Source organism: Lonchura striata, chromosome Z (assembly GCF_046129695.1).
Source record: "Lonchura striata isolate bLonStr1 chromosome Z, bLonStr1.mat, whole genome shotgun sequence".
NCBI classification, from domain to species: Eukaryota; Metazoa; Chordata; class Aves; order Passeriformes; family Estrildidae; genus Lonchura; species Lonchura striata.
The window spans coordinates 783437-925510 of NC_134642.1; the positions used below are offsets into that span (position 1 = coordinate 783437).

Genomic DNA, 142074 nt, shown 5'->3' on the forward strand with positions numbered 1-142074 from the left:
GACACAGGGACACAGGGACAGGGACACTCGGGACAGGGACACTGGGGACAGGGACACAGGGACAGGGACACACTCAGGGACACACTCAGGGACCCACTCAGGACAGGGACACAGGGACACAGGGACACAGGGACACACTCAGGGACACTGGGGACAGGGACACAGGGACACAGGGACACTCAGGACAGGGACACAGGGACACAGGGACACACTCGGGACAGGGACACAGGGGACAGGGACACTCGGGACAGGGACACTCGGGACAGGGACACAGGGACACAGGGACACAGGGACAGGGACACTCGGGTGATGGTTAGGGGCTTTTCAATCACGGGCATTCGGGGTAAAAGGAAAATCCGGCTCCGCAGCCCCTGGACCAATGAACCCCCTCCCACATGGAGACCTCGCGCTTGCTAGCGCTGCACCGGGAGCTGGTACGTGCTCATTGATATAACTGTTAATGAGGTGATTGCTTAGTGATTAAATGTAATTACTGTTAATCATAAGAATAATCATGAGAAACTGTGGCCAGTGATCTAAGAAAGATCACGAGAAACTCATGTCAATGTATACAACAGAACAATAGAAGTTTAATAATTAATATGTGTGTTATGTAACGATAGAATATAAAATAGGTTCAGGTCGAAAGCCATGTCAGGGTCAGATTTGGGTCTGGACTCTGACTCCCAGAGCTCTCAATAAATGCACCTGCAGATAATGATATCCTGTGATTATTTGTGTTCCTGAACAATGTAAATTTAATAATTAATATTAAATTAATATCTAAGTTAGATGAGGATGGAATATAGAATAGGTTCAGGTACAAAGCCATGTCAGGGTCAGATTTGGGTCTGCACCCCAACTCCAGAGCTCTCAATAAAATCACCTGCAGATAATCGTATCCTGTGATTCTGTGTGTTCCTGAATGCTGACACTGGGACAGGGACACACTCAGGGACACACTCAGGGACACACTTAGGGACACTCAGGGACAGGGACACACTCGGGGACAGGGACACACTCGGGACAGGGACACACTCGGGGACAGGGACACTCAGAAGTGACAGGGACACACTCGGGGACAGGGACACTCAGGGACAGGGACACTTGGGTCAGGGACACACTCGGGACAGGGACACACTCGGGACAGGGACACACTCGGGGACAGGGACACACTCGAGCACAGGGACACACTCAGGACAGGGACACACTCGGGACAGGGACACACTCGGGGACAGGGACACACTTGGGGACAGGGACACACTCAGGGACAGGGACACTCAGGTGACAGGGACACTCAGAGGTGACAGGGACACACTTAGGGACAGGGACACACTCAGGACAGGGACACAGGGACAGGGACACTTGGGTCAGGGACACACTCGGGACAGGGACACACTTGGGGAAAGGGACACACTTGAGCACAGGGACACACTCGGGGACAGGGACACTCGGGGAAAGGGACACACTCGGGACAGGGACACACTCAAGGACAGGGACACACTCAAGGACAGGGACACACTCGGGACAGGGACATACTTGGGGACAGGGACATACTCAGGGACAGGGACACTCAGAGGTGACAGGGACACACTCAGGGACAGGGACACACTCAGGACAGGGACACAGGGACAGGGACACACTCGGGGACAGGGACACACTCGGGGACAGGGACACACTTGGGGCAGGGACACACTCAGGGACACACTCAGGGACAGGGACACAGGGACAGGGACACAGGGACAGGGACACTCGGGGACAGGGACACAATCAGGGACACACTCAGAGACAGGGACACACTTGGGGACAGGGACACACTCAGGGACACACTCGGGACAGGGACACACTCACGACAGGGACACACTTGGGACAGGGACACTCGGGGACAGGGACACTCAGAGGTGCCAGGGACACTCAGCGGTGCTAGGGACACACTCAGCGGTGCCAGGGACACACTCAGAGGTGCCAGGGACACTCAGAGGTGCCAGGGACACTCAGCGGTGCCAGGGACACACTCAGCGGTGCCAGGGACACGCCCGTGTCCCCCCTGCACTTACCTGGGCATGGGGACAGCCCCCGGGCTCGTGGCTCTGCTCCGGGCCTGGCATGGCGCCGGCGCTGCAGGCCTGGCAATGGCCCCGGCGTGCCCGTGCCACGCTGCAGGCCCGGGCAGCTCCGGCCTTCATCTTTCAGTGGTTTCTTTTTCTTTTTCTTTTCCTTTTTCTTTTCCTTCAGATCACCATTAGGAACTCACACGGACACCGGAAAGGGAAGGGAGGGCAGCTGGAGGCGTTTCTCACTTTATTAGATCTCAATGGCAGTGGGAAGAGGGAGAAGAGTGATGCCATTTGGTGCCATTCCCGTTTCCTCCCGGCACAAGGGAAAACCTTTTCCCTTCCCGAGCTCTGCTCCCCGCACTGAGTGACTCCGCTTGTCCATGGAGACCGGTGTCCTCTCCCAGGCTGTTTGTCCTGGGAGAAAAGACTTTTTAGAGGAATTATTATTCATTCCCTGACGCCAGGAACATCGGAGCAGGGAACGCAGGGAATGGGAACGGGGCGACGGGAAGCGGGAGAGCTGCGGAACACGGAAGGTGAATTCCCAAAGGCGTCGGGGCGTGAGGAACACTGTTCCTTGGGAAATTCCCGCATTTGCAGGAATTGTAACCAAGCGCCTTTTCCAGCAGGAATAAAAGCGTATTTTACGGACAGCAGCCGTTCCATAAACATCTGTGCGTGGGGCTGTTGATGCAGGCAGGAATTCTGTCTGCATGATATATATATATATATAAGAAATAATCAAAAACACAGGCGCAGTTTTTGCAGCGTCCTTGCAGCAGCGGCCGTGCCTCAGTTTCCCGCGCGCTGACCCCCGCGTGCCCTCTCCCCTCGGAGCAGCCCGCTGCCGGTGCCAGGCGGGGGCTGGCGTTCCCGCCGGGAGATGCCAGCCTGCCCGCGCTGCCATCGCTAGGCAACGGGCGCGATGCCGCTTTCGGAGCTCCCAGTTGGCACCTCCCACCCTGTTCCTGCCGTGCAGGGGATGCGGAGCCCAGCCGCTATCTTTGGGTGCCGGTGGCACGGCGGTGGCACCGCCGAGGACGGGGAAATCGCTGGCACGGAGCGGGCGGGTGACACGGGGACCCCGCGCCTGCAGCAGGGGGCTGCCGAGCCCAGGCCAAAAAAAGTTGGGAGGGTTTTTTTGGTTTTTTTTTGTCACACCCCAACCGGGAGCCGCTCAAGGAAACAAACACTTTTAATGGAGCATATGCGGGCGCCGGAGAAGGAGAAGCCTCACAATGCATCTGCTGCGGGACCAGAAGGCTCCGCCGAGGTGTGAAGTGGGAGGAGAAAAATCCCGAGCGGATGATGCCAGGGAAGATTGCAGAAATATTAAGCAGAAGGAATGTAAACACGTGGAGCTGGGAGGGCTGGCACAAAGAGCTGTGGGGTTCGGGGATGGCCCCGGGCCCACCCGCTGCCTGCCGTGCCAGGGAATGGCCAGGGATAGCTGCAGGGAGCTCCCCGTGCCAGGAGCGCTTCCCGCTGCTTGTGCCCAAGGCAGCTCCGTGGGCTCGGAGCTGCCCGGGCTAGCGGAGCTGTCCCTGCCTGGCACGGGTGGCACACCACGATCCCGAGGTCCCTAGCAAGCCGCAGCACCTCGTGAATCTCCAGGGCACCCACCGTGTTTTCCCAAGGCTACGTGCGGTACTGGGTACACTGATCGCACAGCACACGGCTGCGGCTCCCAGCTCCCTTCCCGTGGCTGCCACATGGCTGTTGGCACACCCAGGTAATCCTGGATATCGTGCCTGTCGCCCCGTGTGAGCACGGCAGCCCGGCTCCCTCCGCAGAATTGCGGAGCAGTAAGGAGGGAAAGATGTTGGCCCCAGCGAACGAGCCTCATTCAGAAGCGTGATGCCATGGGGAGAGAGATGTCCCCCAATTCCTCTAACATCCATGGAGGACAGCTCCCGGAGCCGCCGCAGCACCTGCATGGCTTCGTGGGAAGCAGGGTAATGGCTATTCCCAGCTCCGCAGCCTCATCCCGACAAATATGACACATCCGCCTCCTTTGGAGGCAGCTCATTAGAAGGCGGAGGCTCTGCGCTCCCACTGCTCCAGGAAGACGCTGCGTTTTTCAAATGTGATTCCTAAAGCAATTAGTTTCCCATCCTTTAAATGCCTCCTTTATCCCGCGCGCATTATCCGGCAGCGGCGCGGCTGCTTTAATAGGAATCATTACTGGAGGGGGAATGTCGGGGCTGGGGGAACGCGTGGGGTCTGCTGTGCACAGCACGAGGGGAGGACTCCTTCCCAGGGAGCCCAGCCCTGGATCCCATGGGATGTGCCCCGGGGGGCCTGGAGCAGGGCAAGTGTTCCCTCAGGATTGCTGCAGAATTCTATTCTGCATCATTATCTCCTATCTGTAACATTAGCTATAACCATATAGACACACCTTATCACCTTATATCCACACACCATCATTTGCTTCGAGCTGCTGCTCACCCAGAGCAGGCAGCCAGGCTAAAATACTCCAAGTTCCAACCCTGCCCAGCCTTCCCAGGAATTAGAGGCACTCCTGTAGAAAAACGGGATTCAATTGGGAACAAGTCCAGGCACTGAGAACCCTTTGGAAAATCCTCCCAGGCACGGGAAGCAGTGCATCCTGGGGGAGCTTGCGCCATACCTGATAAATCCATTTCTAAATGTGGATGACTGACTATTTTTGGGGCTCAAAGACTCCCAAACACCTCCTGCACTTTCCAAAATCACCTCCTGGAGTGTGATATGGCAGCGCCCTTGGGAAAGCCGCCTTTAGGTGGACATGTACAAATATTTGACTTTTCTGCTTGTTTTCCCTCACTGACACAAACACACAAACCCAGAAGTGCGAGCAGCCACGGGACAGGGTCTGCATGTGCTGGGATAACCCCGGAGTCATCCTGATTATTCCAGGGAAGGTCCCAAAGCCAGGAATGAGGTGTAAATAAAAGCCAGGTTATGAAAGCACTGCAACGTGCTGCTGAAGCGCTTCAAGGCTCTTGGAATGAAAGGTGCACTGGCAGGGTGACACTGTCCCAGCCAGCAGCGGGACATTCCCGGATCACTCCAGGTCAGGAGCGTCCAGGGGTACTTTGGAAAGGAGGGAGGAACGCCCTCCAGCAGCAGCCACAGCCCCCGGTGCCAGCGAGGGGCTGGCAGAGGGGATCTGGGGAAGCGCTGCTCCAGAGCCTCCGCTGGCCGCTCGCTGTCCCGGCAGCTGCTGCCCGGCTCTCCCCGCAGGTATCGGCGCGCCATTAGCGCCGCTTCGGCGGTTGCTGCGGCGAGGAGGGAGATGTGTAATTGCGTTAGGCACGCCTCGGCGCCGCCGGTTCGTCCCCTTCCCGTGCTCGTTTGGCAGCCCCGTGCCCGCACACCTGGCAGCACCTCCGGCTTTGGCACCGCGAGCTCCACTCTGCAGAGGAAAGCTGCTCTCGTCCAGCCCGCTGGGTCCCTGCGACAGGCAGGGTGTGTTGGGTGACGCTTACTGCACCTCGGGAGTCTGGGAGGGGACTGAGGATTGGGCTATTTCTAATGGAAATCCTGGGAAGGGGAAGCTTTGAAGCAGAACCTCACGCCCCTCACTGGGGGATGTCACACCTCGGTCACCCCCCCCTCCCCAAAATGCACAAAGATTTAGCTCCCAAAGTCACCCCCACACTTCCCTGAGTGTCCTTAAAACAAACCAGCTTTATTTCACAGCTCCATCCTAGGAAACCCAGGATTTGACTCGCGATGAAAGAAGCAAACAAGTCCCAGTCCAAGACACTGTTAGGTTTTTCTAGGCATGACACAGGATTCTAAGCACAGCTCTGGCTCGACAATGCCACTTAACCAAGTGCACAGCCTCACTGCCCCAAGCCCAGGGGAGAGCCCGGATTTGGGGGATGTGCCCCCCACCCAGCCTGGCACAGAGCCCCCAGCCTGGCATCAGCAGGAGCTGCAGCTCCCGGCCGAGCCCAAACGAACGCGGCTTAGGAGACTTAAAGGCCCTGGATCTCCCCTTTGGACTGGGATCAGAGGCTGTTTGTCCTCCAGATTCACAGCAGAAGGAGCGAACTTTAATCTCCTCCAGGGCCTCGTTATCCTCTTTTCTGAGAGGTGTGCAGCATCCCCAGAGGTTCCCAGCGGGGGAGCTGGGCTCTGCCCCGCAGCTGCCCATGGGCCCAGGCTGAAATCGTCCCTGCCCGTGCCCGGGTTACGTGGGGAAGCTGGAAAACCTCTCCGTGAGCCGGATCTGCTCTCATGGCAGCTGTCTGGGGGCCACACACCAATGAACTCCCCGTCGCCCACGTGCCCTGGGGGAGCTGCAATGTTTTGGAGCAGTTTCAAATCACCAGGACGGTCCAGCAGCTGCTGTGACAAAAAGGTGCTTCCTTCACCCCTCAGCTAATTGTCCCAGTGATCTGGTACTTGCTATGGCTAATGGCAATGGTTAATTCCCATCGTTTTGGTGGAGAGAGAACGGAAGATCAGGACAGAGTGAGGGAGGAAGGGAAGCACACGAGGCACATTCCCATGTAAGTTCTGTTTGAAGAATCGCAGAGTACGGTTCTTCCGCCCTCTGCAAAGCCACAGAAGATTTCAAAGGGACACAGCGCAGCTCATCCCCTCATTGCAATGAAAAACTCCAATGGCAACAAAGCAGGGAACTTGCTGTGCCAGTGGCAGCCCTCGAACGGATGGCTTGGCGAGGGAGAGGAGGGAAGGAAGCACTCAGAGCTCTCATCAGATGCTCCAAAAATTATTTCAGCTGCTAAAAATGCTAAACGAGTTGGGATTTCAAAGGACATGTTCCAAACCCTTCCCCTTTGATAAATTGCCTTTTTGGTTTTTGAAGCCATCTGTCATGTATTTCGCTCCAGTCCCAGCGAGGCCGGGCACCCCTTGCAGGGGGCTGCAGGGGGGTTTGGCCACGGCGTGCCCGCAGCAGCCGTGGCTGCCCGTCGCTGGCAGCGTCCCGGGCACGGCGCGCTTACCTGGGCTCTGAAGGCACAGGGTGGCACTGATCCCGGGGCGCCGCCGTCCCGCGCCGCGCCTGGCTCCGGGGGGGAACCGCGGGGAAAACGGGTCCCGTGAGGGAAACGGGTCCAGTGAGGGAAACCGGGTCCCGTGAGGGGAAACGGGTCCCGTGAGGGAATAAACCGGGTCCCGTGAGGGGAAACGGGTCCCGTGAGGGGAAACGGGTCCCGTGAGGGGAAACGGGTCCCGTGAGGGGAAACGGGTCCCGTGAGGGAAACGGGTCCAGTGAGGGAAAACGGGTCCCGTGAGGGGAAACGGGTCCAGTGAGGGGAAACGGGTCCAGTGAGGGGAAAATGGGTCCTGTGAGGGAATAAACCGGGTCCCGTGAGGGAAAAATGTGTCCCGTGAGGGAAAAATGTGTCCCGTGAGTGAAAAACCGGGTCCCGTGAGGGAAAACCGGGTCCCGTGAGGGAATAACCGGGTCCCGTGAGGGAATAACCGGGTCCCGTGAGGGAATAACCGGGTCCCGTGAGGGCCCGGCCGTTTCCCGCCTCTCCGTGAGGGGAGCGCGAGACGTGACAGCGCCACCTTGTGGCCGGCGCGTGCGCCAGCGCCGCCTGCGGGCGGGAAAGGGACAAGGACGGGGAAAGATGGAAGGGACAGGGACACATGGCAGCGACACCGCCGCTGTCCTGGGCTGTGCCACCTCCCCATGGCAGTGACACTGCCTTGTCCTGGGCAGTGCCACCTCCCCATGGCAGCGACACTGCCCTTGTCCTGGGCTGTGCCACCTCCCCATGGCAGCGACACTGCCCTTCTCCTGGGCTGTGCCACCTCTCCATGGCAGTGCCACCTCCCCATGGCAGCGACACTGCCTTGCCCTGGGCTGTGCCACCTCCCCATGGCAGTGCCACCTCCCATGGCAGTGACACTGCCCTTCTCCTGGGCTGTGCCACCTCCCCATGGCAGTGCCACCTCCCCATGGCAGTGACACTGCCCTTCTCCTGGGCTGTGCCACCTCCCCATGGCAGTGCCACCTCCCCATGGCAGTGCCGCCTCCCCATGGCAGCGACACTGCCTTGTCCTGGGCAGTGCCACCTCTCCATGGCAGCGACACCTCCCCATGGCAGTGCCACCTCCCCATGGCAGTGCCACCTCCCCATGGCAGTGCCACCTCCTATGGCAGTGACACTGCCCTTGTCCTGGTCTGTGCCACCTCCCCATGGCAGTGCCACCTCTCCATGGCAGTGCCACCTCCCCATGGCAGCGACACCGCCGCTGTCCTGGGCTGTGCCATCCCCAGCCAGCCCAGCCTCAGGCACTGCCAGAGGCCCAGGAGCAGCCCCAGCTGCTCTGTGCCCCCTGTGCCAAGGTCTCACACCCTGCCAGGGAAAATTCCCTCCCCAGGTGGCACCTCAAGTCCCCAGCTGAAGGCCACCAGCCCAGCTGTCCCTCAGGGCTGGCTGTGGCAGGTTGTGTTCAATTCCCAGAACAACGTGCTGGGAAGCTTTGAGATGTGCGAGAAACGCTTTCCATGCGCTGCTGGAAAAAATATTTGCTCGAGGAATGAGGAGCAGCCTTTTCCCCACTGCTGTGTATGGAAAACAGGATGTTATTGCCTGACGGTTTTTCTTCTGGGGTTAAGATTTCAAATATCACTCACAAATGGTGCTGCTCCTTGCCAGGCCTGCCCTGGTGGCTGCAGGGCTGATGGGGTGACCCTGGGATCATGATGCTCCTGCCCCCTTGGAATGTTCCCAGCAATGTCTGGGGTGATGCTCCTGCCCCCTTGGAATGTTCCCAGCAATGTTTGGGGTGATGCTCCTGCCCCCTTGGAATGTTCCCAGCAATGTTTGGGGTGATGCTCCTGCCCCCTTGGAATGTTCCCAGCAATGTCTGGGGTGATGCTCCTGCCCCTTTGGAATGTTCCCAGCAATGTTTGGGGTGATGCTCCTGCCCCTTTGGAATGTTCCCAGCAATGTTTGGGGTGATGCTCCTGCCCCCTTGGAATGTTCCCAGCAATGTTTGGGGTGATGCTCCTGCCCCCTTGGAATGTTCCCAGCAATGTTTGGGGTGATGCTCCTGCCCCTTTGGAATGGTCCCAGCAATGTTTGGGGAGGTGTTAATGCCCCCTTGGAGTGGCCCCATGGGAATCCAGCGGAGAGGCCGAGTCTGGCTCCCGCGCTGGCAGTGCCCGTCCCACGCCCCCGGAGTGCCAGGCAAGCGCAGGGCTGGCACGGCAGCGTCCGCGGGCGGGCAGACCCTCGGCAGAACCGGGAACAAACGGCAGCAGCTGGGGCAGCGCCGGGGCTGGAACGGCCCGGTGCCCGTGCCCCGGTGCCCGGCAGCGGGGAAGGTGCCCAGGCGTGTGCCCGGCCGCCCAGGGCCGGAGGGACGGATGGAACCGGGAGACGTCTCCTGGCACCATTGCTGCAGCTCGAGTGAAAATGCAAGTTTCTTACAGCACCCTCTTCCTTCACACGCTGCAGGGATGCTGACAGGCCCACAAAGCCCCCCAGCTTCAGTTCCCAGTCCAGCTCAGCCCCTTTGCATCTCCTCCTTCCTCCCCTCCCCTTCCCAAATCCTCTGGCATTTTGCTGCTTGGCCCCTTCCATTCCAATTCCAATTCCAATTCCAATTCCAATTCCAATTCCAATTCCAATTCCAATTCCCATTCCTATCCCATTGCCATTGCCACTGCCACTGCCACTGCCATTGCCATTCCCATCCCATTCCCATTGCCATTCCCATCCCATTGCCACTGCCATTGCCATTCCCATTGTCACTGCCATTCCCATCCCCATCCCATTCCCATTCCCATTCCCATTCCCATTCCGCAGAGCCCAGACTCCGAAACCGTGTCCTTTTTTCTTTATTTTACTATCAAACAGACAACTTAAAAGTGCGGAGCTCTGGGGCTAAAAATAGCTCAGCTGCTCAAGTGCTGATTTGGTCTTGGGGAAAAAACCCTGGATTTCAATCAGCTCTTTGAACAGCCATCGGAAATGACAGTTTTTAAAAGAAAGGTTCTTATTCAGGGGAGAAAACGTGTTCCTTGAACACTCCACCCCTCAGTTTACCTGAAATATCGACTCCCCCAATCCCTGGAGCCAGAGGGGTGGGAATGGCAGGGAGGGAACCCTCGGCTCCCAAAATGGAAACTCCCAATTAAAGGAATGCATCTGTGCTCGCAAATGCAAATAAGAACCCACCCGTTCTTCCAGCCCGTATCCAAGGGAAAATTCCCGTTTTTTCCCTGTCTGGCCCTTCAGCTGGGGGATGAGCCTGGGCAGGGCTGGCTGCAGGGACATTATCCATAAAGCCGTTAATCCAATCCAGCCCTTCCTACAACGGTTTCACAGCACGCCGGGATTTTTTTTTTTTTAAGGATATTTTCTATTTTCATCCCGTGATCCCATGTAATACATAGTCTTGGCATTTCTTATCACTTCCAACCATGCCTTTCGCAATTTTTTTTTGCAACGTTTGTTCCAAATTTCAGCGCTGTGCATCCTTTTTTGCCTCAGACCAAAAGCCTATCGCGCGTTCTCATCATTTTAATTAAACGAGGGCCAAGCCAGGGCAAATGTTTGGATTTTGACTCCAAAGGTGCATGCAAATCACCAATTCCATTTGATGGAGGACGGAAAAGGCTCCCGCCACGGCGCAAAACTCGGATCTTTCCACTCGAGGCGAGCGCCGTTGGAATTCATCAACTCCCAACAAGCAAAGACTGGAAAATTTCCATGAAATGGCTCCGGAAACAAAATTTCCCAGCACGGGAATGATCTCCAAATCCTTCCCCGCCTGCCTTCTCCTGGATCCAGCGTTTGTGCAGGCTGAGTGGGTTGTGGTTATTTATTGGGAGCGTATTTTCCCTGGAAATAAATCGGCGGGGCTGTAATTTGGACGTAATGTTCCCCAAAAGCCATTGAGGCAAAATCTCTTTTTAACTGTGCCTAATTACGGATCCGCGGCTGCTCCGCACCAAAACCGGGAGCAGCCAACGGAATGTTGATGATTTCCCTCGCAAAGGGGAAAAATCATAAATTCTTTCTAATGGGATCTTTAATAATAAAAAAGAACATTATCATTACTATCCAAAGACGGATGGCTTCCATGGGGCTTCCTCACCAGCATTTTGTCTGATTCCATCTCCGTGGCGCTCGCAGCATTAATTATTGGAGACTAATTAGGCAAAATTGCAATGGAAGCCCTAATGAAAACGGGTCTCCCAAACCCCAAACTCCTCCGGCTTGTCCTGTTCTCTCCCGCTGTGCCCGGCGCTGGGCACTGCCATGCCATGGCTGAGCCCGTTCTCTCCCGCTGTGCCCGAGCCGTGCCATGGCTGAGCCCGGCTCCTCCCGCTGTGCCCGAGCCGTGCCATGGCTGAGCCCGGCTCCTCCCGCTGTGCCCGAGCCGTGCCATGGCTGAGCCCGTTCTCTCCCGCTGTGCCCGGCGCTGGGCACAGCCGTGCCATGGCTGAGCCCGGCTCCTCCTGCTGTGCCCAAGCCGTGCCATGGCTGAGCCCGTTCTCTCCCGCTGTGCCCGGCGCTGGGCACTGCCATGCCATGGCTGAGCCCGTTCTCTCCTGCCGTGCCCGAGCCGTGCCATGGCTGAGCCCGTTCTCTCCCGCTGTGCCCGGCGCTGGGCACAGCCGTGCCATGGCTGAGCCCGGCTCCTCCTGCTGTGCCCAAGCCGTGCCATGGCTGAGCCCGTTCTCTCCCGCTGTGCCCGGCGCTGGGCACTGCCATGCCATGGCTGAGCCCGTTCTCTCCTGCCGTGCCCGAGCCGTGCCATGGCTGAGCCCGTTCTCTCCCGCTGTGCCCGGCGCTGGGCCCGAGCCGTGCCATGGCTGAGCCCGGCTCCTCCCGCTGTGCCCGGCGCTGGGCACTGCCATGCCATGGCTGAGCCCGGCTCCTCCCGCTGTGCCCGAGCCGTGCCATGGCTGAGCCCGTTCTCTCCCGCTGTGCCCGAGCCGTGCCATGGCTGAGCCCGGCTCCTCCCGCTGTGCCCAAGCCGTGCCATGGCTGAGCCCGTTCTCTCCTGCCGTGCCCGAGCCGTGCCATGGCTGAGCCCGTTCTCTCCTGCCGTGCCCAAGCCGTGCCATGGCTGAGCCCGTTCTCTCCCGCTGTGCCCGAGCCGTGCCATGGCTGAGCCCGTTCTCTCCCGCTGTGCCCGAGCCGTGCCATGGCTGAGCCCGTTCTCTCCCACCGTGCCCGGCGCTGGGCACTGCCATGCCATGGCTGAGCCCGGCTCCTCCTGCTGTGCCCGAGCCGTGCCATGGCTGAGCCCGTTCTCTCCCGCCGTGCCCAAGCTGTGCCATGGCTGAGCCCGGCTCCTCCCGCTGTGCCCGGCGCTGGGCACTGCCATGCCATGGCTGAGCCCGGCTCCTCCTGCTGTGCCCGAGCCGTGCCATGGCTGAGCCTGGCTCCTCCTGCTGTGCCCGGCGCTGGGCACTGCCATGCCATGGCTGAGCCCGTTCTCTCCCGCCGTGCCCGAGCCGTGCCATGGCTGAGCCCGTTCTCTCCCTCTGTGCCCGGCGCTGGGCACTGCCATGCCATGGCTGAGCCCGTTCTCTCCCGCTGTGCCCGAGCCGTGCCATGGCTGAGCCCGTTCTCTCCTGCCGTGCCCAAGCCGTGCCATGGCTGAGCCCGGCTCCTCCCAGGGCTGAGGCTGCTCTGCAGCTGAGCCCTTCCCGTGTGCGTGCGTGCGTGCGTGTGCCACACGTGTGTCCCACATGTGGGACGTTCCCGCCGGGCCCCTGGTTCGCCGGGGCCGTGCTTGCAGCAGGATCCTCGTGTGCTCAGCCCAGACACAAGGCAGACCTCTTCCCTCGGAAACGGGCGCCGGGATATTCCCAAAGAAAAGGAATCGGCGCTCGAAGCCGTGTCCTTTCCCAGCAAGGCACAGCTGAAGTTTGCTTTACCTTTCTTTGCCTTTTCCTCACCGTTCACCACGGAGTGGGTGCAGCTGTCTGCAGCCCGGGCCATGCCAGGGCAATGGTGACCTTAATAACTGTCCCTTAATCATGAGATGATTTGGTAACAATCGAAGGCAGGATCCTATCTGCCTGCTGTGCCCCCTGGGATCTGCTGCTGTGCCCCCCAGGATCCCCAAATATCCGGGAGAACTGGGATAAACCGAGGATTGGCCGGGGGCTTTTCCCCCCCGCAGCCCCTCGGAGAGCTGCAACACCATCTCGGCTGCTTTTCCCCTCATTACCTAAGAAGATTAACGGCTTGGCTTTGCAAAGTCCACTCTCTCCTCCGCGGGTATTTAGAGGGTGTAATTCCCGATTAAGTTTACCCGCAGCTTCTCGGTGGATCCTAATGGGATTTGCATTGCTGGGAGTAATCTGTCCCCCAAGCTGCTCCCATTGCACTTGTTAAGCGTCTCTGAAATAATAAGGAATAAAAGCCAAGCACTGGGAGGGGGAGATAAAATCACTGCCCGTGGAGGGGTGACCCTGAGTGGCAAGCTGGGGTGCGTTGGCATCTCGGCACCCAGGAGCAGATCCTGGGCACACCTCGGTCTTACTAGCCCCCCCTTGCTTTTCGAAGATGAAAATCCAGTCAAGGAGGGGCTGGCAATTCCCGTTCTTAGATCTGCTCTTTGTGCCTGGAGTTTTGGAGCACCTGCAAGTCCTGATCCCTTTCAACTCTTCCTGCACCCAAGCGCATTCCCAAGGTGTGAAACTGCACCTTAACGTTGTCTGGGAGGACAAAGGAGGCCTGAAAAATCAGGAATTTCCAGCCCACGCCACGCAGGAGATGAGCAGAGTCAAACCTGTTGAGTTTGACGCCTCTGATCAGGAGCAGATTTTGGGGTGAGAAGGGAGCAAAGCTGCGGTGGCACCGTTGGGACGGAACCTCGAGGTGCCCTGTGGGTGCCTGCCGTGTGTGGGTGTTACACACGCCCTACTCCCAGGTGTAGCCGCTACTCGGAGATTCTTTCCCGGTGTTGATAGCGGTGCTTTCCCCTGCTTGGGGCTGCCAAAGCCCAGAGCAATCCCCAGGGAATTATTGCCAGCAGGAGGATTTCTGGGCACCCATCAGCAAAGTCTAATCCCCCTGCTCTAACCTGGCTGGCATCGCTGGCAAGGGCAGTGTGGAGTCAGCAGCAGCTGGGAATGCAGGATGGGAGAAGACATCCAGAAAGAGCGAGGCAAGAGCTGCAGAGCAGGGAAACAAAGCCGTGCCCACCCTGCGCCGGGGTGGCAGTGCCAGTGCTCCCGCCGGCTGCTGCTGGAGGGTGCCGGGCACCCATGGGTGCGGCGCTGGGAGCGGCGCTGTTGCAGAACGCAGCCAGATTGGCCAGCAGATGGTACATCCCACTCTCGGAGAAATATTTGAAAGGGCAACAAAATACAGCAGAAGCCATTTGACAGCCCACATGGCTCGGTAGGAATTAGCCAAAGCGGCTCCGCTGGCAGCGCAGCCAGCGCCGGGCAGAGCCGGGGCTGCGGCGTGGGGAGCCACCCAAACATTCCCAACGTTTCCTGCTGCTCCTTCCTCTCCCCATGCGGCGAGCTGGGAGAGCTGCCCCAAATCCCAGAGGTCACATCTGGTTCACACAGGAGTGCCAGGCACTGCCAAATCCCTGGATTTGCCTCCGGGTCTCTGCGGGAAGAGGGAAGGAAAAGCGAGGAGAGGAGAGGAGAAGAGAGGAGAGGGAACACAGGGACTGGCTCCCACTGCCAGGGGGGATCTGGGGATGGAATTGCTGGCACAGGGTGCCCAGAGCCAGCTGAAAACATTCCATGAGTGTCCTCAGTGTGCCTGGCAGGGGTTTGGCAGCGCTGGCACAGCCTCTGTGGCACCTCGGGTGGCAGAGCAGGAGCGAGATCCCTGTTTGCCTTTTCCCTCTCCGCTGCCCACAAGTGCAACCCGGCAACTGCTGACTGGAACGTTTCTATTGTGGAGTTTATGCTAAATATGCATATCTTAATTGCATTAGTCAAAATAATTAGCTAATATATTTTTGCATAATGACGAGGTAAGCAAATATCACCAGAGCTCAGTGCTTCGTGCCTGAGTAAATTTGGGAAATTAATAGACTCCCAATTTCCTAATTATCTGTCTTTTATTCCAAACTCAAACAATGAAATGCTCCTGCGTTTTGTCATTTAGTTTGCACCTTGGAAAATTTTAAAGCACCTGGTTTTCCTATTTTTTTCCCCCTTCACTTTAGCAAGGAAATGGGAATGATCCTTCCTCCCTTTCCCTGTTTAAGGCATGCTGTTCCCATGCTGTTCCCATGCTGTTCCCATGCTGAGCCCATGCCCCAAGTTTGCCCCTCGTGTTTTTGGGGTGCTCAGCTGCTGTGCCAGGGCCTGTCCCCGCTGGGGTCACTTTTTGGTGGGAAGCTGAACACGTCCACAGCTCCTCTCCCAGGATTTCTGTGCGTGGCTGTGGCAGGGATAGTGCTGCTCTCTGCTGAAGCATCCCCATGGATGCAGACAGGGAGGAAAACAGCTCCCCACACACACACACGAATTCTCAGGCCCAGCTGGGATCTCTCAGCTAAAAACAACAGTGATGAACCCAAAAAAAGCCCCCCCAGAGCCACCCCTCCGAGCTCGGGAAAGACAGAAATTCCCACTGCAATCTGTTCTTTCCCTGCTGCCTGGTTTATTATTAACCACCACTACTCCCAATCTCTGGAGCAATCCCTGCAGGAATGTCTGGGCTTGAAAAGTTGTGTGTGAGGTGTTTGAGGGGGGGAAGAGGGCCAGGCTGCCTCCCTGACCTGTGGCTGTGGGACAGGGGACGTGGCACAGACAGCCAGACAGGGTGGTGGGACATGGCACAGCCAGACAGGGTGGTGGGACATGGAACAGCCAGACAGGGCGGTGGGACATGGCACAGACACCCAGACAGGGCTGTGGAACATGGCACAGACACCCAGACAGGGCGGTGGGACATGGCACAGCCAGACAGGGCGGTGGGACATGGCACAGACACCCAGACATGGCACAGCCAGACAGGGCGGTGGGACATGGCACAGCCAGACAGGGCTGTGGGACATGGCACAGACACCCAGACATGGCACAGCCAGACACGGCTGTGGGACATGGCACAGCCAGACACGGCTGTGGGACATGGCACAGACAGCCAGACAGGGCTGTGGGACATGGCACAGCCAGACAGGGCGGTGGGACATGGCACAGACAGCCAGACAGGGCTGTGGGACATGGCACAGCCAGACAGGGCTGTGGGACATGGCACAGACACCCAGACAGGGCGGTGGGACATGGCACAGCCAGACAGGGCTGTGGGACATGGCACAGACACCCAGACATGGCACAGCCAGACAGGGCTGTGGGACATGGCACAGACACCCAGACATGGCACAGCCAGACAGGGCTGTGGGACATGGCACAGACACCCAGACATGGCACAGCCAGACAGGGCTGTGGGACATGGCACAGACACCCAGACTGGGCTGTGGGACATGGCACAGCCAGACAGGGCCGTGGGACATGGCACAGCCAGACAGGGCCGTGGGACATGGCACAGCCAGACAGGACTGTGGGACAGTGACATGGCACAGTCAGACAGGGCTGTGGGACATGGCACACCCAGACAGGACTGTGGGACAGTGACATGGCACACCCAGACAAGGCTGTGGGACACGGCACACCCAGACATGGCACACCCAGACGTGGCACACCCAGACGTGGCACACCCAGACATGGCACACCCAGACATGGCACACCCAGACGTGGCACACCCAGACGTGGCACACCCAGACATGGCACACCCAGACATGGCACACCCAGACATGGCACACCCAGACGTGGCACACCCAGACAGGACTGCGGGACGGTGGCACGGCCCAGCCCGGAGCCGGCAGATCCCGGGGGCATCCCGGGGATGGCAGCGGCCGCCGGGCACGGCGAGGAGGGCTCATTTCACGCATAGGCGACTCTGCCAGCCACGTCTCGTGCTCTACTTAGCATTTCGCCTCCCCTGCCGCCGCGCCATGTGCGGGCACAGATGGCACCATTCATCTTTCATTGCCGCTGCCACCGGCAGCCAGGCCGGGGCACGGGGCACGGGGCACCGGCCGTGCTCCGGACAAACTCCTCTGGGAAAGCTTGGCCTGACCCAGCTTCCAGAGCCAGGAGATGCCCCCCGAGCTCCTTGTCCCAAACTTTGCCAATTAGGCAGTAATTCCCTTACAAATGGGCCTCTGCTTGATAACTTCGTGAAGGCATTTAACCAGCTTAATTCAAGCAGCAGCCCTGCCTTGTCCACCAAATAAAGCAAAGAGTTTTCAAATATTACACTCAATTATACTTATAAATCTTGCCCAGGTAATGAACATATTCTTTGGCTTGCAGAAGAGCCGGACACTTATCTTACTCCTAAAGATAAACCACCACATCCATATAATGCATTGCTAAGCCTCCCTCTTCCCAGCCGCAGCGCCCGGAATCCCATTTTCTATTAAATAATAATCATTGTAATTAATAGACTGGTTATTTTATCTCCCTAATCTGGTTACAGCCATTTATCAAAGGTATGTAAATGAGGGCGGCAGAAAGCCGTTCATTATGATTTTCCAAAGGGCCCGTGTCTCTCGCTGGAGCATGGAAAATGTAATTCTCTTGAACTTAATAAGATACTTGACTTCGTGTCATTCCCGGCAAGCAAATCCAGTCAAGACTTGCCTTTTTTTTTTTTTTTTTTTTTTTCTCTGTCACACTCAATTTGCTTGAGTCACAATTCTCCATCAGTTCAGGCTGTTTCCCACGTGTGTTTCCCCTCCCGGGATCGGGCATTGCCCGCTGCGGTGCCCGGCTGGCACGGCCGTCCCCGGCAGCGTTCCGGGCGAGGTGTGCCCAAACCCAGAGCCCCGTGACCACCGTGTGTGTGTGTGTGAGTGTGTGAGTGTGAGATTTACACACTGCCTAACTCCAAAGCCCCTGGAAAGGAGCAGGAAACCATTCCAAAGTGTCACACTCCCGCTGACGGGGAGCTGATTAATGACAACCCCGCAGAGAAGTGGCACTTGAACCAACTTTCCCCGCTGACGTACGATGACATAATGTCCTCTCCAATTAATGACAGGGACATGAAACACCTGCAGTGAGAGCAGCAGATGCTGCCTGCCTTCTTGGAGGCGTGTGCAGGATCGGGGCCCATGGGTGCTCCCTGCTTGCTCCTCACCTGGCAGCACATCCAGCCCCCGTCCCAGGCTCCAAAGGCTTCTCTCCAGAGGAGACAATCCTTCCCTGAGCAGCTCTGAGGGCTTTGCCTCGCTGCCACTGCCCCACGTTTGTCCCCATTAGTGAATCCCTGCAACACCAAATGACCTGGAGCTACCTGCCACTGCATTTGCCCCTTTTGGGCTCTGCCACAAAATTCAACACGCCGAGGGTAAAAATTTCTTTTTCCTTCACTCCTGCACCGGATGCAACAGGCAAAAATCACAATTTGTTTTGGGGTTTCCCCCGTTCTGCTGCACTCACCCTTTGCAGATCCTGCTCCAGCACCTCGTGGAGGCCGGAAAGCTCAGGCACATCCCAGCTCCTAGAAAAGGAACAGAAATCATGTCCAATGATCACAGCTTTCCTAAAGATCCTAAAATATTGCTTCCATAAGTCAGGCTGAGGCAGGGAATTACATTCGTTTCAGCCTCCTGAGATTAGAGAAGAAGTTCAAGTTTCTGGTCGAGATAAATACGATTTCCTTAAAGCAGTTTAACAGCTGCACCAAAAAAATAAAAACAAACCCGGGCGGAAAGAGAAGGGAGAAGTTGAAGACATCCATTTTCTGCAATCAGTGGCAGGTGCAAGTCAAGGGCATGGCCTTTAGCAGGACCCCGGGCTTGGGCCGGAGCTCTGCCAATTAATCATGCAGCAAAATGCACTTGACAGCTTGGAGAAGGGCTCCCGTTCCTTCTCTCATGATTGCGTTGCTAATTGGGCCCTGGGAATTGCAGGGAGCAGCAGAGACTAGGGAGAAGCTGTCAAGGGCTGGGCTGCAGGACCTTCAACCTTCTGAGCTGCTTCAGATGCTCCGAGCTCGCTGGGGAAGGATTGTCCCGGAGCTGGGACCTCTCCCCCTGTGTTAACCTGTGTGGGTTTCTCAGGAAGGGACACAATTCCCTCCTTTGTCCATCCCCCTGTTTTATTTCAGAGCTCCTGGGGAGCAGGAGGTGCTCAGGTGCTCCTTGAGGAATCCCTGCCACGGACTCCAAGGAACCAGAGCTGCCTCTGGAGCAGTGGAGATGCCAGGCTGCATCCTCAGAGCTCCTGGGAGAAGGGCAGCAGCTTTGGTGTGGCGAGTGGGCACTGCTACACCCAGAGGGGCAGCTGAGGGTGGAACTGGGCAGGGATATCTGTGTGCCCGCGGTCGCCCAGCCCGAACCGTGCCAGGCAAGCCCCCGGGAGGTTGGCAGCAGCTGAAGCCCACCTGCCCTCGCTCCTCCCCGAGCTGCAGAGGCTCTCAGGGGGCACGGCTGGCACATGGCACTGCTGCTTTATGGAAGGCTGGCTGCAGCTGCTATTTTTAGGCCGTTAATAAAAAAGGATTGCTGGTCATTCGAGCGGCTTAGCGGGCACAAATCGCAGCGGAGCCGAATCTTCGGGGGAAGTGAGGTGATCCATCCCGCTAATCCCGCAAAGTCCCGAAATCCCGCCGGAGGCCGAGACCTCTGCCTTCCTCCTCCACTGCTTTTTGGGGTGGCAATTCCCTGCTCGTGTTCCTATTTACCTCCCAAACCCAAAATCTGAGCACCACCTAAACCTGAGCTCACCCAAACCCAGCAGCACCACCTAAACCTGAGCTCACCCAAACCCAGCAGCACCACCTAAACCTGAGCTCACCCAAACCCTGAACCTGATCACCACCTAAACACCTGAGCTCACCCAAACCCTGCAGCACCACCTAAACCTGAGCTCACCCAAACCCAGCAGCACCACCTAAACCTGAGCTCACCCAAACCCAGCAGCACCACCTAAACCTGAGGATATTCACTTTGGCACCAAGGCAAGTGGGTGATTAAATGACTCGAGGCTGTCTCTGAGGCTCTTCTTGGTGGAGATATCCAAATTTCCCACTCACCTTCCAGTTCCCAGCAGGACCCACCCCACGGGGAATGCCCTGGGGGGAAAATCCCCGTGTCCCTGCAGTTCCCTTTCTGTGGGTCACTGCCCTGGCCTGGAGAACACAGAGGGAATTTCCCTCCTGACCCCACGGCTGTGCCAGCAGCACGTGGGGATCTTCCAGCCAGGATTAAATTAGGATTACATTTCCCAGTAAATGCATTTTCCCTCTAAAAAAGCCCAGGCAGGGATGAACTGTGGGATTAACTGTCTGGGGAAATCTGCTGGGCGCCGTAAGATTTTGACCGGGTAATGTGGAGATTTTGGGGAAATTAGGAGTTTGGAATGTGAGCCGGGTTTAGGGCTAAGCCCCTAATCCCCCTGACTCCCAAATGTGCCTTCAATCCCTCAGGTGAAGCTGTTCCTGTGCCCGCTGCTGCCATCCTGGGGCAACGGGCACAAGGGAATGGAACAGTGAAACCCAGGAACGCCCCGTGCCCGGTGCTGCCATCCCAACGGGCACAAGGGAATGGAACAGTGAAACCCAGGAACGCCCCGTGCCCGGTGCTGCCATCCCAGGGCAACGGGCACAAGGGAATGGAACAGTGAAACCCAGGAACGCCCCGTGCCCGGTGCTGCCATCCCAACGGGCACAAGGGAATGGAACAGTGAAACCCAGGAACGCCCCGTGCCCGCTGCTGCCATCCCAACGGGCACAAGGGAATGGAACAGCAAAGCCCAGGAACGCCCCGTGCCCGCTGCTGCCATCCCAACGGGCACAAGGGAATGGAACAGCAAAGCCCAGGAACACCCTGTGCCCGCCGCTGCCATCCCGGGGCAACGGGCACAACGGAACAGCAAAGCCCAGCTGGGACATGACTGCTTCATAAACCACCTCGCCCAGTCTGGCTGCTGTCTGCATTTGTGTAGTCATCCCTAGTGCTGTTGTGAAGTTTGCCTGGCAGTGTGCATGGGTAGGGATGGGTATGGATGGATTTGGATGGGTACGGCTGGGTATGGATGGGTATGGATGGGTACAGATGGACATGGATGGGTATGGATGGATTTGGATGGGTATGGATAGGTACAGATAGGTATGGATGGGTACGGATGGGTACAGATGGGCACTGATGGGTATGGATGGGTATGGATGGATTTGGATGGGTATGGATGGGTACAGATGGGTATGGATGGACATGGATGGGTATGGATAGCTATGGATGGGTACAGATGGGTACAGATGGGTACAGACAGGTATGGATGGGTAGGGATGGGTACAGATGGGTATGGATGGGTATGGATAGCTATGGATGGGTAGGGATGGGTATGGATGGGTACAGATGGGCACTGATGGGTATGGATGGGTATGGAAGGGTACAGATGGGCACTGATGGGTACAGACGGGTACGGATGGGTATGGATAGCTATGGATGGGTAGGGATGGGTATTAAAGGGTACGGATGGGTACAGATGGGCACTGATGGGCACTGCTGGGTACAGATGTGCCCGAGGCTGGAGCCCCGTTCCAGGTCAGCGCTGGACAGTGCCAAGGAGATGGGCAATTGCAGATGTGCAGGAGCTCCTTGGCACCTGCTGGGAGAGATTCGTGGGACACACCCCCCAGCTTCCTGATTTCATGGACTAAAGTCTGGATTTTATTTGGCAGATCAACGGAAATTCCCCCTTAATGCAGAATTCCAGAAAGGAGCCCCAGAGTCAGGGAAAACAGCAACCATTGTGTTTTTCCTTGGAGATTCCCTTAAAAGGTTTCATTTATATTTTTGATGACGAGTGATTTTTTTTTTTTCCTTGTTAAAAAAAAAAAAAAATTAATCAGCCGTCAATGCTTCAAATGTAAATTCTCCATTCAGTAATGTTTAATAATCCCAATTCCAGAATAATGCATTAAGGAGGAAAAGAAGCCAACCCACTCCATGTGGCTTTGGTCTGCCTGGAGGACTGGCACTCGAATCCTCCAGATGAAAGGCTCCCACTTTTATCCCTGCAACTACTGCAGCAACCCCTGAAACTAAAGGACTTGAAGGAAAATAATTGGCTTTTCAGAGGAGCAGAACAATGTCCTCGCTGCCTCTCGAGCTCTCTCCAGCATCTGTCTCCGCGCTCCCCGCTCTTTGTAGGACTCAATTAAATAACGGGACAGGGTTCGAGCACGAAAATGTTCTCCCTTTACACTTTGCTCCAAATGAATTTCCAGATGGCCGAGGGGAAGGAGAGGATCCCAGGTTGCGTGGCCAGGGAGAGGGAGGGGATCCTACCTCCCTTTCTCCGGGTTCTTCAAGCTGCTGTCCCTAAAACCCCCGTGAGGAGACAGGGCTGTCCCCTCGTCCCCACATTCTGGGGGAAAATGAGGAGGCAGAGGTCACATCCTGCTGCTCCTCCGCTGCCTTTTCCCTCCTGAGCGAGACCCCCCGAGGCAGGGGGGTCACCGAGGGACCCCGGATTTCGAGAGAGGTCAAAATCTGAATTCCCTCTGCTCCAATGCTTCTATAATATCCCTTGATTTCCTCCCGAGCAATGTGCCGGCATGCGAAAGTCAATTCTTATTTTTACCCCTCCTTCTCCGTATGAAAAAGGAAACGTGGTCCATTTGCTGCCAGCCCCTCAGCATCTGCTGCTTTGTCAGTTTGATTTAGCTGAGAAGCGTTCATGGTGCCTTGCAAAAGGGGCTGCTCGGGCAACCTGGCTGCACACGGAGCTCCTGCTCCTCTGCCAGGGGCTCTCGGGGGCATCGATGCCACGCTGAATGCCCCGGGAATGCTGGCGAGCTCCAACCCTCCCCGGGCACTTCCAGCTGCTGACTTCCATTTTCTGTGAGGAGGTTCCTGCTGGTTCCACCCTGCTCCTGTCCCTGGGTCCTCCAAGCCCCTCCTGGTCCTTGAGGAGCTCTGAGCCCTTCCCAGCACCCTGAGGAGCTCTGAGCCCTTCCCAGCACCCTGAGGAGCTCTGAGCCCTTCCCAGCACCCTGAGGAGCTCTGAGCCCTTCCCAGCACCCTGAGGAGCTCTGAGCCCTTCCCAGCACCCTGAGGAGCTCTGAGCCCTTCCCAGCACCCTGAGGAGCTCTGAGCCCTTCCCAGCACCCTGAGGAGCTCTGAGCCCTTCCCAGCACCCTGAGGAGCTCTGAGCCCTTCCCAGATCCTTGAGGAGCTCTGAGCCCTTCCCAGCACCCTGAGGAGCTCTGAGCCCTTCCCAGCACCCTGAGGAGCTCTGAGCCCTTCCCAGCACCCTGAGGAGCTCTGAGCCCTTCCCAGCACCCTGAGGAGCTCTGAGCCCTTCCCAGCACCCTGAGGAGCTCTGAGCCCTTCCCAGCACCCTGAGGAGCTCTGAGCCCTTCCCAGCACCCTGAGGAGCTCTGAGCCCTTCCCAGCACCCTGAGGAGCTCTGAGCCCTTCCCAGCACCCTGAGGAGCTCTGAGCCCTTCCCAGCACCCTGAGGAGCTCTGAGCCCTTCCCAGCACCCTGAGGAGCTCTGAGCCCTTCCCAGCACCCTGAGGAGCTCTGAGCCCTTCCCAGATCCTTGAGGAGCTCTGAGCCCTTCCCAGCACCCTGAGGAGCTCTGAGCCCTTCCCAGCACCCTGAGGAGCTCTGAGCAATTCCCAGCACCCTGAGGAGCTCTGAGCCCTTCCCAGCACCCTGAGGAGCTCTGAGCAATTCCCAGCACCCTGAGGAGCTCTGCACCCCTTCCCAGTTCCTTGAGGAGCTCTGAGCCCTTCCCAGCACCCTGAGGAGCTCTGAGCCCTTCCCAGCACCCTGAGGAGCTCTGAGCCCTTCCCAGCACCCTGAGGAGCTCTGCACCCCTTCCCAGCACCCTGAGGAGCTCTGAGCCCTTCCCAGCACCCTGAGGAGCTCTGCACCCCTTCCCAGCACCCTGAGGAGCTCTGAGCCCTTCCCAGCACCCTGAGGAGCTCTGCACCCCTTCCCAGCACCCTGAGGAGCTCCAGGGGCTGCTGAGCCATGAGGTGGCTTCGAGTGACATCGAAACGGTGGCGAAACCTTAAAACCCCAGAGAAGAAATAGATGGAGAACACGCAGGGAATTTTCCTTCCCCGCGCGTCCGCGCTTTTTAAAGCTCCAAAAAAAAAGGGAGCTGGCCTTTAAGCCTTCAATTAATTGAACAAAGATTTCAAAATCGTTCAATTGGTTTCATTAGGAAGTGTATAATAGAATAATAAAGTAAAACAAATGATATAAAGCAGACCCACTAATTAGCTCTACATGATTGATACAGCTTTGGACGAGGCATTTGATCTCAAACAAAATGCAGTTCCTTGTTAAGAGGATTTTTAATTGATGTGCAGAGAGGTATTAGATGATGTTGGAAAATAATTACTCCAAAGCTACTCATGCATTTGGCTGAACATAACAAATGAAGTTTGGGCTCCGGATCTGGCGGAGTGGACACGTGCTAATTAATAACGAGAGGAACAAGCATCTTCCAGGGGGTTTAACCCAGTGTTTACCAGGAGATTGCGTCGCAATTATGCTCCATAATGAGCTTGTCACGCCGCCGAAATGCACATTACTCAGATGTCAGCGGGGACGGGGCGTGGCCACGCCTCTGCCAGGCGGCGGGGCCGTCCCAAAATTCCCAAAATTCCCAAAATCCGCCCTGAGCCGCGCCCGGGGCACGGCCGGGCTCGGGGTGCCCGGCTGGCACCGCAGCAGCACCTTCACCCTGGCAGCACAAACTTCCCAGCCTGGCACAAACCATGGGATGCTTTATTCCATGATCCTGGGGATGGCTCCTTCACCCTGGCACCACAAACTTCCCAGCCTGGCACAAACCATGGGATGCTTTATTCCATGATCCTGGGGATGGCTCCTTCACCCTGGCACCACAAACTTCCCAGCCTGGCACAAACCATGGGATGCTTTATTCCATGATCCTGGGGATGGCTCCTTCACCCTGGCAGCACAAACTTCCCAGCCTGGCACAAACCATGGGATGCTTTAGTCCACAAACTTCCCAGCCTGGCACAAACCATGGGATGCTTTTTTCCATGTTCCCTGGGGATGTTCCCTTCACCCTGGCACCACAAACTTCCCAGCCTGGCACAAACCATGGGATGCTTTAGTCCACAAACTTCCCAGCCTGGCACAAACCATGGGATGCTTTATTCCATGTTCCTGGGAATGGCTCTTTCACCCTGGCAGCACAAACTTCCCAGCCTGGCACAAACCATGGGACGCTTTATTCCATCCTCCTGGGGATGGCTCCTTCACCCTGGCACCACAAATTCCCCAGCCTGGCACAAACCATGGGATGCTTTATTCCACAAACTTCCCAGCCTGGCACAAACCATGGGATGCTTTATTCCACAAACTTCCCAGCCTGGCACAAACCATGGGACGCTTTATTCCATGTTCCTGGGAATGGCTCCTTCACCCTGGCACCACAAACTTCCCAGCCTGGCACAAACCATGGGATGCTTTATTCCACAAACTTCCCAGCCTGGCACAAACCATGGGATGGTTTAGTCCACAAACTTCCCAGCCTGGCACAAACCATGGGACGCTTTAGTCCACAAACTTCCCAGCCTGGCACAAACCATGGGACGCTTTATTCCATGATGCTGGGGATGGCTCCTTCACCCTGGCACCACAAACCATGGGATGCTTTATTCCATGTTCCTGGGAATGGCTCCTTCACCCTGGCACCACAAACTTCCCAGCCTGGCACAAACCATGGGATGCTTTAGTCCACAAACTTCCCAGCCTGGCACAAACCATGGGATGCTTTAGTCCACAAACTTCCCAGCCTGGCACAAACCATGGGACGCTTTATTCCATGTTCCTGGGAATGGCTCCTTCACCCTGGCAGCAGGAGCAGCCAGAGGTGCTTTCATACCTGGAAATCAGGGCTCAATCCTGGCCCTTGGAAAGCAAAGCAACTGCTCACACTTTGCTGCTTTGCTCACGGAATTCCATTTGGCTTTAGAAGGGAATGGGGAAGGAACAGCACCCGATTTAACGCCAGGAGCCCCTCTGGGTGCGGGTGCTGCGTTCCGGGATGGAGCGGGCCGGCCGTGCCACCCTGGCTGGGGGTTTGGAGCTGCAGGAGGGGCTGGCTCAGCCCCTGCCCGCACACCCCCCAGCTGCTGGCTGGCTGAGTGGTGCTCCCTGCTCTGTCACAAAGCTCCAGACAATGGAACCAGCTCTGCCGCGTTTCCCGAGCGATGCCAAAATCTCACTTCCCTTCCTTCCAAGCAATGCCTCCGACACTTCCCCGCCGTGGCTTTCTATTTGTACTGAAATGTGGGTTTGGTGGGTTCGAACGCTTGTCAGGAGTTTTATTTTTGGAAGAAGACGGAGAGGATTTGGTGAGCTAATTAAGAGTTTGCCAAGTTTCCCGGAGAAACGAGAAAGGCCCGAACCTGCTCCGAAGCGCATTTTCCGCTCCGCTCCTCGTTTGCCACCTCCTCCTCCTCCTCTGGTTTATAAATCTGCTAATTAATGGTGTTTATTCTCCTCCCAGCCCCGCCTGAGCCGTGGCTTGGTGATTATATGATTAGGCAGCGATGATAACGCATGTGGGAAAAGGTATTTATTGTGTGTGTGGGCTCCCCATCGCTATGGAAACAGGCAAATATTTGCAGACCTCCACTCCTGATTAATAGCTGCCCTATTATATAAAGTCTGGATGGGAGAATTCCCGGTGCCAGCTCCTCAAGCTCTGGTAATTTAAGGCCCCGCCTTAATTTATTATTATTTTAAACCTGCTGGTTCCCATCTTGGGGAGAGGAGCGCTGCTCCCAACGGCTTTGGAGGAGATCTCACTGATGGTCCCTGCCAGCAGCACCACTGGAAGCTCCATGGGACAGAGGCAGAAGGAAGCTCTGCAGGGATGAGTGGAGCTCCTCCCGGTGATCCGCAGGGCCTTGGGGCATCCCGGAACATCTGCAGGCACCTCGGGCAAAATCCTGTCCCCGCTGAACGGAGAATCCGCCGTGACCTCCGAGCTCCTGCCCATGCCTTTGTTTTGGTATTTATAAATAATGCTGAAATGATACCACGGTGCCAGGGCATGACACAATGCCCTGAGCTGGACGAGGACCTCGGAGGCCTTTTCCAGCCTAAAGTGACCCTGCGAGCCTGTGCCTGGTACTGTGAGTGCCAAAAGGATCAGCTGTGCCCCGGGGCATCATCCCACAGCTGATGCCAGGGGTCTCACTGAGGGCCCGAGGAACCTGCAGCTTCCCCGCTGCCTCCTTGCCATTTGTCACACTGACAGAGGTGGGCTCCTGGATGGGGGAATGTTTAAATCAAGCAGCAATTAATGCATTGTGAAGCACTTGAGGTAATTGTGTAATGAGCAGCGCATTACCTGGAGTGGGAACACATTCCCAGCAGGGAAACAATGTGGCCTTTGCCGGGTGATTTTCGGGTGTGAAGCTTTGCTGTGCTGTGAGCCCTATCCTGCAGCAATCCCACCTTGGCCTGTTTGTCTCCAGCCCGGCGGAGCAGGTCCCAGAGAGAAGAGCCAGAGGAGAATCTCCCCGGCCCAGGGGCTGGGAGAAGCCTGGAAGAGGCACAGGTCAGCCCCAAGGAGGAGGACACGGGGAGTGTGTGCAGTGCCTGTCCTGCTGCCGGTGCCAGGGAGCAAACAAAGTCCCAAACCTCCATGTGGGCCACTCCTCCCTTCCAGAGACGGGTCCATCACCCAGGGCAGGTAGCCCTGAGCCCCTCCAGCAGCAAATGCCCCGTGGGAAGGCAAAGCACGGCTCAACCCCTGGCTTTTCCTGGAGAAATGGGGAAATGGGGAGTGGAATGCACGGTCTGAGCTCCTGGAGCTGCTGAGCAAGGTGAGTCCCGTTTGCAGGCGCCTTTACCTGAGGAAGATGCTGATGTCCCCTCAGCTGCTCCTCTCAGCCGCCTCGCTCCGGCGCTGGATTCAATTCCCGGCGCTGCACAATACAAATCAATAAAAAGCATTTATATATCAACTAGCAGAGATTCAAATAACTGCCAGAGCAAGGATGAGCACTTCACACAAAATGTGATTTCTGCTCTGCGGAGGGGAAAACATCCAGTAAGCAGAAAGGGAACTTTTATTGTCTTGCCAAGGAATCGCTGTCCTGCTTTGGCTACGCTTAACAGGCAGGAAAATGTTCTTTAATAACATTCATTTAGCAGTTGATTATCGATAGGCCCGAGGTAAATAATGAGCATCTCTCTGCCAGCAGGGACTTTAACCAGGTCGGCACAGTGGCTGCCTCAGTTTCCACGGCTGCCACTCGTTTCCTGGGATCAGCGTCTGGCTGGTTTGCCCCATCAAGCCAACCCTTTTCAGGGCTGTAAACGCACCTTGGCTCCGCCCGCCTGCTGCCGCGGGCTCCTCTCTGCCTCCTTCAACATTTATGAGCCCTCATGCATATGCAAACACCAGCTAATGGGTGCAGCCTGGTGCTGAGCACGAGAGCTGCGTTAATATTTCATGCGAGGATGGGAGGGACCCCCCCGTGCCCGTCAATTTGGCCCTTCATTAATGAATCATTCATTAAATGAGGCGGCACCGGGATGTGGCATTTCCCGGGAAAAGGGCTGCTCGGGAAGGGAAAGGAGTGTCTGGGATGCCAGGTTCTGTCCTGCTCCTGAGGCAGCAGACACAGGAGGAGGCATTCCCTGCTCTCCTCAGAGCCCTCTGCATGAGCTGGGTGCAGATCTGCCAGGAGAGGAGGGTGAGGGTGAGAAGATCCTCGTCTGTGGGATTTGGGTGCCCAGGGCAGGGCAAGGGCTGGGGCTGGGCACTGAGAACCCAGCCAAAGCCTCCAGCTCCCCTGGAAAAGCCTCTGCTCTATGGCTCTCAAGGCTCTGATGAGCTGCACGAGCAGAGATCTCAGAAATTGCTGGATAAAATGTAAACGTGGCTTGGAAAAAGGTTTTTGGAAACCTAACTTTAATAACAATTTCAACTGCCTTAAATATTGATGTGCCTGGTCCCGGCAGAGCTTGTAATTAGAGAAGATTATTTCTCTTTTTGGTGCATTTTGGTGCACGTTGAGGCTGTGCTGACACTTCAATCTCGGCAGAGTTAAAAAATGAAATAAAAAAAGGGTAATTTCCTTTTTTCCCACCTTAATAGAAAGATAAAGCAGCGCCATCATCGCTGCGTTTCCCGGTACAATCTCGGGGTTTAGCGATGTTGATAATCTTCTTTTGATGCTAATTAATTACAAGTAATCATAAAAACAAATGAAAAGCACTATAGTTGCAGCAGGGTTTTTTTATGCTTATGAAATAATGCATCTTTATGCATTTGTTTATTCGCCGTGGAAAAAAATGTAATCTATATTCAGAGGCAAACAGCTTCGGCACGTGGCACCGGGGCTGCAGAGCTCCAGCTGCTTTTCCCTCATCCCAGGGGCAAATCCCAAAGTCCAGCCCTCCAAGGGACTCAGCTCTGTTTGTCCACAGGCTTGGGAATAGGGATTGAGGAGGAAATGCCATTTGTCTGGAGCTAGATCTGCATCCAGAAAGAGTGCAGATCAATTCCAGGAGGAAGGAGGAGGAGGAAGGAAAGGGGAACGGGACCCAGCGTCACATCCCGGTGCTGCCTCAGCACCGTCCCCGTCTGGGAGCTGCTGGGATGGAATTCCCACCTGGAATTCTGGCCTGGCTTCCATCTCCTGCTGCCTGGGAAATAAATTGTTTTTGGGGAAGAGGCTTTGGGTGGCTGCAGCTGCTCCTCGGGATCCTGTGGGATCTGTGTGGGAGGAAGGTGGGAGAAGTTCCTCCTGCCCTGGCCGAGGCTGGGCTGAGCCACCACAGCTCAGCGCAGGGGACTCTGAGCACTGAGGGCTGGCCACATCTGCATAATGTATGCTAATGGCCACATCTGCATACTGCATGCTAATGACCACATCTGCATACTGTATGCTAATGGCCACATCTGCATACTGTATGCCAATGTCCCAATCTGGGCTGGCCACATCTGCATACTGTATGCTAATGACCACATCTGCATACTGTATGCTAATGACCACATCTGCATACCGTATGCCAATGTCCAGGTTTGGGCTGGCCACATCTGCATACTGTATGCTAATGACCACATCTGCATACCGTATGCCAATGTCCCAATCTGGGCTGGCCACATCTGCATACTGTATGCCAATGTCCGGGTTTGGGCTGGCCACATCTGCATACTGTATGCTAATGACCACATCTGCATACTGCATGCTAATGGACACATCTGCATACTGTATGCCAATGTCCGGGTTTGGGCTGGCCACATCTGCATACTGTATGCTAATGACCACATCTGCATACCGTATGCCAATGTCCAGGTTTGGGCTGGCCACATCTGCATACTGTATGCTAATGACCACATCTGCATACCGTATGCTAATGGCCCAATTTGGGCTGGCCACATCTGCATAGCAGCCAGGGGTGTGGCTCTGGCCGGGCCGGGGATCTGCCGCGGAGGTGCTGAGGCTCCCCAGCACGTTTTTGTTAATCAAACGGCACGGAATTAACAGCGCTACGGTTAATTGCCTTGTTAGATGGAAATGAAGCCCCGCTCGAGACACGGAATCTGGAGTGTGACTCACTGTTCCAACCACATTTAGATTGTTGTCAGTACAATTAGGATTTGGAATTTACAAGTGGAGGGGGGGGTTTATTTTATTTAATCAATCGCCATAGCAACGGCAAAAATTCAACGGGAGATGTTGCCTGTTCCACGTCCAGGGGTTTGGACTCGTTCCTGTGGCTGGGGGAAAAGCAAACTTCAAAACTTGGAGAAAAGCAGCTTTTTCAGCAGCTTACCCTGGGTGCTTCCTAAATCCATGGGGGATTCCAGGCCGGGACAGATCCTTAGGAACACACGGCTTCCCAGGAAACTCAGCGCTCCTGCCTCGGGGTCTCTGGGAATGAGGGATCCTCCTCTGGAAGGGAGAGAAGCTCTTATGAACTCTTCACAGGGACACAGGAGAAAGGAGCAGGGAACAAAGGAGCCCATTTCCCAGGAATGCTATCCCTAAAGGAAACCCCTGGAGGGGCAGGAGCATTCCCATCCCTCGGTTCGCCTTTCCTGCCTCTGCAGGTGCAAGCAGCGGGGCACATGTGGCAGCCAGCTGTCCTGCACCTCGGCTCATCCTGAAATATTCATCAGGAGACGTGCCTCGCTGCTCCAGCCCCAGTCTTGCACGTCAGCCTCAACAGATGGGGAAAAAAAAAACCAAAAAAAAACCGGGGAAATGTATTTAACATTCCTGCTCGTTCCCTTAAAAATAATTATCTGATTAAACGTGCCAAATGTGATTTTTTCATTTCTCCGTCCTCGCGCCCTGGTACAAGTGGAGTTCAATTGGCAGCTCTGACAGGAATCCTAAAAGGAGCAGCCAGGCAGGGCCCTGGGAGCTGGCACCGAGGATTTGGGGCTGCCCAGGGCCTTTGTGTGCCAGCCAAAACACCCAAGTGACACCGGGGGCAAAGGGGATGGAAACCCTGGGAGCCCCAGGATCTGCAGGGAAAGGCTCTGGGATCCTCAGGAATCCCCTGGGAGCCCCAGGATCTGCAGGGAAAGGCTCTGGGATCCTCAGGAATCCCCTGGGAGTCTCAGGATCTGCAGGGAAAGGCTCTGGGATCCTCAGGAATCCCCTGGGAGTCTCAGGATCTGCAGGGAAAGGCTCTGGGATCCTCAGGAATCCCCTGGGAGTCTCAGGATCTGCAGGGAATAGCTCTGGGTTCCTCAGGAATCCCCTGGGATTCTCAGGATCTGCAGGGAAAGGCTCTGGGATCCTGAAGAATCCCCTGGGAGTCTCAGGATCTGCAGGGAAAGGCTCTGGGATCCTCAGGAATCCCCTGGGAGTCTCAGGATCTGCAGGGAAAGGCTCTGGGATCCTCAGGAACCCCCTGGGAGTCTCAGGATCTGCAGGGAAAGGCTCTGGGATCCTCAGGAATCCCCTGGGAGTCTCAGGATCTGCAGGGAAAGGCTCTGGGATCCTCAGGAATCCCCTGGGAGTCTCAGGATCTGCAGGGAAAGGCTCTGGGATCCTCAGGAATCCCCTGGGAGTCTCAGGATCTGCAGGGAAAGGCTCTGGGCTCCTGAAGAATCCCCTGGGAGTCTCAGGATCTGCAGGGAAAGGCTCTGGGTTCCTCAGGGATGTCCAGCCTGGAAAGGCTCTGGGCTCCTGAAGAATCCCCTGGGAGTCTCAGGATCTGCAGGGAAAGGCTCTGGGATCCTCAGGAATCCCCTGGGAGTCTCAGGATCTGCAGGGAAAGGCTCTGGGCTCCCCTGGCACTGCCAGCCTCGCTGCCCAAGGCCCAGGGAAGAAGAAAGAGGAGCCGCAGGTGGGTTCTGACCCTGGCACGAGGATGAAGCGTGGCAGCCCGGGAGCTGATCCCACTTTTTGGGGGAGCAGCACAAACCATGCCGTGCTCCCGTGTCCCTCACAAACTCCTGGTTTGGAGGCTCTGGAACAAGGCCTGCTCCCTCAGGCCTTAGGATAAAGCCTGGCTGTAATTGCAGCGAGAGGATATTTACAGCCCCATTTAGCTCGTTGCTTTGCCTTAAAGAGGTGGGGATTTACACGTGTTAAGTGCTCCTACAAATCTCCTTTACCCTTTCCTGGAAAAGGGCAACACAATAATAATTGTTAAATTTATGAGCTCGGCAAACGGAGCTCTTCAGACTCCCTGCTCTCAATTTGCCTCCCTCCATTGGAATTCCTGACTGTCCCAGGATCCTTCCCGAGCAGGAAGTTTGGGAAGTTTCCATGCCTGCAGCTGGAAGTGCACAAATGTGATTTCACTACCAAAATACACTCCTAGAATCTTATGGAATCACAGGAATTGGGGCTGGAGCAAGCCCCCAACAGCACAGAGTCTCACAGGGCGCAGTTAAATCCTGCCAGGGAATGGGGATTCCAGCTCTGCCAGCGCCTCACCACCTTTTTTCCAAGGAGGAATTCTCCCTGAAATCCCACCCGCAGCAAGTCGCAGGGTGGGGAGGCACAGGAAATGTCAGAGGTGCTAATTGCTGCCCGATGAGTTCCATCCCCGTTGTTCGGGTGACCAGGTGTAAGAGACCATCTGAAGACCCTCACTCATTTTCCTGCCGATTGCCACGAGCAGGATTTCCCTTCCCCTCTGCAGTTCCAGCTTGGAGAAGACAATAGTGCAGGTGCAGCCACTGCACCGTTACGTGCTGTTCCAACGAGGCCTGGCAAGAACTTGGCAAGGAGTTGGCAAGGACTTGGCGAAGCCCCAGCATCGAGTGGCCTACTGCAATTCCTGCTTCACTCTCCACCTTTAAGCCAAATGAACTGTTGGGGTGACTCTGGTGGTCTCTCACTGAAGACCCCTCATCTGCATCACTACCACTGTGACGGAGATCAAGAACCCTCTCCCCAAGGACTGAGACTGAGACCCTTACCACAAAGAGTGGGGCGGGGGGGAATGACCTGACCTGTTCTTCTCCAGTAACTTCAATGGACTTATTCTTTATTGTGTTTGTTCAGCCTAGATGATGTTCTGTAAATACACTTGTTCCCCCACAGCAATTTCAATAGACTCTCATTGTTCTGCCTGTTCCCCCCTTTTTCCCTCTGTGGGCTGTAACTGGACCCCTGGGTTAGGTAGGACTTTGGAGACTCTCCCCAGCACAACAAGACGGATCCCCATCGTCCGGACCAGCGAGGACTCCGCCTGTGTTGGTAGCTATTCCCATGCCCCCTTCTCTCTCTTTCTCTCTCTCTCTCTATCCTTTTTTTAAATTTCTTTTCTGACCCCACTATGTCATTTATTGTTTTGGCCCTTAATAAAGGTGCATTTGTTGTGATTAACCTGCTGTTTGCCCTTTGCACTTTGGGATCGGCTAAGGAACCATCACGACACCCCGCTATAAGCGGATGGTGACACCAGGGCTGCAAAAGGCCCTCGAGTTTGAGTTGCTGAGCTCCGCAGCGGGCTCTGCTTGAGGAAAGAGCCTCTCCCGAGGCACCGACAGGCAGCCGCCTCCCCCGGGAGAGCGCGGTGCTCCCAGGCGAGGCGTGCGAGGCTGCGATTTCTCACACTTTGTTGTTTGGGATTCCTGCCTCCATCGCTCTTCTCTCTGCTTTCCCAAACCTCTGCTGCTATTCCGGGAGCCGCTTCCCCCGCGGGGCGCGCTCGGGGCACGGCGGAGCGTCGCTACCTGTGGATTCGGGATGCCGGCGGTGTGTGCGTGGGAATGTCGCGCCCGGAGCCGGGAGAATCCCGGCAGCGGTGCCCTGGGGCTGCCCGCAACACTGCGGGGGTGCCACGGCTTCTCTGGGAAACCCGGGCAGCCCTCGGAGCTGGAACTGCTGCCCTGTCCCATCCCTGTCCCTGGAGCTGGAACTGCTGCCCTGTCCCATCCCTGTCCCATCCCTGTCCCATCCCTGTCCCTGTCCCTGTCCCATCCCTGTCCCTGTCCCATCTCTGTCCCTGGAGCTGGAACTGCTGCCCTGTCCCATCCCTGTCCCTGTCCCATCTCTGTCCCTGGAGCTGGAACTGCTGCCCTGTCCCATCCCTGTCCCTGTCCCATCCCTGTCCCTGGAGCTGGAACTGCTGCCCTGTCCCATCCCTGTCCCTGGAGCTGGAACTGCTGCCCTGTCCCATCCCTGTCCCTGTCCCTGTCCCTGTCCCATCCCTGTCCCTAGAGCTGGAACTGCTGCCCTGTCCCATCCCTGTCCCATCCCTGTCCCTGTCCCATCCCTGTCCCTGGAGCTGGAACTGCTGCCCTGTCCCATCCCTGTCCCTGTCCCATCGCTGTCCCTGTCCCATCCCTGTCCCTGTCCCCTGCCCAGAATCCCCGGATACTAAAGGCAAAGGCGGGCAGGGGTGTGGGAACGATCCCCATTAACCCTTTCCAGGCCGGCAGCCGGTACTGAGACCCTGCCAGGCTCCAGGCAGGCAGCCTGGGCTGGGGGTGTGCAAGAAAGGCTGGAGGTGTGCAGGACAGGCTGGAGGTGTGCAGGACAGGCTGGAGGTGTGCAGGACAGACTGGAGGTGTGCAGGACAGGCTGGAGGTGTGCAGGACAGGCTGGAGGTGTGCAGGACAGGCTGGGGGTGTGCAGGACAGGCTGCTCAGCTGCTGCTCCACACCCCCACCCTGAAGGACACCACCATCCCGAGGATCTGGGGCTCCCCAGGCACCTCTGAGCTCCTCCACGCCCAGTCCCAGTTCTCCTCTCCTCACTCGCCTGCTTCTCTCCAATCTGTCTATTTAGATTCTCCCCAAACAAGATGGGAATATCTCGGTGCCTGTTTGTGAAACTATTCCTCATCCATCTGTTATTTACATCATTCCTTTTCCTGAGGTGTCTCCAACAAATGCTGGCTGCACGCTCTGGATGTGTTATTAATAAAACAGCTGTAAAAATATGAACTGCACGGCCTAATTGTCAGCCCCGAGCGGGAGCCAGACCCATCCCGGCCGGATGCTGGCCCTGGAATGTGGTTGTCCTCCAGAGCCCGCCCTGCTCCGTGCTCTGCTCCTGCAGCCCTCCATTCCAGCCCTGCCAGCATGCCAGGCTGCTCCCAGCCCGGCCCCTGTGCCAGGGCCTGCCCACCGTGCCAGGCAGCAATGGTGTGATGGAGCCCTGGGACCACCTCACTGCACTCACTAAAGCTCCACTTCAGGGATAACGCCCGAATTTTCATTCTGCCCTGGCCAGGTCATGGCTCTGCTTGAAGGGCAGCCCGTGGCATGGCATGAGCAGCTCCAGCTCCTCCCAGGGACACTTCCCAGAGGAATGTCACTAGGCTCGGAGTGAAAACTTTCATTTTGGGCACCTGTGGCCATGCAAGCCGCTGAGGAGAAAAGGCACCAGGAGCTGGGCTCAAGCCAGGCTGTGTTTTACCCTGAGCTGTGCTCTCCTGGGAGCTGGAGGCTGAGGATGAGTGTTTGTGGCATTTTTGATGTTTCCATGGGGATTGCTATAGAAACAACTCTGCTACCCCTTCATTTATTAATTTACTTTGTTAGGGAACCAAAGGTAAACCTCAGCTCCAAAGAAACAATGGCTTGAAAGAGATTTCGCCCGGCTCCGCCATCCTTGTTTTCCAGCGAAAGGCCTTGAGTTTGTGTTTAAAGGACAACATTTGCAGCTAATTTAATCCAGTCAAAGGCATGAGATTCCACAAGGTTTCCTTTGAGACTGGAAAACAACAGCTGATCTGTGTCATAACACATTACAGCCAGCGTGCTTCAGCTCCTGCTGCGGAGCATCCTGGGCACCGAGCTGGGACAGCTTCAGCAGCCCAGCTCCAAACCCTCCTTCCCTGGGCAGGGACAGCTTCCCCAGCCCAGCTCCAAACCCTGGGGCAGAGCTCCAGAGGGTGCTCAGATCACTTCATTGTCATGGTGGGAATGTAAGAGCATCAAGAAGCCAACCTGCCGTTTGAGAGAGTTGAAATCTCGCTGCAACACCCCACTGTGGGCTCCAGCTCCTTCCCTCGGTGATTGCTGTGTCTCTGCAGCTCAGGTTGTTTTCCTTGAGTCTGGAATCCTCCCAGAGGGGATGCAAAGGGATGAAATCCCTAAGAATTGCCCTGGAGAGCAGCAATCCATGGGAAGGGATTGGTGTAGGAATGGCCAGCACATCTCCATATGGCAGCCGGCTTCTCCTGGCAGCCCTAAATCAAGTTAGGATGAGTAGCTGGAATTACATTTCATTGTTGTTTTTAATATTTGAAATGTAGCTTCGATTGCAGGCCCGCTGCTGCTCCGGGGGGAGAAGTGCCCATGAACAGAAGCCTGGGATAATTGCTCTGCTTTGGAGGGACTGGGAGAAACGTCGGGAGGAAAAACATGCTCCAGATGGGAATGTTTTAAATCCAGGGCAGCAAGTTCAATCAGTACCCCATTTGGGGAGTGAGGATTCTTTGGAAAGGAGGGAAAAGTCCCTATGTGAGATCCCAGGGAAATCCAAGCGTCCTGGCAGCGAGAGGAGGTGTCCCAGACCCCCAAAGCCAGTGCTACTCCATCCAGCAGCCCAGGCACTCGTGTGTGCGGGAGCTGTGCCCTGGCCCCCGGTGCCAGCCCTGGTGCCAGCCCCGCACAGAGCCGAGCTGCGGGCACGGCCAGAACCACCCGGAGCCCCTGCAGCACGGATCTGCAGCTCTTCCAGGTGAACTCATTCCCTGCCCTACTTAAAAACGGGGCACGTTCCCAAAACGTTTGGGTATGAAAAGCCGCGGGTCCCAGCGGGGAGGTGCTGACACCTGTGACAACGAGCAGCCTGTTCCCGGCTTGTTCTCAGGTGCTTGCTGAGAAAAGGCACCTCCCAAGGCGTGATCCCACATCCTCAGCGGTATTTTGGGACCTTTGAAGCCAAGAGCTCGGCCAGGGCTGTTTGAATCGCCGTGGGATTATGGGATGCTTTAAGCTGGAAGGGATTTTGAGGATCAGCTCGTTCCACGCCATGACCAGGGTGCTTCAAGCCCCAGTGTCCAACCTGGCCTTGCTCACTCACAGGAACCCACAGCCTGGCCACGCTCCCAGCTGGGAATTCCTTCCCAATATCCCACCTAAACCCCCCTTGTCATTGAAGCCGTGGGTTCAAAGGGTTCCACGCCTGGCCACCCTGTGCCCCAGAATTCCCGAAGAACTCGGCACTCTGTTTTCCATTCGCCTGTGGCAATGCACTGAATAAACTCCTGCCACACATCTGGTTAGGAGCAGGGCAGCAGGAACAGGGCAGCAGCAGGCCAGGTGCTCTCCCTGCTGTCCCGTGCAGGGACAGCTCCGTGTCCCCGCTGCGCTGCCATGGCAGCAGCTCCAGTCAGCGTGCAGCTGCAGCTGCAGCGCAGGGAACGCGCAGGATGCCGTGTCACACATGAGTGACTCCCGGGCAGCCCGAGTGACAGATGCATTTCCTCGACTCCAGGCCGGGCTCCAGCACAAACCACTCTTCATTTATCAATAATTGGGCCTTAATTTCATTTGGCAGCGCTGGAGCAGCATGCTCAGCTTCCTCTCCAATAGACTCCCGCTAATTAGGCTGGCTTTGGGCATCAATCTCTTGATTTGAGCCTCTAATAATCAGCCCAGATCCTGCTTTTTGCACAGGACGTGGTGGCTTTATCCATAAGTCATTATTAGCCATAATGCAATGGGAATGGGAACCGCTCTGTTATTGATGGCTCCGAGAGGCAGGAGCAGGAATCCCTCTCTGCCTCTTCACGTCTTGGCTCCTCTGGAACAAGAAATGTTGTGCTCCACAAGGTCTCAGGCACCAGAAAGGGTGCTTGTGGTCTTTGGGGAAGGGTTTGTACAGGCACACAAGTTTGGGCTGGCTGGAGAGGCTGGGAACTCCCCATCCCTCTTAGAGTCCCAGGCCAGGGTTTGGAACAGCCTGGGACAGGGCAAGGTGTCCCTGCTGTGGGAGCAGGATGAGCTTTAAGGTTTGTCCCATCCCAAAGCATTCCTTGATTCTGTGTGCATGAGCAAGGCCGGGTTCCTCCATCTCCCAGTGTAAAATTTTTTTTTTCCCTCCTCACAGCCCTTTGGTGCCCAGGGTGACAGCCTGAGGGCCGTGCCCAGCTCGTGCCCAGCTCGAGGGCAGCGCTCAGCCCCGAAATTCTCTCCAGGAGGGGCTCCCAGCACAGTTCTCGCTCCGAGGGTTTGCTGGCACAGCCCAGCTCAGGGATGGCTCCTCAGGGCTGATTGCTGATGAGCTCCTGGAGTTTGCTGTGCAATCCAATCCAATCCACGGCATAATTGAAGAGCGTGAGCAACAAAATTCCTCCTTGTTTCACCCCAGTAACTCCACCAAATTCAGCGGAGAGCGCTCCATATGGTCCCGCACCAGTCGGCTGATGTGTGGATTGTGCCAGAATAGATGAAATCTCCCACGTCTTGGTGGCTGGTTGTTATTAAAGATCTGTCCCAGCAATTCATTGGGATTGGAAGGCACTGCAGCCTCTGGAAAAATGATGGATAGTGCTGCTGTGCAGCTCGGAGAGGGATGGAAAATCTGGGCTCGCGGTGCTTGGCTGAACAGCACCGTGCCCACGTGTACTCCCTCCACTTCTGGAAAAGTCCAACCTCAAAGCCACTCATTTCCAGGAAGAAAGCAGCTGGATCTCAAGGGCCTCTTCCCAAATGAGCTGTGCAACTCCTGGGGGACAACCCCTTCTGGTGTCCCTTGCCCTGGGCTGCAGCCCTGCCACTTAAAAAAGATTTGTTCTGAGGCTCTCAGTGGCCCCGGGCCCTTAACATTTCTTTTGGCCTATAAACAAATTTTATCGTTTTATTGGAGTCAGGAAAATTGCTGCATCCATCTTGGAACGTGGAGCATTATCCCATTAAAGACAAGTAGCTGATGAATGAAATCAGGCTTTAAGCACACCGGTGTGGAGTACAAAGTTGCTAAGTTTGCTTCCATTGCAGGATCTCTTACTCACTGTTTACTCCCATCCCACTCTCGCCCGAAGCCCGGGAGATGCCAGGGCAGGGAGCCATGGCTGCAGAGGGAGGGGGATGTTCTGTGCTGCTCCCAGCTGGCACGATGACAGGGTTTCCTGGGGGAAGGCCCCTCTGGATAAGGAGTGCAGCTCTGCACAGGGCACCCCAGAATGCTCCTGTGCCTGCTGCCCATGGGCACCACGGAGGGCCCTTGCCAGCCCCGTGCCACAGGGCAGCAGGGCATCCCGGGAGAGCAGGGCAGGCGTGGAGCACAGCGCAGAGCCCCCGGCCCCTTCCCTCGGCTGCCCCCACGGATCCGTCCCTTCCTCATTCCCAGACTTTTCTGGGCGGTTACCATGGCAATGCTTTGCCTCAATAGGGTCCTTGTGAACTTGTTTACCATCCCAATTATAACATTTTCCAATCCCGGCTCCTTCTGACAGCTCCGTGTCTCCCATCTGTGCCTGATCCCATCGGCGCTCCCCACGCCCCGCCTCAGGCCCATTCCCTAATTCCCAATTCCCAGTGAGGAAAGGGAGCTGGCAGCAGCAGCTTTCCCAGAGGACACGGCAGGATGGAGGGAGCAGCCTGGCCTCGCTGGGGATGGCCCAGGGATGCAGAATCCCTGGAGCACCCAGTGCCTGAGGGTGTCACGGATGGAGCCTTTTCCCCTCTGCTCCATCCAGCCTGGGCCCGGATGGGTGTGGGCATTGTGAGGGCTCAAGGAATGTGTGGTGTGTTCTCCACCGGGCAGCACCAGAACACCAAGATTCCCTAAGGAAAAAACCACAAAGCACAGGGAAAGGTAGAGAAACCAGAGGCTTTCACACACCTGCCAGTGGAGAGATTGGAGTGGATCCCTCAGTCCTGCAGGCAGGAGGGCGCTGACATCCACGGGGGAAGCTGCGGCCAAAGAATGTCAGGCTGGAGATAAGCAGGCCTGGGGACAAAGTTCCAGCTGGGATGAGAGTGCAGCCACTGGAAGCTCCAAGTCCCCAGATGAAGACCTTCTGGAAGCTTCCTCTGGCAGGACTGGGCCGGGTGCAGCTTTTCTGGGGCGGAGATGAAGTCGAAAGCTGATAAAGGTCCCTTGTCTGTGGATCTGGAAAAGAAAAGTGCACTTCAAAAAAAAAAAAAAGGAAATCTGTGCAGGGCTGGCCGCTGCCAAGGCGTGACTCAACCCCGACAGGCGCAGATTCCTCCCGGCTCGGGAGCTTTCCAAATCACTCGGCGTTCTCAATGGCTCCATTATGAGCCTCTGAAAGAGCATTGTGGCCTCGGGGCTGGGCTGAGGAACCCACCGGGCTCGCCAGAAAAGCGGCAATGGGAGCGGTGCACGTGGCCGGCAGAAGCTCCTGAGGCACCAGGGAAAAACGAGATTGCTCCGGGAAAGAGCAAAACAACAGAACACAACAGGAATCCACAGTCCCTCAAAGAAAACATTGCAATCCTCCCCAGGGATCACTTGAACTGCCTGAACACAGTGCCTGCTTTTTGGATGAGGGTGGGACACGAGGATCCCAAAAATCCGGAGTCACTGCAGTTGGAAAAGAGCTCCAAGACCATCTGGTCCAAGCTGTGTCCGGTCCCTACCTTGTCCCCAGCCCAGAGCACTGAGTGCCCCACTCCAGTCCTTCCGTGGGCACTCTGGGAATGTGGAACATTATCCCATTAAAGACAAGTAGCTGATGAATAAAATCAGGTTTAAAAACCTCCCTGGGCAGCCCCTGGCAGAGCCTGAGCACCCTTTCCAGGGGGAAATCTTTTCCATCAACGATTCCCTGCCCAGGGAAGGGGCATATTCCCCTCCCCACTGGCCCGGAATGCAGCATGGATTTATTCTCAGCACAAGCAGCACAGGAGATCAGACACTTGCACAGGCTTCCAAAGCACCATTTGTCTCTTTTTTCCTCATCTCATTTTCATCCTGTTCCTCTTTCTCTGATTGCAATTTGCAATCCTGGAACAGCGACCGAGAGACCGGCAGCAAAAGGCACCGGGAACCCTCTGAGAGCGTGGAAAGGGCCAGCAGCAGCTCTGGATCCCAATCTCCATCTTCCCACCCGTGCTCATCCCTCCCCTTCCGTGCCCACCCGCATCTGCCTCTCCATGTGCCGTGGGGGAGGCTCTGCCCGTTTGTGGCACTCCCAAAACGATGGCTGGGCCTGCTGGGTGTTCCAGCTCCCCGTGCCAACACTCTCAGGGCAGCGTTGCCCTGCTTGCCAGGCTATTTGGGCTGGCCTTTGCTTTTTTCATCCCACTAAGCTGGGAACTAAGTTTGGAGCCACGGAGCTGGAAAAGGGAAAAAGCACAACAGGCCTGGTTTAAAAATGGATGGGATGGGCCCGGACTGTCTGCACAGCCAAAGGGCTTCAGTCACCCGGATCCTGCCTGGAGCTCACAGTCCAGAAATCCCCGTGGGACATTCCTCACATCCAGCAGCTCTGATCCATTGCCCTCCGAGGGTCTCTTGGAGCACATTCCATGAGATTCCTGCCTCGGTGGGAAGAGGGAGAAGGAACCAAAGCACAGCTGGGGTTTGTGGATAGCAGGATGGTGTCTCTTTCCAGGGGAGCATCACTCCAGCTCTTCCTCCCTCCCCTTCCTCCGTGCTAGTTTTCTAACAACACCTATCCCACTGCCCAGCTCCTCGGCAGAAAGATTTGCTAAAACAAGGATTTCATATTCCTGTATCATCCCCTCCTCTGGATGGTTTCTGATGATGGAAGGAAGGAGCTTGGAGCCTGCTGGAATTTGAGAGACAAAGAGGGGAAAATGGTGCTTCTGGCGCGTTTGGTTTTAATGGGAGCAGCAGTGTAATTTCACCGGGAGCCTGAGAGCTGCAGCTCCAATGGCTGCTGTAATTAAGTGGGAAGGGAGGTGCTGGGAATGACAGGTTTCCATTTGCAGTACAAACACTCTTCCCAAAATTACGGCTGCTCGGCAACAAATGTGCCACCTGCGCGAAGCCGGGGAGGAGCAGCTTCTGCCATCCATGTGTGGATGCACAAGGCAGCTGAGCGGTGGCACGAGGAGCTCTGGAGCTCCTGGGGAGTGCCCTCGGCATGCCAGGGGTCCCGGGCACTGCCCCTTTTGTTTGCCCGGCCCCTCTTCCTGGGATGGAGGGAGAGGCCGCTCGCTGGGGTTGTCTTTGAGAGAAGCAACAATTGCTTATGTTGAGCAGCTGGGAAGTGAATCCCGGAGCGGTGGAGGGATGCACGTAGCTGTTGGGACATCTGTGGCATCTCTGCCCCATCCTCCAGCCCTCTCCTCTCCTCTCCTCCGGCTCCTTTCCCAGCTCCTCACCGCCCTAAAGCCAACCCGGCTCCTCTGGGCTGCGCTGTGATGGCAACTATTCCACGAGTGGAAACTAGGGGGAAGAATTTCACCGGGATAAAGCTGCCGGAAAAAAAGGCGGCTGGCTGGCGCGGGGAGGGAGAGTCGCTTCCCCCTCTTACCTCGTGCTTCTGCAAGTCACAACTTTTGTCAGGCTGTGAATTCCCAAACCCCGCGGGCTCTCCCCCCTCTCTCTTTCCCGAGTCTCGGCTGCTCGGCGTGGGGCCAGGGAAACGGGGAGGGGAATGCCATCCTCGCCTCAGCCCGGGGAGGGCACACGGCGCTTTCCCAGCGGCTCCGACGCTTCCGTGCCCAGGGACACAGCAGGATGTTTGCCTGGATCCTTCCCTTCTCCGGGTTGGACACCCCCGGGAGAGCAGCAGGAGCTCCTGAGTGCCCGTTCCCAGTTTGCAGAACCCCCCTTTTGGAAACAGGGAGAGGAAGCAGAATGAACTCCAGGCGGCCCTGGAAGCGTCCCCACGGAGAGGCTGCGAGCGCAGTCCACAGCTGCGTGGCAGTGAAATCCCCTGGAAAAGCAGGAGATCTGGAGCTGCCTGCACGGCTCCCTCCTCCTCCTCCTCCCCCTCCCTGTGATGCAGAGCTCCTTCCCTTGGTAGACACTTCTCCCGATCGTTCCAAGCAGAAGGGAGCCATGGTGACTTGGCAGGAGCTGAAGATCCGCCTTTGGAGCATGAATCAGCCCCATCATTCCTGAGGAAAGGAACATTTTGGGAGGATTTATGGCAGAGCAGGCTCCCATCGGATCTGCTGTCACAGAGCCTGCTAAAGGCTCCAGATAAAAGGCTCGCAGTTTACAGCCCTGGAAAATTGGAATGCGTTCCCTGCTGCGAGCACACGGCACGGACTCGCAGGGATGCTGCCCGTGGAGCAGCTCCAGGCCATGGAGTTTCTTTTTCCTCGTTTCACGTTAATATTTCAGCGTGTCCACAGAGTTCTGCCATCCAGAATTCCAGTGTATTCCCAGAGAAAGCTGAGTTTGGGGATATTCCCATCCAGCCGGGCCTCCACAATGAACCTCCTGATCAAAGGCCAGGTGATGAAATCCCATTCCAAAATATTGTTCCATCCAACAGCCCAAGCTATTCCAAATTCAGGAGCTGTACTAAAAAGTGCCACGGAATCTGTCCCACACCTGGGAAATGCAACTGCTGGAACTAAGGAGGGCTCCTTCCAGAAGGTTCAAGCTCAAAGGAAAATTTCTCAGGTTTGAAATGAGTATCTAAATACATTGTATTTTACTCATTGTACATGAGTATCTAAATACAAAAATAATTAGGAAAAAAAAAGTAGGAAGTTGGGGAGAGAAGATTTAAGAACAAAGAATAAGTTTGTGGAATGAAATTTAGGAAGTTTGCACCAACAAAGTAAGGAGGATCGGAAAAAAAGACATTTGTACAAAAAGAAGAAGTTTCCGCAAAAAAATTAAGAAGTTTGTCACAAAATTAAGAAGTTTGCTGCAAAAGCTTCTCAAGCGAGCCCAGAATCTTTCGCAGGGAGGAGCTGCACAAAAGCAGCTCCCTGAACATGTTTTGCCTTTCCCAAAGCTGTTCCCTAAATGTCACTTTTATCGCCTTCTCTCCCAGCCTTTATGACCATATGTGTTTTTATGATATTCACAACATGCTTGTGCCACACAAGATGCAAATGCAATTTCCTGCTGGAATGGCTCAATATGCACAGCAACAACTGAGGGACACAAATGAAGGAGAGGTGCCTGGGGGGGGCTGTCTGCCCCATCCCCTTGGGAATTACCTGGGAAAGGCTGGGCCACACCTCGGCCCTTCCTCAGGGCAGCCTCCTCCTCCTCCTCCTCCTCCTCAGGGCCTGGCCAGGACACCTTGGGCACCTCCAGACCTCCTGGTGCCACCCAAACCAAGAGTCCTTTCCTGGGGAAATTCCTCCTGGTGTCACCCAAACCAAGAGTACTTTCCCCAGGGAAATTCCTCCTGGTGCCACCCAAACCAAGAGTCCTTTCCTGGGGAAATTCCTCCTGGTGTCACCCAAACCAAGAGTCCTTTCCTGGGGAAATTCCTCCTGGTGTCACCCAAACTAAGAGTCCTTTCCTGGGGAAATTCCTCCTGGTGCCACCCAAACCAAGAGTCCTTTCCTGGGGAAATTCCTCCTGGTGTCACCCAAACCAAGAGTCCTTTCCTGGGGAAATTCCTCCTGGTGTCACCCAAACCAAGAGTCCTTTCCTGGGGAAATTCCTCCTGGTGCCGCCCAAACCAAGAGTCCTTTCCTGGGGAAATTCCTCCTGATGTCACCCAAACCAAGAGTCCTTTCCTGGGGAAATTCCTCCTGGTGTCACCCAAACCAAGAGTCCTTTCCTGGGGAAATTCCTCCTGGTGCCACCCAAACCAAGAGTCCTTTCCTGGGGAAATTCCTCCTGGTGTCACCCAAACCAAGAGTCCTTTCCTGGGGAAATTCCTCCTGGTGCCACCCAAACCAAGAGTCCTTTCCTGGGGAAATTCCTCCTGGTGCCACCCAAACCAAGAGTCCTTTCCCCAGGGAAATTCCTCCTGGTGCCACCCAAACCAAGAGTCCTTTCCTGGGGAAATTCCTCCTGGTGTCACCCAAACCAAGAGTCCTTTCCTGGGGAAATTCCTCCTGGCGTCACCCAAACCAAGAGTCCTTTCCCCAGGGAAATTCCTCCTGGTGTCACCCAAACCAAGAGTCCTTTCCCGGGGAAATTCCTCCTGGTGCCACCCAAACCAAGAGTCCTTTCCTGGGGAAATTCCTCCTGGTGCCACCCAAACCAAGAGTCCTTTCCCCAGGGAAATTCCTCCTGGTGCCACCCAAACCAAGAGTCCTTTCCCGGGGAAATTCCTCCTGGTGTCACCCAAACCAAGAGTCCTTTCCCCAGGGAAATTCCTCCTGGTGTCACCCAAACCAAGAGTCCTTTCCTGGGGAAATTCCTCCTGGTGCCACCCAAACCAAGAGTCCTTTCCTGGGGAAATTCCTCCTGGTGCCACCCAAACCAAGAGTCCTTTCCTGGGGAAATTCCTCCTGGTGTCACCCAAACCAAGAGTCCTTTCCTGGGGAAATTCCTCCTGGTGCCACCCAAACCAAGAGTCCTTTCCCGGGGAAATTCCTCCTGGTGCCACCCAAACCAAGAGTCCTTTCCCGGGGAAATTCCTCCTGGTGTCCAGCCTGAGCTCCCATGGCACAGCCTGGGGCTGTTTCCTTGTGTCCTGTCCAAGTTGCACCTCTGTTCACTGCTTGTCCTGTTGCAATTCCAGAGAGCTGGAGAGGGGCTTTGGACCAGGCATGAGGTGTCAAATTCCATCCTGGGATTGATAATCTGGGATAGCAGCTCGGGAAATAGAAAACATCAGAGAGGGGATCTTGAAAACCAGAGCAGAGCATCCAAAAATAGGAAGAGCTAGGGAAATCCCATTTCCTGTGGAATTTTAATCACACTGGGGCTGCTTTTTCCAGCTGGGAGCAAGTGTCACAGTGCCTCCCAAAGTGCAGATCAGCACTTTGGGTTAGTCCTGGCGGCACATGCAGGGAAAAACGGGAAGAAGAAGTGATTGTCCTTAAAATATTCATCCCTCGGCTCCCAGGCTGACACGTGTAGTGGCTGGGAGGGAAATTCCTCGCCTGCTCTTGGCCCGGCTGGAATGACTCATGGAATAATGAAGGGCTATGAATTATTTATGGATTTCTGTGTAGGACATTGCAGACAATTCCCACCTTGCCGTGCCTTCTTACCTCGGTTCCAGCCCCGCCTTTCCCGGGCCGTGCAGCAGATCCCGGGGATCCATCTGTGAAGTCGGGATGAGCTCCTGACCCGGTCCTGCCAACGGGAAGAAGGCAGGATAAATCCCGGGTAAAATCCCTCCCCTTCCTGCCAGAGCCACTCGTGCAAAAAGGGGGGTTCCAGCTGCTCCCCTTTCCCCAGTTTAAAGCAGCTCCAGGTTCATTTATAATCCCTGGGTAGGATTTTCACTGCTGGGATTTGGGATGATCCCAGTGCGGATTCAGCCTGGCCATCAGTGGGATCGGGATGTGTGGCACTAGGGAAAGTTTTCTACCTGGAAATGCTGTGAGTTTATGGATGTCTACCTGGAAATGCTGTGAGTTTATGGATGTCTACCTGGAAATGCTGTGAGTTTATGGATTTCTACCTGGAAATGCTGTGAGTTGATGGATTTCTACCTGGAAGTGTTGTGAGTTTATGGATGTCTACCTGGAAATGCTGTGAGTTTATGGATATCTACCTGTAAATGCTGTGAGTTTATGGATTTCTACCTGGTAGTGTTGTGAGTTTATGGATGTCTACCTGGAAATGCTGTGAGTTTATGGATTTCTACCCGGCAAGGGGAATTCAGTTGAAAATGTAAAACCATCTGACTCAAACACAGAAACTCAATTGAATTGCACTGCAATAATCTGGAATCCCAGAGGGATGAGGCCACACAACGAGCTTTCGGTGGGGCTGTGGGAGGAATTTGGGATCTGCTCCCTCCCCTGGGCTGAGCTGCAGGAGAATCCCCCGCCCTCGGATGTCTCCATAATCCGCAGCGGGATTTTTCCCCGACGTGCAATATCGCCTTGTCCTCATTTAGGAGCTTTTGTGTCTCCTCCTAAGGAAGTGCAGAACAAGAGGATTAAGGGAAGAACTCCCAGAAAATCCCAGCCCGTGGTATTGCTCGCCGCCGGCCGAACAATCCCGATCTAATTGATCACGGCATTAATTCCCCCTGATCTCTGTGTGCTCGGGCAGCCTGCTGGGAGATTCCTAATCAAATTACAACTAATTCCCAGCAATCTGACACTGCCAGCCTCTGCTCTCTGCTTTAGGGATGTGAAGTGCATTCCCCATCCTGCTGCCTGGGGGTGTGGGGCTCAGGGAAATGGGTTTGGAAAAGGGAGCAGAGTGCTGGAACATGGAATCCTGCACTGGGCTCGGGGTTGGGCTGGCTTTGCAGCAACCTCTGCCCCAAGGCCTGCCCTGAGCACTTGCAGCACTGATGGATTTGGGAATTGCAGGGCTGCTCATCCCTTCTGACTGCAGCTAAAAATAGGGATGGAGTTGGCAGCTTTTTTTACCTCCCAGCAAGAGCAAAGGTGGCTCATCTGGGCTGAATCAGGCCCTGCTGGATTTCATCCCGCTCCCGGGCCTTCCTCATCCAGGTGCTCCCCTTTGACCCCGGGCTGTGAAAAGCTCCCAAGGTTTCAGGTTCCCTGTGTTTGGAAAACTCCAATAAAAGGTGCTTTATTGATTCTAATTAAATCTTTTTTTTTTTTTTTTTCCGAGGTGGAGCAGATCCCAGTTAACTTTAATTTAGGGCTGACATTTACCTGCTGCTGGAGGAGGGGGAATTCCAAGTGGACAATTCATTGCAATTTGAGGGAAAAACATCTCTGAAATGCCAGAAAAGTGCATATTTAACATTTGCACTAATTAAGTGATTTTAATTTAATAATAAATCCCTCTTGTCTCTATTTCTCCTCATCCCTCACTCCTGGCCTGGCACAGGGATTGAACTGCACTAATTCCTCCTTTTTCCAGTGTAAATAAGCTTTAATTCCTTTTTCCAGCCAGCCAGCACCTTCATAATTTCACTTTTTGTCAAGAAATCCTTCATTTGGAGTTGCCTGCAACAAGTTTTCCCCTCTATGCTGCAAAACAAATCCAGACTACGGCGCACCTGGTCCGGGTGGGAATTCCTCTGCAGCACCATCTGGAACGGTTTTGATGGAAACACAAAGAAAATTGTGCCACAAACCCCACCCCTGGCTGTCCTTGGATGTGGGGCTGGGAGCACCTGGAGAGGGGAAGGATCAGCCTGAGCTGATCCTTAAGGTGCTTCCCAGGGAAGGTTTTCCTGGGGGATCTGGAGCCTCATCCTTCCCGAGTGTCCAGCTGGAATGCCTGCTGGAACAGCGAGCCCTCTGCAACGTGCCTTCATCCATCTCCGTGTCCCCTGCCTTGCTGACTGAGCCCCGAGGGCTCCAGCTGTGTTCCTGTCACAGCCTTGGGGTCACCCCCTTTTGGGCTGTTAATGAAGTTCCTCTGCTAATGAAGCTGCTCCGCTGGGCTGCAGCAAGGGATGAGGTCCCTGCCTGGGATTGGGCCATTAATGAAGGGAAGTATGGAAAGGCACCCAGACTGTCCAACCCCATTCCCTTGGATGCTGCTGCAAGGGGAGTTCAGGGATTTGGGCACCTGGATGAGCAGCAGAGGGAACGAGGGCAGTGCAGTGCTGAGGTCTCACCCTGGCAAACCTCAGCCTAATTCCCTGCTCAGGTTTGTCCTGCAAACATTCCCATCCTTCACTCTCCCAAGTTTGCCCAAGTCCCTGCTTGTGTGGCATTATCCAGGAATTTGGGATTGTATTTCCCCGCTGTGATATAAAATGTTGTCCTTTGCGTCAATGCAACTCTGACAGAAAACGTGTTACTCCCATTTTAAAACGTTGTATCCAGGTTTCCTTTTGGAATCACATCCTGTCCCATGGGATTTATTCATCTACAGCCTCTGGCTGTGTATTTCCAGAGAGGATAAGAAATGTACCAACAGAAATATTTGTGGAACAACTCCTGACTTTTCAATTACGGCAAAGTTTGTTGACAGAGCGAGGTGAAAACACCAAATATTGGGGATGAAACATGCCTGGCTTCAGGTGCAAACGTTCCTTCCCATATTGCCCTGTTGTCCTTAGTAGTTTTTGCAAGCAGAAACCCACAACCAGTAACCCCAGTAAGGGCTGTGGCTGGAACCATCCCAGCACCACCTGAGCTCTCCCAGCCCTGATCCCGCGGGATCTTCCCGAGCGACTTCCCAGGTTTGATTTAGCTCTGCTGGGCTAAGCACTTTATTAATTGGCTCTCTTTTATTTACAGTTCCATGGCCCCGAAGATCTGCTGGGGTGGGTAATTGAATTTGGGGGAGCCCAGTAATTAAAGGAGTCCGAGGAGCAATCAGGGAGCGTCGGTAAATAAGGGAAGGGCTCATCCATCAGCAGCATTAAATGATTGCAGCTCATGTGTGAGCTCCTAACTCTAATTTATGGCTTCCTGAGATTCTCAGCGCTTCCCTCCTCCTGCCCAGGAGAAGTGGTTTTCCAAGACCTCTCGTGTGCTCTGTGCCATCCCAGAGTCCTGGGTTTATCTGGGGGCAGCTCCAGATGGTGGGATGGTACAGGACAGACCCAGGGGAGAGCACCCGGGATTCCCGGCTGAGGGATGCATTCCCAGGCACTGGGAAGGGATTTTTTCCAGGACTGAGGGTTGTGCCAGGAGCGGCTGTCACCCCCCCGGGGGATTCTGGCAGCCCAACCGAGGACATGTGGCACGGAGAGGGTGCCAGGGAGCCTCACCTTTCCCTGGGATGCAACAGCAGGCATTTTGTGTGGGGATCTGCCTGGGAGGGAGGGCAAGGGGCAGCTCTGAAAGGAGTGATTCCCACCCTGGCCAGCAGCAGGGAATTCTGCTGGGACAGCGGGGCTGTCATCCCCTGGGGCTGGAGTGCAACACCATGTTGTTTCTCAGTACGGATGCAGCATTTCAAATGTTAGCATTTTCCATTTTAGCCCACTTTTCCATTTCATTCCAAATCCCTGTAAGAAGGAACTCCTGGGCTGCTGCAGCTGCTGCTGCTGTTTGAAGTTTATTTACCTGTTTTTCCCCAGCGAGCTGAACTTCCTGCCCTGTCCCTTTTGGAGCACGGATCTTTCTGGAACGCACTTGCTGTGCAGAGCAGGGATCAGTTTGGGAGGTTTGCTCTCCCACAATTCCGTGGTTTTGCTGGCACGGCATCAAAAGATGACAAACATCCTGCAAGGAGACAGAGGCTTTATTGTTGCTGTTTGGGGGGGTTGGCACACCCCAGATGGGGCTGGGATTTTGGGATAAATGATTCCAACCTGCATTTAATTGTGGATTGGTAATCCTGCCTGGTTTGGGGAATTCAAAAATCTCCATCTGGAGGGATGCGGAGCTGCTGCCACGTGACAGCGCCCACGTTCCCGAGCCTTTGGAAAATGCCCTTTGGGAAGGACAGAGCCACGGCCAGGGGCACCTTTTCACAGGAGGGAGGGGCAAAATGGGGGGGGGGGGAACCCCAACTTGGAGTGCTGCACCCACAGATGCTCCCAGGAGCAGGGAAAGGATTGGAAAATGCTCTTGGCAATAAATATGGAATGTCTTCCCAGCCCCTCGTCCTGCTGGGTTTCTGGGGGATGGTGGAAGTGTGGCCAGCTGTGTGAGCACACACTGGACACCCAGGAGGATTCCTGGGGGTGTTTGATGGGGCTGGGCAGGAATAATCCCAAGAAAAAGCAGTTTACAGTGTTTGTCTCCCCATCCAAAGAAACCCTAAAGCACAGGAGTCATTTGAATGCGTGTTCTTCCAGGCATCCCACATCCAACCTCCCGACAGCCTGCGCTGTGTCGTGCCAGACAGAAACGGGTGCCAAGCTCTGCCCAAAAAAAACCAAAACTGCGCTGCAGGAACACCTTGCTCGTTCCCAGAGACACGGAACAAGAGATGAGGGAGAGAAATGGCCTCGGAATCCCGCAGGGGGAAAAGCTGATTTGGGAAAGGGATGATGGATGGAGGGCCTCTGTGTGCCCGCTGGCCCTGGCACTGCCGTGCCCCAGAGCTGGGCTCTCTGCAGCTCACGTTCCTCTGTGTGCCCGCTGGCCCTGGCACTGCCGTGCCCCAGAGCCAGCGTGTCCAGCCAGTCCTGGTTCTCCCAGGATTCTCTTCCCTGCATCCCCACGTTCTCCTCGGCATTCCCGATTCCCAGCAACTTTCCAGCCTCCTCATTACCAAAGGTTGTATTGAAGATTCCCGTGTCTCCGGCTTAATAACCCCCAAACGAGTCCCGCCGGAATTAGCCGTAATTAAGGACATTGTGAAATATGGCAGGGGCAAAGGGAATTACACCGTATTACTTTATTAATAATATTCCTTAACGACACTGAAAATTGCTATTAGGCCCCGACCATTCCTGCCTGGATCTGGAAATAGTCTTTTGCTATGCTAATCTAGCACAATTTTCTTTTCAATGTAAACAAATTATGCTCTATTAATATGCTGTTCTCCTTGCATAGTTAATTATTGTAACAGTAAGGAATAAAATGCTCCGGCTTTCGCTGTTTCGGATGGAAAAAGGGCTCCATAAATACTTTAATAGGGAGCTAATTATGCACAGAATTCCAGCGCCGAAAATGCGTTTGTAATTGCATTAAAACGGTCTTCTGTTCAAATATTGGGAAGCCAGCTAATCGGAGGTAAGCTGGAATTTCAATATCGTCAATCCATGATTTCCGTTGGCTGCTCGTGCCTTTCTCCATACCCGGTTTTGGGAATGTGGGGAATGCTGAACGGCGCTCCCTGCGAGCAGCTCGGGCTTCACAGGGTTGGGAAAAGGGATGTGAGACAGAAAAGGTGGGATCACCTCGTCACCGAGGTTCAGGCCGTGCCAGCGGAGCTCTAGGATGGATTTTAGCAAAAGCCCACCATGGAAAAGGTCTGTAGCTCTGCGTGGTGGACTTCCCATCCCTGGAACGCTCAGAAACCACGGGGGTGTGCCAGGTGAGGACACGGCTGGTTGATGTTCTTAAAGCTCTTTCCCAGCCTCAACAATTCCACCAGTGTCCCAGGGGAAGATGCCGCAGGACTGTGCCAGGAGAAGGCCGGGCTGGGCACGGCGAGGTGGCAGCGAGGACAATGGGATGGCGGGCACCGAGTGGGAACAGGCAGGCAGCTTTGTGGCACAAAAGCAAAGGAGAGGATTCCAAATGGCTAATCTCCAGCCACCCCCACAAGTTTTGTCTCTCTTTAGCACCTTTCCCTGTTGCTAAGTCTCGCATCCAAAAAACCCGCAGAGGAGACACTCCAAATTATGCAGCAATATTGTGTCGAGCAGCCGAAAAGAGGCTGGGAGCAGGAGCTCCTGGTTATCTTTAGGAAAATGCTGATTGTCTTTAGGGAATGCTGGTTGTCTTTAGGAAGTCCTGAGTGTCTTTAGGAAATCCTGGCCCCGGGGTTTTATCCCTGCAATGCTTCGTGTGCCCCTCAGGTGAAACAGGAACGTCTACAATGGGTTTGTTTGCTGCTACATGAGTGACCCGAGTCAGGTTATTTTTATTTCTAAGCGAGAAAGTTCCTTAAAATACACCTGAAGGCGCATGGCAGGGGCAGAGGAGAGCCTTCCAAGTGAAAATTCCTGACAAATTAGCTCAGGCCAGGAGTTAGCACTTCAATTTTCATAACAAATACTTCAGCAAACCCAATTCCTTAAGCTTGCTCGTAGGAAGCCAAAGAAATCATCTGCTTTGGGGGGGGGAAAAGAAGAGAACAAATGGGAAAAAAAGCCGGAAAAAAAGACATGTCAGATCCCAGCTATCCTGCCAAAATCCCCAACCAGCTTCCTAGCTTTTAAGGGAAGAGCATTTGAAATATCTTTGCCGAGTCGTGTCTGTTTGTCTGACAGATGTCTGCAATGTTCTGGGAGCTGGAGTCATGCTCCGAATGTAAATAAGATTATGGGCCTCGCAATATTCCCATTGCCTGGGATTTACCTCCACAGCAAGGAGCAGCAAACGGAAGGCAGGCCTTTTTCCCAGCAGCTTTTTCCCTCCCTATCCCACAAGCAGGATTAACGGTTTTTTTTTGCCTCGTCAGTTAAATACCCAGGTTTGTCCTTTAATCCAGTGAGTACTCCAAAGGATCCAGCTGTTTTTTCTGGCTCAAACTAGAACTTATTCACTGGGAAGCATCATCTCCTTTCCCCCTGGAATGAATAACCAGCGGAGTAATGGAGTTGAGTGCTGCAATCCCAGCCATGCTCCTGGGACAGGCAGGGGTCCCTGTGTTGGGAAGGGCCATCCCCACTGTCAAGAAGCAGCTCCAGGGCCTGCGGCAGGATGGGTCATTTTGCATTTTCCAGCAAACTTTCATTCCAGAAGTGAATTCACCTCAATTCCTAAAACAAAGCCTCTTCTCAGAGCTGCAATGCAGCGCTTTGCCCTTTCCGTGCCCTTCCCCGAGGGATCCCCGTCCCGAACACCCGAGGCCGGGCATGCCAGGAGTCATCCCGCTGTCGTGCCTGAGCGAGACATCCCCGCTGGAATTTGTCAGGGAATGACAAAGTCATTGATGCCGACTGCGACGCGGAGCCGCGTGCGCCGGGCCGGGCGGTGAGTGGAACAGCGCGGCTTTCACCTGAGACAAAACGAGGTCTAATTAGATTAATCTGCAAACCTTGTCTGATTCATGAACGCCTCGCCCCACTCTCAGATCAGAGCCGTGGGGCTCTGCTTTTAGGGCGAGCAGAATGTCCCCCCCACCCACGCTCCTGAGGAGCTGAGCTGGGCTGGCACGGGTGTCGGACACTCTCCAGCTGTTCGGGAACCGTGTGTCAACATTATTTACCGACCTAACGCCATGATAATTACGGAATGAGCACGGGCAGGATGGCCATACATACTTCATGCCGGCGCCGCGCTGCCTTCGGAGAGGCGGGGGAGAAAAAATTCATTTCCAAATGGGTTCCGGGCCTGCCGGCAGATGGGAGAGCACGGAGGGTTCTGCCGTTTAACCCCCGCGCCGCCGCGGCCCGGCCGGGAGCTGCGGTGGAAGGGTTCCTTTAAAGGCCCGACACCTGCGCTTTTACTGCACGGCAGCGCGGCCAGATGTGGAAGCCGAGCGCTCGGAGCAGCTCGCAATTGGAAAAACGTGCCCGGCAAAGGAAAGGGAGGCTTTTATTTCCACATCAAACCTCGATCTTTAAAGAGTTGCCTCGCGTCACCTTCGGCTCCTGCTGAGCGCCGCCGCTCGCTGCTGCCTCCGCGCCAGTCCCGGCCGTGGGCAAAGCGGCCAATTAATTCCAGAGGCTTCGGCGAGTCCGAGTTCCCTGCGGAAAGGGCCGTGCCAGCCTGGGGAAGGGCTCCCGGCGGGCCAGGCCCGCGGTGCCCTCGCCACAGAGCCAGGGTGGGATGCTGCCATGCTGCCGGGCACCCCGCTCGCCGGGGATACCGCACCCGAATGCCACCGGGATTCTGCCGGCGCTCCGGCGCAGTCCCTCTAAGCACGTCTGGGCTTTGCAGCCTGCTTTTCTCCTAAATTTGGTTTTCCTCCAGCCCTCTCGGGATTATCCCCAGGCTCTGCAGAGTGACCTGACCCCGGTGCCCTCGGGGTTTTTTTTGTTTTTTTTTTTTTTTTTTTCCCCTCCTTTTTTTCCCTGAAGTGTGAGCTCATTTGAAAATTCCAATTTCTCCAATAATTCGCTGCAGCTGCCGAGATGTTCCCGTGCTTTTGATCACTGTTATTAATGATGTGCTGTAACATATGCAAGCCTTGCAATCCCAGCTACTCTTTCTTACAAAGATCAGTTTGTACTTCCCCCCGCTCCCTTCTCCCCCTTCCCCTCCCTTTTCCCTCCCTCCCTCGGCTCTGATGGAGCTCATATGTTTTAGGAAGTTCATCCCCCAGCTATTAGTCGGAGAATTAGGAAATGTGTGGGCAGCTCCTCTGTGGTACAAAAGACATTGGAGGAAGAAGCTGTTCCCTTTTATTCCCCAAAGAAGGTTTTTGGCTTTATTTCGGGGGTCTGAGTTTGCCGTTAAAAATGTTGTGGCTCGTTCCTAATGTTGTCTTATTGACTTCCATGTTTTGAGAGAGCTTTCCAGCTTTGCGGTTTTTTTTTTTTCATTTCTCAACCACTCCCAGCCCAAACAGGAGATCTCGATGCTGTAAACAAACCCCAGGTAATAATTCCATGGCAATCTGGGTATTTCTGGCCCGTTTCTAACACCAGCAGCACCATCAGAAGGCGAGAGCCATCCTCTGCCACTGCTCTCAATCCAAGCTACTGAGAGCCAGCTGAAATTGGACAATTTAAGTCGGATTTCTTGTACCTCCTGTCCCTCCTAAAAGCCCCCAGCTGAGGAATTCTTTGCCCATGCTGACGACCAAGGACGCGGGATGCCCTGAGGACACCGCAGGGACAGCTCCGGGTGTCCCTGCGCCATCCACCGCGACCCTCGGCGTCACCCCGGGCACCCCGAGGTGCCCCCTGTGCCCGAGGAATTCCGTGCTCGGGAATGAGGAGCCACCCGAGGGAACACAGCCAGCGTGGAGCGGTGACATCCTATGGCACAAACCCACCACCACCAACCAGGACAGGGCTCACCTCTCCCCGTCCCCTCAATGTTATTTTTACCCAGCCAAATGAATTCTTGGGGCGTTTCAGCCCCAAGCTCAGGGGGAGCAGGAGCTGCTGGAGGCGGGGGTTGTCCCCCCCCTGAAGCTGCCGAATGGCTTTTTGATTCCTAAAGCTGCCTGCGGAATGTCGTATTCCCTAAAATTTCTCCCTCATCTCCGCTCTCAGCCGCGAATCGGAAGGACCACGAAAAAAAAAGAACCCAGGCTGCGCTTCTTCCCCCCTTTCTCCTCCTCCTCGTCTTGTATTTTTTTTTTTTTCCAGCAGGACGAAACAGGTGCTGAAATGTGAAACCCTACTGAGGGATTTCCTCGGCAGGCAGCGCGGTGGGAGCACGGAGAGCCGGAGCGGGATGTTGCTCCCAGGGTTGCCGGAGCGCCGGGAGAGCTGAGCTGTCGCTTTAAGAAAAAAGAAATTCGGCTCTGAACTACCCAAAACCCTGCCATTTCCAGCCTGGGCTTGATTAATGATTTTTCTATCTAATAAAAGGTTCACAAACCATCTGTTTTTCTCCCTAATGCCTTGCCCAAAGGTTTTTCGTTCCTATTTCAGGCTTGGGGCCAACTGACATTCCCCTCTTTTTTTTTTTCCCAGCCTTGTAAACAAACCCTTCTCTCTTTTTAATCTTCCAGGGCTGTTTCCTACCCATCGTTATGCATATTCATTGCGAGTAAACATTTTTAGTGTCTACACTTAATCTCTTCCACTGGCAATTACTGTTCTATGCTGTTTTGTAATGCAGAAGGGCCAACGCTTTCCCTTCTAATAACAGCTGGGTCGCAGATGGGGCCTGCAGTCATTGTAGAAAATAAAAATTTACAAGATGCCAGTGGAATTTATTTCAGTTTTATGGAGTCACAGGAGGAACCTTTCTGTTATCCGCCTTCGGTGCAATCTGCAGGCGCGAGGCAAGCTTTTGACATTTAATCAAAGGGGGGTTCAGGTAGGGGCTGGAACGGGTGAGGGAAGAAAGCAGGTGGATCCTATTAGGCAGTGCCATGGTTAATTTATTTGGGAGTGATTGGCTGAGATGTGTGCAGCCGAGCTTTGACATCCCGTGTATATCTTGGTTAGCATGCCCCGCTCCCGAGCCCGCGCCGCTGGCACCGCGCTGCCAGCGCCTGGGGCCGCCGTGGCACCCTGCTCGGGATGGCACCCTGCTCGGGATGGGTGTCACCCTGCTCGGGATGGCACCCTGCTCGGGATGGCACCCTGCTCTGGGTGTCACCCTGCTCGGGATGGCACCCTGCTCTGGGTGTCACCCTGCTCGAGATGGCACCCTGCTCTGGGTGTCACCCTGCTCGGGATGGCACCCTGCTCTGGGTGTCACCCTGCTCTGGGTGTCACCCTGCTCGGGATGGCACCCTCCTTGGGTTCACCCTCCTCTGGGTGTCACCCTGCTCGGGATGGCACCCTGCTCGGGATGGCACCCTCCCTGGGTTCACCCTCCTTGGGTTCACCCTCCTTTGGGTGTCACCCTGCTCGGGATGGCACCCTGCTCTGGGTGGCACCCTCCTTGGGTTCAACCTCCTCTGGGTGTCACCCTGCTCGGGATGGCACCCTCCTTGGGTTCACCCTCCTCTGGGTGTCACCCTGGTCTGGGTGTCACCCTGCTCGGGATGGCACCCTCCCTGGGTTCACCCTCCTCTGGGTGTCACCCTGCTCGGGATGGCACCCTCCCTGGGTTCACCCTCCTCTGGGTGTCACCCTGCTCGGGATGGCACCCTCCCTGGGTTCACCCTCCTCTGGGTGTCACCCTCCTTGGGTTCACCCTCCTCTGGGTGTCACCCTGCTCAGGATGGCACCCTCCTCTGGGTGTCACCCTGCTCTGGGTGTCACCCTGCTCTGGGTGTCACCCTGCTCGGGATGTTTCTGTTTAGGGGGCCCTGTGTGGGGATTTTTTCCAGCTTTTTGAAGCAGCTGAATGGGAAGGACATAATGCCAAATCTCTCTTTTCCCCTTCCTCCCTGGTTTCCAGCATCCAGCAGCACAAAAGTATTGACCCGCTCAAGTTAATTCAATTTTAGGTGCTGTGGGTTTTATTATTCAAGCTTTTCCCTCATTTATAGCCTCAGGGTTTTCAAAACTCTCAGTTAAGGGCAACAGAGCTTTTCTAAAGGATTCTTCATTTCTCCTTCCCAGAAATCCTGATTCAGGTGTTGGAAGGAGATGATCTTTACGGCCCCTTCCAACCCAAATCATGCTGTGGTTCTGTGTGGAAAGAAAACACGGCTTACATGGGGAGAAAATCCTTCAGCTCTTGCAAGGAGTTTGTTCTTCCCTGGCAAACATTTCCCAGAGGTTGGATTTGGGAAGGGGGAGAAGCTATTAATGTGTGTGGCTTAGCTCAAACTTTCCCTCCTCCCTTCCTTTCTTTCAAAAGATGATATTGCTATTTGTTATATGCAAACTCTGTTGAGAATATTGAATTTGGTACATTAAATACCAGAGATGAAGGTCTTAGTGGCTTTTAATGAAGAGGATAAATTCTCCCAACTACATTTCCCTGTGTATCATCCCCAGTCCCCTTTTCCCAAGCCTTTCCCTTCATTTACAAACTTCCAAAGCTGCCAATAAATTTGTTAATCTCGGTGAAATGCTGTTCCTACTGCAAATATTAGGAAAGATCAACTAATCCCAGTCCCGGGCTGGGAGAGGGCCCGGTGGGAGACTCAGGGTGTGCAGCGTGCAGATCCAAACTGGATCTCTGGGATCCCAGTGGGGAGAAACTTCCCGTGGCTATTTGGGAAATGTTAATCCCATGGAAAGGCTCCCAAGGCAGCCGAGCCCAGCAGGCAGAAGGAAAATGAAGCAGGGATGGCAGCGAGGAGCTGGAGAGCCTGTCCATGTGGCTCAGCTGGGAATACCCAGGATTGGTGGGGTTGGAACAGCTCTGGCAGCTCCATCCCTTGGGCTCTGAGCACCCAAAGCTCCCATCCAGCCCTGACCCCTAAAAACCCACAGATCCCAATCCCATCCCCACAGATCCCAGCCCCATGCCAGAAATCCCAATCCCATCCCACAGATCCCAGCCCCATCCCAGACATCCCAATCCCATGCCAGAAATCCCAATCCCATCCCACAGATCCCAGCCAGCACTCCTGATTCCCAATCCCAGTGTAACTTCACATGGCAAAGTCATTGGCGGGGGCATTTTTTGGGAAGGAAATGGTGAAGGATCAACAGAAAGCTCGAACACAAAGATTTCTGAGGCACTGGCCCAGGTTTCCCAGAGAAGCTGTTCAAAGCCAGGCTAAAAAAGGATGAAAAAGAGTGGAAAATCAGGTGGACCCTGGAATTTCCTCGAAATAGTCAAGATGAAACCAGGAAATGAGCAGCTCTGCTCCCCATAATGAAGCTCTCCATGAAATGATGGTCATTGTCCATGTGTTGCACGAGGGCCTGGACACGAACCGATATGGAGCTGGGAATGAGGGTGGGCTGGGGGACCTCTCCAAGTCCTTTCAGGCTGTTTTTTGGGCAGAAACTTTGGGAATGCGATTGCAGAGCATCAGGGGAGGTGGCCGGACACATCCTTTCCCTCTAGCTATTTCCCTTCTGCGTTTGCCCATGCCAAAATCCATGCCCAAAAAGCTGCAGGGCAACCAGGAAAGGCAGCGAGCAAGTAGCTGCTGGCAGGTTTGCCCGTTCTGACCCATTCCAGTGGTCACTGTGCCCTCCCAGCCCGCTCAAAGCAGGTGCCCGCGCTCCGTAACGCTGCCGCTGCGCAGTGCCCGCTGCACTCATGCCACCGGCAGCCTTGGCAAAGCAGCAGGGCACTCCGAGGGGGAAGGGCCTGGCCCCCGGCCCCCTTTGCGCTGCTTCCCTCTCCTTGCCCTCGCTGTGTGCCCTGGCAGAGGGACGGGAGCGGGGCAGCAGCTGGCACGGCCCGCTCCTCTGATTCCTCTGATTGCGGCTTCGGCAGCTGCGGAGCCCCGGTGCCAAGTTCTCCTGGCAGTGCCCCGTGGGTGTCGCTGCCGTCTCCTCCGGCAGGGAAAGCTGCTCGGTGTCACCGGGTGGCAGGGAGAGGGCGGGAGGGAAAACTCCTGTCAAGTTTTAGGGAAGTGGGCTCTGAGTCAGGGCTCACCCAAACTGGCAGCAGCACACAGCAGCTGGGGTGGCTCCAGTGCCCCGGCTGGGCCAGGGTTTGCAGCAAGTCGGGCTACTGGAGGTGTCCCTGGAGGAGCAGGATGGCATTTAGGGTCACTTAAACCCAAATCAGTCAGGGATTCTGCACTTCCATCCAGCCGTTCCGTTGTGTTTGGAGCCTACATTCCCAACGGTCACTTGGGAAGCGAATCCCAGTGCCTCGGGAGGCTTTTAGGAATTCCCAAGGATTTGGTTTAATCAGTGATCTGCTGTAATTTAATATATTTGCAGTGCTCTCTTCTTTAATATTTAATGAGTGATGATTAGGTTTGTGTATCAGAGCTGAAATCTGCAAGTTAGGTGGCAATTAATGTTTGAAGTGCTCCGTAACTCCAGATATAATGATCCTATTTGCCAAGTAATTATGGAATGTATGTGCCTAATAAACAGTAACACTCGCTCCCGTGCTCACCTGAGGGGCTGCCCATGGGAAAACACAGGTACAGAAGCACAGGTAGAGGAGAAGGAGGCCGGGCCTTCCTCCCAGCCACTGCATCCTCCTCCCCTGGGCCTCAGCTCTGCCAGCAGGGCGTTGGGCTGGGGCAGCGCAGCGTTTGAACCCTCAGGAAAGGAGGATTTCACTGGATTTAAGGCAGAGGGTGGAAGGGCTCCCGGGGAAGCTGTGGCTGCCCCTGGATCCCAGGCCAGGCTGGCCAGGGTTCGGAGCCTGGATGGCACCGGATGAGCTTTGGGGTGCCCCTCCGAGCCATGCATGGGTGCTGCCATGCATGCACAGTGTCCCAAGGAGGGTCCCTACGATGGCCAGCAGTAAGAGACCTCTGGCTTCCCTCCCAGCTCTCCTGCCCTCAGCAGAGGCAGTTTCTTGGCAGGAAGGGGATGATGTAACCCAGCAGGGTCTGCGCTCCCTCTTTTCCATTACCCCGACTTCCTCCCTGCTAATTCCAGCCTGGCCTCGCTGCTTAATTAGCAAAAAGAACCATTACATAACACAAGCAGCCAGGCCAAAGAAAACAGCCCCACAAGGGCCGGGTGCCACCCAGCCCAGGAAAATCGGGAGTCGAATTCCACTCCCGGAATTCTTTACAATATTCCTCCTTGCCAAAGCCAGGCAAATATTCCACTTGCTCCAGCTCTGCTCGCAGAGCTCGGACTGCTCTGCAAACGCCAGTTCACAGTGGCTCTTTCAACAAGCACAGAGCTGCACATTTCACATCAATAAATATTCCAGGGGGATTTTATTCTTCCAAAATACCCCAAAAATGAGGCTGAACAAGGCATTTCCTCCCAGGCCGTGGAGTTTAGGAGCAGTTGAGCTCCTGCTAAACACAACCAAGTTAATTTGTTATTGCTTTAATTTAATTCCCACCTGTTATTGAGATGGGGAAATGAACAATGAAATATTTTATTTCTGTTTGCTGGGATTTATCCTTTGGAATATGATTACAAAACACTGTGCACTGTTCCCTGTGAGTGCCTGGTGTCTCCAGCCACGCCACTCTGTATGTATCCTGAGTTTCAGTAGGGAGCAGAGCTTCCATCCCAATGGATCATCCCATCTTTAAGAACTTCAGTTAAAGACTGAAAGGCAGGACATGGATTTCAGAACTGGCACCACGTCCTGGTTTTCTTCTCTGGAAAAGCAGGAACAACGTTTGCCTGCACCACAGGAAGCTCCTGAGGGCTGACTCTGACTATCCACCAAGGAAACCACTGGATTAGTTTATTTTGGAGAGGCAGAGCTCTTACAGCATTTATTTGGTCAGAGTTGCAGCTTCCAGCCTCCTCTGGGTGTAAAAACAGGGCTAGATCTGTGGGCTGGCCAGCCCCAGCAGAAATTCCACCTGTCCCAGGCCCGACCACTCCTTTGGCTCCAGGAAGGCCAAAGTGCTGCTGCCTTTGCAGTTGGCACAGGAGTGTTTTCCCTGCATCTCCATCCTCCGGGTAGGTATTCATCCCAAAATAAAACTCCTGGATGCAGCTCCAGGCAGGAACTGCCAGCATGAATCATGCCGGGCAAACGTCATCCCAGCCATGGGAACAAGGCTATGTGGGAATTCAGGATACAGCAAACAACTGCAGCACAGAGCTCGGCTGGCTGCAGGGAAGCTGCCCTGGCCTTTGGTGAGGGTGGCAGTGCCGGTGCCACCCTGCCTGCACCCGTCTCCGGGTGGGATTGCCAACTGCGGGCAGAGGGCAGCTGGGCTGGCAGGGACCTTAAGGAACTTCTCGCTCCATCCCTGCCATCAGAGGAGCACCTTTCCACCATCCCAGCCTGGCCTTGAACAGTTCCAGGAGTGGGGCAGCCACAGTTCCTCTGGCAGCCGCAGCTCCTCAGGGCAACAGGAGAGATGCAGGAATGGCTTCCCCCTCCGTGGCTCTGTGGGAACATGTGGCACAGCAGCATCTTGGAAGGCTTTATTTGGGGAAGAGCTGTTTCGCTCTGGAAAGTTGATCCAACCTCCACAGACACCCTTGGGAGCAAATAGAGACAAAGCAGGAGACACTTGACAGAGGAGCAGCTTGTGGCTTATGGAATCAGCCAAGCCAGCAGCACGGAGCCAGCTCCAAACACAGGGAATGTGCTCCAGTGGATCCGTGTCCAACGCGCGCCGCAAATCCCCCCAGGGCGAGGGTCACAACTCCAGGTGCTCCACAGCCACCGAGGCAGGAGCTGCCACCTCCCCCTGACCAAACCCTTTTGAGCACCTCAGGAAAGCAGCACAGAAAACCACAGCAGATCCCGAGGCAGGTTCAGCTCCAGCCTGCAACATCTGAGAGCAGCCCCAGCTCTCCCCTTCCCCCTTCCCGAGTTTTTCACCTACTTGGCTGTGTCCCAGAAAGAGCCTGCACACAAGTGAGAGACCCTGGAGCTCGAAGCCTCTCTAAAGCTGGCAGCGGCGCTAAGATTAGAGAGCGAGAAGTGTGAGGGAGCTGAAAGCCTGTGAATCCTGCTAAGGATAGAAAGGCACGAGTAGGAGGCAGCCAGAGCCCATCCCAAGCAATTCCGAAGTTGAGCGTTGAAGTTGGATGGGATTTAGGGATAGGCAAGGTAGTGCCTGGCAGGCAGGGACGTGCTGCTTCCCAAAATAGAGCCCGGAGCTCACCCTGCCGCAGGCCGTGCTCACCTCCCGGGAAGTGCCAGGGCAGCAGAGGTGCCTCCTTGGGAAGTGCCAGGGCAGCAGAGGTGCTTCCTGGGAAGTGCCAGGGCAGCAGAGGTGCCTCCTTGGGAAGTGCCAGGGCAGCAGAGGTGCCTCCTCGGGAAGTGCCAGGGCAGCAGAGGTGCCTCCTTGGGAAGTGCCAGGGCAGCAGAGGTGCTTCCCGGGAAGTGCCAGGGCAGCAGAGGTGCCTCCTCGGGAAGTGCCAGGGCAGCAGAGGTGCCTCCTCGGGAAGTGCCAGGGCAGCAGAGGTGCCTCCTCGGGAAGTGCCAGGGCAGCAGAGATGCTTCCTGGGAAGTGCCAGGGCAGCAGAGGTGCCTCCTGGGAAGTGCCAGGGCAGCAGAGATGCCTCCTCGGGAAGTGCCAGGGCAGCAGAGATGCTTCCCGGAAGTGCCAGGGCAGCAGAGATGCTTCCTGGGAAGTGCCAGGGCAGCAGAGGTGCCTCCTGGGAAGTGCCAGGGCAGCAGAGGTGCTTCCCGGAAGTGCCAGGGCAGCAGAGGTGCCTCCCGGGAAGTGCCAGGGCAGCAGAGATGCCTCCTCGGGAAGTGCCAGGGCAGCAGAGGTGCCTCCTGGGAAGTGCCAGGGCAGCAGAGGTGCCTCCTGGGAAGTGCCAGGGCAGCAGAGGTGCTTCCCGGGAAGTGCCAGGGCAGCAGAGATGCCTCCTGGGAAGTGCCAGGGCAGCAGAGGTGCCTCCTCGGGAAGTGCCAGGGCAGCAGAGGTGCTTCCCGGGAAGTGCCAGGGCAGCAGAGGTGCCTCCTCGGGAAGTGCCAGGGCAGCAGAGGTGCCTCCTGGGAAGTGCCAGGGCAGCAGAGGTGCCTCCCGGGAAGTGCCAGGGCAGCAGAGGTGCCTCCCGGGAAGTGCCAGGGCAGCAGAGGTGCTTCCCGGGAAGTGCCAGGGCAGCAGAGATGCCTCCCGGGAAGTGCCAGGGCAGCAGAGGTGCCTCCTGGGAAGTGCCAGGGCAGCAGAGGTGCCTCCTTGGGAAGTGCCAGGGCAGCAGAGGTGCCTCCTGGGAAGTGCCAGGGCAGCAGAGGTGCCTGCCTGCCATGCTCCCATGCTCCTGTCTCCATGTCCTGGGCCAGGACTGTGGGCATGCTGCTGGCCTCTCGCTGCCTGGCACCCCAAATCCAGCTGAAATACGGCGCTGCCAGTCCTCCAAGCTGCTTCCATGGCCACCATGCCTTTGGAGAATCACGGGACCCCAGAACGCTTTGGGTGGGAAGGGACCTTAAGGAGCCTTTCATTCCACGGGCAGCGACACCTTCCAGGATCCCAGGCTGCCCCGAGCCCCGCCCAGCCTGGCCCAGAACATTCCAGGGATGGAGAGGGATGGGATACATTTGTACCTGTATCCCCAGGAAATGTCAGATATCCCAAATCCCACAGATCCCACAAACCCATAAAGAGCTACTGTAACAACCCCAAATTACTGCATCAGGCAGGAACAAAGAAAATTATAAGATCTAAATTGTGGAAAAAAAATCTAATTTCCAGTTGTACCAGAGCACCTTGGACCTGGAAGTATTTTGAATATAAATTCCCAAGCTTGGAATAAGGTTAGATAAACCATTCCAATGGAAGCCCCTGTGTAGTTAATGGAAAACAAAACAAGGGAAGCCCCTAGGAACAGTTGGATGTCAGGTTTTTGGAATATCTGAGGGCACAAGACTCGGGAAGGGCTGACAGGGAATCTGAGCTCCGCTCCCACCGAACTCAGCCAGGGTTTTACTTCACTGGAGCAGAGTTAGGTTAATGCTGAATGTTTGGAAAACACCATTCCCACTTGCCAGGCTGACTCCTCAGAGATCTCCCCATCATTAGTTTAATTCAGCCATCAGTGCTTGCAACGGCAGCCCAGGGATTCGGCTGCTCCACGGAGTCAATTGCTGCCTTTGGAAATGGGCTCTGCTTCGTTCTCTGCCATGTAAAGCTTGTTCTGTGAACCTTGCTCTGACTCACGGAAACCCCACTTGGCAGTCCTGCAGGAAGGATGGCATTTGGGATGGCAAAAATCCCAAATCCACTGTCCCAGGCTGCTCCAAGCGCTGTCCAGCCCGGCCTGGGGCACTGCCAGGGATCCAGGGGGCAGCCAGAGCTGCTCTGGGCACCCTGTGCCAGGGCCAGCTTGGATGGGCCTGGAGCAACCTGCTCTGGTGGGGAGTTCCTGCTTGGAACGAGATGGCCTTTAAGGCCCCTCCATCCCACAGCATTTGGGATTCTCTGCAGGAAGCTCCCACAGGGGCAGCCAAGAGCCTGCCTTTCCCATTTCCCATTCCCTGTTTCCCATTCCCCATTCCCCGTTTCCCATTCCCTGTTTCCATTCCTCATTCCCCGTTTCCCCTTTCCCATTTCCCACTTGGGCCCCCCAAATCCTTCCCCGGTGTTATTGTTTGCAAAACGTTGGATAAAATATAAATGATGCTTTCAATTTAAACCAAACCTCACACTGTTCCCAGCTTTAATAACAGTTTTGACAGATGAGATTTCCATCATCTGTTTTTGTCTTTGTCAAGGCTCCTCCAATAAATGCTCTAAACTAACAGATGTGACTATAAAGGCTGAGGCATCAGGAGCTGAGCTTTGTCAAGTGCTACCAGAGATAAATTAATTCCTAGTTGAAGCTTCCACTGAGCACTGGAACATCCCTTTCTCCTGGCTCTGGTGCCTGACCTTGTGCAGGTTTCACAGCCAGAAACAGATCCTGGGAAATCACGACAGGTACAATTCAATTGTATCGGTGACTGGGGCACCAAATGGGGCACCCAGTTTAGCCAGGGAACAAACTGGGAGCCAGAAACCTATTGGAAATCTGATATCCAATAAAAGGGAACCTGGTGGAGTTCACAGCACTTCTAAAATACAGGTGAATTATCTGAGTGCAAAAGCAGGTTTTTGGTGAGACTTTGAGATCTTGCAGCCTGATTTCCTTCCTAACATTCCTGCTCATTCCTGCCCTGTGATCTCTTTATTCCCTTCCCTCACCAACCCCACAGGCACCCCCACATCAGTTCAGGGCCGTTTGGGTGCTCAAGCGTGGGTTTTTTACCAGGAATTAGAATTTCCAGTGGGAGGAGGAATGTACATCCATTGTTTCACCCGTGTCTCCGGATTTTACTCTAATACACAAAATAATAAATAAGACATAATTGGGTCTGGCCTCCTGACTCCCACTCTTGCAAAAGCATGAATAAATGAATTAATCACAGCCACCAGGGTGAGGAGAGCGAAATCCACGGGGGGGGAAAAAGGGCGGACGGAATAAAGTCCCGATGTCAGAAGAATTCCGCAATAAAGTTATTTCCGAGCATTGGTTTGATGAGTGAAAACTTCAGTAAACCCTTGGAAGAGACGCTCCTGGCAGAGCGCGCCTGTCGGAGGCAGCCCAGGTGGAGCAAGGAGGGATTTCCAGGCAGGACCCCGGAGCGAGCGGAGGGAATTCCCAACCGTGGGGGGTGGGATTCCCAACAGGCACTCAGATTCAGTGTCAGCACTCCCCTGGAGCAGCTCCTGGTGCCTGCAGCTCTCATCCCTCACCGCCGCCCCGGCTCCGACCATCTCTCCAAACTCCGAGCGCCGTTGATTAAATTCCTCCTTCTACGGAGCCATAAATGCCGTAATCTCGATCCCGAGAAGGGCTCTAAAGCTATCCCACAGGATCCTTGTGGTTGGAACTGATGGAACATTAGTGTCAGGGAAGACTATTATTTGAGTCTCAATATAATTAATAAAGCTTTTCTCTCCCCCCCAGGAACGCGCTAAATCTCTGAGTCTTGTTTGCGTTCGGCACAAGATTTCCCTACCTTGCGCGGAAAAGAGGAATACGGAAAAAAAAGATGAAAAAGCCTTTAAATATTTAACAGTCGAAACCCGACATAAATTGGAGATTTGAATAAAAAAATCAGCCCAAGTATATTTGTATGAAACTGGTGAACAGAAGGAATACACATGCTCCGAGGAATAGATTTTATGCCAAACATCAATCAATCCCGGCTCCGAAGCCTATTTATAATACTGTGGGGGTTCTGGACGGTTGCACTTCACACTGGGAGGACCAATCCATGACATTATCTGGTGAACAATTGAAGGCTTTTACAAATAATTAAAACTCTGCTTGGAAATGGGGATCTTGCCGCAGCTTTTGTGGCCACGCACCGGCTCGTGGCGATGGCAGAGTGTAAATAACGAGTAGTTAATGTCGGATTTGCTGCCGGGGCTTTCTTCCTGGTTATTGATCTTTGGGGCACAAGTATGGCTTTACTTCCAGCTTTCCCTTCCCTCTCCCCTCGCCTCCGTGCAGGACAGCGGGGTTAGATGGGATTTTGGGAGGAAATCCCTCGCTGGAAATCCCACAGGGAGCCCAGAGAAGCTGTGGATCCCCGGCAGTGCCCAAGGCCAGCTTGGATGGAGTTTGGAGCACCCTGGGGGAGCGGAAGGTGGCACCCGCTGCTCCCGGTGCAGGAGGCGCTGCCGGTGCTCTCTGCGGAGCGCTGGGTGCTGGGTGGCTGCGTGCGGCGGAGCAGCAGGGGGAGCTCAGACATCCCATTTGGCTCTCTCCAAATGTCATTCCTTAAGACCTTCTGAGCAATTAAACCAAATTTAGCAGGAATCAATCATACAGACACGAGGGTGGGAAATAATGAAGATGGATGTTGTTTAAAGCCTTCCAAGAGTTCCTGCCGGAGCTAGATATCATCCTGAGTAGGATTAGATTATCCAAGTGACCTTAGAGGTGTTTCAAGTGTCCTCCCAAGCCCCACCGGTCCCTTTCCCCCTGCTCTGGTCCTTCTTTTCCAAGGTAAGTCCTTCCCTGGAGCACTGCTGGCATGCCCGGGATGCATGGAGGCAGAGTGGAATCCCTGCCAGAGCAGGAGGAACACTCTGTTCTCCCAGCTCTCTTTCTACAAGCAAAATAAATCTTTGCTTTGAGACCGAAAATCCTGCTCTAAATCCCTCTTCCCAGGTGTGGGGCCAATGTATTTCATTTCCCCTAAAGTTCCCACTGGGATCCACCGGGCTCTGTCCCTCTTCCCAGGAAACAGGTGGGTTTCAAACCTTCTGAAGACACCAAAGTGCTTCTTTGCAAAGTGACTTGCAAAGCAAAAATATGAAAAAAAAAAAAAAAGAGATTTTTTTTTTTTCCCCTATTCCCCAGGGATTTTTGAGCATATGAAGCACAAAAATAATCACAGAAATGACGCAAAGGAAGAAAAAACCCAAGGATTTAGTCGGAGTCAGCAATCCAAAGGCAGCTCCCTGCTGCTGCTGCTTCACCCCCGCGACACAGACTGGATTTAAGGGACTCTTCTGCTGAGCAGCGGCCAAAGCCGAGACCTTCAATCCCCAGGAGCTGCTGGAAGCTGGGCTGAAAACCTGGGGATGAGCGAAGATGACTCCGCCGCGGAAGAGCAATGCTTCTTTTTAATTAGTTACGATACAGAGAGGGAATGACACGTGCAGCAGCACCTTCCTGTGCTCCGAGTGTGTGGATCACACCGTGCCCTGCTCTTCCTGGCCCCTTCTGGAGGAGCTTGGAGCCTCCCAACCCGGAGCAGCCCCCTCGCTGCTCTTGGATACACACAGCCTTGAAAGCCAACACGTGTCTTCCAGATAAACCGGCTAGGTCTGGAATCGTGGGATGTCTGTGTCATCTCCAGCTGTTTCCCTCCTCTGCTGGAGCCTAAAGAAGTAAATATTGAAAGAAAAGCCCCGGGCTGTCCTAAAGCAATCCAGACCCGCTTCTCCCACCTCTGGGAAGACACGTGGAGCATCGTGTAAATCCCCTGGCACCTCGCTGATCTCCTCCCCAAGGCCTGAAATCGGGTTTTGCTCCAGAAATCGCAATTCTCAGCAGGAAGTCTTTAAATGAGTTAAAAAAAGCGCCCCTGGGAGCAGCAAGCAGGACTCGAGTCGGGCTTTGTGACCCAGGCCTGAGCTCAGGATCTGCTGGTGTTTGTGTTTTCCTCCTCCCTCGCTCCTGCCTGTAACCAGGGTGTGCTGGGAGTGCCTGTGCTGGCCGGGATGGGGAGGAAAAGCAGGGCTCGGTGGCCAACCCCCATTTTGGAGAGCGTTTCCCCGCACAGTTCCAGGACATTTTGACATGGGATTTCACTGAGCTTTTGGCTTCAGGTGCACGCTGCACGTTTCCCCCCGGGATTTGGCTGTTTTGTGTTGAGCTGAAACAAAAGTGGCAGAAAATCAGCTGAGCTTCTGAGCTCTCACTGCTGTGGTGGGAAAGGAGGAAACTGGCTTTTCCTTGGAAGGAATGCTGCTGCTCTTCCCTAATTTCTCTAATGACATTTGATATTATGGTGATGAGTGCCTTGGAAAATACATATGATAATCATTATAATCAAGCACATGTGTCTGGAGAGTGTAATAGGTACATTCTATAAATTAGAAAATAAACATGTGTTAAGGAACGACTTTTAATATTAATTTCCATTTTTAGAAAGCTAGGCCCCAGATGCAGCTGGGGATTAAGCAGCCAAAATGGGATTTTCTAGAATCCTGGTATCCCAGAACGGCTTGGGCTGGGAGAGACCTTAAAGCCATCTCATGCCACTGCCTGCCATGGGCAGGGACACCTCCCACCCACTGCAGGGTGGTCCAAGCCCGGCCTCGGACACTGCCAGGGAGGGGAGACATGCCTCAATCCCAAATCCAAATCCACAGCCCAGCTGATGCTCGTTTGATGACTCAGGATGCAAAACATTCCAGTTCCTCAGCCACCTAAACACTGTGAGCAAGGGAAGTATTCCCTGGGTCTGGAATCACTCCAGATCCCTCTGGCACCAGCCCACGCTGCCCTGAAGCTCCAAGCACTCCTCCACAGAGGGATTCAGGCTTGCAAAGGGAAAGGGGTGCCCGAGGAGTGCCAGGCTGGGCAGGGCTGGAAGCAGCCTGCTCTGGTGGAAGGTTGCCCCGCAGAGGCGCCCGCTCCCTTCCAGGCTGCCCCATCCCACAATTCTGAGATCCCGGGCTTTGGAATCAGAGCAGCAACGCTGGAAGGTGCAGAGTGACTCCTGAGAAGCACAACTAACACAGCAGCCAGGCCCTGGGCTTATTCGGCCTCCTGAACCAGGGAATGGAAGCGTTCCCAAAATCCCAGCCCTTGACTGGAGTGCCTCTCCCGTGGAAGCCCTGGAGCCTCTCCCACTGCACAGCCTATTGATTTTAGGAGTCATCAATGGATATTGTGTGTCTATACCATTACCAGGACAAGCAGGAGGTGCACAGAGTCATTTGCCTGCCGAAGCCAGTTGTCCCATGCTGTGCCCTATGGGAAGCCACTGATTCCTACACTTGGAGCAGGGACAATGCAACTTAATCAGAGTGACAGGAAACAGGCAGCAATTACAGTGTGCAGCTACATCTGCTGGGTTCCACTTCACTGAAGGAAGAGTTATCTCAATTTTAATGTACAGCCCTTTTTCATGTTTCATTTAACCTCTGCTGTATTATTAACCACATCAAAATATAACGACGGTCGTTAGGAAAAAACTGAAAACCGAGAACATTTGGGAAAATTTGGACTCTTCCCCTGTTATCTGTAATTTAACGGTCTCGGTTTTACTTCCGTGCCCCATTCCACAGTCTCATTTAATAGATAGGTTTGTTTGTTTTAAATACCAAGTACAGCCCCAATCCTGCTTCCTTCCAAACTCCACAGCAAAACAATTCCCGATGCACCGGAAGCAAGATGTGACCTGCTGATACTCCTTCTCCTTAATTGCCACAGTGGAATGAAGCCTCCTCTCCTTGATATGCTAACCTTGAAAGAGTCTCATTGTTAGGGTTTCCCTGGAAAAGTAATCACTGGGAATTCTTCAGAATCTGAGTGAAACTGGGAGAAGGGGAACAAACCCTGGGCTGGACCAGGTTTCCCTGCGCCTCCTGGGAGCAGGGCTGCGCTCCCACCTTGCACCGGGGAGCTCAGGGATGGAAGGCATACCCCAGCACCGTCCTCATTTCACCACCAGGGACAAAGCATCACTTGGGAGTCGCTGGCATGGCAACAGGGCCAAAACTCCTGGCTGCAGGCTTTGGGGCAGAGAAGGTTCTGGAATCCTAGAATGAATTCTGGAACGGTTCGGGTTGGAAGGGATTTTAAGGATCATTCCTTTCCACCTTTCACTATGCCAGGCTGCTCCAGGCTGGCCTTGGATCACTCAGCAGGAATGAGGTGCAGGAAGCACCGTGCCCGGAGCGGATCACAGGGATGACTTTCCTGCATTTCCCACATGGAGCACATGCAGGAACAGCTCGGCTGCAGGTGAGATGGTGCTGCTGCATGGCTGGGAATGTTCTCCCTTGTTTTAGACCCAGTCCCTGCCAGGATCCGTCCTGCTCCCAGTGCATTTTCTCAAGTGCCAATCTAAAATGCCCTTATCTGAGTGGACTCCCCCCTTCCCTGGAAGTGTCGCAGGCCAGCTTGGACAGGGCTGAGAGCTGCCTGGGATAATGGAAGGGCGTGGAATGGGATGGGATTAAAATCCCTTCCAACCCAAACCATTCCACGAATCCATAACAAACCAATACGATCCCTGTAAGCTGTAACCTAAATAAAACATATACAACAACTCCTGAGCGTGGAGAACAATGAAGAACCCACCCGGAGGGGGTAATCAGCATCTGAGGAGTCTTTAATCTAACAAGGACATCTTCAGTGAAGTTGCAGAAAAAAAGGTGCTGTGCAATTGCCAAACAGCTCCCCGTACTGCGAGGATTCCTCTGAAGCACCGAGTGCTAATTGGAAGGAAGTTGGAAAGCTTTCTGGCAGGATCCTGTAATAAGCTTCATTAGGCCGGGGGCCGGCGCTGCGCTGCATATTAATAAAAGGCAGGGGAGAGAGCCAGTGGCTGGGGAAACTGGGGAGCTTTGGCTGGGATACTGGGAAGGAATTCTTCCCTGGGAGGGTGGGCAGGCCCGGCACAGGGTGCCCAGAGAAGCTGTGGCATCCCTGGCAGTGTCCAAGGCCAGCCTGGACGGGGCTTGGAGCAACCTGGGGTAGTGGGAGGTGGCCCTGGGTGGAAGGAGGTGATCTTTAAGTCCCCCCCAACCCAAGCCAGTGTGGGATTCTATGGAGTGTCTTGCCTGGTTGTATAGGAAACTCTGCTCTGGTGCTGCCCCATCCCCAAGTGCTTACAAAAGGTACAGGTGAGTGAGCGTGTGCCAAAAAAGCACTGAGGGAAACTGAGAAAGGAGCAGCTCAGCTGGAGGTGCTATGATGAAAGCAAAAATGGACATGAGAAATCCCATGTCCCGTAGGATTTTGGGAGTGCAGGGCCTAAAGAGATCGGTGGTTAGGGCTCAAAGACCTGTGAGCGGTGCTTGGAACGGGAGCTCAACGGAGCACAACTAAAAGACTCTTCCTGTTGAGCAAGCCCATGGATTAGATATGAATTATCCTGTTTACATTTCATTTAGTTTGATTTTCTCTCTATTTCCTATTTTCTAAATTAGATAACCCTTGCTTGATTTAAGGTAATTCGCCTTTACTGACTATTACTTAAGGCTAAGCATTTGCAAAGCCATTCCGGGAGAGGAGGAAAATTAAACCATGGAAATTTAGGGTTTAGAGAACAAAAGGAACGCAGGCATGGAAGGGAAGTGATGATGAATGGGGAGCTGGCAACGCCTCAGCCCCAAGAGCTGCTTTTGACCGATGCCACGAGCTTTTCCAGACACTCTGGAGCTTCCTTTGTGCATCCTGTGCTTAAAAATTTGATGAGCCGAGCTCCTCGTGTATTTACCACTAGTACAGCAACGGGGACCCATAAGCAGGAAAATGGAGTTGGATCGTCCCCCCTTTTTCTTTGGGAGAGATTATGGGCTCCGATAATTTAACCGCCTGCTTTTATTTCCACGTTATATTGCAGTTGCATCTGGAAATCGGGAAATTCAGTTTGGAAACCAAAAAGGGGGAGGAGGGAAGAGAGGAGGGAAGTGGGGAAAAACACAAGACGTGGGCAGCAAAGCCTCTCTCTGACACTGCACCCTGAAAACCTCTCCCAGATGAATGTGGGATCTCTTTAGGAGCTGCTAATCTATGCAAAGCAAATTGTTTTGGATTTGCCCAGCCCATCCCTGCCCACCCTGTCATTTGTAACTGCTGCCTGTGGTGACAGAAACTCTTCATCAAGCGCCGGGCTACACACACACACCTCAAACTCATTAGAAGCAGCGAGGGTCGTGAGGATACGACACCAACAAAGCACCTCAGTGGCCTGACCACGTGTGTTTTTCCACGGGACGACCCTCCCCGTGGGTTACTGTGCCTTGCACCGTGCCTCTGCCATGGCAGAACGGGTTGGATCCTTGGGCTGGCCCCACTGGCTGGGCACTGCCTGCTGGGAGGTGCCCTGCTCTGTGCCCAGCACCCCTGTGCTGCCCGAGCTCCCTCCTGTTGGAAATCAGGATGTTCCGCCCCGCACACAGACAAATCCTGCTCAATCCAAATGTCTCTGAGAACAATTTTCGCCTGGAGAATGTTCCTTCATTCCCATCTGTGCAGATCACAGTTTGAAATGCTGCCTGCACTTTCCAAACCCTTGCTTCACCAGAAAAAAATAGCCAGAGCAAACTATAAAAAAAATAGAAACAAGGAAAAATCCCAACCTATGAAGTGAATACGGAATAAAAAACGAGGGAAGGAAGTGCTGAAGCAATCAGTGCTCCTCCATTTGTTTTGCTGACAGACCCAGTGAGCTGTCCCAGTTCCCAAACTGGGGTTTACATGACATGCACACATGCACGGCCCTTGCTAGTGCTCCCTGGCATACCTCGGGAATGCCACTGAGTCCTCCAGTGGAATCCTGTAGCAATGGCTTTCCCAAATCAATCTCGGCGCTGCCTTATATTAATGAACTGTCACAGTTCCCATTGTTTTCCCAGGGCCTTGCAGCTGCATTCCTTCGCAGGTGCTTGGCAGATCCAAGCGAGGCTGGTTTGGGGTTTCGGGAGGGGACCAAGTCCCTCCCTCCAGCGGGTTGCTGGGGAGTTATCCATGCTGGATAACTGCCCCCCCGCCTCACTCCTCTCCCCCCGCAGCCCTCACCTTCCCCGTGCTTCCTGCTGATGCAATTACATCCTCAGGATCCCAGAAGGGCTGGGCTGGAAGGACCTTCGAGCTGCTCTCGCTGCGGCCCGGCTGCTCTGTGCAGGCCGGAGCCCACGGCGGGCACTCCTGCCCATCTGCAGCCCCGCACGCAGAGGCTTTTTCAGGCGGTGACTGAAGCGGAACCAGCCCGAGTGGCCGGAGATGCCAGCTGGAGGCAGCTTAGCTGGGCACGGACTGCAGTTAAGCTCGGGAATGTCGGATGTTTCCCTGAAGCCTCCGATCAGAACCTGGAAAAGCGCATCCTGCACCTTCCCCAGTGCGGCCACGCAGCAGGCGGTGACAGGCGTGGGGCCGTGTCCCTGTCGGGTGGGGACAGACAGGGGGACAGCGCCGTGCCAGCTGAGTGTTCTCATAGACGATTTCATTTAACTCAGTGCCACATCCACGTGTTCCCTGGGACACCCCAGCAATGGGGACTCCCCTCCCACGCAGAAATTCCTCCCGTGTTCGGCCTGGCACAGCCTAAAGCCATTACTTTGAAAAGGAATTTGTTTCCCTCCAAAACATTAAAACCAGTTTGCCATGCAAATTAGCTCAAGTGCTCATGTTTGTTCCAACTAATCAACTTCACCCAGACCTGGAAATGACATAATTGTGTGGCCAGTTCACAGGATTTAAATCCAACCTCAATCTCTTCACTAAGCACAAATACTCGTATTTTTCTGTAAAGTTAGATTATGTCCTAGGCTGCTCCCAGGAAAACAAAGGTTGGAATTTCTGTGGTTTAATACAAGGAGATTAATATGGAAGTGAAACCAATCTACTGTTAGAAAAATAAGCAGAATCAAAATCCATTTAACTGAAACCTGCAGCTCTTTATATTGCAATAATAATACACTTAGAGGAGCAGCTTCCCTAAAAACTGGCCTTGTCACCGATAGCCCTTTATTCTTCCCTCCGTGTTCCTTGTCAAGGAGCTAATTCAGGCAGCTAATTGGGACAATAACTAATCCAGCCACGTATTCCCCCAATTATTTCCTTCTTCATCCCTCTCCTATTCTTATTCCCGTGTATTTTTTACAGCAGCTTTTAATTCAATTATAAGGACGGGACTCAGCCCGAGGGTCCCTCGCCACCAACGGGTCCGGGCTCAATAACAAACAGCAATAACAGAAATAAGATGTGAAACCACATAGAAAAGGATTTATAACAACAACAACAACAACAACACATTTTTGCCGGCACTAGAGAGCCTTCAAAGAACACTCAATAATGTAAAGAATACCGTACGGGGGAATAACTGTGAAATCTCAAAACTCTCCCAGAGGGTCACTCCAAATGATATTCCCAGAGAAGTTGGGATGGCCCAGCCCTGGAAGTGTTCAAGGCTGGGCTGGAAGAGGCTTGGAGCAAGGGATTTGCAGGATCCCCACCCGGCCTTGGGCACCTGGAACCTTCCACCAGCCCAGGTTACTCTGAGCCCCGTCCCGGCATTTTTCCAGATTTCCAAAATAGGAACAATTCCTGCTGAAACCTTGGTAAGAGATTGCCTGATTGTATTTTCTGTATTCCTGTCATCACAACCCATGGATTTCCATAATGACCTACATATGCCCATTACAAAAATTGAAAATACGTGGGAAATCTCTTTGCATCCCCTGCACCTCCTGGCCTTTTCCCAAATCCACTGTTTTCTCCCTAATGGACTGCTGTATTCCATATCCATTAGTACAACCGAAAATGATGACATTTCACTTTAATTGAAATCAAACATCCTCTTTCATTAGGGAATTAGAAAACAAACCAAATTTTAATCGGAATTCAGGCAAATACTGAAGAATATTTCCCCACCTCCGGAAGTACCTTTCCATGGAAATCTGCAGTATTGCTGAGGCAATGAATGAAACATATTCTTTGCAAAGCTGTGCTGGAATCAACGAGTTTACATTCCCCTCAAAGCCAAACTAGCCTCATGTTGACACCATAACAAGGAAGCACAAAGGGAGAAACTGCATGGAAATTACAAGGTTTTTCTTGCTCCCTTTGCCCACTTATTTATTTTTGGGAAGTGGAGAAACAAACACTTTGGTGATGGGGGATTTATCCTATAAAATTTAATAAGTCCAGCTATGTTCCACTTCTGTTTTCTCACAAAACCCAGTGTGGCGGCTCTGGATCTTATGGATTCTTTCATGGCATCGCCTACTGCAGGCCCATAACGTTAACAGACTAATTTTCACAATCACCAGGCACTCAGGGAATGGTTTGGGATTTTTAGGATTGTCCAGTTCCATCCCCCTTGACCACTTGTCCGTGCCTTATCCTGTCCAGCCTTGGGTATTTCCAGGGAAGGGAGTCCTATAAAATTACTCGAGTCTGCTTCCTGTGAATGCTGAGGTGGCCAAAGGCTCCCCTGCTCAGCCAATTGTCCACGTGGGATTCCTGTGGCAGGCTGAAAGCAGGACATACGGGGCCAGTACGAAATCCAGAGATTAAAGCTGGGAAATGAATAATACCAGGGCTGGGGTGGCAGTTGGGTGAGTCCTTTCCTACTTAATTTCCAAATACAACCTCACAGCCCATCACCATCAACCAAATCCGTCCGTAATTTGAAGCAGCATCCCTGGAAGTGTTCAAAGCTGGGCTGGATGGGGCTTGGACCATCCTGATCCAGTGACAGACCCTTGCAAGCCAAACCATTCCATGATTTTCTATCATTCCCCCCTTTCCTCATTCCTTCTTTTAGTTTCATTTCCACCACTTTGCTCATGCACCAGCCCCACTGCGGGCTCAGCACCTCCCCAAAAAAAAAAAAAAAAACCCAAAAAAATAAAAACCAAACAAAACTGAAAAAGGAATAATTGAAACCTACCTCTTTCCTGGGCGCGATCCCGGCTGGGGCGCTGGAAAGCCTCCCAGAGTTCGCTGATGCTGAGGCAGGGCCTGCAGGCCTCGCGGCGCCTCAGCAGCGTGGCCAGGCCGAGGGCGAAGGAGGGAAACTGCGCCGGGCCTCAGGGGAGGTCGCTGGGCCCGAGCCCCGAGGAGCCGGCCCCTCTGGGCGGAGCGGGTGAGCTCCCTCACGGAGGAGTGCTGGGAATCCCCTCATGGCTGCATGGGGTGAGCTCCCTCCGGGCGGGATGGCGGAATCTCCCTCAGGGCGGGATGGCGCGAGCTCCCTCAGGGCCGGATGGCGCGAGCTCCCTCAGGGCGGGAGTGGCGCGAGCTCCCTCAGGGCCGGATGGCGCGAGCTCCCTCAGGGCGGGAGTGGCGCGAGCTCCCTCAGGGCGGGAGTGGCGCGAGCTCCCTCACGATGGAGTGGCGCGAGCCCGCTAACGGCCGAATGGCGCGAGCCGCTAACGGCCACTCGCGAGCCCCCTCAGGGCGGGAGTGGCGCGAGCTCCCTCAGGGCCGGATGGCGCGAGCTCCCTCACGATGGGATGGCCGAGCTTCCTCAGGGCGGGATGGCCGAGCTCCCTCAGGGCCGGATGGCGCGAGCTCCCTCACGATGGGATGGCCGAGCTTCCTCAGGATGGGATGGCCGAGCTCCCTCAGGGCGGGATGGCCGAGCTCCCTCAGGGCGGGATGGCGCGAGCTCCCTCACGATGGGATGGCCGAGCTCCCTCACGATGGGATGGCCGAGCTCCCTCAGGGCGGGATGGCCGAGCTCCCTCAGGGCCGGATGGCGCGAGCTCCCTCAGGGCGGGAGTGGCGCGAGCTCCCTCACGATGGAGTGGCGCGAGCCCCCTCAGGGCGGGAGTGGCGCGAGCCCCCTCAGGGCGGGAGTGGCGCGAGCTCCCTCACGATGGAGTGGCGCGAGCCCGCTAACGGCCGAATGGCGCGAGCCGCTAACGGCCACTCGCGAGCCCCCTCAGGGCAGCCTGGCGCGAGCTCCCTCAGGAACAGAGGCACGAGCTCCCTCATGGTGCCAGCCCCTTCATGGGGATGAGCTGTGAGCTCCCTCATGGTGCCAGCCCCTTCATGGGGATGAGCTGTGAGCTCCCTCATGGTGCCAGCCCCTTCATGGGGATGAGCTGTGAGCTCCCTCATGGTGCCAGCCCCTTCATGGGGATGAGCTGTGAGCTCCCTCATGGTGCCAGCCCCTTCATGGTGCCTGTCCCTTCATGGTGCCAGCCCCTTCATGGGGATGAGCTGTGAGCTCCCTCATGGTGCCAGCCCCTTCATGGTGCCTGTCCCTTCATGGTGCCAGCCCCTTCATGGGGATGAGGTGTGAGCTCCCTCATGGTGCCAGCCCCTCATGGGGATGAGCTGTGAGCTCCCTCATGGTGCCTGTCCCTTCATGGTGCCTGCCCCTTCATGGGGATGAGCTGTGAGCTCCCTCAGACCCCCCACAGGATCGGCTGAGGACCAGGAGCACGAGAAGCCCTTGGAGGATCTATGGGAGCTGAAACCCCCTCACGGGAGTCTGTTCATGGCAGAGGGTCACGAAACCCATATGGAGCCTGCAGGACCTGAAGAAGACCTCAGGTAACTGCTGAGGTGGCTGTAACAAGTTGTCTGATGATGGTTTGAGGGCAAGTGAAATCCTTCACAGTGTTTGCAGAGTGCTGAAAGCCCTCATGGTTCTGCTGAGGGGTCTGAAACCTCTCACGGGTTTGCTGAGGGGTCTGAGACCTCTCAGGGGTTTGCTGAGGGGTCTGAGACCTCTCACGGGTTTGCTGAGGGGTCTGAGACCTCTAAGGGGTTTGCTGAGGGGTCTGAGACCTCTCACGGGTTTGCTGAGGGGTCTGAGACCTCTCACGGGTTTGCTGAGGGGTCTGAGACCTCTCAGGGGTTTGCTGAGGGGTCTGAGACCTCTCACGGGTTTGCTGAGGGGTCTGAGACCTCTAAGGGGTTTGCTGAGGGGTCTGAGACCTCTCACGGGTTTGCTGAGGGGTCTGAGACCTCTCACGGGTTTGCTGAGCGGTCTGAGACCTCTCATGGATTTGCTGAAGGGTCTGAAACCCTTTGAGCGTGGTCTAAAGGGCCTGAAAGCCCTCATGGTGTTTGCTTGAGGGCTCTGAAGCCCTTCACGGGTCTGCTGAGGAGGCTGGAAGCCATCCTAGGTCATGCAGAGGGTGCTGGAGCCCCTCATGGGTGTGCTGAGGGTGCTGAGAGCCCTCCCAGGTGTGCTGGTGGTGCTGGAGCTTTTCGTGGGTGTGCTGAGGGTGCTGGAACCTCTCATGGGTGTGCTGGTGGTGCTGGAGCTTTTCATGGGTGTGCTGAGAGTGCTGGAACCTCTCATGGGTGTGCTGAGGGTGCTGGGAGCTTTTTGTGGGTGTGCTGGGGGTGCTGGAACCTCTCATGGGTGTGCTGAGGGTGCTGGAGCTTTTAATGGGTGTGCTGGGGGTGCTGGAACCTCTCATGGGTGTGCTGGTGGTGCTGGAGCTTTTCGTGGGTGTGCTGGGGGTGCTGGAACCTCTCATGGGTGTGCTGGGGGTGCTGGAACTTCTCATGGGTGTGCTGAGGGTGCTGGAACCTCTCATGGGTGTGCTGAGGGTGCTGAAACCTCTCATGGGTGTGCTGGGGGTGCTGGAACTTCTCATGGGTGTGCTGAGGGTGCTGGAACCTCTCATGGGTGTGCTGAGGGTGCTGGGAGCTTTTTGTGGGTGTGCTGGGGGTGCTGGAGGTTTTCGTGGGTGTGCTGGGGGTGCTGGAGGTTTTCATGGGTGTGCTGAGGGTGCTGGAGCCTCTCATGGATGTGCTGGGGGTGCTGGAACCTCTCATGGGTGTGCTGAGGGTGCTGAAACCTCTCATGGGTGTGCTGGTGGTGCTGGAACCTCTCATGGGTGTGCTGAGGGTGCTGAAACCTCTCATGGGTGTACTGGGGGTGCTGGAACCTCTCATGGGTGTGCTGAGGGTGCTGGGAGCTTTTCATGGGTGTGCTGGGGGTGCTGGAACCTCCATTGTTTTTCTGAGGGTGCTGGAGCTTTTCATGGATGTGCTGAGAGCCCTCCTGGACGTGCTGGGGTTGCTGGAGCCCCTCCCGGGTGCCCCGGAGCCCCTCCCGGGTGCCCGGGAGCCCTGCCGGGTGTATCAGAGCCCCTCCCGGGTGCCCCGGAGCCCTGCCGGGTGTATCAGAGCCCCTCCCGGGTGTATCAGAGCCCCTCCCGGGTGCCCCGGAGCCCTGCCGGGTGTATCAGAACCCCTCCCGGGTGTATCAGAGCCCCTCCCGGGTGCCCCGGAGCCCTGCCGGGTGTATCAGAACCCCTCCCGGGTGTATCAGAGCCCCTCCCGGGTGCCCCGGAGCCCTGCCGGGTGCCCCGGAGCCCTGCCGGGTGTATCAGAACCCCTCCCGGGTGCCCCGGAGCCCTGCCGGGTGTATCAGAGCCCCTCCCGGGTGCCCCGGAGCCCTGCCGGGTGCCCCGGAGCCCTCCCGGGTGCCCCGGAGCCGTGCCGGGTGCCGCCGCCGGGCGGAGCCGCTCTCGGGGCGGCGGGCAGCGCTGCCCCCCGGGCCCGGCGCGGAACGCGGCGAAGGGCCGGCCGGCTCCCTCCATCTTGTGGGCCCCGCCGCGCCGTCCCGCCCGCTTCCTCCCGCCCTCCTCCTCCTCCTCCTCCTCCTCCTCCTCCTCCTCCTCGTCATTGTCTGCGAGCGGCGCTTATAAGGCGGCGGGCATTGCCCGGATGTGAGCGGCGGGCGATGCGGCTGCCCGGGCGGGATGCGATCGGCCGCGGCTCGCCGGGGGAGGCCGCGCTGCTGAGGCGGACGAGGCGGCGGGCGCTGCTCTAAACTTGGACCAAGTTGGGCAACGGGCGGCCCCGCGCTCCCCCGAGGGGGGGGAGTCGCCTGGGTTTGTTTATTTGTTTTTTCGGGATTTGGGTTTTTTTGGTTTTTGGTTTTTTTTGGGTTTTTTTTAAGGGAGGACAAGGAAAAGGGGGTAAGTCCCCGAGAGCCGCGGCGCTGCGAGCCTCGTCACCATGTGTCTGTAAAAACAATAGGGCAAAAAGTTGTCGGACCTTCTTTTTATTTTTTTTTCTTGGTTTTGAATTTTTTTAATTTTTAAAATCTAATTTATATTATTTTTTGTGGCCGGTGGCCGGGCCCCCCAAATCCCAACAAAGCCAGGTGTAGTGTGCCTGTAAAGCTGTGGAATAACCTGGAGCAGGACTGACACTTTCCCTACTTTTTGGTGGTTTTGGAAGGTCACACACGTGTGAGACAATAAAGCACTTTGGCAGAAGATTCCTCTTTTTATTTTGATTATTTTTATTCCGTTTTTTTTTTCTTTTTTTTTTTTTTTTTCCCTTGGAATATTGTGAACATATTTGTGGCCATTTAAGGTAAAGTTCCAATTTGCTGTTAGACTAACTTGTCTGTGTTTTTTCTTTTTTCTTTTTTTTTTTTTTTTTTGCTTTCATTTTTATTTTTTGATTGAAATTGTCGATCCCGATATGTTATTTAAAAAAAAAGAAAAGAAAAGAAAGTGCAAGTTCCGGGCTGTGTAAATCTATACATTGTATATACATTGCATAGATACGATGTAACTACACGTGCGGGAGATACACCAAGGTGCAGACTCGGGGACTCGCCGCTGTATTTCCTGCCGGAAAATGAACTCCGAGCAGTTCTTTTTAGCGGCCTGCGAGAGGAAAATACGGAATAAAAGTGGCAGAGGGGATGAGAGAAGGGGAAGGGGGGTGGGCTTTGCAAAGTTTGGGATCGAGACCGAAACAAAGCAAGATTAGAGCTAAAAAAAAATATATTAAAAAAAAATAATAAAAAGACGAATAATAATCCAAAGGAGGGGAAAAAAAAAAAAAAAAAAAGAATTGTTCCTTTCGGCCAAGCGGCCGCGTCACGCGCGGCCCCGTTATAAAGGTGGAAGAATCATGGTCCAAAAGTGCTGCGGGAGCTCCGCGCCCCTTCTTCCCTCTCCCCTTCCCCGCCCGGCTCCCCTCCTCCGGCTCTGCCTGCTCACCACAGGCCCGAGCCGCTCCCGCTGCTCGGCGGCTTCCTTTCCATCCATCCCCCCTCCATCCTCTCCAAAAATTAGGAATCGGGGCTAATTGTCCCCCCCCACACCCGCTCCGGAACATACACTCTCGCCGTGGTTTTATTTATTTTTTTCCTCCTCGCTCTTTGCCTCCGAACGCTACTTGGCGTGGAAGAAGGAGAAAGGGAAAAAGTTGGGAGCGGATGGCTGTAGTTTCTTCGCTGGGATCCTCATTCATTCCTCGCTGAACCTCCTGTTGCATAAATGATGCTCCGGGAGCGAGGCTTTGCCTTTTTTTGTCTCCTCCGCGTTTGGGTTTAAGAGTGGATGTTCTCGGGTTTGGCTCGCCTCTTTGGAAATACAATATCGCTTTTTTTTTTTTTTTTTTTCCTCTTGTTGTTGTGTTTTTGGGTTTTTGTTGGGTTGTTTTTGGTTTTTTTTTTGCTGCCCCTCCATCTTTTTTTCCCCTCCCTTCTTCTCAACCACCCACTCCCCGACCCCCCTTGAAAAAGCAAAATCCGACTGTGTTTCCTGCAAGGCTCGGGATTTCTGATTGCGGTTATTTCCATGTTTCTAGGTTTGTGTGATTTTGCTAAAATGCATCACCAACAGCGAATGGCTGCCTTAGGGACGGACAAAGAACTGAGTGATTTACTGGATTTCAGTGCGGTAAGAAACAACGGTGGAAATTAGCAACAGCTGTAAAAAAAAAAAAAATTCTAGCTGCTCTGTTAACAAAAAAAAAATCCAGCCAAAAAAAACCCTAAAGCAACAAAACCAACCCCAAACTGTGCTCTAAGTACATTGGGCAATTTTTAATCAGCAGCTAGAGGCATGGTAAATATTTTTTTCGCTTTAAAAAAAAAAAAAAAAATCCAAACTGAGTATTTTTAGTCTTTCTGATTGTGCGTGATGGGAGATGCAGGCGCGTTCGCAGCTTGGTTTCATGTCTCGGACGGCTCACATAATTCCTGCCAAAAGAAACGCCCTGAAAACTGACCATTTCTCATCATTCCATCATACCGATATTGCACTTTTATTGTGCTTTCGATTTTCAAGCCTTGTTGGCACGTGAACTCATTAATTGCTAATGACTCGCTGATATTCTCCTTTCGGTTCTTCCCTTGTTTCGATTTTGGCACATGGAAAGTGCAAAGAAATCCACGACCGTCTCAGTTTAAAGTTTTCCCTGAAATCTCCTAGGGCTTCTGCTGGCATTTAAACCGCTCCCAGCTTCTCCTACCCCGCCCTAGCCAGGATTTTGGGAGCGATTTGCGAAGGAAAAGAAGAGGGATTTTTGTCCCCCTGGGCCGCTTTGGAGGCCGAACGTTGCGCCGGACGCGTGCACTTGTCTAGTTTTGTCAGGCTCCCCCTCCCCCTCCAGCCCCTTCCTTCCTCTCCCCATCCCCTCCCTTCCCCCCCAATATGTCAGGAATATCTCTCTATCCACTTAGTTATTTATTTTGGGGAAGAGCTTTTGCTGGGAGAGGCAGGTCTGCTCCTAAAGCCCAGCAAGCCCCCCCCTCCCCTTTCCCCTGCGTGCTCCAGGCTGCTGCTGCTGCTCCAGCCTCGGCTTCTGAGGGATGGCTTGGGGAAGTTTGGCCAGGAATCGTAGCCTGCGGCAGCTTCGCAGCCCCCTCTCTGCTTGTCGGTGCACTTTTCCCATTTGTTCCTTGGCTTTTTGCAGGCTCTGACTCAGGGAAGGTGCGTATTATCCACTAGACACGTCGGAGAAGGGAGAAACCAATTAGGGTCGAAATAAATGCTGGGAAGAGAGAGAGGGAAGTGCGAGAGGGAGGGAGAAGGGGGCGAGGAGCGAGCCTGGCTTCCAATTGCTCGGTGGGAGAGACGGAATGAGAATTTAGGGCAGGTGGCACTTTGCTTTATTATTATTTGGGTTCCCACATGCCAGGCAAATCCTGGAGAGGGATGGAAATGGACGTTGCTACGCCGATGACCAAGGTTGCGCCCCCGTCCCAACTTTTTCCGCTTTTGTCGGCGGGGGAGAGGGGGAGCGAACCCCGCTTCCCAGGCTGGAGAACGCGGCTCAAAGGCTCCGAGGGCAGATTGTTTGGGAAGCTAATGAGCCTGAGAAAAGCGGGGACGCCGGTGCCGAGGGGCGCTGGGGGGGCCCGCGAGGAATCTGCACCAGGGCTGTGGGGGCTGACGGTTCGAGGGGGGGGGAGAGCAACTCCTAAGGAATGTGCCAGCAACTTCGGACTGCCACTGCACTCGGGAACCGCTTGTTTTGCACTAGTAATGCCTCTTTGTTTTTTTTTTTTGGTTTTTTTTAGATGTTTTCACCTCCTGTGAGCAGCGGGAAAAATGGACCAACTTCCTTGGCAAGTGGACATTTTACTGGCTCAAGTATGTACCGTTTTTTTGTTCCATCCGTAGCGAAACGTTGGGATTTATTTATCCGTAGGCATTACCTTTGTTGTGGTGCTTTAATCTCTTGCGGGGAGCAGATTCGTTCGGATTGCGGCGGAATTATTCCTAAGCGCCGGTTATTCTGATTTTTGGTATTATTATTATTTTTATTATTGTTATTTCCACGAGCCTGGGAGGTTTATAGAGCGTTGCCGCACATTTCTGATTTTTTAAAAAACCCCTGGACTTCTCCTCTGTTTAATCATTGCTTAAAATTGTTCTAGTTTTACAGTAGATTTATCTTTTCCTTTTAGCGATTTGAGCCCTGGAGAATTTTTTATTTCCAATTCCAAAGCCTCTCTTTGTCTGTCGGGGACGATAGTCAAAACCTCTTGTGTGCAAATTAATTTTGTGCATTAGAATTGAAGCAGAATCGAGGCTGTTGCAGTTAAATAAATAAAACAAGTATCCGAGAATAAACACCAGGAAAAAAAGTCTTTAGGATTAGACAGGGCCGCTTGCTGATGGAATATTTTTTGGGAATTAAAATCTTCTCTTGCTGCTTAAAGGCAGGGCATTTTGTTTTTAAACACGAGAGTGTTTTGGAAGACTTTCCTGAAATTTAGGCGGACAGTTTGTTCCTTTGGCTGTGGTAGGGCTGCCGGGCATCTCCCGCGCTCCCCAAAAACAGGAGCGGGATGACAAAAGCAGCCTCAGAGCTTGTGTGGACAGTAATTGTCTGGCAACTCAAGTTTCTAGAAGGGCTTTTATGTGCCTGACAAATGAGAGCTCCCAAAGATCCCTGGAGCACGTTTCCTGGCTTTTCAGTGCCTCGATGGACAGGTAGGGAGCTCTCCATTCCCAGACCACTCCACGTGCCAGCACGCCGGCCGGCGTATTCCTGCCCGCTCCTGCTCCGTGGGGGCACTTTGGGCAAGGCTTCCTGGCAAGCCACAGAGGAAGCCCTCCTTGCAGAGAGCTCCATACCTGCTACTTGCAGGTTTTCTCATGCAGGGCACCTCTTCATTCAGCATTTTATTGAATGCACCGGGACATCATTTAGCTTTTTATTTCCAGGGCGGGAGTTCGGCTCAGAAGTTTGGTCTGGTTTTTTTTCGGATCGCTCTCCATTTTATGCCTTTTATTCTATTTAAACTTTCAGAATAACAGCCTGGGTTTGTTTTGTCTTCGCAAACTTGCTTATATTGCGAGCTAGCAACTTGGAGAATTTTGCTGTTGGGCTGAGCTAACTTTCCAAATATGAGCTCTAGGTTTGAATCCCAGTTTTTTGTCATTTTCTGACATAATTTTTGAAGCGATGAGGCCGGATCTAGAATCTCCACTCTATTTGTTTTCGCTGGAGAGGAGCGCAGAGTGGTTGTGCCAGACAAATCAATTTGTCATGCTCAGAGCCCAGTCCATGCAGCAACCACCACTTGGGCTGACAGCAAACGACTCCAGAGTTATATTTAATAACTGCTCCTAAACCTCATCTCCGGAGTCGTTGGGATCAGGAGGACAAACCGGAGCAGGGAGCGATTAAATTGCGTTTTGTTGTCCTGCAAGCTGAAGGAATCGCAGGGGTTTTGACACATCCTCACGTAGCCGGGAGGATGATTTAATGAGCTGCAGGAAGTTAGGAATAAAGAGATAAAGACCACTTAAAACAACACCTGAACTCTGCCAGGGACAGAATTCCAAGAGAATTCCCTGACGCGCCGGTGGCTGGTGCTGAGGATGCAGGAAAGGCTTGGTGGAGCGGCGGGCACCGCGCGTTGGCGGCTCTGTGCACAATGGCACCAAAGGCTGTCTCTGGAAGGGAAAACCAAGGCAATTTCCCACTTGCAATATCCATGGCTGGCTTATCACACAGGCAATCCTGCAGCGAGCTCGTGGTGCTTCCCAAAAAGTTGGGGGTTCATTCCCCCCGCTGCTCCCGGGCAGAGGGAGGGTGGACGTGTGGCCTGAGGATGGTGTTGGTGGCTATTGTTTGCCCGGGCAGGGATGTGAGGAGCCTGGGAAATTGGGATTGGAGCTGAGAATACCTGGATGCTGCTCCAAGAGATGCTTTCTGTGGCACGCTTAAAGGCAGCTCCATGAATAATAGCAGACATAGGCTGTTATTCTAATTATGCAGATTGCTAACGGGGAATTGCAGTGAGCGGGCTGGGTCCTGCTTTTCCACCTGGAAGTTCTCCCTCTGAAGTTTGAGCTGACCTTTAAATATTCCTCTTTAAAAACAAATTTACTGAGATTCTCTGCGTTAACCCCGAACTTCTCTTACAGAGGGGAGAGAACAGAGATTAAAATAAAAGCCAGGCGCCTCAAAGTAATCCCAAGCAGGGAAGTGAAACTAAGCGGACTTTAGGAAGTGTGGGAATAATTCCTGCTTAAAGTCATCCCCGTGGCTTTTCCCCAGCTAATCCATGATGCCGTGTTGTGATTTGCGACGTGCGAGGGAAAAGAAAGTAAAGCCCCGTTCCCTTTGAATCCTGAATTCCACAAACATGGCTTCTCCCCGTGTTCCAAAAGCGGGGAGGGAGAAAGGAATGTAACCTGAGCTCCAGCCCTGACATTCCCAGGGAGCATTTTTCACATGAAAGGCTTTTGTCAGCCCAGGAAAGGACCAGGAGTTTCTGTTTGATGTTTGCAGGTGTTCGGCACAGGGCACTGAACCAAGGCTGCAGCCTCTGACCTGCACTGGGAGAACTGGGGGAGACTGGGAGGCATTGGGAAGCAAACTCCCCTGGAGTTCCCTCCAATTTAGATCGTATTTAGAAAGTGATTTAATAGCTGTTACTTCAATTGAACAATGCACATTCATCGGGCTGAGGTGGGGGGTTGCTTTTGATTTTTCCTGCTTTGTTTGCCCTTTTTTTAGGACAGTTGCCAAAAAAAAAAAATTCATTTTCTCGCATCTACTAAAATTTTGGGAGGAGTTTGCAATCGCTTCCATAGTAAATTTATCCGAAATTTATCCTCATTTAAGTGTGTGGCACTATAAAACGAAGAGATGATGGCTGGGGATCGGATTTTGAAGCAGCTTTTCCCCCAAGAATTCCCTGGGTCTGTCACATTTGACATATTTCAGTTTTTTATCTGCTAATCAAAGCCCACATCTTCCTGGTTCCGTTCAATTTCTGCTCCTTCTATTTAAAGGCTGGAATTTTACCTCCGTTTGGGAGCATCTGTTCTGGATTGCCCACTCTGTAGCTGTTTGAATAGCGTGTGGGTGGGAGCAGAATCAGAGAAAAGCGGAATTTTTATCATTGGCCATTCTCGTGGCCCAGAAAAAAGGGAAAAAATCTCCACTCTTTGCCTGACCAAATCAAGCAAAGTCCCTTTAAAGGATTTAAATCCTCGCTTTTCATTTTGCCATTAGTTTGATTAGGGCTTGGCCTGCATTAGAGCAACAAATTAATACATCTCTAACGAGGGAATTACAAATCCAGCACAGTTTAAATTCCTTGGTTTTTTATTTGGGATGTTCAGCGAGGAAATGATAATGAATATTGTGGGGGTTTTTTTAAGTACAGTCTGGTTTTGGAGTGTGGCCCGGTGGGAAAGCTGCAGGATTTTGTTATTTATTGTTTGAGCATCAAAAACCTGGAATGAGGTGGAGGTTTTTTGGGGAAGATGTTTTGGAGCTGCTCAGGTGAGGCACACCTGGGATGCCTGCACGGATCCCGCTGCTCTCCGTAGGAACAGCGCCAGTGCCAGGGAGGATTTGGGAAGTGGAGGATTGGGATGTGTGTGGGGCTTGTCGTGCAGAAATGCCACCGAAAAAGAATAAACAGAGAGGGAACAAAACCTATGAGGGAGATTTTGGAATGAAACCCTGCTTGAAAAAGGAAGCAGTGCAGCAGGTCTGGAGCTGCCGTGGTTCCACGAGTGGAACCCCCCCCACGAAGGGGAGCCCCATTTCTCAGGGCCAGAAAAGAGGGAGAAGGGTGCTGGAGTTTGGGTGTTGGCCGGGCCTGCGTGGCCCCGTGCTGCCACCTTTGCCAGGCAGCATTCCAGGGGCTCTGCAGCCCGCCTGGATCGTGTTCCTCCTGCCTTTCCCTGCTGAAAACCCCTCAGCTCCGCAAAAGCGGCTCCTTCCCTATTTTCCGTGCCTAATGTTTCGTAATTATGATGAAGGAGAAGAGGAATGCTGTTACCTCCCATCCTCGCAGCTATGTTTACTCGGCATCCTCCTCCCCTCCCAGCCCTGCCCCAGCCACTTCCGCGGGGGCAGCTCAAAAGCCACGCTCTGGGATTTGGGAACGGCCCGAGCCAGCCCCGGAGCACGCTTGGAGAGGAGCGGGATACGAGTTCCAGAGCAGAAATCCTGACTCCTACTCGCAGCAGCAAACGCAGCGTGGCCCGCAAAGGGCATTCCTGCCATCCCTCAGGTGCTCCAGTCTGGGAGCCGTGGGCCTGTGCTGGTAATTAAACAAATAAACCCCCTCAGCCGTTCCCCTGAATATGGAGACGGGGCTTTTCAGGTGCTTTTTGCCATCCTCTTTCCGTGCTACCTCTGGAATATATTTAATAATTCAGAATTCCCCGTCGGAACGACTGAACCGCTCCGGGCCCGCGAGCAGCCAAATGTCACTCGGTTGCGGGGACACTGCCTGCCCTTGCCAAGTTCAGCAGGAAGGGGAATGATGGTTCCCATTATTCCCTGGATCTCAGCGATCTGGGAAGAAAGTGCATCTGTGAAACCATGCAACTTAGGCCTGGCTCGGAGTTCCGTGGGAGTACAGGGCTCGCTCGGGGAAAAAACATGGGAGGTGCGATTTGGCTTCTTCCCCTTGGGTTTGTACTGGTGCCACTCCCAAATTCAGATGGATTTTTGTCCGAGGCAAAAGTGGCTTCTGCGGCCTGAATTCCCAAATAGGCACAAATAACTCTGGGAACACCACGTTTTCATCTTTCACCACTTATTTTTTTTTTTGCGAATGCAGAAATAAAGTGATTGAAAATTTTTTTAAATCTCCTCCCCCCCCCCAGTTATTTAAAGGGATTTTGGTCATTATTTGGATATTTTCCTTACGTAGGAAGTTAAAGGATTTAAGCTCCTTCTTTTGGATCCCGGGGATGATGGAAGAAGCTGCTTGAAGTTTTTTTGAGATCAGCAAATCTCTTGTAGTATTGTAACAGGGAAGAACTTAAATAGCACAGGAACAACTAAACAATGCACATATAGAATGGAATTAAGTTATGGAAGTTTATGCTGTTAATTGCTGAAATCTCTCTGGAATCTTGGAGCACTAAAAGCTGTCCTATAAACAGTTTTGCTTTGAGCTTCAAATGATTCCTTTAGCTTTTTTTCCTTCATCTGCTCTGATAAACAAAGTCATTTTGGAAGCTCAAACATTTACTCCTCATGGTAAACTTCTCGTAGGTGGAAATCTGGGGCTCTGCACAGTCCAGGAGAAAGGGAGGGCCCTGTGGTTTTCTGGGGCTGATCCTGCTGAGATTTAAATCGGCCCCGATCAGCCAACAAGAGCTCTGCAGTCTTACAAGGAGCACTTATGGCTTAAAGGCCTTTTCCCAAAATGTTCCCGGAGAGCAGGGAGAAAAGCTGGAATAACCCGGGAATGTTCCATAGGATGTAGCACAGAAAATGAATAGACATGGAATAGGCTGTGCCATCTGCCAGTGGCTACTCCGTGGAGTTCCTGCTGCACCTCGGCAGCCAGGAGGGATGACAGCGCTTCATCCCGCTCCCTGGAATAATTGAATTTGTTGTTATTTATCGGGAAAAGTCCTCGCCAAATCTCCTCCCGCACCTGATGCCGCCCCTCAGTCGGTGGCAATGAGATGTGAAGGGGCCACCACTGATTTTTGGTTGTCTGGGAGGTGCTCAAAATTCACCTCTGTGTCTTTTAGAGGTTTCCAGTCCAGAAATTTAGGCACAAATTCCTGGGCTGGTAACACTCGCCTGCTAAATTTTCACCTCTGAGCTGTTTGCAGGGAAAACCTCCTGGCAAAGCGGTGGGCTGGAATGCCCAAATTATTAATTAATTTTCAAATTTCTTTTTAAAGGCTGTTGTAGAATTTCTTTTCCTAGCGAACTCTGTTAGGAAAAGCCTGGAGAGAGGTTGGAGCATTAATTCTTTCCTCTGAGGTAAACGCTAGGCAGGCAGCTGGAAAAATGGGATAATTTGGGTGGATTCGGGTGCAGTGTCGGTGCGAGAGCTTTGTGGCCGTCGCCGCATCTTGCGAGACTACTCGTGGTAGTAATGCCAGTAGTAGCTGCGTGGCATTGTTGCCTGTGCTGGTGCACACGCTGGAGCAGCGCTGGGGGCTGTGGAGCCGGCCGATGCTCTGAGCCCGGCCTCGGCGCCGGGCACGGCCGGGCACTGTCGTTGGCACGGCGCTGAGCCTGGCACGGGGCCGCGGCGGCTCCCGGGAGAGGGGCCGCGGCTCCAACGCGGCAGGTGCCACGCGGGATGCAGGCGGCATTCCTGGCAGGCTTCCCATGCAGCTCCGGCCCTCCTGCCTGTGCCCAGCTTCGCCATGGCCGGGCGGCGCCGCGGGCTGGAACGGACGGGCTCCTTCTTTGTCATCCGTGTGCGCGGCGCCCGGCTTCGTCACGCGTGTGGGGGTACGGTCCCCTTAGTCACATGGGTGTGCCCGTGCAGACGCCCGGCTTTGTCACACATGTACATCCCTTTGTCATGCGTGTGCGTGGTGCCCTCTTTGTCACGGGTGTATTGCCTGCTCCATCCTGTATGTGTGTGTATCCTCCATCCTCCATGTGTGTGTATCCTCCATGTGTGTGTATCCTCCATGTGTGTGTATCCTCCATCCTCCATGTCTGTGTATCCTCCATGTGTGTGTATCCTCAATCCTCCATGTGTGTATATCCTTCATCCTATATATGTGTGTATATCCTCCATCCTATGTCTGTGCATCCTCCATCCTCCATGTGTGTATATCCTTCATCCTATATATGTGTGTATATCCTCCATCCTGTCTGTGCATCCTCCATCCTCCATGTGTGTATATCCTCCATGTCTGTGTATCCTCCATCCTCCATGTGTGTATATCCTCCATCCTCCATGTGTGTGTATCCTCCATACTATATGTGTGTATATCCTCCATCCTATATGTGTGTATATCCTCCATCCTATGTGTGTGTATATCCTCCACCCTATATATGTCTGTGCACCCTCCATCCTCCATGTGTGTATATCCTCCATCCTATGTGTGTGTATCCTCCATCCTCCATGTGTGTATATCCTCCATCCTATATGTGTGTATCCTCCACCCTATGTGTGTGTGTGTATCCTCCACACTATCTATGTGTGTATCCTCCATCCTACATATATTTCTGTATGTCCTCCACCCTGTATGTGCGTGTGACCCCGTGATCCCAGCAAAGTGCATGTCAAAAACCCAAACCCAAGCCTTCTGGGACACCACAGATGTAGAGATCAGCATTCCTGCCGGGGGAATCGTAGGGATCCACAAATGGCAAACCACAGAAATCCCCGTGTTCATTCTTAGGCGTGGATGTAATCCCTAAGAAAACAGGGATTCGCTTCTTTTTGTGCTGGAGAATCTAAAAATCAGACTGGCTCCTGGTGCTGCTTTCCTGCTGAAAATTTGGGATTGTGGGGTTAACGTGCTGTTCCGTCGCCTGTACATTTAAATGCGTTCAACCTATTTGATAAATAACTGCTCCCGAGCTTTGGTGATATTAAATCCAGCTAAATAAGATTCCCCATGGAATATCAAGGCTCTAATTGAATCTCAGGGGTTCTGGGCCCGTTCGCCAAACAGCCTTTGAGTTGTTTTTGTTCCTGACGTCAGCCCAAGGCTTGATTGAATTATGGCCTTGGACTGCGGGAGCACCTGCCAGGGCCACTGCGCTGAAGAGTCCGGCAGCGTTTCCAGGCCAAAGCTCGGCGGGAAGTTTGTGGCTGGAATACAAACTTCAGCCAGGGAGCAGAACTGGCAAACCCAAATCGATTCCCTCCGCTCTCCTCTTCCCTCACCGCTGCTCCCACGCCGCTCCTTGGGTGCTCCCCTTTCTCGGGGCGACCGCGGGATGCGGCGGAGGGGAGCTGAAATATTGGCACCTCATGAAATGGCACACAACGGATTGTTTGTTTGGGATCTCGGGAACAAAGACGGGCAGGGAAGAGGCTGGGGCACCGTCAGGCGCTGCAATTCCGGTGGCACCGGGCACGGCCTCGCTTTCCTCGTGTTTTTAAGGGACAAGTGACAGCGGGTGTTTTGGGAGAGAAGCAGGGATGAGGCTGGGGCACCGTCAGGCGCTGCAATGCCAGTGGCACCGGGCACGGCCTCGCTTTCCTCGTGTTTTTAAGGGACAAGTGACAGTGGGTGTTTTGGGAGAGGGGCAGGGATGAGGCTGGGGCAGCGTCAGGCGCTGCAATGCCAGTGGCACCGGGCATGGCCTCGCTTTCCTCGTGTTTTTAAGGGACAAGTGACAGTGGGTGTTTTGGGAGAGAAGCAGGGAAGAGGCTGGGGCAGCGTCAGGCGCTGCAATTCCGGTGGCACCGGGCATGGCCTCGCTTTCCTCGTGTTTTTAAGGGACAAGTGACAGTGGGTGTTTTGGGAGAGGGGCAGGGATGAGGCTGGGGCACCGTCAGGCGCTGCAATGCCAGTGGCACCGGGCACGGCCTCGCTTTCCTCGTGTTTTTAAGGGACAAGTGACAGTGGGTGTTTTGGGAGAGAAGCCCTCCTGATAACATCAGAGATGGAAGTGGCCTGAGAGCCTGAGACTACAGCAGCACGTCCTGGTTCATCCACAGGAGCATCCGAGCTCCTGGCCTCCTGCTTTTCCCAAGTAGCTGGTTCATCCACAGGAGCATCCGAGCTCCTGGCCTCCTGCTTTTCCCAGGTAGCTGTTTTCCTTGCATTGTGCACAAAATGATGTGCTGGGGCCCGAGCAGAGCCCGGGCCGTTCTTTCTTCACCGGGGTCGGAGTTGTCAGCAAGCGTCGCTTCTCTGGGGTTTTCTGTCCCTAATCCCTTTGTTGATTTTATACTCTTTGGAAACATCCACTTACTTAGGAAATCCTGGGTCTTGTTGGATAAACAGAGGAAAATTCCCATTCCTAAAATTAGCTCTTTTGTAAACACCATGAACGAGAGCATTAATTTATGAACCAGCACATTACCGAATGGACATCGGGCTTTTCCCTCTCCGAAGGTTCCTCTTTTATATCCCATACTTTTTTTTTTTTTGTCTTCTTTACACGGCACATGTTTTTTTGTTTCCCTTCCACGCATTTCCCCCATTCTTGCTCCATAGATTCATGTTTCCATGCTGGAACGTGTGCCGTGTGGAAGCGAGGGCAATTAGCGGCGGCGCGGCGCCCGTGCCCGTGCGATGCGGCGATGGAGAGCTGCAGTCGGTGCAGGGCAGCAATGCTGCCCGAGGCTGCAGCGTGCAGCAGAGCCTGCAACGTGCTGCCTGCTCACCTGCAAGGGCACCCAGCCTGCCTTTAGCCACACCGTGCCCCTGGCAGTGCCCGCTGACTGCAGAATTACTGGCGCTCAGTTGTCTTTTCCTTCCAGCCACGCGCCCCGTTTAGCTGAGGCACCAGGATATTGTCAAACCGAAAATGAATTTATAGGTAGTGGATACAAGGCAGCTCATTTAGGATGGGAAAGGCCCTTGTTATCTGCGCACTGCGGGGCAAGATTTGGGCTTTTAGGGGCAAAACTGGGGACAAAATAGAGTTTTTTTGCAGCAAAAAGCCAGAGTGGAAAGCTCTGCCGTCGCTTTGTGACTGCTGAAACACATTCCAAAAGCAAGGATACTCCTGTGTCCATCCCATGGGTTTGCCTGGATGTGACTTAGGCAGCAGCTCCGGTCCCTTTTAATTTCAACCTTCTCTTGTCTTGTCTAAGGTGCAGAAAATGTTCTTTTTTTAACAGAAGGAAGTGAAACCCCTGTAAGCCAAAACCGAGCAGATAAAGTCATTTTTATTTGCATTTTTCTGCTCCCAGAATCCCCCTCCCTGCAAGTGCTTGTAGCCATCAAACCACAGTATCAGACTAGAAGGGCAGGATGAGTTCTATTAAATATTATATTGAAAGTTTAACTTGAGATAAAACTGGTTTCTAGCATCTTTTGAAGTGTAAAATAATTCCTGCGGCTCTCGGGCACAATTGTGATGTTGATAAACAGGCCAGGCCCTAATGGCGAGTTGTTCTTTCCTTAATCCAAAAGAGCAGGAGCTTAAATAGAAAGTGCAGGATTATAAAAGAAGCAGCTTTATTCCTTTTTCTTTTTTAGAAGAGAAAAGTTGTTCCCTCTTATTCAGCTCAGCTCTGGAAAAATCAACCCGTGACGGTGTCTGGAGGGGTGGGATGGAACCCTCACGGGGAACGCCGAAGGGTCAGCGGCGCCGTGTGTTCACCTCGTCACTTTGGGATTTTATGGACAATATTTACAAAGATGGTGTGCTGCTTTGAGCCCCTTGCAAGACCTGGCTCAGGAGGGAATTGTGATAATCATCTGCCGAGCAGGTTCCCGTTTGCTCACAATTCCATTGGAAAAGGGCAAAAAAAAAAAAGCTGAATAAGGCCAGGAGTGGATTCAGAGCTGCGAGCTGCCAGGGATGGCAGGGACTGGAGGCAGAGCATTGTTCCTGCTCCTGGCCACCGTGCTGGAGCCTGGGAATGGAAGGGAATGGAAAGGAAGGGAATGGAAGGGAATGGAAGGGAATGGAAGGGAATGGAGAGGAAGGGAAGGGAAAGGAAGGGAAGGGAATGGAAAGGAAGGGAAGGGAATGGAAAGGAAGGGAATGGAGAGGAAGGGAAGGGAAAGGAAGGGAAGGGAATGGAATGGAAGGGAATGGAAGGGAATGGAAAGGAAGGGAATGGAAGGGAATGGAGAGGAAGGGAAGGGAATGGAAAGGAAGGGAATGGAAGGGAATGGAAAGGGAGGGAAGGGAATGGAAAGGAAAGGAATGGAAAGGAAGGGAATGGAAAGGAAAGGAATGGAAAGGAAAGGAAGGGAATGGAAGGGAATGGAAAGGGAGGGAAGGGAATGGAAAGGAAGGGAAGGGAATGGAAAGGAAGGGAATGGAAAGGAAGGGAAGGGAATGGAAATGAAAGGAATGGAAAGGAAGGGAAGGGAGGCCAGGCTGCTGGCTCGTGTCACAGATGGCACCCATCTCCCTACTGCCACTCGGATCAAACAGCGGCATGTGAATCGAGCGGAAGCATCGAGGCGCCTCCCTGGAGATAAGGCAGCTTTAGCTCCCTTTAAGATAAGGGTTTAAGGTGCCTCTTTTCAAGGGATCTCTCTTCATCCCTCTTGTACAAGCCTGCTTTGAGGCAGCTGCAGTTAAATGGGATCAATCCCATCCCAGCTGTCCCCCAGGGCTGCCGAAATCCCCGTGTTGTGGAAGTCCCTGTTTGTTTTAGGCCCTCCAACACTTGTGCTGTCTCTGAAGAATCGGGAGCCCACCTGACACAGCCTGGCAGCCCCAGCCTGGGGCGTTCTCCTTTCTTATTTATGGATTTATTACATTTATCCCATTTATTAAAGACTGCCACCGTGCTTGGTGTTGTGCTTTTGCGAGGGTTAATTGGTTCCAGTTGCAGAGTTAATTGATTTCGCTTGCCTCCCGAGGAGGAGATGTGAAATGGAGGCTCCTGTGAGGGTGACACTTCCCGGGAGAGGCAAACACCTCCTCTCCCCTTCCTGCGAGGTACAATTCCCCTTTGCACCTAAAGAGAGGCACTGTTTGCTGCCTCACCGTTTCATCTCATCCTAGAAAATTCCTTCCGAGTGGCAGGGAGTCTCTGCACTCCTCAACATCCCCAGCATTAGCAGCTTTGGATTCGCTTCCAAGGCGGTGACTAATAGCAACACATTCCAGCTCGTTATTCCGACACTTTTGACTCAGTCCCAAATTTGCTATTTTGCTCTCTCAAAATCATTGTGACAACTTCTTTTTCCGGCTTGAAAAAGGATCCTTTAGAGTTTCCTGAGAGGACTTGCAGGAAAAAACTTCTCATTCACTGGTGGTTCCGTATGGAATCATCAAAAATTTGGGCAGCTCTCTGCCTAATCCTGGATTTAGGAATTTTTGGTGTCCGTCTCACCTGGAATTCTGACAAACGGCTACTTCTCTTTGTCATTAGAGAGAGCTAATTAATAAAGAAGGGAGAGATAATATGGAAAATGCTATCTGGGCAGCTTGGGAACCTTGACTTTTTTTATCCAGAGTCCTGGAATGGTTTGGGTTGGGAGGGACTTGACCACTCACCTCGTTCCAACCCCGCAGGGAACCTTCCTCTACTCCAGGTTGTTTTTTTGGGAATAAGAAGTGCTGCAGCTCCGTAGGCACTTGTGCAGGCACTTCCTCTTTTTATCCATCAGCGGGAAATGAAAACTCCCATTTCCTTGCTTGCTTGGGTGGCTGAAGCCTCCTTGAAGCACACGTGCCATCATTTGGCCTATTCAGCTGCTCCTCGTGCCGGTGCTTGTGCCTCCGTTCACCTCCAGCGCGCCTTCGGAGAGGGGAAGGATGAATATGGATGAAGGCATGAGTAGAAGGGCCGGGAGCGATTTCAGCGCTTCTCCCGCTCCGTGTGCCAGCCTCCCCACACAGGAATTTTCCTGCTGCTTTTTCCTGGAAAGGGTCGGCTGCCATCAGGGGCTGCGCAGAGTCCCGTTCCTGGAGGTGTCCGTGGCATTCTGCTCTCCAGGTTGGACTCCATGATCCTGGGGGCTTTTCCAACCTCAGTGATGCACTCAGGAATAGGTGAGCTAGGAAAAGAAGGGCTCTGTCATTTATTTATTTGAGCTTGACAGAAGAATTGCTTTTTCTCCTATGTCCCTTAGCGTTTCAGTGGGATCTGGTATTTGCAGGGATTGAGAAGTTGGTTCCTTCCGGCATTTTGAAGTGATTTTAAAATGGTTTTCTCCGTCGCTTTGTAAGGATGTGGTAAACATTTTTCCCTTTTAAAAAAAATTCCCTGCCATGCTTCTCACCAGTGCATGTTCCTCATTTCCTTGGCCTACAGTTAAATATAAACATCTTTAAAAAACCAGGGATATATTCCCACACACCACATTATCCCGATCCGGCGTAAGCATCTGCGGTTGTAAGTGCACTTCATTTCACCTAATTAAGTTATTTAGTCATTTACACATTAGCGATGTACTACAGATTCCACTCTGACAGGAGCTGCGTGTAATTACACCCCATTGCCCTGCTCTGGCTGGGACAGCATCACCCCGACCCCAAGGCAGGGTGCAAACCTGAGGGGCTGCGAGGCAAATCCAGGAATGTTCCGGGTCACCGGCTCCGCTGTGGAGAGAGGGAACGTCCTCAGGAGCCGCCCTGAGGTGAGCCAGAGGCCAGCCACCATTCCCGACCCGCTGCTTCCGAGGTTGGAATTCCTGCAATCAAGAAGGTTTGTGAAGGCACAGCTCCGCTCGTTTCACTTTTGCCCCTGCGTTTTGGTGGTTTCTTGATGGAAACTGATCTTCCAACAATTTGGTGGCCATCCATTGCTTCCTTCCACCATGAGAGCTCCTCCTCAGTGGTGTTGGATTCTTCCCTGGGATTCCAGGCAGGCCTGGCCCAGGGGCTGCCCCTGGATCCCTGGCAGTGCCCGGGCTGGCCGGGACTGGGAGCACCTGGCACAATGGGAGGTGTCCCTACCATGGCAAGGGTGGCTTTGAGGTCCTTCCCACCCAAGAGGAGTTCCACCGGCTGCGGCTGCCTCGCGTCCCCGACACGCCGAACGCCGCGCGTGTGCGGCGCCGGGAATCGGCGGTGACATGCCGAAATCCCGTGGATCCCCGCCAGGTCCGTGCAGCTCCGGCTCCTCTGCCGTGTAAAATCTATTTAAAGCTCTCGGTTCGCAGAGGAAACACCTCTAACCTTCCGACGTGGCGTTGAGATGACAGCCTACTCGTGGAATTCCCAGGTTCTTCCATCGGGGAAGATCTGCGGGACCCAAATAACGCAAACCCGTCGCCGCGCTTCCGAGACGCCGCCGTGACGTCCCTGAGCGTGGCACGCCGTTCCGGAGGCACGGAGTCCTCTGGAATCCTCTCCTGCTGGGATTTAACGGCGAGGTCCTTGGAGTGAAGAGGCCAGTGTCCTCCTTCCGTTGGAGTTTCCAGCTCTGTGTTCAATTCACGCTTCCCTTGGATGCAGCTCCAGGGCCGGGGAGCTGCAGAGGAGCTGCACAGGAGCTTTGGATGCGGGTTTGGAGTGCCAGGAGAAAGGGAATGGCTTCCTTCTGTCCGAGGGCAGGCTTAGATGGGATGTTGAGAAGGAATTGCTGGCTGGGAGAGTGGGCACAGGGTGCCCAGAGCAGCTGGGGCTGCCCCTGGATCCCTGGCAGTGCCCAGGGCCAGGCTGGACGGGGCTTGGAGCAGCCTGGCACGGTGGAAGGTGTCCCTGGAGTGCATCAAAACCAACTGTGGATGGATATGGAAATAACAGGAGCAGTAAGGAGGATAAAGCAGGTGCTCGTTTGAGGTTTTAACTCCTACTGTTTATTGGAGCTCCCAACGTGAGGACCAACTTTGCCACTTTCTTTGTCACACTATCCAAAGGGAAATATCCCCGATGGAAAACCAGAGAGCCTAAGTAGATCTCTTTGGTCTCACAGGCAGCCCATTAATTTGCTCAAATTAAATATTATCTTTAAATATTGCAAGGTTAAATGTCCACTGATAATGGATTTAGACGGCCATTAAGGTTTAATTGCTCCCTAATGGAGTTGGCCCAAGACATTTATTTGATAGAACTTCTTGAAAAGGGACTAAAAGCACCAGGAGGGTTTTTTCCACCGGTCTTTTTTCATATCCATGTAGGAGATTAAATTCCATTTTCATTTAATGCTGTGGGACCTGGTCTGGAGAATCACAGAATCCCAGAATGGCTGAGGTTGGAAAAGATTTGCAAGGTCACCGAATCCAACCTGCGAGCGACTGCCGACCAGGAAAAGATTCCAGAGTGGCTGGAACAAAGTGGGAGGATGATCCCAGCTGGCTCAGACCTTCCTCCACCCCACAGCTCCTGGCAGGAGGGTGGAGCCAGCAAGGACTGGGAATTCTTTCCGTGGAAGTTTCCCGCTGTTTACAGCAATCTTGCAGGACTCTTTTATGGCAGGAAGGAGATCAATATCCCTATTTTCTTGGATAGTGGCTCATGTTTCAAGCCTGGAAGGACCTTAATCATGAGGAGATGTTATCCTGTAAATGGGATGTTTTTCTTTTCCAGCAATGTTTAATGAGATCCTATCAAGGAAAAGACTTCCTTAAAAGAAAGGAAGATGCTGCTCTCCCTGTCACAGTTTTATATCAGCAATTAAAACATCCCTGGGACATGGTCCTGCTTGGATTTTGCCTTTTCCATGCAATTCCTGTCGTGGCAATAATGAATCAGGCAGAATTTTCCTTCCTTTTCCCTCCTCTGAATCTCCTGAGAGCAAACAAGAAGCAAGAGTTGAGAATTAATTTTAGTTTACAGGGAAGCCCCTTTGGTGTGTGGGATAACACAGATCCACGTGGAGCCATCAAACCTTTCTGACCACACTGAGCCACCCTTGGCCTCCCCTCGGGCTCCAGGCAGGAAGATTTCCTGTTCCGTGGAAAGCTCTTGTTGATTCAGAATGCATGAGACACATTCGGGAAATTAATTAACTATTAATGAATCCTTCCCCATTCTTGCCATATTTGATGGCTTTACCGTATCCACGGAATGCTATTTTAGTAGTTTATGATTGGCTTGATGAGGCAAGGAAGGAAAACAAACTGGGGGAAAAAATCCAACAAAAACCTGCAAAACGAATAGACTTCTGAGGAGAGATTTTTTTTTTTCCCCAAGCTGTCATTGCAAGAGGAAATGGAAAGTTTGTTTTGGGAGGGCTTTTACCTCAGGGGTCAGCTCTCCTTTCCCTGGAGTGTTCTTCCTTTGTGGATGATCCGGGTGGATTTGGGGATATTCCCAGTGTGCAGCAGGGCAAAGGAAACCTGTGCTTTCCACGGCTCCAAACTCTGCTCCGATCACCTGGAGGAGTGGGGCAAGGAGCAGAAAGGAAATCCTTGGATTTGGGGATATTCCCAGTGTGCAGCAGGGCAAAGGAAACCTGTGCTTTCCACAGCTCCAAACTCTGCTCTGTTCACACGGAGGAGTGGGGCAAGGCAAAAAGGAAATCCTTGGATTTGGGGATATTCCCAGTGTGCAGCAGGGCAAAGGAAACCTGTGCTTTCCACAGCTCCAAACTCTGCTCTGTTCACATGGAGGAGTGGGGCAAGGCAAAAAGGAAATCCTTGGATTTGGGGATATTCCCAGTGTGCAGCAGGGCAAAGGAAACCTGTGCTTTCCACAGCTCCAAACTCTGCCCCGTTCACACGGAGGAGTGGGGCAAGGCAAAAAGGAAATCCTTGGATTTGGGGATATTCCCAGTGTGCAGCAGGGCAAAGGAAACCTGTGCTTTCCACAGCTCCAAACTCTGCCCCGTTCACACGGAGGAGTGGGGCAAGGCAAAAAGGAAATCCTTGGATTTGGGGATATTCCCAGTGTGCAGCAGGGCAAAGGAAACCTGTGCTTTCCACAGCTCCAAACTCTGCTCTGTTCACACGGAGGAGTGGGGCAAGGCAAAAAGGAAATCCTTGGATTTGGGGATATTCCCAGTGTGCAGCAGGGCAAAGGAAACCTGTGCTTTCCACAGCTCCAAACTCTGCTCCGTTCACACGGAGGAGTGGGGCAAGGCAAAAAGGAAATCCTTGTTTTTACAAACAATGCTGGAAAGCGCTTTGTGCCATTTGCTTCCAAAGTTTGGGAGTCCAGAAATTGCAAACAGGAAGCAAAATCCTCTTGTTTTTCCCTTTTTGCCCAAGTCAAGTCATCTTGTTTGCTTCCCTTTTTTAACCATTTCCCGGGAATCCGTGGTGGCTCTTTTTTGCCATAGGGTGCGGTACAGATTCCTAAGAAAACAAGTTGGATCCCAGTAGAACAGGGGCTTTGATTTATTTATTTGGAAAACCGGTGCCAGGGTGGGCTGGGTTTGAACTCCAACCTCCTCGTGAGGGAGCAGAGGCGAAACAAAGAGGAGAATCCTTCCTCAGGAGCTTAAAGCAGGAATCTACAGCGAGGGAGAACAGATGGATGGACAGATTGGGGAGCCCGGGAAAACAAAGAGCTGGTATTGTTGGGCAGGAATCGCTGCGCTCGCCTCATCCTGGCAGCTCACCCCAAACGTGGGCACAGCTCACCCCAAACGCGGGCACAGCTCACCCCAAACAGGGCTGTGGAACGTGGGCACAGCTCACCCCAAACGTGGGCACAGCTCACCCCAAACAGGGCTGGCTCTGGAACGTGGGCACAGCTCACCCCAAACAGGGCTGGCTCTGGAACGCGGGCACAGCTCACCCCAAACGTGGGCACAGCTCACCCCAAACAGGGCTGGCTCTGGAACGTGGGCACAACTCTAGCAGTGACCCTGGCTGTGGGAGAGGCTGGAGAGGCCACGCAGCTTTGGGGCAGAGGTGGCACGCAGGACACGAGGAGAGTGTGGATGGCACCAGCCGTGCCACCCTCTGGGCTTTCAGCAGCAATGGAAGTGCTGCCCCGGGCTTCTCATTTCAGTTCCATCCTCAGGAATTTTGGTGCCATCACGGCTCCTCCCTGGCTTTGCTGAGGTCCCTGGAGCTGGGTTGGGTGAGCCTGTGATTTCCTCTCCTCCCAATCCCCATTCCCATTGAAATCCCCGATGGCTCTCATCGGCCGGCATTGGTGCTTCCGTGGAATTCTGCAAAATGTTCCTGCTGTTCCTCGGGCAGGGACAATGGCTAAAACGAGCAACGATGGTGAGCGAGGCTCTGCTGCAGCTGCTGCAATGCTGCTGCAATGCTGAACAGCTTGGGATGCGCAGCGCTGGGCCCGGATAAACCCTCCAAGCTCTCCTGCACTTCTCCTTCCCCACGCCATTTTCTAGCCAGGTGCTGCAGTGCTGCTGGGGAAGGGTTTCTCTGCTGGGGAAGCAAACGAGACACGCTTTGGTTCCCCCCGGGGGAGCAGCAGCTGTGCTGGTGGCACTGCAGCACGCTGGAGCCAACAAGGAAAGCTTTATTCCATGGCACAGGCCTGGCTTCCCTGGGAATGAGCTCCCAAGGGTGCTCCCGGCATGGCCAAAAAGCCACAGACACTTCCCTTCTGCTCGTGTCGGGATGCTTTGGGATGGGAGGGATTTTATCAGCATCCCATTGCAATCCCTGCCGAGAACAGGGATGCTTCCAGGTTCCTCCAAGCCCCATCCAGGCTGGCCTTGGACACTTGCTTTTCCTTTTCCTTGACTTTTTCCCTCCTCCTTCTCCACTCCGATTGATGGAATGACTCCCTGGGAGTTGTTTCTTGCCATCCTTGAAAAAGCCCTGGAAGCACGAAATGTTAGAATAGTGTTAAGTCTATTTTTGACAGGAAGGCTGGAAATGTAAACTGGGGTCGATCCGCTGGAGGGGATGATCAAGGCAGGATTGTTAAATCCCGGGAAATTGCTAATTTATTGATTTTCTCACCTAATTTTGATTTCGGGTGCTGAGCGAATGAATGGCTGAGAGCTGATTTGCATCTCACAGGAACTGGAGACTTTGCATTTAGAACTCGCCGACAAAAATCAAATCCGTTCTTCCCGTTCCCTGCTTTCCTTTGGAATTGTGAAGGGGCTTCTCGAGGGTTCCAGCCCTGCTTTGGGAAGAGCATGGGCCAGGATCTCAGCAGGTTTTACTCCAAGGGAGTGGGGTGGGGATGGATCCCTTCGGAATCGCTGGCAGGCACAAGCACTGGCGAGCAGGAATGTGCAACTCTGGAGCCAGCCTGGAAATGTTGGGGTGTTCACCTGCAGAAGGGATGGAACCAGGAGAGCCCAGAACCCTGCCAGGACCACAGGCACTGGGACAGCACACAGGGACTGCCTCCCACTGCCAGAGGGGATCTGGGCATGGAATTGCTGGGGCTGCCCCCGGAATGCAAAGGTGCCATTCCCTCAAATCCTGGCTGTCAGTGCCTCTGGCTGAGCTGGCAGCAGCTCAGGGGGAGGTCAGGCGAGGTGACACCGCCGTCCCCACGCTGCTGGGTCAGGGAGGTCACGCTCAATTCCCTGCTCCCAGCACTGGCTCTGCAACCTCGTGGTGCCAGAGAGGATCCACAGTCCTTGGCACGGGCAGCCGTGTCTGGGAGCCGGCTCCTTTCCATTCCAAGCCTGCTTTTCCTCCTGCGGCAACGTCAGACTTGCTGGACGGGTTCCAGCTTTAAACAGATGTGAAGAAAAGGCTCGACTAGGAATGTGGCTTTGGTTTTTTTTTCCCCCTCTTGTTCCTTTGTGGGAACACCCACCTGAGCTCACCTTGCTGTCTGTGTGCAGGAGCTGATTGAATTGAGGCTCTCGTGCCGGGCTGGCTCCATCCCGCTCCAGTTCAGGGCTCCGACGGCCTCATTTCCTCAGGCTCTGCAGACAGGATCTAATGGGATTTTGGGAAGCACAGAGCTCCTCTGGAGTGTTGGGTGGTGTCTGGAACATCCTGGAACAGTGGCAGATCTCCCTGCCCGCGGCTGGGGTGGCACTGGATGGGGCTTGAAGGTCCCTTCCGACCCAAGGCATGCCAGGATTCTGCCAGCGTTGGCAATCCACTTGTGGCAATCCTGTCCCTTTAAATCCCTCTTGGAGGTTTGGCTTTAAAGCTGAAACCCAGGGAAAAAACAACAAATGAAATCAGTGGCAAAAGTGACCGAACGAGCCGAAAACTCGGCTCGCTCCCATTTGATTCATCTCTGAAACAAGCTGGAGACTTGTGAATTTTCCCAAAGTGCCATGGCAACATCCAGCTCTGTTTTGCAGCTTAGGAAATGTATTTTTGGAACTCCTGACTCACCCCCTTGACTATTTCTGCTGGACTAGGAGAATGTGTTTCCTTTTGCTTTCGTGCCGCGATTCAGCAGGAAAAGAGGAGCGGTTCCCTCCTGGTTTGCATCATGTGCTGCCGGGGGAGTGTTGGCAGGGCTCCCTGTGAGGGATGGAGCTGCAGGCTCTGCTCTGAGAGAGGGGAGCCAAGGCTGCAGGAAGCACGAGCATGGCTGGGTCTGAATTCAGGGATGTGAAGGGACATTTTCCACGAGCCCAGCTTGCTCCAAGCGTGTTCCGGTGCGGCGTTCCGAAGCTCCTCTGCTCTGGGGCATCCACGCCAAGGCAACGCAGGGGATGCAGAGTGACTGCTGAAAACCAGCCTGGTGCAGAGCTGTGCCTGCTGGATCTAAATCCTGATGGAATTCTGATTCCACTCTTCCCCGGCGCTCCTGGTAAAATACAATCGGGAGCATCTCAGTAGTAAACACCGAGCGCTTCAACTGCCTTTTTGCCTCGCTTATTTTCCCTGCAAAGTCTTCCCTCTTTGTCAAAAGTCAAGGGGAAAAAAAAACAAAAAACATCTTCGGGAGGGCTGGATTCTGATTCAGAAGGAGACACTGAGCACAGCCAACAGCATTTTATAGCTGCTTCCACTTTAATTTGGGAAGCAGCCTATTTAAATATGCTAATGGTATGCACAGCCATTGGAACAGAATCCAGGCTATAAACTTCCCACTGAGAGCAGGAAAGCTGCGGCTGCCTCCCGACGTGTTTGCCAACTCCTTTATTAGGAGTTTGCTATCAAATCCTCCTGGACAAAGGTCACAGGAAAAGGAGCTGGGTCGTTTCCGACATTCCCGGTTATTTGCGCTGCGATTCCCCGCCTTTGTGGAAGTGCAGAATAATTGGGGATTTTAAGGATCATCAAGGACACCTTCCACTACCCCAGCCCCGTCCAAGCCGACCTTGGCCACTGCCGGGGATGGAGCAGCCTGAGCTTCTCCAGACAGCAAGCTGGGCTGGGCTCAAAACTGAGCTGAAACCCGAGCTCAAAACCCAGCTAATTCGGGATTAGAGGAGTCATTAGCACGAGTTTGCCTTTCTCCCTCATTACTGAGCTCCGAGGAAACCCGTGCAACGGCAGGAAGGGCCAAAAGGATCAATATTTGCACTCTGATCAATTTGCTCCGAAATTGTCTTCATTTCCCCAGCACCTTGATAGACAAATCTGTCATGAGCTGCCAAAGTGAGGAGTGTGCCCAGATTTGGCACCCAATTATTTTCCAGGGGTAATTAACAGGGAATTGGAGCTCCCTGGAAGCTGCGGTGGATCCCTGGATTCGATGCAGTTTTATCTCTGTGGAAGTGGGAATGAACCTGTTTCTTTCTATCCATGTGTCCCCATGTGAGTTGGATCCTTGGAGCAAACCCCTGGCTCCAGAACCCAACTGCTCACATTCCCAAAGTGAACCCCTTGATTCTCCCAAGTGACGTGGATGTCCCTGGAACTGGTTTACAAGGGTGCTCAGAAGCATTTCGGTTGGTTTATTGTATTTTTTGGGGCAGAATTTTTGGGAAGCGGACAGAAGGTCGGGCTTCACTTTGGAAGCAGAGCAGTGAGGAGTGCTTGGAGAAGAGACAGTGATTATTGGACTTTGTGACAGGAAGTCATTGAGAATTTCCTGAAAGGAGTCAAAGCCGAGTGGATTCGCGTTGTGCTCGGAGATTTGGGACTGCTGAGATATTTATAGGAAAAATCCGAGAGGTTGTACGTGGTTTCCATTATCCAGATTTCTTATAAAAAATAAATACGCAGCCAGCTCGGGGCTGCCTTTGCTGCCTCTGCAGCAAAACCTGGTCATGCTGCATGGGGCTGGGCTGAGAGGCTGATTCACTCTGCCCAATTCCTACAGAGCAGGAGCACAGCCAGGGATTGGTGCTGGCATTTCTGGGAAATGCTGAAATACAGATTTGGGGATGGGCTCAGCAAAGCGGGTCCACGCTGTTGTGATTCTCTTGGGGAAATCGGGGTGATTCGGATTTTATTGACACAGCAATTCATCAAGAGCTGCTTCACTAAGATTATTCCTTACATTTGGGATGGGGATTGGAGCGAGGAAGTCATAAATTCTGGAAACCGAGGGGGTCAGCTGGTCCTATCCATTTAATTTTCCAGTAAATTTGGGGCGTTTTTATCCAAATCCCTCCAGTTGTGTCCCGCTATGTTTTAACAATGAATCTAAAACATATTTATCCTCGTTAGTTCCCCTCTGCACACAATGGCTTTTGTTTGGCTCCCACTTGTGCTGCGTGTGAACTTCCTTCCTTCCGAGCTCCCGTTCCCAGCTGGGCTGGAGCAGGAGCTGGAAAGTCTCGCAGCGTCCCCGGGGACTGCAGTTTGTTCTCCAGCCCAGGGGAGGAGGAACCGGCTCCTCCCGAGCGCCCCGGGACACCGGGACGGGGGTGATGTACTCCTGGGATTTAGGGGGCAGCTGAAGGGGCCCCGGCTGTGGATCTGAGACCCTGCTCAGCCCCGGGAGTTCAACCCCGGGAGTTCAACCCCAACCCCGGGAGCTCGGCCCCGGGAGCTCAGCCCCGGGAGCTCAGCCCCGGGAGTTCAGCCCCTGTTCCAGGAGCTCAGCCCCGGGAGCTCAGCCCCGGGAGTTCAACCCCGGGAGCTCAGCCCCTGTTCCAGGAGCTCAGCCCTGGGAGTTCAACCCCTGTTCCAGGAGCTCAGCCCCAGCCCCGGGAGCTCAGCCCCAGGAGCTCAGCCCCAGCCCCGGGAGCTCAGGCCCTGTTCCAGGAGCTCAGCCCCGGGAGCTCAGCCCCTGTTCCAGGAGCTCAGCCCCGGGAGCTCAGCCCCAGCCCCGGGAGCTCAGCCCCGGGAGCTCAGCCCCAGCCCCGGGAGCTCAGTCCCAGGAGCTCAGCCCCAGCCCCAGGAGCTCAGCCCCTGTTCCAGGAGCTCAGCCCCTGTTCCAGGCACTCAGCCCCAGCCCCAGGAGCTCAGCCTTGGGCAGCAACCCAGGGGAACCCAGACATTCCCAAAAAACACAACAGCTCACGTTGAGGGGGGGAGTGTCTCATTTTGACAAGCTCTGCTCCATTGTCACCTTGCTGTTCATTGTCCAGTTCCACCTTTAGCCCGGGCAGTCCCATCCCACTGGTTTTTCTCTTTATTCCACCTTGTTTGTACTCCTGGATTTGGATCACTGTCCTTGCTCCCAGCTAGAGCAGGAGTTGTTTTGTCTCCTTGTGCTGGACCCACGCAGCAAAGCAGCACGGACAGGAAAACAGGTTAAACAGTCCTTGGTGGCACTGAAATAAAATCCACTTTAAAGAGATGTATCCTAAATAATAGGCTTCCCCTTGGCACGTTGATGGATCTCTCCAGCAGGTTTTAAAGGCAGCTGCTAAAGAATAGGCTGGGGAAAAAAAAGAAAAAAAAGAAGTTCAAGTGTATCCAAAGTCTCTCTCTCATGTTTATAGCACAGTTTTATTACTGAAGGTAAGACAGATCACCTCCAGCACTAATATTGGGATTAGCAAAGTGTTGGAAAGCCATTAGCTTTCCTCACCTTCCTAATTGCTGCTTCTTTGGGAGAGCAGGAAAACTCGGGATCACGGAGGAGCTTTGTGCCTGCCCCTGCCTCTGCTGGGGGTTCCTCCCAGGAAATTCCTGCCTTTCCTTGAGGAAATTCCTGCCTTTCCTTGAGGAAATTCCTGCCTTTCCTTGAGGAAATTCCTGCCTTTCCTTGAGGAAATTCCTGTCTTTCCTCGAGGAAAATCCTGCGTTTCCTCAAGGAAATTCCTGCCTTTCCTCCCAGGAAATTCCTGCCTTTTCTCAAGGAAATTCTTGCCTTTCCTCGAGGAAAATGCTGCCTTTCCTCCCAGGAAATTCCTGCCTTTCCTTGAGGAAATTCCTGCCTTTCCTTCCAGGAAATTCCTGCCTTTCCTTGAGGAAATTCCAGCCTTTCCTTCCAGGAAATTCCTGCCTTTCCTTGAGGAAATTCCTGCCTTTCCTCCCAGGAAAATCCTGCCTTTCCTCCCAGGAAATTCCTGCCTTTCCTTGAGGAAATTCCTGCCTTTCCTCCCAGGAAATTCCTGCCTTTCCTCCCAGGAAATTCCTGCCTTTCCTTGAGGAAATTCCTGCCTTTCCTTCCAGGAAATTCCTGCCTTTCCTCTGAGGAAATTCCTGCCTTTCCTTCCAGGAAAATGCTGCCTTTCCTCCCAGGAAAATGCTGCCTTTCCTCCCAGGAAAATGCTGCCTTTCCTTGAGGAAATTCCTGCCTTTCCTTGAGGAAATTCCTGCCTTTCCTCCCAAGAAAATCCTGCCTTTCCTCCGAGGAAAATGCTGCCTTTCCTTGAGGAAATTCCTGCCTTTCCTTGAGGAAAATCCTGCCTTTCCTCCCAGGAAATTCCTGCCTTTCCTGGGTTACTTTGGCTCTGCTGGGATTTGTTCCTTCAGATCAACTCCAAACCCACGCTGCCCTTTGCTTCTCGGAGGAACCAGCACAGGGTGCTAGAAAAATCCTTTCCTGCAGCACAAAGAAAGCACTTTTATCCCTTTTAAAGACAAACCTTGAACAAATGACAATTCCCAGTTCATTGTGACATTCCTGCAGCTGCACCGTGGCTTCTGGGATGGTTTGGGCTGGAAGGACCCTCAGGAAAATCCCGTTCCAGCTCTACCAAGGGCCCAACGGGATGGAGAGTCCACAGCTTGAGCTGCCCGTGTGAATAAAAACCAGTCTTAGATTTCTGGCCTAAATTCAAATAGAAGTGACTCAAAGCTGGAATAAAACAGCAATTGGGATAGAAAAAAAAAAACAACAAAAAAAAACCTCTTCCAGCTGCTCCCAAGCTGTTTGTCCCTTTTCATGAAAGCCACCTCTCTCTTTGTTTACTCACTTCTAAACACGGATAATTCAATCAACTGGGCTCCAGCTCCATCCTGGATTTGTGGAAATCCCCTCCTCCGGGGGCAGACCCGGGAAGGATTTTGGGCAGAGGGGCAAAAACAGGAGGGGAGCAAAGCCCGTCTCTCCTCGGCACGCAGAGCTTTGCCTGCCATATGTTTGGAAGTGGAGCTGCTGTCCCAAATGCCAAGAGGTGTTGAAGGCTAGCTGGGTGTTTTGGGGATGATTGGTCCATATTTTACAGTTTTCCCAGTCGCATTGTTGTCGGAAGGATGCTGTGGGTTGTAAATATGTTCTGGAGCTGGGTAAAAATAGCTCGATTACCATATTCTGATGGATAACAATTGCCACGCTCCGAAACCTCGGGAAGAGGCTGGGGCTGCAGAAAGGATGGGCCGGAGCTTGGCAGCTCCCTGGGGTGGTCCTGGGACAAAGCCTGGTGTCCTGGCACCCTCACGGCCGGGTTCCACCTCACACCTCTGTTCCACCTCAGTTCCACCTCACACCTCTGTTCCAGCTTGGGCTGGGTTGGTACCAGAGTTCCACCTCAGTTCCACCTCAGTTCCACCTCAGTTCCACCTCAGTTCCACCTCTGTTCCACCTCAGTTCCACCTCAGTTCCACCTCAGTTCCACCTCTGTTCCACCTCTGTTCCAGCTTGGGCTGGGTTTGTACCTCAGTTCCACCTCAGTTCCACCTCACACCTCAGTTCCACCTCAGTTCCACCTCAGTTCCACCTCTGTTCCACCTCTGTTCCAGCTTGGGCTGGGTTTGTACCTCAGTTCCACCTCAGTTCCACTTCACACCTCAGTTCCACCTCAGTTCCACCTCAGTTCCAGCTCAGTTCCAGCTTGGCCTGGGTTTGTACCACAGTTCCACCTCAGTTCCAGCTTGGCCTGGGTTTGTACCTCAGTTCCACCTCAGTTCCAGCTCAGTTCCACCTCAGTTCCAGCTTGGGCTGGGTTGGTACCTCAGTTCCACCTCAGTTCCAGCTTGGCCTGGCTTTGTGCCGGAGTTTCCACCACAATTTCACCTCCTGGGTTTGGTTTGTACCTCAGTTCCACCTCAGTTCCACCTCAGTTCCACCTCGGTTCCAGCTTGGCCTGGGTTTGTACCTCAGTTCCACCTCAGTTCCACCTCAGTTCCAGCTTGGCCTGGGTTTGTGCCTCAGTTCCACCTCAGTTCCAGCTTGGCCTGGGTTTGTACCTCAGTTCCACCTCAGTTCCACCTCAGTTCCAGCTCAGTTCCAGCTTGGGCTGGGTTTGTACCTCAGTTCCACCTCTGTTCCAGCTCAGTTCCAGCTTGGCCTGGGTTTATACCTCAGTTCCACCTCAGTTCCAGCTTGGCCTGGGTTTGTACCACAGTTCCACCTCAGTTCCACCTCACACCTCTGTTCCAGCTTGGGCTGGGTTTGTACCACAGTTCCACCTCAGTTCCACCTCAGTTCCACCTCAGTTCCAGCTTGGCCTGGGTTTGTACCTCAGTTCCACCTCAGTTCCAGCTTGGCCTGGGTTTGTACCTCAGTTCCACCTCAGTTCCACCTCAGTTCCACCTCAGTTCCACCTCAGTTCCAGCTTGGCCTGGGTTGGTACCTCAGTTCCACCTCAGTTCCAGCTTGGCCTGGGTTGGTACCAGAGTTCCACCTCAGTTCCAGCTTGGCCTGGCTTTGTGCCGGAGTTTCCACCACAATTTCACCTCCTGGGTTTGGTTTGTACCTCAGTTCCCACCTCAGTTCCACCTCAGTTCCACCTCTGTTCCACCTCAGTTCCACCTCTGTTCCAGCTTGGCCTGGGTTTGTACCTCAGTTCCACCTCAGTTCCACCTCTGTTCCACCTCAGTTCCACCTCAGTTCCACCTCAGTTCCAGCTTGGCCTGGCTTTGTGCCGGAGTTTCCACCACAATTTCACCTCCTGGGTTTGGTTTGTACCTCAGTTCCCACCTCAGTTCCACCTCCTGACCTCGGCTTGGCTTTGCACTGTTGCCACCAAGCCGAGTGCCAGGGATGAACATTCCAGCAGGGTCCTGCAGCACATTCCAGGAGACGTGGCTGAATTTCTCCTGCCGTGGTGCAGCAGGGCCGTCATTTATTCCTTCCACGAGACACTTGTGGGATAATTTAGCTCTTAATGACCCGTCGGCTGAGAAAGTACAGGATGTGCTGCAGCCACCTCGGAATGCCGGGCCTCTTTCCCAGCTGGAATTACAGAGGTGCTCTCTTGATTAGGAGCTGCTGGGTGGGGGTGCTGAGCCATGGAAGCGTTTCCATCTTTCCCTTCCAGGTGGTTTCCCAGGATCTCAGGTTTTAATGAGCCCCCTCAGCAAGGAGCTGCTGTCTTCTGGGAGCAGGCTGGAGCTCTGGAAGTTTCTGTCGAGCATATGGACAGGTTGAAAGGTAGCAGCAGTAAAGGGCAGAGCTCAGAGGTAGGAGATGAAGAAGCCTTCAAAGCCTCCAAAATTTTGGTTCCTCACCAAAATCTGGCGCTCCAAAGTGCCAGAGCATTCCTCGGTGTGAGGCGTGCCCAAAAAGAGCCAAGAATCTGGCCAGGGAAGGGTAAGGAGCAGCTGTGGAGGCCAGGAGAGCTTTGGATTCAACCTTGGGATGGGTTGGGGATGTCCTTCCACCCAAGGCCAGGGAACAAAGCAAAGGTTGAAATAAGAACCCTCTCAGCCACGCACGCTTTGGGAGGCTGAGAGGAGCAGGGACACAGCAGAACAGGGAGAGCAGGGCCTGGAAAACAGGAAAAAAATAGGAAAAAAATAGGAAAAGAGCCGTGCTGGCTCCTGGGATGGCGTGGGCAAGGGTGAGCTCAGCCCTGCAGCACAATGCCATCCTGTGCTGGGAACACTTCAGGTTTTGTTGACATCGCTGTCCTTTCTCAGCTGGGGTCTCCCAACTCTCCCGTGGGTATTTGGAGGAAAAAATTGTGGAATTGCAGAAGGGAAATTTCCAAGTATTCGAGGCCTTCATCCTTCCCTGCCTGTTGTTTTGGGCTTTTCTTCTCATGTCGTCCTGATGATATTTAGAGCAAAACCTTCAAAAAAAGATGGGATCAATGGATGTGCATTTTAAATTTTCCAGTCCTTTAGCTTATCAAATATCCAGGTTTCTTCTTCCCTTGATCTTCCTCTTTAATCCTTCTTCTGTATTTTGTCGAGCTTGGTTTTTTCATGTAGTTTTTCAACGTAAGACTCGGATAAATCCAAGTTCTTTTGAAGAGCGGAACAGCAGGAAAGGTCTCAATCCACCAACCAGGCTTGTTGAAATCCATTGGGATTAGCAGGCCCAATTGAAGGTGTTTTGGGAAGCAGCAATCCCAAAGTTTATCCTGCTGCAGTGGGATAAGGATCTTGGCTCTGCCCCACCCTGCTTGCTTTGGACAATTCCTGCAAATCCTGGAATTTCCAGCCCATCCTGGAAGTGTTTTGGGCAGGAGCTGTGCAGTGAGATGTCCTGAGGTCCCTCCAAACCCATCCTGGAAGTGTTTTGGGCAGGAGCTGTGCAGTGAGATGTCCTGCTTTGGACAATTCCTGCAAATCCTGGAATTTCCAGCCCATCCTGGAAGTGTTTTGGGCAGGAGCTGTGCAGTGAGATGTCCTGAGGTCCCTCCAAACCCATCCTGGAAGTGTTTTGGGCTTGGAGCAGCAGGAGCTGTGCAGTGAGATGTCCTGAGGTCCCTCCACTTCTTTCTTTAGAGCATTGCCAACTCTGGCCGTGGCGAGGTATTGCTTTAATGAGAAGCTCAAGGGCCTTTTGCTAATTACCAGCCAATAATTGCACTCGGTTCCTGCCTTGTGTCAACCCGCTTGGATCTGATTAGGGAGAAAGAAATGGATTTATCCGTCAGGGTTACTTCATTAAAGCTCCTCGCTGATGCTTCGCAGAGGGTCGGGAGCGCTTGGCGCCTTGTGGGTGAAATCCCAGGAAAACCTGGGAGAAAAGTGCTGGAGATGCAGCTCAAATCCTGGCTGTGCCCATCCCTGACGTGCCCCTGCTCGGAGCACCCCAAAAATCCCTTTGGGCCCAGGTTCTTGGGTGTCTTCCCTTCCAGGATCGCTCCGGGTGGGCACCAGGGCTGGAGCCCGCTGCTCCTGCTGGCTCAGGAGCTGTGCCCGTCACACCCTGGGATGGCATCCCGTGGTTCTGAGTGGGAGATGGATCAGGGCTCCCCGACTTAATTGCCTGTTACATAACACAACTGATATTTTAAAAAAATCTGCCTAATTAACCTAATGGAATGGTTGATCGGATCTGTCAGGGAAATGATCCACAGTTTCTTTTTATTTTTTTTTTTTTCCCGGAGCTTAATTAAATATTTACCTTCGAGTGTCTCGTGCTATTAATGTGTTCATCTATTACACAGAGAATAGAAATCCTAATTGGGGAAAGGATGAAACTCCCGTGAACGTGTCGGGTTGGGAATTTTGGAAGTGCCCAGATTCAGTCTCGGCACCTGCTCGTGACCTTCTCCCTTCCTCCAGCTGATCCTAGAACCTGGATGGGTTTAACCCACGTAGAGAATTCTCCAGGCCAGTGCCACAGGGCTTTGGAGCAAGCTGGGATAGACATCCCTGGCTTAATCCTAAAAATCCCCTGCACCCCAGAGCAGCCAGCGAGAAGTGCAGATCTTCTGGGTGGTGGCAAAGGCCACAGGGTGAACTTCACCTCAGCTCTGTCCCACCCGAGCTCTTCGTGTGGTCACTCCCTCTGTTCCTCTGGAGCAGGAACTGGGGAATCGTGCTGAATTCCGATGAGTTCTGGAGCCTCGGCTCCTCACGCCTGCTTCTTAATTAAAGGCACCGGGAGATTAATTGGAACCGTTAATTTCCCCGTGCCCTCGCAAAAGGCGCCAATGATTTCCGCGAAGCCTAAAGAACTTTTTTGTCCACAGATGTAGAAGACAGAACTAGCTCAGGGTCCTGGGGGAATGCAGGACATCCGAGTCCGTCCCGGGTAAGTAGAATCTAATCTTTATCCCCAGGCGCGCTTGCTGCAGATGGAAATGTGTGATCCCGGGAGCCGAGGCGGCCCGGGAACTCGGATTCTCATTAAAATGGCTCCTTGGAATGTTCCATTGCAACCCTCAGCCTGCCACGGGCTCTGGCTGTGGGAGAAGCCGAGTCCATCCGTGAGATCCTTCCACCCCAAAGCGTTCCTGACCATCTGTGAACACCCATTAACCAATTCCCGACGGGCTCAGGCCGTCCCCCGACCCCAAAAGCACGGGTGGAGCAGAGGCTGCTTCCCAGCCCGTGGATTTTTGGGGATTTTGGGATCGGAGGTGATGCCCAGCCCTCCTCCCTGTGCTGTGACTTCCTTGCCCTTCCCACCTCACCCGCTGCAGCGTGGGGTTCAATCCCTTCTCCTCAGGGAATTCTGTCCCTGGAGCATCCAGGCCAGCCCACCCATCAGGGAGCAGAATTCCCGAGCTCCGGCTCGGCGTTCGCTGGGATGCAGGACACAGCTGGGCCCGGGTGGACAATTGGGCACATTTTTGGTGACACCTCAGCATGGTGACAAGAGCACAGCTGGATCCTCCCAGTGGGAGCAACCCCATCCCAACCAGAGCAGGCTGGGCCCAGCTCCTGCAAAAAACTCCTTCCTCACACCCTTATCAAAACACCTTTCAATTACTCCTTAATTATTTCCCAATTAACTCGAAGGATCGGCGCCGTGCAGCTCCGGAGTAACGAGGAAGAGCAAGTCCTTCATCCCCTCCTCAGGCTCAGCCTTCCTTCGCCTGCCCGCGAGGAAGGAATCCCAGCACCTTTTCTTCTTGCGTCCTGCTTTGCATCCCTGACGTCATTCCCGCTCCCATCTGTCACTTTGATTTTCCTGCCCTTTTTTTTTCTTTTTTTTTTCTTTTTTTTTCTTTTTTTTTTTTCCCCCCTTGACACTTGTATTGCTTCCGAGGGAAAAATGTTTTGAAAAGGAAATGGGGAATTGGCACACACCGATTATTTCTGCCTCCAAAGCCTTGAATGAAGTGGGGGGAGATAGAAAGAAAAGGAGCACGAGCCTGGGAAGGATTCGGGAATTTGAATCGAGGCCGGGCATTAAGTCGCGGAATTATTCCGCAAACAGCCTGACCTCGCTTTTTCCTGCTGGAATGGAATTCCCACAGCGGGAGCCCCGGTTCCTCCGGAGCCTTTTCTTCCAGCTTGAAGCAGGAGGACTCCTCCGAGAGGGATTTGTGCTGCTCTGCCCCGCACGGAATTTCAGGAGCATCATCCCAGGCCTGCAGTCCCGTCAATGAGCTGAGCGTCGGAAAAACGACGCTAAAATCCCTGGAATGTGACGTTCCGGACCAGCCAGCGGGGTGGGGGGGTGGAAAAAAAACCACAGGAACCATTTTCCTTAGGGCAACCTTCTGATGGATAAGGAATTGTGTGGATTTCTGGTTGGGGCGAGGCTGTTGCAAGGTGTAAAACTGTGTTTTTTTTCTTTTTTCCCCCCCATTTCTCGCCAGAACTATGGAGATGGGACTCACTATGACCACATGGCGAGCAGAGACCTCGGCTCACACGACAATCTCTCTCCTCCCTTTGTCAATTCCAGAATACAAAGTAAGAACATGGAATTTCTTCCCTGATCGGGGGCTGGGGAGGTGGGATCAATGGACTAGCAATAAAATCCGGGGGCCTTCAAGCCCCCGTCCTCATGTTTTGGGCTTGGCAGGAAGGTGGGAACAGAGATTTGTTTCAACTCTCTGTTTTTTTACGGTGTGAAAAATGTGCTGTGATGGTATTTAGTGTTTTATATCCATTTTCCCGATGCTTTGTGCCTATAACTGCGTTTTTGTGATGCAAAATTCCGTTTGGCTCTTTCCCGGGACACGCTTGGGATGGGATTTTTAAAGCAGGGAAAGTTTCTCGATATCCTAATCAATAAATTCCAAAGGGATCAGAGAAATAGGAGGTGGAGGACGATGGCAGTGTTGTTTGGAGTGGGAGGGAGGGCTTCCATGCTCCTGGAGATCTTTTCCAACCGGAACGATCCCGGGATTCGGTGCTGGAGGCTTATGAGGAGCCATTGCTGTGTTAATTAATGCAGGCTGATTAAGGAGTTGGATGGAAGTCAATAAATGATGTCACAATCGGGGTCACGCTCAGGCTGGGCCGTGCTCCAAACGGTCGGGAGCGTTGGACGCTGTCGGAGCTTGTCGCCGTCCGTCCGTCCATCCGTCCGGGTTCCGCTCCGTGCCCTCGGGGGGCGTTCCCAGCTGTGCTCCCTGGGGAAGTGGGATGGGTGAAGCACCAGGCAGGGCCTGGGCTGGGAGGCAACGCGTGGTGCCCGGTGGGAATGGCAATGGCAGTGCCAGTGGGAATGGGAGTGACAATGGCAATGGCAATGGCAGTGACAATGGCAGTGACAATGGCAATGGCAATGGCAATGGGAATGGCAATGGCAATGGCAGTGACAATGGCAATGGAAATGGGAATGGCAATGGCAGTGGGAATGGGAATGGGAATGGGAATGGCAATGGCAATGGCAGTGACAATGGCAATGGAAATGGGAATGGGAATGGCAGTGACAATGGCAATGGCAATGGCAGTGACAATGGCAGTGCCAGTGGCAGTGACAATGGCAATGGCAGTGACAATGGCAGTGACAATGGCAATGGAAATGGGAATGGGAATGGCAATGGCAATGGCAGTGACAATGGCAGTGACAATCGCAATGGCAGTGGCAATGGCAATGGCAATGGGAATGGGAATGGGAATGGGAATGGCAATGGCAATGGCAGTGCCAATGGGAATGGGAATGGCAATGGCAATGGCAATGGCAATGGCAGTGGCAGTGACAATGGGATAGAATGGCAGTGGCAGTGGCAATGACATTTGCAATGGCGATGGGAATGGCAGTGACAGTGGCAGTGCCAAGGGGAATGGGAATGGGAATGGCAGTGACAATGACAATGGCAGTGGCAATGGCAATGACAATGGCAATGGCAATGGCAATGGCAGTGCCAAGGGGAATGGGAATGGGAATGGCAGTGACAATGACAATGGCAGTGGCAATGGCAATGACAATGGCAATGGCAATGGCAATGGCAATGGGAATGGCAATGGGAATGGCAGTGACAGTGGCAATGCCAATGACAATGGCAATGGCGATGGGATAGAATGGCAGTGGCAATGCCAATGCCAATGGCAATGGCGATGGGAATGGCAGTGACAGTGGCAATGCCAATGCCAATGGCAATGGCGATGGGAATGGCAGTGACAGTGGCAATGGCAATGGCGATGGGAATGGCAGTGACAGTGGCAATGCCAATGGCAATGGCGATGGGAATGGCAGTGACAATGGCAATGCCAATGCCAATGGCAATGGCAATGGCAATGGCAGTGACAGTGGCAATGCCAATGCCAATGCCAATGCCAATGGCAATGGTGATGGGAATGGCAGTGACAGTGGCAATGGCAATGGGAATGGCAGTGACAGTGACAGTGGCAATGCCAATGCCAATGGCAATGGCGATGGGAATGGCAGTGACAGTGGCAATGCCAATGCCAATGGCAATGGCGATGGGAATGGCAGTGACAGTGGCAATGCCAATGCCAATGGCAATGGCAATGGGAATGGCAGTGACAGTGGCAATGCCAATGCCCATGACAGCTGGCTGCAGCCAGGGCCAGCACTCATCCTGTCCCCAGCTCCCAGGTGACCTCCTGGGAAGGGATTTATCCCCTTCCAAAAGGGAAAACGTGCCTCCTCACCCCCTGGAACCTGGTGCAGCCTTTTCCTGCGGGAAGGACTCCAGGGGCAGCAGGCTGGCACCGTGGGCATCGCCCGGGTGGCACCGCTGATCCGACCCTGTGATCCCTTCCGAGGCAGCGGATCCCACCACGGAGCTGCTGGGTGCCCCGGATCCGTGTGCCAACCTGGGAATATCTGTGCCCGTTTCACCACCATGCCATCCTGCAGGAATGTTCACCCAGGGTTCCTGGGCTGCTGGGTGCCCGTTTTTAATGGGATTTTCCCCTTCTCAGGGAATATCCCACTTTTCCACCATGCCATCCTGCAGGAATGTTCACCCAGGGTTCCTTGGCTGCCGGGTGCCCGTTTTTAATGGGATTTTCCCCTTCTCAGGGAATATCCCACTTTTCCACCATGCCATCCTGCAGGAATGTTCACCCAGGGTTCCTGGGCTGCCGGGTGCCCGTTTTTAATGGGATTTTCCCCGTCTCGAGCGACGCTTTTCATCCCGGTGGCTTTGATTCCGTTCCCGTTATTCTGAGGAGAACTGGGATTTTTTTGCAGATTAGTGAAGTTTACCCAACACAGCATTAAAAGGCCTCGCTTTCAATTGCTAAACTGTAAACATTTGGGATGAAATTTTCCATGCTGTGCCTCTGACTCAGCCCGCTCCGTAATTTTTTTTTTTAACCTTCTGCAGGAATGATTTCAACATTTTCCTCAAATGGGATTACATTGCAGCCTGGCAGATTTGGGATTTTTCTCCCTCAGCGTCTGGCACGGCGGGAACACAAATTCCTTTTTCACACCACCTCTGTTATGGCAGCTGCGAAAGGGACACGGGCAAACGGGAGGGAAAGGGCCAAAAAGCATCCAGGAATTCCAGGGATGGAGCTTGGAGCAACCTGGTGCCACCTCCCGAGTCACTGGAGTCAGGGAACGGTTTGGGATGGGGCATTTTAGGGAATCGTGCCATCCCTGCACGGGCAGGGCCACCTTCCTCCATCCCAGAGATGAAAAAATTCCCATTCCCAATGGAGAGTTAATGGATTTGTAAGCTCTGCCAGTCAGGATTCCGAGCTCAGCAGCATTCAGCTGCGGTCCCGGAGAAAAGGAATGACAAGGACATCTCCATTTCTTTGGGAAGCAGCAGCAGATGTATAAATAGAAACTGTCGACTGTGGCAATTCCTGTCGCAGGAGAGGAGCTTTGAAATATGAGTTTGTCCTCCAAGACGGCGCAGGGAAGTTTACATTCCTTACCACTCGGACTCAAACAGCTCCGAGCGGTTTGGAAGGAGTTCTGTGGAGTGACAAGCTGGAGTTGGCATGTCTGCAGGCAGAGGAGCACCTCCTGTCCCTGATCCTGGGCTCCTGTCCTTAATCCCAGGCTCCTGTCCTTAATCCTGGGCTCCTGTCCTTAATTCTGGGCTCCTGTCTTAATTCTGGGCTCCTGTCCCTGATCCCAGGCTCCTGTCCCTAATCCCAGGCTCCTGTCCCTGATCCTGGGCTCCTGTCCCTGATCCCGGGCTCCTGTCCCTAATCCCAGGCTCCTGTCCTTAATTCTGGGCTCCTGTCCTTAATCCTGGGCTCCTGTCCTTAATCCTGGGCTCCTGTCCTTAATTCTGGGCTCCTGTCCCTAATCCCAGGCTCCTGTCCCTGATCCTGGGCTCCTGTCCCTAATCCCAGGCTCCTGTCTTAATTCTGGGCTCCTGTCCCTAATCCCGGGCTCCTGTCCCTGATCCCAGGCTCCTGTCCCTGATCCTGGGCTCCTGTCCCTAATTCTGGGCTCCTGTCCTTAATTCTGGGCTCCTGTCCCTGATCCTGGGCTCCTGTCCTTAATTCTGGGCTCCTGTCCCTGATCCTGGGCTCCTGTCCCTAATTCTGGGCTCCTGTCCCTAATTCTGGGCTCCTGTCCCTAATCCCAGGCTCCTGTCTTAATTCTGGGCTCCTGTCCTTAATTCTGGGCTCCTGTCTTAATTCTGGGCTCCTGTCCCTAATCCCAGGCTCCTTGTGGACTCCTGTCCTTAATTGTGGGCTCCTGTCTTAATTCTGGGCTCCTGTCTTAATTCTGGGCTCCTGTCCTTAATTAATTCTGGGCTCCTGTCTTAATTCTGGGCTCCTGTCCCTAATCCCAGGCTCCTTGTGGACTCCTGTCCTTAATTCTGGGCTCCTGTCCTTAATTAATTCTGGGCTCCTGTCCCTAATCCCAGGCTCCTGTCCTTAATCCCAAAGTGCTGCCCACACCCCTAAATTCCTGCCCACACCCCTAAATTCCTGCCCACACCCCCAAATTCCTGCCCACACCCCCAAACTGGAAATCCTCACGGAGAGAGGAGAACTCCATTTATAGGGATGCTGGATTTGGGGAAGCGAGAAGGCGCAGCGAGGAATTGGGAATAATGTGGATTTTTCAACCCCTTCCAACAAGAAAAGCCATTCCGTGCATCAAAAGAATTGTTCCCAAAAGCCCCAACACCACAAAGAAATGCAAATGGGAACGAAAGCATTCCTGCAGAAGGGTTTTGGGAATGAATTGCTGCTTTTTTTTTTGGTTTTTTTTTGGGGGGGGGTCTTTTCTGGTTGGAGCTGCCTGCTTGAAGTGGTTGCAACCCCCTTAAAATGACTGCAGCACCCCGAGGTGCCCCCTTGGCTAGCGGGGTGGAGATTTGCATTACAGCTGGCAAAATGGACATGTGGGAAAAACTGGGAAACAAAACAAATTTGGTGAATTAGTGGGTCATTTCCATAGGCGGTCACGCTCCGTTAAGCAGGGAAAAAACAAAGGGTTTGTTATGCTCTTAGTTAAAACCCAGAATGTCCAACAAAGCTGAGTTTAATTAATAAGCATTCGCAGCCCGGCCCTGAAGTCTGAACTTCTCAGCGTGGAGAGATGGGGAATTAAAGGAGGAGTTAGATAAATAAAATCAACTTTTTGGGTGCTGCAAAAGAACCGAGCGGGGGGTTGAGCCCACGTTCCCTGCAGGCTTTTCCTTCTTCATGCAGGGCACAGTGAGTTTCCTTCCTTGGGAGAGGAGGCAGAGGATCCTCCAGGGAATTTTAGGAGGATTTCTTGATAGATGATGTAGATGCTGCTAAAAAAAAAAAAAAAAAATTAAAAAAAAAAAAAGAAAGAAATGGGTTTTTCACCTCAGTGTTTGCAAGATGTCAGAATGGGTTCTAAATTTCCCAGGAGAGAGGGGAGAAATGTTGAAGGAAATAGGGATTATTCCAGGCTGGGTGATCACACGGTGGGTTAAAGCAGAGAGGAGACATTCCCAGAATTGGGAAAGAAGGAAGGAAAGGTCCTTCCTGGGCAAAGCCTTCCATGCAGGGCTGAACTGGGATGTGAGGGGTGAACTGGGATGAACTGGGATGTGAGGGGTGAACTGGGATGTGAGGGGTGAACTGGGATGAACTGGGATGTGAGGGATGAACTGGGATGAACTGGGATGTGGCTGGACTGGGATGTGAGGGATGAACTGGGATGTGCAGGGATGAACTGGGATGAACTGGGATGTGAGGACTGGACTGGGATGTGGCTGGACTGGGATGTGGCTGGACTGGGATGTGCAGGGATGAACTGGGATGTGCAGGGATGAACTGGGACGTGAGGGATGAACTGGGACATGCAGGGATGAACTGGGACGTGCAGGGATGAACTGGGATGTGCAGGGATGAACTGGGATGTGAGGGATGAACTGGGATGTGCAGGGCTGAACTGGGATGTGCAGGGATGAACTGGGATGTGCAGGGGTGAACTGGGATGTGAGGGATGAACTGGGATGTGCAGGGGTGAACTGGGATGTGAGGGATGAACTGGGATGTGCAGGGGTGAACTGGGATGAACTGGGATGTGCAGGGGTGAACTGGGATGTGCAGGGATGAACTGGGATGTGAGGGATGAACTGGGATGTGAGGGATGAACTGGGATGAACTGGGATGTGAGGGATGAACTGGGATGAACTGGGATGTGAGGGATGAACTGGGATGAACTGGGATGTGCAGGGGTGAACTGGGATGTGAGGGATGAACTGGGATGTGCAGGGCTGAACTGGGATGTGAGGGATGAACTGGGATGTGCAGGGGTGAACTGGGATGAACTGGGATGTGCAGGGATGAACTGGGATGAACTGGGACATGCAGGGATGAACTGGGACGTGCAGGGCTGAACTGGGATGTGCAGGGATGAACTGGGACACCTTTGGCTGCTCTTTTGGAGCTTTCCCATTCCTCCCTCCCAACCTTGCAGCTGAGGAGGTGACATCCCTGGAAAGGTTGAGTCAAAAATTCCAAACAAAACATTCTGGCCAAATCTGGCAAGGATTTATATTTGCCAAATATACCCCGGCGTGCATCGGGGCTGAGGTTTGGAATTTGGGCCAGTTCTCAGTGGATTCCTGGGGATTTTCCTGTGAGGTCTCTGCCCTGTTCCTCCGTCACCCTTGGGTGCGTGGGCCAGGTGGAGCTGGGCTTTGGTGTGGGATCACCGGAGATCTCCTGGCTTTTGGTGGATCTCCTGGGTGGGCACGAGGCGAGCAGCCTCTTGTGCCGCCATGCCTTTGGGATGGAGAGAGAGAGGGGGGGAAAAAATAAAATAAAAATAAAAATAAAAATAAAAATAAAAATAAAAATAAAAATAAAAATAAAAATAAAAATAAAAATAAAAATAAAAATAAATGGGGAGTTTGTTCAGGTAAACGTGTGCAAAATGAATCCAGGGACAGCAGGTGAGGGGGGACAGAACCAGCTCCAGTCGTTCCCGGGAAAAAAAAATGGGAGTCTGCTTGGAAAAGCGTCGTGTGCGCCTCAGAAATTGCAATTTTCTGTCTATTATTAATGCAGCAGCTGTTGCAGTTCAGGCAGCTTCCAAAAGCTTGGCAAATTCCAGAGGGGTGGAGAGCAGGGAATTTTTCAGCTCGGGAAGCTTCGGCTCTGCTCTCGCAGGCGCCGCACGGGGAGCGGTGGTCCTGATCGTTTTGGGGTGTGGATCCCTCATCCCGGAATTCCTGAATTCCTGAAATCCCAAAAGGGAACGGGAGGGGAGGGGAGGGGAGGGGAGGGGAGGGGAGGGGAGGGAAGGGAAGGGAAGGGAAGGGAAGGGAAGGGAAGGGAAGGGAAGGGAAGGGAAGGGAAGGGAAGGGAAGGGAAGGGAAGGGAAGGGAAGGGAAGGGAAGGGAAGGGAAGGGAAGGGAAGGGAAGGGAAGGGAAGGGAAGGGAAGGGAAGGGAAGGGAAGGGAAGGGAAGGGAAGGGAAGGATGTGTGGGATCCCAGGTCTGTGGGATCCCAGGTTTATGGGATCAGGGAAGGGCACAGCTCCATGGCACAGCAAAGGGCACAGCTCCATGGCACGGGGAAGGGCACAGCTCCATGGCACGGGGAAGGGCACAGCTCCATGGCACGGGGAAGGGCACAGCTCCATGGCACGGGGTATGGGATCAGGGAAGGGCACAGCTCCATGGCACCTCCATGGCACGGGGTATGGGATCAGGGAAGGGCACAGCTCCATGGCACCTCCGTGGCACAGGGAAGGGCACAGCTCCATAGGATCAGGGAAGGGCACAGCTCCATGGCACCTCCATGGCACGGGGTATGGGATCAGGGAAGGGCACAGCTCCATGGCACCTCCGTGGCACAGGGAAGGGCACAGCTCCATAGGATCAGGGAAGGGCACAGCTCCATGGCACAGGGAAGGGCACAGCTCCATGGGATCAGGGAAGGGCACAGCTCCATGGGATCAGGGAAGGGCACAGCTCCATGGCACCTCCATGGCACGGGGTATGGGATCAGGGAAGGGCACAGCTCCATGGCACCTCCATGGCACAGGGAAGGGCACAGCTCCATGGCAACCCCATGGCACGGCAAAGGGCACAGCTCCATGGCACCCCCATGGCACGGCAAAGGGCACACCCCCACAGCCCGGGGAAGGCCCCGTGCCCAGCACTCGTGCCGCCAGGCCGGGCACGCCGGGCCGGGGCCGTGTGTGCCAGCCTGTGAAACGGGGCGGCGCCGCCCGGCTGCGCCACACCTGGGCCCTTCAGCTGTGATTGATCGGCTTGCTCATGTGGAATGGGCCCATCTGCTCCCGCTCCTCCGGCGGCTTCCCGCAGCAGCGTTCCCTCCTTTCCCTTCATTCCCTCCTTTTCTATTCCCTCCTTTCCCTTCCATTCCCTCCTTTCCCTTCATTCCCTCCTTTTCTTTCCCTCCCATTCCCTCATTTCCCTTCATTCCCTCCTTTTCCTTCCATTCCCTCCTTTTCCTTCATTCCCTCCTTTTCCTTCCATTCCCTCCTTTCTCCTTCCATTCCCTCCTTTCCCTTCATTCCCTCCTTTTCCTTCATTCCTTTCTCCTTCCATTCCCTCCTTTCCCTTCATTCCCTCCTTTTCCTTCATTCCTTTCTCCTTCCATTCCCTCCTTTTCCTCCCATTCCCTCCTTTTCATTCCTTTTTCCTCCCATTCCCTCCTTTCCCTTCATTCCTTTCTCCTTCCATTCCCTCCTTTTCCTTCATTCCTTTCTCCTTCCATTCCCTCCTTTCCCTTCATTGCTTTCTCCTTCCATTCCCTCCTTTTCCTTCATTCCTTTCTCCTTCCATTCCCTCCTTTCCCTTCATTCCTTTCTCCTTCCATTCCCTCCTTTTCCATTCCCTCCTTTTCCTTCCATTCCCTCCTTTCCCTTCATTCCCTCCTTTCCCTTCCATTCCCTCATTTCCCTTCATTCCTTTTTCCTCCCATTCCCTCCTTTTCCATTCCCTCATTTTCCTTCATTCCTTTCTCCTTCCATTCCCTCCTTTTCCTTCCATTCCCTCCTTTCCCTTCATTCCTTTTCTTTTCCATTCCCTCCTTTTCCTTCCATTCCCTCCTTTTCTTTCCATTCCCTCCTTTCCCTTCATTCCTTTTTCCTTCCATTCCCTCCTTTTCCTCCCATTCCCTCCTTTTCCTCCCATTCCCTCCTTTTCCTTCCATTCCCTCATTTCCCTTCCCTTCCCTCCTTTTCCTTCATTCCTTTCTCCTTCCATTCCCTCCTTTTCCCTTCCATTCCCTCCTTTTCCATTCCCTCCTTTCCCTTCCATTCCCTCCTTTTCCATTCCCTCCTTTTCCTTCCATTCCCTCCTTTTCTTTCCATTCCCTCCTTTTCCCTCCTTTTCCCTCCTTTTCCCTCCCCTCCCCTGCAGCAGCACCCATGCAGCAGCAGCACCCATGCAGCAGCACCCATGCAGCAGCACCCATGCAGCAGCAGCACCCATGCAGCGGCGCCGCCGCCGCGCAACTCTTACTGCGGCGAGGAGTTCTCTTGTCCCCGAGCCAGCGCTTAATTAAAACCGCTGACATCACGGCGGTATAATTAAGCGTGGCATTAATTAAGCCGGAATAACGATTTTTTGGTTTTTTTTTGTTTTTTTTTAATAATACGAAGAGCCGCTCCGAACCGACCAAAAAAATAAAAAATATGAAGTTTAAAAAACCCCCCAAAAAAAAATCCCAAATAATTGGAGAAAAACGCATCGCTCCCACGTAAAATTTTGGGGGAGAATCCCCCAAAATTAAAAATTAAAATTTCCCTGCTTTTTTTTTTTAATTTTTTTCCCCCCAAAAAAAAAAAGTGCTGATCGGCTCCTGGCATTCTGCTGGCTAATTATGCATCGGAGAGCTTCGACAGCTGCATTCATCATCATAAAATGTAATAATTAATGACATTCCAACAAAGCAAAATATGCAAATGAGGGCTCATTAGCATTTTCATATTCAGCTTTGATAATGCTTTTGCTGACAAGGTTGTAATTAATGAAAATTCATGTCGCAGGCAGGAGATTGGATCGGTTTCATTCCGCTCACAATTCCCAAACGTTTGCATTATGGAAAATCGGCGGCTCTGCCAACTTTTTTTTCAGGGAAAGAAAAGGAAAAAAAAAACCCAAAAAAACCAAAAATCACATTAAAAGCACCAGATGCAAATGAAGGGGAGGGAATTAACTCCTTCCAGTCCTCATCACCAAATTCCCAAAAAAATTCCCAAAAAAATTCCAAAAAACGGGTGAGAAAAAACCAAAAAAATTCCAGTGCGGGGAATTCCGGGCAAAACTTTGATCCCTTCTTCCCAAAAATCTGTGTTGTCTGCATTTCCAAAAGGGGGTTTGGCTTGTTTTTTGGGAATTTTGGGAGGGTTTGAATCCCAAAAAAAGGCCAAAAATTGGGAATGGGAGTAAAGAGAATTTGGTGGGAATTGGGAATGGGAGTAAAGAGAATTTGGTGGGAATTGGGAATGGGAATAAAGAGAATTTGGTGGGAATTGGGAATGGGAATAAAGAGAATTTGGTGGGAATTAACGGAATTTGGTGGGAATTAGGAATGGGAATAAAGAGAATTTGGTGGGAATTGGAAATGGGAATAAACAGAATTTGGTGGGAATTGGGAATGGGAATAAAGAGAATTTGGTGGGAATTGGAAATGGGAATAAACAGAATTTGGTGGGAATTGGGAATGGGAATAAAGAGAATTTGGTGGGAATTAGGAATGGGAATAAAGAGAATTTGGTGGGAATAAAGAGAATTTGGTGGGAATTGGGAATGGGAATAAAGAGAATTTGGTGGGAATAAAGAGAATTTGGTGGGAATTGGGAATGGGAATAAAGAGAATTTGGTGGGAATAAAGAGAATTTGGGTGGGAATAAACAGAATTTGGTGGGAATTAAGAATAGGAATAAAGAGAATTTGGTGGGAATTAGGAATGGGAATAAAGATAATTTGGTGGGAATTAGGAATGGGAATAAAGAGAATTTGGTGGGAATTAGGAATGGGAATAAAGAGAATTTGGTGGGAATTAGGAATGGGAATAAAGAGAATTTGGTGGGAATTAGGAATGGGAATAAAGAGAATTTGGTGGGAATTAGGAATGGGAATAAAGAGAATTTGATGGGAATAAAGAGAATTTGGTGGGAATTAGGAACGGGACCCCGAATCTTCACGGGAGGATTGGCTGTGGTTTTATAGGAAGAGTGGTGCCATTAATTAATAATATTATAGATCTAATTAGGGATATAATATGGATATTATAGATCAATTTAGGGATATAATATGGATTACCCTGTGCATTCCAAGGGGTAGTGGCCATTAATTAATAATAGGAATATTATAGATCAATTTAGGGATATAATACGAATATTTTAGATCAATTTAGGGATATAATATGGATTATCCTGTACATTCCAAGGGGTGGTGGCCATTAATTAATAATATGGATATTATAGATCAATTTAGGGATATAATATGGATATTTTAGATCAATTTAGGGATATAATACGAATATTTTAGATCAATTTAGGGATATAATATGGATATTTTAGATCAATTTAGGGATATAATATGGATTATCCTGTGCATTCCAAGGGGTGGTGGCCATTAATTAATAATAGGAATATTATAGATCAATTTAGGGATATAATATGGATTATCCTGTGCATTCCAAGGGGTGGTGGCCATTAATTAATAATAGGAATATTATAGATCAATTTAGGGATATAATATGGATATTATAGATCAATTTAGGGATATAATATGAATATTTTAGATCAATTTAGGGATATAATATGGATTATCCTGTGCATTCCAAGGGGTGGTGGCCATTAATTAATAATAGGAATATTATAGATCAATTTAGGGATATAATATGGATTATCCTGTGCATTCCAAGGGGTGGTGGCCATTAATTAATAATAGGAATATTATAGATCAATTTAGGGATATAATATGGATTATCCTGTGCATTCCAAGGGGTGGTGGCCATTAATTAATAATATGGATATTATAGATCAATTTAGGGATATAATATGGATTATCCTGTGCATTCCAAGGGGTGGTGCCATTAATTAATAATATGAATATTATAGATATAATTAGGGATATAATATGGATTACCCTGAGCATTCCAAGGGGTGGTGGCCATTAATTAATAATATGAATATTATAGATATAATTAGGGATATAATATGGATTACCCTGAGCATTCCAAGGGGTGGTGGCCATTAATTAATAATATGAATATTATAGATATAATTAGGGATATAATATGGATTCCGTTCCCATAATTCTCCCGGAGAGAGGAGGACTCCGGGAATATTTGGGAATTTCCGCCCAAATCCGCGTTCCCGGCGGGATTTGGGAATTCTTGAATTTGGTTTTTTTTTTTTTTTTTTTTGGGGCCATTTACTTTGTCACGGAATTTGTTCTTAGAAGGGGGAGCGCAGTTTTTTGGGCGGTTTTTGGGCGTTTTTTGGGTCTTTTTTGGGCGTTTTTTTGCACATTTTTGGGCATTTTTTGCGCCATTTTTTGGGCGGTTTTTGGGTGGTTATTGGGCGTTTTTTGCATGTTTTTTTGGGCGTTTTCTGAGCGTTTTTTGGGCATTTTTTGCGCCATTTTTTGGGCGTTTTTTGGGAGTTTTTTGGGCGTTTTTGCGTGGTTTTTGCACATTTTTTGCGCGTTTTTTGCGCGTTTTTTGGGCGTTTTTTGGGCGTTTTTTGGGCATTTTTTACACGTGTTTTGTGCGTTTTTTGTGCATTTTTCGGACTTTTTTTTGCGCGTTATTTGCGCGTTATTAGCGTGGTTTTTGGGCATTTTTTGGGTGTTTTTTGGGAATTTTTTGCGTGTTTTTTGGGTGTTTTTTGCGCGTTTTTTGCGCGTTTTTTGGGTGTTTTTTGCGCGTTTTTTGCGCGTTTTCTGGGCATTTTTTGGACCTTTTTTGGGCGTTTTTTGGGTGTGTTCTGGGCATTTTTTGCGCATTTTTTGTGCATTTTTTGGACCTTTTTTGGGCGTTTTTTGGGTGTGTTTTGGGCATTTTTTGCGCATTTTTTGTGCATTTTTTGGACCTTTTTTGGGCGTTTTTTGGGTGTGTTTTGGGCATTTTTTGCGCTTTTTTGCGCATTTTTTGGACCTTTTTTGGGCGTTTTTTGGGTGTGTTTTGGGCATTTTTTGCGCGTTTTTTGTGCATTTTTTGGACCTTTTTTGGGCGTTTTTTGGGTGTGTTTTGGGCATTTTTTGCGCATTTTTTGTGCATTTTTTGGACCTTTTTTGGGCGTTTTTTGGGTGTGTTTTGGGCATTTTTTGCGCGTTTTTTGTGCATTTTTTGGACCTTTTTTGGGCGTTTTTTGGGTGTGTTTTGGGCATTTTTTGCACATTTTTTGGGCATTTTTTGCGTATTTTTTGGACCTTTTTTGCGCGTTTTTTGCATGTTATTTGTGTGTTTTTTGGGTATTTTTTGCGCGTTTTTTGGGCATTTTTTGCGCGTTTTTTGTGCATTTTTTGGACCATTTTTGCGCATTTTTTGGGCATTTTTTGGACCATTTTTGCGCATTTTTTGCGCATTTTTTGGACCATTTTTGTGCATTTTTTGTGCATTTTTTGGGCGAGACAAGGCGTGTGCCATGCCAGGGAAACAAGAGCTCCTTTGTCTGCGCCGTGCCCGGCACCTCGAGCCGAGCGGATCCTTCCCCGGCCTCGCCGCCGTTGTCCGGCTGCCAAAAAAAATCCAAACCAATCCGCCGCACGCTCCGAGCCGAGCTGGAAAATCCCGCAGCATCCGCGGGATATTTCTATTTTTATTTCATTTATTTTTTTGGGGAGAGTCATCAAACCCAATCAAATCCCCCAAATGTGGATGATGGTGGTGATGGGAAGGGGGGGAAAAAATCTCCAGGTTCCCAAATCCCAAATTTCGGGCGAGACGCGGTTTTATCCCGCGGAGCTCTTCCCTGAATTTCGGGATTTGTTCCCACTCCGAGGAGGGAATTTCGGGATTTGTTTCCCACCCCTCAAAGAGGGAAAAGCAGCTCAGGGTTGGGTGGGAAGGTGGAAATCCTCAAATAATAATAATAATAATAATAAAAATCCCAATGAAAATCGAAATGAAGTCGATCTCCCGCCGGCTGCCGGCAGCGCTGGCGCGGTGCCCACGGATGTCATGGAAACACTCGGATTATCCGGGAATGATTCCGTGTTCCTCCCCCACGCGGATGGGAGCGTTGACAACTTGTAATTTGGGGGGGGGTTTGCTTTTTGGCTCGGGATAAATATTTCTTGCCGAGTGAAATTAAGGCGAGTTGGAGTCGATGGGTGGGATGGGCACCGGTGTGGGGATGGGAATGGGATGGGAATGGAATGGGAATGGGAATGGAATGGGATGGGAATGGAATGGGAATGGGGATGGAATGGGAATGGAATGGGATGGGAATGGGATGGGAATGGGATGGGGATGGGAATGGGAATGGGAATGGGAATGGGGATGGGAATGGGAATGGGATGGGGATGGGAATGGGAATGGGAATGGGATGGGAATGGGAATGGGATGGGAATGGGAATGGGATGGGGATGGGAATGGGAATGGGAATGGGGAAATGGGGAATGGGGAATGAGAAATGGGAAATGCAAAATGGAAGAGGGGAATGGGAAATGGGGAATTGGGAATGGGAAATGGGAATTGGGAGAGGGAACGGAAAATGGGAATTGGGAAATGGGAAATGGGAAATGGGAAATGGGGAAATGGGGAATGGGAATTGGGGAATGGGGAATGGGAAATGAGAAATGGGAATTGGGAAATGGGAAATGGGAAATGGGAAATGGGAAATGGGGAATGGGAATTGGGGAATGGGAAATGGGGAATGGGGAATGGGAGAGGAAATGGGGAATGGGAATTGGGGAATGGGAAATGGGGAATGGGGAATGGGAGAGGAAATGGGGAATGGGAGAGGAAATGGGGAATGGGAGAGGAAATGGGGAATGGGAAATGAGAAATGGGAAATGGGAATTGGGAATTGGGAAATAGGAAATGGGAAATGGGAGAGGGAAATGGGAGAGGAAATAGGAATTGGGAAATGGGGAATGGGAGAGGGAATGGGAAATGGGAATTGGGAAATGGGGAATGGGAGAGGGGAATGGGAAATGGGAAATGGGAATTGGGAGAGGGAATGGGAAATGGGAATTGGGAATTGGGAACTGGGAATTGGGAATTGGGAGAGGGGACGGGAAATGGGAAATGGGAACTGGGAATTGGGAGAGGGAATGGGAATCGGGAACTGGGAACTGGGAACTGGGAACTGGGAATTGGGAACTGGGAATTGGGAATTGGGAACTGGGAACTGGGAATTGGGAATTGGGAACTGGGAACTGGGAACTGGGAATTGGGAACTGGGAATCGGGAACTGGGAACTGGGAATTGGGAACTGGGAACTGGGAACTGGGAATTGGGAATTGGGAACTGGGAATTGGGAACTGGGAACTGGGAATTGGGAATCGGGAACTGGGAACTGGGAACTGGGAACTGGGAATTGGGAACTGGGAATTGGGAATTGGGAACTGGGAACTGGGAATTGGGAATTGGGAACTGGGAACTGGGAACTGGGAATTGGGAACTGGGAATCGGGAACTGGGAACTGGGAATTGGGAACTGGGAACTGGGAACTGGGAATTGGGAATTGGGAACTGGGAATTGGGAACTGGGAACTGGGAACTGGGAACTGGGAACTGGGAACTGGGAACTGGGAATTGGGAAATGGGAACTGGGAATTGGGAACTGGGAATTGGGAACTGGGAATTGGGAATTGGGAATTGGGAACTGGAACTGGGAGAGGGGACGGCAGCGAGCAGGAGCGAGGCCGAAGGCTGGCCCCGCGCTCCCGCCATTCCCAGCGCCCCGCTGAGGCTGACGGCGGCACCTCGGAATTCCATGGGAGAATTCCCATTTTTCCATCCCGCCTTTCATGAGCTTGGCTCAGCCCCCGTGCCCGTTTTCCCGGAGTTTTATCGGGATTTTCCCTCTTTTTTTTGTTTTTTCTCCAGGTAAAACGGAACGAGGCTCGTACTCGTCGTATGGCCGAGATTCCAACCTGCAGGGCTGCCACCAGGTGAGCCAAAGCCGGAATTCCGAGCTTTTCCTCGGGAATTCCGAGGAAAATTCCGGGAATTCTCTGCAGGGAAATCAACAGGAAAAAAAAAAAATTCCCGAGCTGGAATGTCAGGGCAATTCCTTTGAGGAGGTGAACCGCCCAATTCCCAAAAAATCCAAAGGGGAATAAAGCAGAGGGAAGATCCAGGGAATGGGGAAATTCCCAAATCCCGGAGAATTTGGGGCGAGGAGGGAAAATTCCGGATCCTGAAGGGGGGGGGTGGAAAAGGAATGGGAATGGGAATGGGAATGGGAATGGGGATGGGAATGGGAATGGGAATGGGAATGGGATTGGGAATGGGATTGGGGTGCAGAATTGAGCAGGTGAAGGAATATTGGGGTTGAGGTGGAGGAAAACCAGGATTGAGGAGAGGAAAATCAGGAATTAGGAGAGGAAAATCAGGAATTAGGAGGAGGAAAATCAGGAATTAGGAGAGGAAAATCAGGAATTAGGAGGAAAATCAGGAATTAGGAGGAGGAAAATCAGGAATTAGGAGGAGGAAAATCAGGATTGAGGAGAGGAAAATCAGGAATTAGGAGGAAAATCAGGAATTAGGAGGAAAATCAGGAATTAGGAGAGGAAAATCAGGAATTAGGAGAGGAAAACGAGGAATGAGGAGAGGAAAATCAGGAATTAGGAGGAAAATCAGGAATTAGGAGAGGAAAACGAGGAATGAGGAGAGGAAAATCAGGAATTAGGAGAGGAAAACGAGGAATGAGGAGAGGAAAATCAGGAATTAGGAGAGGAAAATCAGGAATTAGGAGAGGAAAATCAGGAATTAGGAGCAGGAAAATCAGGAATTAGGAGCAGGAAACCCGGGATGGTTTTGTGGGATCCTCCATGCCGGGTGCTCGACCCCAAATTCCAGCTGATCCCCAAAAATCCCCAATTTCCCGGGAATTTCCCCCGATCCACGCCTTGGATTTCATCTTTTATCCCGGTTTTCAGCAGGAAAATCCACCTGGGATTTGGGCTTTGGCCAAATCCCATTTTTTTCTCCCAGGATTTTAAAGCAAAAATTCCCTTGGGAAATTGTGGGGTGGCAAGATTCCCGAAAATTCTGTTTTTCTCCGAGATTATTCCCACCAGCCCCGGAGCTGTGGCCTCATTCCCCAAAAAATATTCCCAAAAATATCCCTAAAAATATCCCAAAAATATCCCAAAAATATTCCCAAAAATATCCCTAAAACTAAAAATATTCCCAAAAATTCCCGAGGGTTTTCCGGGACAGGCAGACACGGGTTGGGATTTTGGGAGGACGAGAAGGAATTTTTGGGAGGATGGAAAAGGAATTTTGGGATGATTTAGAGGGGAATTTTGGGAGGATGGAGAGGGAATTTTTGGGAGGATTAAGGGGATTTTTGGGAGCACAGAGAGGGAATTTTGGGGATGATGGAGAGGGAATTTTGGGATGATTAAGAGGAGATTTTTGGGAGCACGGAGAGGGAATTTTGTGAGGATGGAGAGGGAATTTTTGCGAGGACGGAGAGGGAATTTTGGGAGCACGGAGAGGGAATTTTGGGATGATTAAGGGGAATTTTGGGAGCACGGAGAGGGAATTTTGGAGAGGATGGAGAAGGAATTTTTGCGAGGACGGAGAGGGAATTTTGGGGAGGATTAAGGGGATTTTTGGGAGAACTGAGAGGGAATTTTGGGATGATTAAGAGGAGATTTTTGGGAGCACGGAGAGGGAATTTTGGGATGATTAAGGGGATTTTTGGGAGCACGGAGAGGGAATTTTGGGATGATTAAGGGGAATTTTGGGAGCACGGAGAGGGAATTTTTGGGAGCACGGAGAGGGAATTTTGGGGATGACGGAGAGCGAATTTTGGGATGATTTAAGAGGGGAATTTTGGGAGGATGGAGAGGGAATTTTGGGAGCACGGAGAGGGAATTTTTGGGAGCACGGAGAGGGAATTTTGGGGATGACGGAGAGGGAATTTTGGGATGATTAAGGGAATTTTGGGAGCACGGAAAGGGAATTTTGGGGAACACGGAGAGGGAATTTTGGGGAAGATTAAGGGAATTTTGGGAGCACGGAGAGGGAATTTGGGCCCAGCCAGCCGCGCTGCTTGCGCAGGTGCCCAGGCCGGTGCTCAGCGGGTTAAGCCGAGCGGGGCCCAGGCGTAATTAGCCTCTTTAGGGCTCATTTGCATATGAATGGCGCGCTAAGGCTGTCGTGAGGGACGCGCCGATGAGAATTTCGATTAGGGCGAACCCATTCCGCGCTCGGCCGCGGCGCTAATTGCCGCCGCTTAATGAGCGGAGCGGCCGCGCCTCGGAGCGCTTTTCCTGCGGGTTTGGAGCGCTTTTCCCGCGGGTTTGGAGCGCTTTTCCCGCGGAGTTCCCGCGAGTTTGGAGCGCTTTTCCCGCGGAGTTCGGAGCGCTTTTCCCGGGGAATTCCCGCGGGTTTGGAGCGCTTTTCCCGCGGAGTTCCGAGCGCTTTTCCCGGGGAATTCCCGCGGAGTTTGGAGCGCTTTTCCCGCGGAATTCCGAGCGCTTTTCCCGCGGAATTCCCGCGGAGCTCCGCGCACTTTTCCCGGGAAGTTCGGAGCGTTTTTCCCGGGGAACTCCCGCGGAGCTCCGGAGCGATTTTCCGCGGAATTCCCGCGGAGTTTGGAGCGCTTTTCCCGGGGAACTCCGGAGCGATTTCCCGCGGAATTCCCGCGGAGCTCTGGAGCGCTTTTCCCGGGAAATTCCCGCAGAGTTCGGAACGCTTTTCCCGGGAATTCCGAGCGCTTTTCCCGCGGAATTCCCGCGGAGTTTGGAGCGCTTTTCCCGCAGAATTCCCGCGGGTTTGGAGCCGCTCCCGGAGCGCTTTTCCCGGGGAACTCCGAGCGCTTTTCCCGGGAATTCCGAGCGCTTTTCCCGGAGAATTCCGAGCGCTTTTCCCGGGAATTCCGAGCGCTTTTCCCGGGGAATTCCGAGCGCTTTTCCCGGGAATTCCGAGCGCTTTTCCCGGGGAATTCCGAGCGCTTTTCCCGGGGAATTCCGAGCGCTTTTCCCGGGAATTCCGAGCGCTTTTCCCGGGAAATTCCGAGCGCTTTTCCCGGGGAATTCCGAGCGCTTTTCCCGGGAATTCCGAGCGCTTTTCCCGGGGAATTCCCGCAGAGCTCCGGCGCGTTTCTCCCTATATGGGACGTATGGAATCCATCCTTCGGCGCGCCGTGCGGATGTATAGCGCAGGGAATTGCCCCGGCAGCGTGTTCCATAGGATGGGACGGACGCGGCGTTCCATACGTTCCGTCCGTTCCATACATTCCATCTGTTTCCATACGTTCCATCCGTTCCATCCGTTCCATACATTCCACACGTTCCATCCGTTCCATCCGTTCCATCCGTTCCATCCGTTCCATACGTTCCATCCGTTCCATCCGTTCCACACGTTCCATACATTCCATCCGTTCCATCCGTTCCATACATTCCATCCGTTCCATCCGTTCCACACGTTCCATACATTCCATCCGTTCCATACATTCCATCCGTTCCATCCGTTCCATCCGTTCCATACATTCCATCCGTTCCATCCGTTCCACACGTTCCATCCGTTCCATACATTCCACACGTTCCATCCATTCCACACGTTCCATACGTTCCACACGTTCCATACGTTCCATCCGTTCCATCCGTTCCACACGTTCCATACGTTCCATCCGTTCCATCCGTTCCACACGTTCCATACGTTCCACACGTTCCATACGTTCCACACGTTCCATACGTTCCATCCGTTCCATCCGTTCCACACGTTCCATACGTTCCATCCATTCCGTCCGTTCCGTCCGTTCCATACGTTCCATCCGTTCCATACGTTCCATCCGTTCCATACGTTCCATACGTTCCACACGTTCCATCCGTTCCATACATTCCATACATTCCATACGTTCCATCCGTTCCACACGTTCCACACGTTCCATCCGTTCCACACGTTCCATCCGTTCCATATGTTCCATACGTTCCATACGTTCCACGCGCGCAGTCCATGCAGGAGGAGAGCCTGTGCAGCCATACGTTGGGAATAGGCTCTATGCATCAAGGCATTCTATACATCACGGCATTCCATGTGTGCATCCAGTCTATACATCACGGCATTCCACCATAGGCTCTATACAGTCACACACTCGATATTTGAATGCATTCTATACATTTAATATGTCGCATATTAATACATTAGATGCATTCTATACATTAATATGTTGCATATTAACACACTCGATATTTGAATGCATTCTATACATTAATATGTGGCATATTAATACATTAGATGCATTCTATACATTAATATGTTGCATATTAACACACTCGATATTTGAATGCATTCTATACATTAATATGTGGCATATTAATACATCAGATGCATTCTATACATTAATATGTCGCATATTAACACATTCAATATTTGAATGCATTCTTTACATTTAATATGTCGCATATTAATACATTAGATGCATTCTATACATTAATATGTCACATATTAACACACTCGATATTCAAATGCATTCTATACATTAATATGTCGCATATTAACACACTCGATATTTGAATGCATTCTATACATTAATATGTCGCATATTAAGACATTAGATGCATTCTATACATTAATATGCCGCATATTAACACACTCAATATTTGAATGCATTCTATACATATTAATACATTAGATGCATTCTATACATTAATATGTAGCATATTAACACATTAGATGCATTCTATACATTAATATGCCGCATATTAACACACTCGATATTTGAATGCATTCGATATATCTATACATTCTACCTTTTATAATACATTCTATATATGAATACATCCTATATCAGTACATCCTATATTTCAGTACGTTCCATGTATCAATACACACATTCTATATATTTATACATCCTATATGCCAATACATTCTATATTTCAATACGTTCTGTGTATCAATACGTTCCATGTGTTTGAACACATTCTATATATTTATATATTCTATATCAATACAACACGTTCTATATATTTATACATCCTATATCAATACAACACATTCTATATATTTATATGTTCTATATCAATACAACACATTCTATATATTTATATGTTCTATATCAATACAACACGTTCTATATATTTAGACATCCTATATCAATACATCCTATATTTCAATACGTTCCATATATTCGTACCTTATATGCCAATACATTCTTTATTGCAATACATTCTATATATTAATACATTATATGTCAATACATCCTGTATTTGAACACATTCTATATATTTATATATTCTATATCAATACAACACGTTCTATATATTTATACATCCTATATCAATACATTCTATATATTAATACATTGTATGTCAATACATCCTGTATTTGAATACATTCTATATATGAATATATCATACATGAATACATTCTATATATGAATACATTATATATCAAGGCATTCCATATTTGAACGCCTTCTATATATTAATATATGATATATCAATACATTCCATATTTGAACGCCTTCTATATATCAATACATTATATATTGATGCATTCTACATTTGAATGCATTCTATACATTAAGATATGAATATATTCTATAGCAATGCACTGCAGATTTGAATGCGCTCTATGTATCAATACATGATATATCTATACATTTCTATCTATCAATACATGATATATCTATGCATTCCGTGTTTTAATACATTCTATATGTGAATGCATTGTACATCAACACATTCCACATTTGAATACACTCTATACATTAACATGTCACATATTAATACACCCTATATTATGTCATATATGCATATACATTGTATATTTGAATACATTCTGTATATTTATACATTATATATCAATACATTCCATATTTGAATACACTCTATACATTAATATGTTGCATATTAATACATTCTATGTTTGAATACATTCTATACATTAATATGTTGTATATTAATACATTCCACATTTGAATACACTCTATACATTCACATGTCATAAATTCATACATTCTGTATTCGAGAACATTCTACATATTAATACATTATATATCAATACATTCTGTATTGGAATTCTATACATTAATATGTATAGAATACATTCTATACATTAACATGTCCCATATTAATACACCCTGTATTTGAATGCATTCGACATATTATGTCATATATGCATATACATTGTATATTTGAATACATTCTGTATATTTATACATTATATATCAATACATTCCATGTTTGAATACACTCTATACATTCAAATGGCACCTATTAATACATTCCATGTTTGAATACACTCTATACATTCAAATGGCACCTATTAATATATTCTATGTTTGAATACATTCTATACATTAATATGTTGCATATTAATACATTCTATATTTGAATACACTCTATACATTAATATGTTGTATATTAATACATTCTATGTTTGAATACACTCTATACATTAATACGTCGTATATTAATACATTCCATACTTGAATACATTCTATACATTAATGCATTCTATACCAACGCATTCCCTGTCAGAGCACGTTCCATAGGAACACCTCGAGCACGCTATACATTAAATGCATTGCACGTGCCATACACGGAGTGGAATGCACTGTGCACGCTGCGGGTTCCATAGGTTTGGCACGTATAGATTGAATCACAAATCTACACATTCTATAGAACACACGAGTTGTTAATGTGCTATGTTGACTATTCTATAGGGACACAGGCTGTGCATCCTATAGCATGAATGGTGGTTTGAGGACGTGATGTTTGATCCAACGTATAGAATGTATATGTAACACACCCCATAGAAAATCCAAGATACGAAAAAGACAGTCGAGGTGAAGACGTGTATTTTATATAGAATATTTTATATAGAATATTTTATATAGAATATTTTATATAGAATATGTAATGCATTCTATGTACAATGGATTGGTAATATATTCTATATAAAATACAATGTATATGAAATCCATTCTAGAGAAAGACATTGTATTTAGTATATAAAGGATAGATATAATATATTCTATATAAAATATATTCTATATGAAATACATTTTATATGAAATACATTCTATATAAAATACATTCTATATGAAATACATTTTATGTGAAATACATTCTATATAAAATACATTCTATATGAAATACATTTTATGTAAAATACATTCTATGTGAAATACATTCTATATGAAATACATTTTATATAAAATACATTTTATATGAAATACATTCTATATGAAATACATTTTATATAAAATACATTTATGTGAAATACATTCTATATGAAATACATTTTATATAAAATACATTTTATATGAAATACATTCTATATGAAATACATTTTATATAAAATACATTCTATATGAAATACATTCTATATAAAATACATATTATATTAAATACATTCTATATAAAATACATTCTATATGAAATACATTCTATATAAAATCCAATATATAAAAATGCAATCCACAGAAATAAATAATGTTTTATATAGAATATATCACACATTCTATATATAATATATTCTATATAAAATCCATTTTATATAAAATCCAATATATAAAAATTCAATCTGCAGAAATAAATAATATTTTATATAGAATGTATCACACATTCTATATATAATACATTCTATATAAAATACACTCTATATGGAATACATTTTATATAAAATACATTCTATATAAAATACATTCTATATGGAATACATTTTATATAAAATACATTCTATATGAAATACATTCTATATAAAATCCAATATATAAAAATTCAATCTGGAGAAAAATAATAATTTATATAGAATGTATCACACATTCTATATATAATACATTCTATATAAAATAAATTCTATATAAAATACATTTTATATAAAATACATTCTATATAAAATACATTTTATATAAAATACATTCTATATAAAATCCATTTTATATAAAATCCAATGTATAAAAATCCATTCTAGGGAGAGAAATCATATTTAATATATGATATCAAATACGTATAAAATACATCCTATAGAAAATGAAACGTGTATAAAATCGGGATTTGGGATTTGGGATTTTTTGGGATATTTTGGGATTTTTTTGGGATTTTTTTGGGATTTTTTTGGGATATTTTTGGGATTTTTTTGGGATTTTTTTGGGATATTTTGGGGATTTTTTGGGGATATTTTTGGGATTTTTTTGGGATATTTTTGGGATGTTTTTGGGATATTTTTGGGATATTTCTGGGATATTTTTGGGATGTTTTTGGGATTTTTTTGGGATATTTTTGGGATATTTTTGGGATTTTTTTGGGATTTTTTTGGGATTTTTTTGGGATGTTTTGGGATTTTTTTGGGATATTTTTGGGATATTTTTGGGATATTTTTGGGATGTTTTTGGGATATTTTTGGGATATTTTTGGGATGTTTTTGGAATATTTTTGGGATTTTTTGGGGATATTTTGGGGATATTTTGGGGATGTTTTTGGGATATTTTTGGGATATTTTTGGGATATTTTGGGGATATTTTGGGGATATTTTTGGGATATTTTTGGGATGTTTTTGGGATGTTTTTGGGATGTTTTGGGGATATTTTGGGGATATTTTGGGGATATTTTGGGATATTTTGGGGATATTTTGGGGATATTTTGGGGATTTTTTGGGATGTTTTTGGGATGTTTTTGGGATATTTTTGGGATGTTTTTGGGATATTTTTGGGATGTTTTTGGGATATTTTTGGGATGTTTTTGGGATATTTTGGGGATATTTTTGGGATATTTTTGGGATATTTTGGGGATATTTTTGGGATATTTTTGGGATGTTTTTGGGATATTTTTGGGATGTTTTTGGGATGTTTTTGGGATGTTTTTGGGATTTTTTTGGGATGTTTTTGGGATATTTTTGGGATTTTTTTGGGATTTTTTTGGGATATTTTGGGGATGTTTTGGGGATGTTTTTGGGATGTTTTTGGGATGTTTTTGGGATATTTTTGGGATGTTTTTGGGATATTTTGGGGATATTTTTGGGATATTTTTGGGATATTTTGGGGATATTTTTGGGATATTTTTGGGATGTTTTTGGGATATTTTTGGGATGTTTTTGGGATTTTTTTGGGATATTTTGGGGATGTTTTTGGGATATTTTGGGGATATTTTGGGGATGGTTTTGGGATGTTTTGGGGATATTTTTGGGTAGTTATTTTGATATTAATTTATATTTTGGGTTTTGTTTTATAAATTTCGGGTTTTTTTCTGGATTTTTGGGATCTCATTCCCAATTTTTCCCCATTCCCAGCAGCCCCTGCTGGGCTCGGAGCTGGCTCTGGCTCCGGGGGCTCTGTCCCCCAGCAAGGGCAGCTCCCAGTTCTACCAGTATGGGACCCGCCGGAGAGGCCTGCACGGCTCCTCTGTGGGTGAGTATCCCGAAAATTCCCGAAATTCCCAAAATTCCCCAAATTCCTGAATGGCAAAATATCCAAAAATCCCGAAAAAAAACGGAAAAAATGCACAAAAATGAACAAAAATGCTCAAAAATTGTAAATATTCCGGTGATTGCACGGCTCCTCTGTGGGTGAGTATCCCAAAAATTCCCAAATTTCCTAAATTCCCGAAATTCACGGAATTCCTGAATGGCAAAATATCCAAAAATCCCGAAAAAAAAGGGAAAAATACACAAAAATACACAAAAATCCCCAAAAATCCGAAAAATGCCCAAAATCCCCCAGAAGCCTCAAATCCTCAAAATCCCAAAATTGCCCAAAAAAATACAAAATCCCCAAAATCCCAAAATCCCCAAAAATCCCAAAACACTCCCAAAAAAACCAAAAATTCCCAAAAACCCCCAAAATCCTCAAATCCCAAAAATCCCCAAAAATACAAAATCCCCAAAAAATCCCAAAATCCCCAAAAATCCCAAAACACTCCCAAAAAAACCAAAAATTCCCAAAAAACCCCAAAATCCCCAAAAATCCCAAATATCCCCAAAAATACAAAATCCCCAAAATCCCAAAATCCCCAAAAATCCCAAAAATACAAAATCCCCAAAAATCCCCAAAAATCCCCAAAATCCCCAAAAATCCCCAAAAATCCCCAAAAAACCCCAAAATCC

At 52.1% G+C, this 142074-nt stretch overlaps 1 protein-coding gene and 3 long non-coding RNA genes across 4 annotated transcripts in view; 2 read left to right on the forward strand and 2 right to left on the reverse strand.

Moving 5' to 3' along the window:
- Positions 1-2270: 2270 nt before the first annotated feature.
- LOC110481843 (uncharacterized) lies at positions 2271-50556 on the reverse strand. The gene is made up of 7 exons (XR_002467327.3): positions 50434-50556; positions 46522-46606; positions 40283-40552; positions 30843-30961; positions 27905-27979; positions 18481-18541; positions 2271-2471 (listed from the first exon to the last, which is right to left on the reverse strand). It is a non-coding gene; the product is annotated as an uncharacterized LOC110481843 (long non-coding RNA).
- Positions 50557-53832: 3276 nt separating this feature from the next.
- Positions 53833-56489, forward strand: LOC116184574 (uncharacterized). The gene is made up of 2 exons (XR_004149330.1): positions 53833-53964; positions 56256-56489. It is a non-coding gene; the product is annotated as an uncharacterized LOC116184574 (long non-coding RNA).
- A 22954-nt stretch (positions 56490-79443) lies between these two features.
- On the reverse strand, positions 79444-80278 carry LOC144248179 (uncharacterized). Its single transcript, XR_013341558.1, has 3 exons — positions 80208-80278; positions 79606-79875; positions 79444-79544 (listed from the first exon to the last, which is right to left on the reverse strand). It is a non-coding gene; the product is annotated as an uncharacterized LOC144248179 (long non-coding RNA).
- An 826-nt stretch (positions 80279-81104) lies between these two features.
- Positions 81105-142074, forward strand: part of TCF4 (transcription factor 4) — a 96479-nt gene continuing 35509 nt past the window's right edge. Inside the window, exons 1-7 of the mRNA XM_077790186.1 lie at positions 81105-81587; positions 82818-82909; positions 84535-84607; positions 114265-114326; positions 115843-115939; positions 131896-131960; positions 141262-141379. Coding sequence (XP_077646312.1) covers positions 82838-82909; positions 84535-84607; positions 114265-114326; positions 115843-115939; positions 131896-131960; positions 141262-141379 — 487 coding nt within the window. The 5' untranslated portion in view covers positions 81105-81587; positions 82818-82837. The remainder of the gene's footprint in view (positions 81588-82817; positions 82910-84534; positions 84608-114264; positions 114327-115842; positions 115940-131895; positions 131961-141261; positions 141380-142074) is intronic.